General features: G+C 35.9%; 1 long non-coding RNA gene across 1 annotated transcript; it reads left to right on the top strand.

Moving 5' to 3' along the window:
* Window positions 1-23847: 23847 nt before the first annotated feature.
* Window positions 23848-24982, top strand: LOC149144185 (uncharacterized). The gene is made up of 3 exons (XR_016263993.1): window positions 23848-23925; window positions 24095-24162; window positions 24240-24982. It is a non-coding gene; the product is annotated as an uncharacterized LOC149144185 (long non-coding RNA).
* Window positions 24983-144179: the final 119197 nt, after the last annotated feature.

The raw sequence follows: 144179 nt of genomic DNA, 5'->3' as shown, positions 1-144179 counted from the left end.
GGTAAAGATGTGATAGCACAATTTGGACCTCCTTCCAAAATAGGGCATCAAGATGATAATAAATAAGAGACACCAAACTCTTTGGTAGGAAATCAGGAAGGAAGGTCACTATGTGCAAGCAGGGACAAAGACTCAACTGTGAGTCTTGCATGTCAAAACAAATAGCAATCAAGTCATACCCAAGTTTCCTTAAGATTAGTTTGTTGGAACTGTAGAGGTTACCCGTGGATATGAGGACCTGGGTTAGGGCCTATTGCGGAAGATAGAGACATAATTTTCCTCATAGAAACACGTGAGAATCAAGGGTGCAAGACACCTTTGTTTGAAGGGTACTAGAAGATGGTAGCATGGAACAAGGCAAGAGGGAATGGAAAAGGACACGGGGTTATCATGGTATTAGGGAGAAAAAAAGAAGGTTGTTTCATTCAGTTCGAAGAAGACCCAAATAAATAATTTGTTTGGTTTAAAATATCACAAAATGGAAATCACATTAGAATTGCAACATGCTATTTTGCGTCACAAGTTTAAAAAATATACAAAAGTATAGGGCTTAACCACAAAATATCCCTTTGCAACCTTAAGGCAGATATTACAACATATTCTCAGCTAGGTGAAGTCATTAAAATGGGCGATTTCAATGCTAGGACTGCAAGTGAGAAAGCTAACATTATTTGTTGTAAAGAACACTGACCCTATCTGGCTTACAGAAGAGAGTAATCATCAGTGGGAAAAAATTTCAGAGGACAAGGCCTGCAATCTTTGTGAACAATTGGTTACTCTATGTGGGGCTTTTGATTTAGTCATTTGTAATGGTTTGACTTGATGGGAAAACTCCAGTAATTTCACTTGAAATACTTATAACGGAGCAAATATAGTAGACTATGTAATTTGTTCACATAGTTTGTGTGAGAAAATGGAGGAATTTTTGATTAGAGATCAACTTTGGGACTTAAAATCAGATCACAAACTAATACACACAAGAACATAGTAAGTCTGAAGACAAAAATGGACACACGAGAATATGGGAGATCGAATCCTTGGGGACCTCTCAGTTATGAAAATTTGCACGCTATGAGGTTTTATATTCATTTCTTAAGAATTCCAATCAATGTTACTCAGAGTGTGAAGAGTGAAAACCTTCAAGCTCAGGTCAGAGGATTTTTCTTAGATGAATCTCAAAGAAAGAACATTTATGGATAATGGATGCATCATGCAACCATGCAGGTTGCAACCTCTAGGGAAAGGCACATGAAGGTTTCGAATGAGTTAAGCATATTCAATGCGTTCTGCCACCCTGTGTTGGGTGTAATAGGGCCAACTTTTAAGTTGTTGTTCAATTTAATTACAGGTGAAGTTTATTAATTGAGATTGAATCCCATCTCACAAAAACTTGAATACTGCGCCAGTGAAATAACAATTCTACCGTTAGCACATGTGATTAACCGTTGAGATTAACCAATATCCAATGTGTAAAAACATATTTTTAAATTTAAAAGCACATGAAATTGGCTCATTAATGTTACAGCTTTGTACATAATTTTTTTAGTTTATATATTTTCATTATGTAATGAAAAATGCAGAATCCGGATTAAATATCTCTCCAAATCCATACCTTGTACTTTTATAATGTACTCGACCTGAATCCTGAGCAATATGATATCGTACTTTTGAGAATAGGGGTAGCTATTTGTTGCTCAGTCCATCTAATTGCTGCATGCCACCACTAATACTTAATTTATGTCCGTCAAGTTAAAGAACTTAACAAAAAAAAAAAATTTGACTCGTTACTAATTTTTTTTTTCAATGATAATAAAAATATTTTTTTTGAAATCATAAAAATTTAATTTAACTTTTGATATTGAAAATTTATTTTGATATTTTAATTTTTTTTTTAGCCTTTCTCCCACTAGCTTGGAAACGTTAGATTTTGAAAGTTGAGGGTGATGTATAATCTCATCCTTAAGTAGAGTTGACACTTGTTCTTAAAATAAAAATAAAATATTTTCTAAATAGAAAAGCAATGTCGGCTATAATAAGAAAACGAAATTGAATTTGTTATGCATGTTCAAATAGTTGTCCATATGCCTTAATATAATTTCATGTAAAATAATTAGAAGTAAAAGATATGTGAATAAGATGCCAAAACCTTATATTTTTCAAAAATATTTTAAGATGGCATTCAAACAAACTATTTGGAGATCTATGTTAACTAATTTATGTAGATATCAACATCATATATATCTATATATAGAAAAAAAAGTCTAAAGAAAATATTTAAATGTTGTATATAATAAAATATTCAATGTGACTTATCAATAAAATATTTTAATACTACTTAATATCGGCATACACTTCAAAATATATTTATAACAAAAAAGCCATTTTAATGTGTGGTGATAAAATGTCTAGATGCACATGTTATGCAAAATATTTTAATCCCAACTATGTATATACTCTATATAGCATTGAAGAATACAATTTAAATAATGCACAATTACACATTGTATTTTGCAATACAGAAGAAGTTTGCACATCAAGAAATTTGATCCGTTGGCTCATGTTAGATATGTGTTTAAGATGAATCTATATTGGTTCAATTGTGCTTATGATGAATATATACTGGCTTATTTACATTGAGAGGTGCATTCCAGAGAGTAGTGTGTAATTCTATGCATGCTCAACTTAGAGTTGATAGGTATTCCTTTAAAAAAATTAAATATTCTCAAAACTAAAAAAACAATGTCAATTATAATAAAAAGCAAAAATGAATATATATGATTGGTTAGTTTTAATTAAAATTATTGGAAAACATCAATGCTGGTTCAGTTGATATTACAATCGACTGTTAAGGTTTTGTAGTAAAAATAATTTTCTATTACTCGTACCCATAAGTAAAATATTTAATAACATAATTTTTGGGCATTTACAACCTAGTACATTTTATTAACAAATGCCCTCCATATTTTATTAACAAATTAAAAATAGTAATAACAGAAGAAATTAATATCCACCATAGTTACAATATTTCAATTTACACCTTAATTTAATAACTGTATATATAGATATAAAGTAATCAAAAGTTAAAAAAATAATTTACCTTTTAGTATGAGGAAGAAATGTAATTTAAACAAAAAAAACATGAGTACTTGATTTTTAAACCTTATACTTTTCAAAAATATTTTAACATGTGATATCAACTTCGTATATATCTATATTAAAAAAATAACGCGAAAATAAAATATTTTAATGTTATATAGAATAAAATATATTTAAAAATATATTAATAATAAAAAACATGTGATAAAATGGCTCAATACAGGTGTTATGTAATCTCTATAATATTCAAAATTACAATTTAAACAATAAAGAAAAACTCATTGTTTTTTGTACTCTAAAATAAGTTTGCACCTAAAGAAATTTGATCCCTCTCTACTCATGTTAGATGCTTGCTTAAGATGGATCACCTTCTTTGATCAATTTCCTCGAGGCTACTAGCTTTAGGTGATTTAAATTTGGCCTCCCACTCCATACTTTCACTCTCGCTAGAGGTTGACGAGATATTAAAAATCCAACTAATAACACAACAACACAGTAAGTCGGACGAAAAAAAGCGATGCGTGAGAATACGAGAGATCGAATCCTTGGGGACCGCTCAGTCATGAAAATGTATACGCTATGAGGTTTTATATCCCTTTCTTAAGAATTATAATTAATTCTTAAGAGAGTGAAAGCTTTCAAGCTTAGGGTAGAGGATTCTTCTCAGATGAAGCTCAACGAAAGGGCACTCACCGATAATGGAAGCATCATGCAATCATGTAAGTTGCAACCTGTAGGGAAAGGCGCATGAAGTTGTTGAATGGATTAAGCGTATTCAATGGGCTTTGCCACCCTGTGTTGGGTGTAATAGGGGGTGTAGTAGGGCCAACTTGGAAGTTGGTGTTCAATTTAATTATAGGTGAAGTTTTTTAATTGATATTGAATCCCATCTCACAAAAATTTGAATACTGCTCCAGTTGTAACATTATCATATGTGATTAACCATTTAGATTAACCAATCTCTAATGTGTAAAAACATATTTTTAAATTTTAAAAGCACCAGTTAACGACATTTTCTCATTAATGTTGTAGCTTTGTACATAATTGTATTAAGTTTATACATAATGCACTATGTAGTGAAAAATGCAGAATCTACATTGAATATCTCTCCAAATCCACTCCTTGTTCTTCTATAAGGGACTCAACCTGACTTTTGAGCAATACAATATCATACTTTTGTGAATAGGGGTAGCTATTTGTTGTTCAGTCCATCTAATTTCCGTAGGCCACCATCAATACTTAGTTTATGCTTCTCAAGTTAGAGAATTTAAAAATAAAATTTGACGAGTTATTAAAATATTTCTCTTCTTTTGAAATCATAGAAATTTAATTTAACCTTCGAGATTGACAATCATTTTTGATATTTTAATGTTCTTTGAAGAGTAATTTTTTTTAGCCCCTCCAGACAGGCGAGAAGCCCAAGGAAGCACTGGGACAAGTTGAATTTGAATGTTGAGTGCGATATATAATTTTGTCTGTGTTCTTAAAATAAAAATAAAATATTCTCTAAACAGAAAAGCATTGTTGGCTATAATAAAAAACAAAAATGAATATGCTATGCGTGTTTAGTTAATTGTCCATATGTCATGATATAATTTCATGTAAAATAATTAGAAGTAAAAAAAATATGTGAATAAGATGTTAAAACCTTATTCTTTTATAAAATATTTCAACATGAGATTTAAATAAACTATTTGAACATCCATGTTAACTAATTTATGTCAATATCAAATTCATATATATCTATATATGGAAAAAAAGTCAAAAGAAAATATTTTAATGTTGTATATAATCAAATATTCAATGTGAGTTATCAATAGAATATTTTAATGCAAACTATGTATATAATCTATATAGCATTCAAGAATACAATTTAAATAATGACCAATTACACAATGTATTTTTCAATCTAGAAGAATTTTGCACCTGAAGAATTTTGATCCTGTAACAGCCCCCGATAACCTCACATGAAAATGTATGGAGTTATAATTTTTTTATACAATTTACCCACACATAACTATCCAAATTACTATTCCATATTCCTCATTAACCATTAGATAAAATCTTAATCATTACATAGAGTAACTTTATTAAAGGAATAGTAAATTACATAACCATTGACAACAACTATTGTATCATATTAACATAAACTTTATGATATAACCTTAAATTAATTCCATGATTCTTTTAACTCAGTTACTTAATCGTATTCTTAATAATATAAATGTCACATCATGTAAGGAATCAAAATCATAAAAATGATACAATAGGAAACCAAACCTCGTAGGGTGAAAACTAACAAACATTTAATTTTATTATCAAACGCTCATGAAGGTGTTCACCCTTCACTCAATAGCTATAAGGGAATCCATCCCTTGACCATTATCATAAAATATTACAAACAATATCATCTAAGAAATAACATGACTTTTTATAACCTATTACAATCATCAGGACATCATTTACCCAACCCTTGAGCATTGTGTCTTTAGGGCATGGTTCCTTCCATCAGTGGGTTATCCTACAAATGAAATTCCTCAATCTACATAGCCCACTAACTTATTTCCTTCCATAATAGTAACTTGATCCATCTTTATATGTCACAACCTTTTCCTGCAACTACTATTGTCGACAACCTTATATATCATGATTAATTCAAGTATTAATCAAACTAATTCCTAAATATATACCAATGTTGCTTCACCATCTATTCATGAACATTCATGAAATGCAAGCAAAATATAGTGACATGCTTCCTTTAACAACACTACATATGCATTAGTTATAAACGTATAACCATCAAGACATTTCTATAGACAAATGCCACATCAATTATTATTCCCCTAGAATAAGCACACATTTTTGCATGACAAATCACTATAGCTGTCTAGACATTCCTTTAAAGGAAACTAACACATTAGTTATGATCTTCGAGTATGATAATTACATAAACTTTCCATCAGTGGGTTATCCTACAACCAACATTCCTTCAATTTTCATAGCTCGCTAACTTATTTCCTACCATAATAGTAACTTGATCCATCTTTATATGTCGCAACCTTTTCATGCAACTGCTATTGTCGACAACCTTTTATATCATGATTAAATCAAGTATTAATAAAAAAAAATCATAAATATATACCAGTGGTGCTTTACCATCTATTCATGAACATTCATGAAATGAAAAAAATATATATTGTGACATGCTTCCTTTAACAACGTTGCATATGCATTAGTTATCAACACATTTCTATAAACAAATACCACATTAACTAATATTACCCTCCCATGAGCACACATTTTTGCACGAAAAATCACTACAACTGTCGAAACGTTCCTTTAAAGGACACTAACACATCAATTATGATCTTCATCTATGCGAATTACATAAAATTTATCAAAATAAGTAGCTCTTCAACTATTAATTTTGGTGCATGAAAGTACGTAAAGAAATTTAACACCATTAATGTTGTTCCTATGCCTGCAAATTCATATACTTTCCAAAAGAATCTTTTGAAAAGAATGATTAACACAATAGAGTATGAAAACACATGTTTCCTTTTCGAGGAAATCTAGCATAATAGGGTATGCAAAAAACATGTTTTTTTTTTCCATAAAACTAATGAAATATAGCATACAAATACATGTCTTATTTTCCAAATATTCTACCAACATTACCCATATATATATTCCAAGGAAACCAACACATTATTATGGTTTTTGTGCAGATAATTCATCTTAGTTCCCAGAGAATCTTTTCCAATGTAAGTTAACACAACATGCTATCATTTTCAATATACAAATGCATGATCTTTGGAATGAAAGATAATACAAATATTGCATGCATATACATGAGCTTATTCCAAAAGAAACTAGTATAACAGTCATCATAACATAAAAGTAATCACATATAAATTTTCTAAAGGAATATAGCTCAATAGTTCTTCTATCCATGCAAAGAACATATCTCTATATACAATGACTATTGTTTGTGCATGTGAGAGTTTATCATGATAGCCCTTCTTTAATGTAAGCAACACATATTCCCTTCTCTAGAATTCTATTTTCATGTAAACAAATATATACTTATATTTCAAAAGGAAGTTAATATGACCTCTTTTTTCTATCTTTCTACATGCAAGTTTCTCATGTTTCCCTTTTCACGAAATTACCATAGATAACCATTTTCTATGGATAAAACCCAGGAAACAATAACAAGGTTAACTTAACCTTTTATACACCTAAATCACGAAATTAACACAATTCATTTAGCTTGACAATCTTTTCAAGAGATTATTCTTTCAAGAAAATTAACGTGATAAATTTCATTATCTACACACAAAACCATATTTTATATATCACAATGACCACCTTTTTTTGCATGCAACATGCATTTTTTTCTTCTAACATAACGACCCTTACTTCAAGGCACATAATATTTTCAAGAAACAAACATGCATTCTTGTTCTTGTATGAACAAGGTTCATATGCATCTTTTAGGAAAACAATCTTTATTTTTCATTAATTCATGCACAAAAATCCTATGCAAGTATTTCTGCACTCAAATCCTTGTAGTCCATAAATAAACAACATGGGTAATATATGCATACAAATTTATGAAAGCCCTTCCAAGAAAATTAATCTACTTAACTTTTCTCTTTTCCAAGAATCTGATAATGTATGCAAAGACATTTCACTTATAAATCTAATACAATGATACATGCAATTAATATTTTCTTTTCAAGAATTAACCTATAAATTTATTTCAAGAATTCCAATATAATGGATATTATTATTGTGCACATATTTTTATTAAGAGTTTATAGGAATCATGCTAATATTTTCAAGGAAATTGATAATTTAATTTTCTCTCATAATTTCCTTGCAATCTTTTTTCTTTAATGATATAACTTATTTTCTTTCTCTTTTCATAAGAAAAATTTACACACATTCTTTTCATGAAAAAATATTGCAGAGAAACCATGGAGAACTTTCCAATGAAATAATTAATTTCTCTACCCAAAATCCCCTGCAACTTTCAAGAGTCTAGAGCACTATTTCCAATTAATAAAATAACTTATCGTTCCTTGCAGAAAACACATGTAATTTCTTTCCAAAGAAATTCATGGTTAGTTAGCTTTTGGGCATAATAACCATGAAGTCCCATGTGCATACCTCATGTTTATAGGAACCATGAAGTCATTTCCCAAGTTTACGAATGAATTATAAGAACCTATAAAACTTTCTTTATCTCAATGAGACATCATTCAAACATGGTAAAAATAATATTTTTCAATGTGAATGTCAACGTAAATGCCACATATAATGTAACATATTACAGATCCCCCTAGGCTCATGTTAGATATGTGTTTAAGATGAATTCTGATTTAATTGTCCTTATGATGAATCTATAGTGGTTTAATTACATTGAGAGTATGTGTTTAAGATGACTATGTACTGTTTAATTGTGCTACTGATGAACCTATAGTTATTTAATTAAATCGAGAGGTGCATTCTCGAGTGTTAAGTGTAATTTCGTGCGTGCTCAATCTAGAGTTGATAGGTATTCCTTTAAAAATAAAATTAAATATTCTCAAAACTAAAAAAAAATGTTAATTATACCTAGGGCTCCCTTAGATTTGTAAAAGACCGAGTGAACCCCAAGAATATGAAGAGTGTTTACATTATCCCATGCTCTTGTGGGACCCCCTACACTGGTGAGATTGATCGCTCGATTAATCAAAGGATTCATGAACATGTTGTTGACATCAAGCATGGTAGGACCTGCTCCTCTGCTTTGGCAGAGCATGCAAATAAATCTAAGCATCACATTTGCATTGAGGAGGCCCAAGTCACTGCTAGGGTTAGTCATTTCCATCATCGTAAATTGAAGGAGGCCCTAGAAATTGAAAAAATGCCCAATAATTTCAATAGAGACGATGACTGGATTATTAGTAGAAGTTGGGTTTGTGTCCCGTCTTCCTAGTTTTTTTAGGTTTCCATTTGGGTTTATTTTGTTTGTTTATTTATCTGTGTAGGTATCAGTGTCCTTTTTATAGTATTTTTTGTTGGTTTATTCTTCATTAGAGTTTATACTCTTGATCCTTCATGTTTTCTTAAGTATTTTATTCGTTCTTAACACCTTTTAGTATTTTTGTTATTTGTTTAATGGGCCTCAACCTTGTATTTTATTGTTGAATATATGTGTGTGTGTGTGTGTGTGTGTGTGCACGCACGTGCGTGTGCACACATATTTTTATTTAATTTTTTTTTTCTTGTTACTTATATTTTTCGATTATTTCCCATTAATAGAATTTTCTAATAATATTTAATTTTAATAAATTGATTTAAACATTTTTTTTAAAACAAGTCGTTTAATATAGTTACTAAATAATATTTGTATTAATAAATTAAAATCATAATTTAAATATTATTGACTTTGATTTATTTGTTTATTCTTGTTATATTTTTCAATTATTTCTCATTAATAAAAAAATTTAATAATATTTTATTTTAGTAAATCAATTCAAATATTATTTATCAAAAACTAGCCATTTAATATAGTTGTTACTTAATAATATTTGTTTTTAATAAATAAATATCATAATTTACATAATATTGACTTTGATTTTAATTTTTTTCTTATTAGTTATATTTTTCTATCATTTCTAATAATATTTGATTTTAATAAATTAATTTAAATATTATTTTTTAAAAATAGCCATTATTTGAAATTATGGTCTCTACATTGCTCTCTATTTAAGTTGTTGATAAATCTGTTATGTGATTTCTACCAAATCTTTGAACCACATTGACATTGGTTAGTTCGAAAAGGGTCAGCAAAAATAATAAATCTATTATTTGATTTCTTCCAAATTTTTTTCTTAATGTCACTTATAATAAAAAAACAAAAATGAATACATATGTTTGGTTAGATTTAATTAAAAGTATTGGAAAACATGAATGTTGTTTGGGTTGATATTACAACCCACTTAAGGCACTTATAATAAAAAAGAAAAATGAATATATTTATGTTTGGTTAGATTTAATTAAAAGTACTAGAAAGCATGAATGTTGGCTAGGTTGATATTGCAACCCACTTCAGGTTTTCTAGTAAAAATATTTCTCTGGGCATATGTAAAATATTTAATAACATAAGTTTTGAGCATTTACAATTAATATATTTTATTAACAAATACAATGTATATTTTATTAACAAATTAAAAATACTTGAATGGTTCATGAGGCACAATACTTGCTAAGGTTTTGCAAATGGGGTAGCAAGCTAAGTGGGGCTTTATTTTCATGAAAACTCAGCCAGAGGCAATTTGGGATGGGTGACCTCTCAGGAAGTCTTGGTTCAATATTTTAATTTGCACCTTAATTTTAGAACTTTATATATAGATATAAAGTAACCAAAAGTTAAAAAAATTAATTTACCTTTTAATATAATTTCTTCACTACTTAATATAGAGATGACTAAAAAAGTTAATTTACTTTTTACTACAAGGAAGAAATGTGGACAGGAAACAGTATTATTGATATGCATGTGATATTTAAAAACAAAAAATTTGTATCTATTTTATATAGAGAAAAATAAATTAACTTAAATTGAAAAATTTCTAACATTTTCACTCAACACAACTAGAGATGTATAATTTATTTTATTTCTAATATAGATTCGATAACTTATTTTATTTTTAATATGGATTCTATATTAGTTAAGTTCAAGGGTAGGTTATAAGTTCAATATACAGGTTGAGTATTCAATTTATGAGGCATATTTGTATTTTTTTCAATGTTTAATATAGATATAGATATAAAGTAATCAAAAGTTTAAAAAAATTAATTTACCTTTTAATATAATTTCTTCACTACTTAATATAGAGATTGAGTAAAAAAGTTAATTTAATTTTTACTACGAGGAAGAAATGTAGACAGGAAATAGTATTATTGATATGCATGTGATATTTAAACACAAAAATTTTGTATCTATTTTATATAGAGAAAAATAAATTAACTTAAATTGAAAAATTTCTTACATTTTCACTCTACACAACTAGGAGATGTATATTTTATTTTATTTCTAATATAGATTAGATAATTTATTTTATTTTTAATATGGACTTGATATATTCCTTAAGTTCAAGTGTAGGTTATAAGTTCAATATATAGGTTGAGTATTCAATGTATGAGGCACATTTGTATTTTTTTTAATGTTTAATATAGGAATAGATGTAAAGTAACCAAAAGTTAAAAACATTAATTTACCTTTTAATATAATTTCTTCACTACTTAATATAGAGATGATGAGTAAAAAAGTTAATTTACTTTTTACTACGAGGAAGAAATGTAGACAGGGAATAGTATTATTGATATGCATGTGATATTTAAAAACAAAAAATTTGTATCTATTTTATATACAGAAAAATAAATTAACTTAAATTGAAAAATTTCTTACATTTTCACTTCACACAACTAGGAGATGTATAATTTATTTTATTTCTAATATAGATTGGATAATTTATTTTATTTTTAATATGGATTCTATATATTAGTTAGTTTCAAGCTTAGTTATAAGTTCAATATACAGGTTTAGCATTCAATGTATGAGTTACATTTGTATTTTTTTCAATGTTTAATATAGATTTGATATCTACTATTTTAGAAAATGTTAATAATAAAAATAATTAAATGTATACATACACAAAAAAAGGGAGGGATTATATTTTAGTATTTTAATGTGGAGAATGTGAATTATAAATAAAATATTTCAAATTTAAGAGAAATTCTTCGGCGTAAATCACAAGATAAATCATTTGTCTACGTGTTTCGAACCAGCTAGTGTGGTTCATCGTCAGGACAAGTTGAAGAAACAGATCCAGCTTAGGATGTTAAATAGTCTGAGCAGAGCCTCCAACGACTATCTTGTACAATGGCTAATTTTGACTTTAGGACCAGAGTCATACAAAATATTATAATTTAATGGAAATCAGTTATATTAGGTGACCAATACAAATTATATAAAATTATAAATTAATATAAATGGTGTTAATGGTTAGTTAAAAAGATATTGTTTGATAATTAAAATAATAAGTTATTTAGTATTTAAATGGGAATTAGTTATATAAAGGACCTTTTTTATTATAATATGAATATATATATATAGATATATATATAAAGTAATATACATAAAAGTTAGTTAGAAGACCTCGGGGAAAATTTGTTTGGGTCAGAGCTTGTCAAGCTCTGTAGTGCTCAGGATCTCATAATTTGCAACGGTCTAAAAAAGTGGCCCAATTCCAGCAAGATGACCTGCATCCATGGACTTGGTAGCAGCATAGTAGACTACGTTATTTCCGATCTTCCTTTATACAACGAAATGATAAACTTTGACATCTTAAACGACCACGAGCCTGACTTCGATCATAGGCCTTTACTTATATCCCTCAATTTTGTCATGCATAGAGTTCCCATAGAAAATAATACTTACAACCAAAAGAACTTAATATTTGATAAAAATAAAAAGGACCTCTTTCTAAATGAATTAAAAACTAACTTGCCTCCTTTATCTAGTATAGATAACATAGAAGAATTATATCATAATTTTACTACAACCCTCTCATATTCTATTAAAAAGTTCTCAATTGAAGTCTCAAATGATAAAAGAAATAACAAAACCAATCCTTGGTATGACAAAGATTGTAAGAATGCGAGGAGAGCAATTAAGGAAGCTGTTGATGATTCTCTTAAAATGGACAAGATAAGAATATACAAAGCCCTAATTAAAAGAAAAAAGAGACAGTACATTCGTCAAAGACAGGAGAATCTCTTACACCTCTCTAAGGTAGCTCCTAAAAAATTTTGGAGGCAGATTCTGACTAGGAAGACTAAGGATAATAATAAAATTTCTCTTCACGATTGGAATTCTTATCTTAAAAAGCTTTATGAATCTCCTAATGTCACGGATAATTTGGAAACCCTGCTCACAACGAAAGAAGTCTTCTCTTTAGAAGACATTAAGTTTGGGGTTAATCGCCTCGCGAATGGGAAAGCTAAGGACATTGAAGGTTACCAGGCAGAAATCTTAAAAATTGGAGGCCCTGTTCTCATCCCCCACATCCACAAGCTTTTCAATGAAGCTGTTAAGCAAGGGTTCCCTAAACCTTGGACTGAGAGCCTCATTATACCTATTTTTAAAAGTGGAGATACAAATAACCCCTCTAATTATCGAACAATTATGATCAGCCCTCTCTTAGCCAAATTATATGGTAGTATTCTGGAAAAAAAGTTAAGCATATGGCTTGAAAGTGAAGATAAGCGGGCTAAAGGCCAAGCAGGTTTCAGAAGGCATCACTCAACAACAGACCACCTTGTTACGCTAAGGATCATTGCGGAGGAATGCCGTAATGTTAAATCCAATTTATTCTGCTGCTTTGTAGACTTTAGAAAGGCTTTCGATACGGTTCCTAGATACAACCTTTGGAATAGGTTAGAAGAGCTAAAGGTTCCTCTTGAGTTAAGAGCTGCTGCTATAAGGCTATACGAGAATGTAATTGCCAAGCTAAAGAACAATGAGGGGTGGTCAAAAGATATTAAGTGTAACATCGGAGTTAAACAAGGTTGCCCCCTCTCCCCTACTCTATTTGGCATTTACATCGATAAGCTCGAAGGTTATTTAGAAGAAGCAGGATGTGGTGGCACAATCTTAGCTGGGATAGTCATTATCCTTCTTCTCTATGCTGACGATATTGTTCTTCTGGCAAGGTGCCCTTCTGATCTTGATAAGCAACTCAAGCTTCTTAAGGATTTCTGCTCTACCATGGGTATGACTGTTAACACAGACAAAACAAAAGTTATGATTATCAAATCTAAAAAGGACACTTGCGCTAATTTTACGTATGACAATAATAACTTGGAGGAAGTGTATTCTTACAAGTACCTAGGAATTGATATCCATCACAAGCTCAACTGGAACCATAGCATTGAGAAAAGGATCAATGGGGGATGGAAAGCTTATTTTGGTCTTGAAAATAATTGTAAAACAGCAAACCTCGTAATGTGGGATAAAAAGAAGTTCCTCTTTGAAACCTTAGTCACTCCTGTTATCTTATATGGATGTGAAGTTTGGGGCTGCAGCATCTCCAGAGAATCATGGAGGAAGATTGAGCAAATCCAGAAGCGTTTTATAACTTATAACCTGAAAATTAAAAGTAATACACCCTATCCTATTCTCCTTATAGAAGCAGGTCTTTCTTCTATTGAGAGCCTAGCTATGCTCAGGTTTCTTATGTACAAGCACAAGCTCAATAACATAGACAATCATAGACTTCCTAAGCTAGCTTTAACTTCCAGCCAAAATCACCTAAGGCTTAACCGAGGATGGCATAAGGACACAAGGGCCTGGTTAAACTATTGGGAGATCAATGAGAATGATGCTTTGCAAAACATAAATAACATTAAAGATATTGTTACTTCTAAGTTCAAAGAAAAATTGTGGTGTGAGAAAGATTTAGCGTCTAAAAGAAAATTAAGTTATTATAAGAAGGTCATCAACCCCACCCTTGAAGATCAAAAGTATCTCTCTATTCTAACTAGCTCAAAAAAGAAAATTAATATAGCAAAGATTAGAACGAATTCTCATGAGCTCCATAGTGAGACTGGCCGCTGGGTAGTTCCTAAAACGCCATGGATGGAAAGGATCTGCCATATTTGTGAGAATAAGAGCATCGAGGATGAAAACCACTTCCTCTTAGAGTGCCCTGCATACAACCACATTAGATCTCAATTTCACAACCTTTGTTACAATACTGACCTTTCTAGCCTTTTACAATGCCAAAATTATAGTGAGCTCGGGAGGCTTCTCTCCAAGCTTTTTGAGCATCGGAATAAAATCTTAAATCAAAATAAATAATTTGTCTTTTTAGGTCCGATAGATCATTATTTGGTCTCAGTGGACGTTAACAACCATCATCATCATCATCATCAAAAATATAAATATGAAGTAATAAAAGTTAGTTAGAGTAAAGATATTCGAACGCGAAAAAAAAATAAAAATAAAATAAAAATAAAAATAAAAAATAAAAAATAAATAAATAAATAAATAAAAATAAAAAATAAAAATAAAAATAAAGAAATAAAGAAATAAACAAACAAATAATAATAATAATAATAATAATAATAATAATAATAATAATAATAATAAATAAATAAATAATAAAAAATATTAAATATATATATATATATATATATATATATATATATATGACAAATATATAAAATGAACTTAAAAAATAAAAATAAAAATAACCAAATAAATAAATGAATGAATAAAATAAAATAAAATAAAATAGAAAATAGAAAATAATAATAATAAAAATTGAAATAAAAATTAATAAAATAATAATAATAATAATAGTAAATAAATAAATAAATAAAAATAAATAAATAAATAATAAATAAATATTAAATAAAAATATAACTATATATATATATATATATATATATATATATATATAGATATAGATATATAATAAACTTAAAAAATAAAAATAAACATAAAAATAACCAAATAAATAAATAAATGAATAAAATAAAATAAAATAAAAAATAATAATAATAAAAATTGAAATAAAAATTAACAAAATAATAAATAAAACAAGTGAGCGACACATTCTAAAAAGAAGAAGGATAAGAGTCGGATCAAAAGAGAACTACAGAGCCAACAAGAGAAACCCTAGGAGGAAAGAAAAGACAAGGCTCCAAGGAAAAAGAAACGTGAAATAAAGGAAAAACAAAGAAATCTAGAAAAAGCAAGACCAGGAAGAGAGGGCAGGGATCCGGCAGCTACTGATCTTCCAGCCATCATCTCTATTGAGATTTCTCAACCTTCTTTCAATTTCAATAGCTTCCCAGAATTTACGATGATGGAACTACGCAACCTTAGCAATAACCTTGGCCTCCTCAATACACACGTGATGCTTGGTCTTTTCGGCATGCTCTGCTAACGCTGAAGACTTAGTTCTCCCATGTCTTAGGTCAGCTGCATGTTCACTGATCCTTTGATGGATGGAGCATCCTGTTTCCCCGATATAGGGGGTCCCACAAGAACAAGGGATTAAGTAGACACCCTTCATATCTTTAGGGTCAATGGGATCTTTCATCGATCAGAGGGATTTGTGAATAGTGTTGAGGGGCCTGAAGGTTGAGGGAATATCATACTTCGTAAGAATCCGAGCAATCTTGTCCATGGTTCCCTGGACATAGGGGAGATGGACACCTAGCCAGTGCTCTTTAGGTGGACACCTAAAGAGCACTGGCTAGGTGTCCATCTCCCCTATGTCCAGGGAACCACAGACTAGATTGCTCGGATTCTTACGAAGTATGATATTCCCTCAACCTTTAGGCCCCTCAACACTATTCACAAATCCCTCCGATCGGCGAAAGATCCCATTGACCCTAAAGATATGAAGGGTGTCTACTTGATCCCTTGTTCTTGTGGGACCCCCTATATCGGGGAAACAGGGCGCTCCATCCATCAAAGGATCGGCGAACATGTAGCTGACCTAAGACATGGGAGAACCAAGTCTTCAGCGTTAGCAGAGCATACAGAAAAGACCAAGCATCAGGTGTGTATTGAGGAGGCCAAGGTTATTGCTAAGGTTGCGCAGTTCCATCATCGTAAATTCAGGGAAGCTATTGAAATTGAAAGAAGGCTGAGAAATCTCAATAGAGATGATGGCTGGAAGATCAGTAGCTGTCGGATCCCTGCCCTCTCTTCCTAGTCTTGCTTTTTCTAGATTTCTTTGTTTTTCCTTTATTTCACGTTTCTTTTTCCTTGGAGCCTTGTCTTTTCTTTCCTCCTAGGGTTTCTCTTGTTGGCTCTGTAGTTCTCTTTTGATCCGGCTCTTATCCTTCTTATTTTTAGAATGTGTCGCTCGCTTGTTTTATTTATTATTTTATTAATTTTTATTATTATTAATTTTTATTTTATTTTATTTTATTTATTTATTTGGTTATTTTTATGTTTATTTTTATTTTTATTTTTATTTTTAAGTTTATTTTATATATTTGTTTTATATATATATATATATATATATATATATATATATATATATATATTTATTTTTATTTAATATTTTTTATTATTTATTTATTTATATTTATTTATTATTATTATTATTATTATTATTATTATTATTATTTATTTATTTATTTATTTATTTATTTATTTATTTGTTTATTTATTTTTATTTATTTATTTATTTTTTTCTTTGTTTTATTTATTTTTATTTTTATTTTTATTTTTTTTATTTTTTTTCGCATTCCAATATCTTTATTCTAACTAACTTTTATGTATATTACTTTATATATATATATATATATGATGATGATGATGATGGTGGTTAACGTCCGCTGAGACCAAATAATGGTCTATCGGACCTAAAGAAACAAATTATCTATTTTGATTTAAGATTTTATTCCTATGCTCAAAAAGCTTTGGAGAGAAGCCTCCCGAGCTCACGATAATTTTGACATTGTAAAAGGTTAGGAAGGTTAGTATTGTAACAAAGATTGTGAAACTGAGATCTAATGTGGTTATACGTGGGGCACTCTAAGAGGAAGTGGTTTTCATCCTCGATGTTCCTATTCTCACATATATGGCAGATCCTTTCCGTCCATGGTGTTTTAGGAACTCGCCAACGACCTGTGTCACTATGGAGCTCATGAGAATTCGTTCTAATCTTTGCTATATTAATTTTCTTCTTTGAGCTAGTTAAAATAGAGAGATACTTTTCATCTTCTAGGGTGGGGTTGATGACCTTCTTATAATAACTTAATTTTCTTTTAGCCGCTAAGTCTCTCTCACACCACATTTTTTCTTTGAACTTAGAAGTAACAATATATTTAATGCTATTTATGTTTTGCAATGCATCATTTTCGTTGATCTCCCAATAGTTTAACCAGGCCCTTGTGTCTTTATGCCACTCTCGATTGAGCCTTAGGTGGTTTTGGCTAGAATTTAAAGCTAGATTAGGATGTCTATGATCGTCTATGTTACTCATTTTGTGCTTGTACAACAGAAACATAAGCATAGCTAGGCTCTCAATAGGGGAAAGACTTGCTTCTATAAGGAGAATAGGATAGGGTGTATTACTTTTAATTTTGCGGTTATAAGTTATAAAACGCTTCTGGATTTGCTCAATCTTTCTCCATGATTCTCTCGAGATGCTGCAACCCCAAAGCTAACAGCCATATAAGATAACAGGAGTGACTAAAGTTTCAAAGAGGAACTTCTTTTTATCCCACATTACAAGGTTTTCTATTTTACAATTATTTTCAAGACCAAAGTAAGCTTTCCACCCCCCATTAATCCTTTTCTCAATGCTATGGTTCCAGTTGAGCTTGTGATGAATATCAATTCCTAGGTACTTGTAAGAATACACTTCCTCCAAGTTATTGTCATACATAAATTATATATTCATATAATTTATATTCATATTATAATAAAAAAGATCCTTTATATAACTAATTCTCATTTAAATACTAAATAACTTATTATTTTAATTATCAAACAATATCTTTTTAACTAATCATTAACACCATTTAAATTAATTTATAATTTTATATAATTTTTATTGGTCACCTAATATAACTGATTTCCATTAAATTATAATATTTTGTATGACTCTGGTCCTAAAGTCAAAATTAGCCGTTGTACAAGATAGCCGTTGGAGGCTCTGCTCACTATTTAACATGCTAACCTCGATCTGTTTCTTCAACTTGTCCTGACGATGAACCACACCTTGTCCTGACGATGAACCACACTAGTTGGTTCTTGTGATTTACGCCGAAGAATTTCTCTTAAGCTTAATATGGATCACAGAAGTCTCAATTCAACAAAATATTTCAAAGTCAACTGCATATATACTATAGCACTATCTTTTCACTCTAAAAATTGTTTGCATTTCAAGAGATTCGATCTCTCTCAACATTTCGTAGATTTAGAATAAAGATAAATCTAAACTAATATAATAACATTAAAAATAAATAAATTTAAAAAATGTTATATTTCAATTTTAAATTTGTATATATCATCTTTATACCAAAATTTAAATAAATTATTTCAATTTCTATATTAAGTAAGTTATTTTAATATCAACTTTTAATATCATTATTTTAAAAATCTACTCCAAACTATGTTGGAATAAAAAAAAATAAAAATGGTCGCAATCACAAAGCGAAGTCATATAGACTCATTAAATGCACTTAATTGACACAGGCCTTCCACTACAAAGAACTCACAAGGTGTTATGGATACAGGAAAAAAAGCCTCATTAATTTATGAAATCTATATCAAACTAGAAAATATCTATACTCCAATCTTTCAAAAAATAAAAAAGAAGCAGACCGTCAAAACTTAATATCTATCTCCGTAGCTCATTACAATTTACAGCAGTCAACTTAACTATTTAGACTTTAAATTTTCTATGTCAAAATACTTTTACCTGTCACCTTTGACGGAGAAAACGTTCCGCAAAATGTCAAATTCGAGGCGTGTCCTGATCCCACGCACTCCACTCCACAGAATTCGCGATGGAGATCGTACTCCCTTGTTCCTATCGTCATTAGGGGCCTCTCGTTCCTCGTACCCCGTCGGGCTGTGGTCGTCATTCGTGGCCTCTGCTTCCACGACGTTGCCATGAGACATCTACAACTTAATTTGATTGGTCGTTGTGAGGCATCAAAGGTCATAAATTAATGTTAATATTTGACTCCGCTTTGATTGATTGAAAATGTTAATATTGACTTTGTAATGTTAATATTTGACTCCGCTTTGATTGATTGAAAATGTTAATATTGACTTTGTAATGTTAATATTTGACTATGATTTGATGGATTGAAAATGTTAATATTGACTTTGTTATTTTGATGGGTGGTTGCGGCCATCTAGAAATGTTAATATTTAATTTTGTTTTAATTTCAAATATTATTGATTTTGATTTACTGATTTTTGTTAGTTATATTTTTATTTTTATTTTTTTATTAATAGAAAATGTAATAATATTTGATTTAAATATTATTTTTCAAAAATAATTTTTATTTGAAATTATGGTCTTTATATTACTTTTTATTTAAGTTGTCTTTACTTAATGATCTTTGTTAATATCATAATTTAAATATTATTTTTCAAAAATAGTGGTTATCTGAAATTACGGTCTCTAAATTGCTCTCTATTTAAGTTGTTGCCATGGTGTGCTTCTTCATCTGGTCCATGAACCACACTACATGGTTCAAAACGAGTGGGCAAAAAAAAATTTGTTATGTGATTTCTAACCAAAACCATTTCGTAATGTCAATTATAATAAAATGTTTGGTTAGCTTTATAGTAAAAATAAAAAAGAATATATATGTTTGATTAGTTTTAATTAAAAGTCTAGGAAAACATCACTGTTGGCTGGGTTGATATTACAACCCACTTTAAGGTTTGGTAGTAAAAATATTTCTCTAGCAATAAGTAAAATATTTAATAGCATAATTTTTGAGCATTTACAACCTAGTATATTTTATTAACAAATGCACTGTATATTTTATTAACAAATTAAAAATAGTAATAACAAAAGAAATTAATGTTGACCATAATTACAAAATTTCAATTTGCACCTTAATTTTATAACTTTATATATAGATATAAATTAACCAAAATTAAAAAAAAAATAAAATTATTTACCTCTTAATATAATTTCTTCACTATTTAATGTAGAGATGCGTACAAAAGTTAATTTACTTTCCACTACGAGGAAGAAATGTAGGCATGAAATAGTATTATTGATATGCATGTAATATTTAAAAACAAAAATATATTTCAATGCCCATATTAGATAACATAATTTTTTTATCTATTTTATATAGAGAAAAATAAATTAACTTAAATTGAAAAATTTCTTGCATTTTCATTCTACACAACTAGGAGATGTATAATTTATTTTTTTTCTATTATAGATTTGATAATTTATTTTATTTTTAATATGGATTCAATACATTAGTTAAGTTCAAGCGTAGGTTATAAGTTCAATACACATATTTATTGATTTGCATGTGGTATTTAAAAACAAAAATATATATATAACAAAATATATTTTAGTAAAATTTTTGGATGTCCATATTAGATAACATAATTTTGTATCTATTTTATATGGAGAAAAATAAATTAACTTAAATTGAAAATTTTCTTACATTTTCACTCTACACAACTAGGAGATGTATAATTTATTTTATTTTTAATATAGATTTGATAATTTATTTTATTTTGGTCTTGATGATGAACCACACTAACGCCTCTCTCATGTGATTTCTATCGAAAGACTTTGTTTAATGAATTCGATACATTAGTTAAGTTAAGTGTAGGTTATAAGTTCAATATAGAGGTTTATTGATTTGCATGTGATATTTAAAAACAAAAATATATATAACAAAATATGTTTTAGTAAAATATTTCAATGCCCATATTAAATAACATAATTTTGTATCTATTTTATATAGAGAAAAATAAATTAACTTTAATTGAAAAATTTCTTACACTTTCCCTCTACACAACTAGGAGATGTATAATTTATTTTATTTGTGATATAGATTTGATAATTTATTTTATTTTATACATTAGTTAAGTTCAAGCCTAGCTTATGAGTCCAATATACACGTTGAGTCTTCAATATATGAGGCATATTTGTATTTTTTTCAATGTTTAATATGGATTTGATATTTACTATTTTAGAAAATGTTAATAATAAAAATAATTAAATGTATACATACACTAAAAAAATATGAGGGGGCATATTGTAACATTTTAAGTTCAATAGTAGGTTATAAGTTCAATACATAGGTTGAGTATTCAATGTATGAGGCATATTTGTATTTTTTTCAATGTTTAATATAGATTTGATATCTACTATTTTAGAAAATGTTAATAATAAAAATAATTAAATGTATACATAAAGGAATGAGAGGGCATATTTTAAGATTTTAATGTAGAGAATGTGAATTATAAATAAAATATTTCAATATCAACTCCATATATATGATAGAATTCTAGATCTATTAGGTTGAAAGGGATCAAATATCTTTTCACTCTAAAATTGTTTGCATTTCAAAAGATTTAATCTCTCAACATTTAATAGATTCAAAATTAAGATAAATCTAGACTAGTATAGTAACATTAAAAATAAAATAATTAAAATATATATATATATATATATATATATATATATATATATATATATATATCTTATATTTCAATTTTAAATTTATATATATTATTTTTTTACCGAGATTTAAATAAACTATTTCAATTTCTATATTAATTTTTTAATATTTACTCTATATATATATATATATATATAAAATCTACTACAAACTGAGTTGCAATTAAAAAAAAAATGGTCACAATCCACAAACAGGCCAAGTCATGTAGACTCATTAAATGCACTTAATTGACACATGGCTACTCACAAGGTCTTATAGTTACAAGGAAAAAGCCCAATAGCTCATTAATTTATGAAATGTATATCAAACTAGAAAATATCTATACTCCAATCTTTCAAAAAAATAAATAAGAAGCAGATCGTCAAAACTTAACATCTCGGTACATAGCTCATTAGAATTTAAATATTTGGACTTTAAATTTACTAGGTCAAAATACTTTTACATATCACCTTTCACGTTTAAGAATTTTCCTTCCAAATTAAAAAAAGAAGGGAAGGAGAAAGCGTTCTGCAAAACGTCAAATTCCAGGCATGTCCCGATCCCACGCCCTCCACTCCACAGAATTCGCGATAAAGAACGTACTCCCTCGTTCCTCCCGCTGCCATCGTCATTCGGGGCCTCTCGTTTCCTCGTACTCCCTCGTGCCTGGAATTCGCTTCTCAGATTGGATATGTTACAATGTGTCTGGTGTGACCAATATTCAATTCCCTGAGTTTGCATTCCATTTCAGTGATGGCTCAGACATGGTACTACCTCAGGGCAATTGTCACACTCCCTTGTTCTACAGGTATAGTAAAAAAAAAAAAAAATTATGATTAACTACCATGCATCAACCATTCACGCGAGTACATACTTCTGTATATTTACATGAGTGTTCTATACACAATTAAGGTTATACACATACTTGCATACTTTACATATACATATAATGGTTACGAAGTTACAATTAACGGTTACGTTGATTATATAAATATCTCCTTTCTATGTCATCACCCATGTCCAGGATTGTTAATAGTTGAACGCCCATGTCCAGGATTGTTAATAGTTGAACGTTGATAAAGTAGATGTGTTGATGTAATACGATTCAGCTGCGATGGTGCGGAACCTATGCTATGCATGGTGTGGTTGTCAAACTTAAATGCGGAATTAATGGCACCTACCGTCGAACGACAGTTTATAACTCCAAGACATCTGCACTGTGCGTTGAGTTTTGCTCGCAGCATCTCCATCGTCCATTTGGATGGATGGACGGTCAGCTGGCAACCAGCCATGTGACATCGCGTGCCCGGGCTATAAGCGCCATACGGCCGGATGCTCTGGACTTGCCCTTTCGCGCCACATCCTTTCCGAACTCCAACAAGCCATCGGACGGAGGTGAGAGACTGCTCCGGATCAAGGGTCAACATTTCGCCACAATGCGGAAGGAGGATGAAATATCTGTGGAGGTATATTTACTTTTCGACTCATTCCATTTTCATTTTAGTATGGCTGTGCTGCTCGCAGCACTATGGCGATCACCGAGTTCTGAAACCCTTCTTACTCCAGCAACTTCGCGCCTCAGCTCAGGTATAATGTAATTTTAATCTGGTTCACAATTTCTTAAGCTTGATGATTCGGTTAAGGGTTTATGCCTCACTAGTGCTTGGCTACCGTCTGCACAATTTCTCTGCTCCCGTTTCGTCTTTATTGTTTTCTAACCAGGTTCTTCGTTCAATGAAATGGTTAATGTGTTCAGGAGAATAGCGGGTCGTTAGCCCTCGATGTCAAGGAGCTTCTTCACGCCACTTGCTAACCCAAAACCAGGTAAGGCTTATTTACTGTAGTAGCTTGCTATGCTTGACTTTTCAGGGCCATGGCTGAACATTTTTCCACTTGGGCAGGATTGCCGGGTGTTACACTCTCGGATTTGGGACCATGTACAGGCTCAGGGTTCTCCCGATTAATGGTCTTCCTGGTTCTATTTATTTCTTATCGGGTTCCTTGCCCCTGTTTAGGCGGAACTCCTATGTTAAGAGGCACTTCCTATTAAGCATTGACTGTTAGCTGTAACTTATTGAGCATGCATGACTGTCGTATAGCTATGTAACTTATTTTCTTTTGAACGCAGACAGTGATTATTATTAAACTAAGGTACTGAACCATGAGGATTTAATTTCCTGGTTAAAGCTTGTTGAGATAATGTAGTTGAGACACGGGTAACCCCGTAAACTTCAGCTTTATTCACAGTGTTGTTTTTTCGGTTACCCGCCTTCTCTGAACTGGGTTATGTTATAGACCTATTGTTTTATAATATCTCATCTTCAGAATATGGCTATTGTTTTCTTTCCTAATGATGAATTTGTATTTTGCATGATTCCGCCTTTGTACCCACTGCGGGCTAAGCACATGCTTCAGCCCGGCTGTTGTGGTTCATCCGGAACGGGGTTTTGCAACTAAGTTTGGCCGAGGATGCATGAGACCCCAGTTATCGTGCCCGTTCCTCGGCGAACATACTTAATTGTTTCGTATTAATTTAGCCATGAATGAATATGTATATTTCTGTTCTTGCAACACAGTTATGCGTTATACAGATTTGTTATTGTACTGAGCTTGTTTTATTATCAACTTCTGTTAAATCTTACGGTCCACTTGACCGAGGTTTGTGGTATTTCACCATTTCTCTATGATGTATAATGTAGCTTGATACATGGATTCGCATTGGTCTGCGTATCACACTAGCTGTACTTCCTGGTTCATTTCGTGATTATAGTGTTTACTACAGTTTTCTTCCAGCAGAGAATACTTGTACATATCCTTCTCGTCTTTTCTGAATACACGGTCCCAGTTTCTCATTTCGTTTTCTTGAATATGGAAAGAGGGTGTTACTGTTTGTACTCCCTGTTAATAAATTTTACTACCACCAGGGTTACAATAATATGTATATTATGTTTCTACTCTTATTTCAAATAAAGAATGCGAGTTCAGTTCTGTTTCCGTCAGCCATGCAAAATCTAATGTTCTTTCCTTAGTTTCTTTTAAAGAAGAATAGACAGATTACTTTCCTCTATTCTATTTCTTTTTTAGCACAGAGTCATGCAAGATACATCTCAGCAAATATACACAGTAAGCCATACCTGCTTATCTGCAACCTACTTGTAATGCTTGTCAATCCACCCGTCCATAGGAAGATTCTTCTTGATCTTCCAGCCCCAAGCACTTTGCAGACCCTCTTGACTACAGTTTCACTGGCTCTGCCAGATCTCGCTATCTGGTCCTAACCAGAGATAGCGCATACAGGAAAATATCTTCCCTCTTTTTTATGCCATCTGATCACTACCAGACATAGCATACCTTTTTCTCTGCCATCTGATCCTAACCAGACTTGGCAATCCTTCCCCTTTTCCCCTGGGGACTCAACTACCTCCTGAAGGTAGTTAGGGTTTTCTTTTATATTTTAACTGCCTCCACAGTTATTAACCATGATTAATCATATGCTCTAATCAAATAGTACTAACACATTTTTAATTATCATAATACTAGCAACAGAGTTTTATACTTTTCAAATAAAGTTTTTGTTCATGGTTAACTTTACTATTTACCAACAGTAACTTTTCACGAGGAACATTACATCTCCCCCTCCTGAAAGCCTACATCGTCCCGATGTTGTTGCTCATTCAAAAACAGTCTGGGATAAGTGTCCCTCATAATCTGTTCATCTTCCCAGGTGGCCTCATCAGGCCCAAAGTGCTGCCACTGCACTTTAACCTGGTTGATGACCTTTTTCCGCAGCTCGACTCTTCTCCGATCTAGTATGTTCACTGGTTCGACCAGGAATTCTCCTTCCGGTTCCACCTGAAACACATAATAATCAGATCAGCTGCTTACTAACATTCTATTTCAGTTTATATTAATTAACAGTCTTCCCTTACCTGAATGTCCTGCCAACTTATTATATGCCTAGGGTCATAAACATATCTCTTTAAAACTGATACATGGAAGACATTATGGACCCGAATATGGCTGGGCAGGGCGAGCTGATAAGCTACCGGCCCCACTCGTGCCAGAATTTGGAATGGTCCACAGAAACGCGGTGCCAATTTGGCACAAGCATTCCATTGGAGAGTACTTTTCCTAGCTCGTATCCTGATGCACACATGCTCACCCACCTGGTACTCTTTAAATGTTCTTTTCCGATCTGCAAAATTTTTCTGCCTATCCTGGGCCATCTTTAAATTAGCTCGAACTTTTTTCACCATGACTTCCATCTCCTCCAACATCTCAGGGCCCAACAGGAATTTGTCCTCCGGTCCACCCCAACTGGAGGGTGTGCGGCATTTCCGGCCATAAAGCACTTCGAATGGGCTCATCCTCAAGGATGCATGATAGCCATTGTTATAAGCGAATTCTACGAGATGTAAATACTCCTCCCATCGTGTAGGTTGCTGCATCACATAAGATCTCAGCATGTCTTCCACCACTTGATTTACTCACTCGGTCTGCCCGTCAGTCTGCGGGTGATATGCGGTGCTGAAGTTCAATTGAGTTCCTAGGCCTTCAAATAAGGTCCTCCAAAATACTGAGGTGAATTTAACATCACGGTCAGATATTATTATTTTTGGTAGCCCATGAAGTTTAAATATATTTTGCATAAAAATGTTTGCGATTTGAGCTGCACGGTAGGTGGATTGAACCGGTATGAAGTGGGCTGATTTGCTGAGTTTATCTACTACCACCATTATAGAATCATTGTTCTTTTTGGATTTTGGCATACCCGTAATAAAGTCCATGGTTATGGTCTCCCATTTCCATTCGGGTATGGGTAATGGCTGTAGTAAACCCGCAGGGTGTTGATGTTCAGCCTTCACCTGTTGACACTCTAAGCAGCGTGCCAGGTATTCTATCACATCCCTCTTCATGCCTGGCCAGTAATACTCCTTCCTCATCGAGGTGATTAATTTCTGGTAACCTGGATGTCCTGCATAAGGGCTTTTATGATATTCATCCAGAATCTTTTCTTTAATGCCGCTCTGATTGGGTACATAAATCTTCTGCTGGTAGCACAAAATTCCGGTTGCATTCAAGGTGTACCCTTGTTGTATTAAGCGGGTGTTTGAATTCTGTACTAGTTGCTTCTTTTGTAAGTAAATCTGATCTTGTGCAGCAGCCTCATCAATTTCTTTGTCAAGGGTGGTCCATCCTTGACTAATACCAATTTCATAAATGCAATGCACTTTTCGGCTTAGTGCATCAGCTACTCTGTTCTCTTTTCCTTTCAAGTGTTTAATTTCAAAATCGAAATTTCCCAAAAAGTCCACCCATCTGGCTTGTCTGACGTTTAAAGTCGGTTGACTAAAGTAGCTAGTCAAGCTATGGTGATCAGTCATCAGCAAAAATTTTCTCCCCACTAAATAATGGCGCCACATCTTTAAAGCATGAATCACCGCGGTTAATTCCAGATCATAGGCAGAATATTTCTGCTCATGTTCTTTTAACTTCCTGGATTCATATGCAATCACCTTACCTTCCTGCATTAATACTCCACCTACGCCCTCCTTACTTGCATCCTTGCAAACTACATATTCCTTTTAAGGATCTGCCACACACAACACAGGTGCAGTGGTAAGTAGATGTTTGAGCTGTTCAAAACTCCGTTGACAATCTGCTGTCCATTTAAATATTTTTCCTTTCTTCTGCAAAGAGGTGATAGGGTAGGCAACTCTGGAAAAACCTTCTACAAACCGCCGATAATATCTAGCCAGCCCCATGAAGGATCGAATATCTGCTACGTCTTTGGGTATTGGCCATTCCATTATAGTTTTGATCTTTTCGGGGTCCACAGCTATACCCTCTTTCGTAATAATGTGGCCCAAATACTGGATCTGTTCTTTATAAAAATCACATTTGCTGAATTTACCATATAACTAATGCTCCCGTAATGTCTGTAACACTATTCTCAGATGCTCCTCATGCTCCTTGATATTCCGAGAGTATATAAGTATATCATCAATAAAGATCAACACAAATTTGTCTAGGTATTGATGAAATACATTATTCATCAAACACATAAATGTCGCAGGTGCATTAGTTAACCCAAAAGGCAGTACCACAAACTCGTAATGTCCATAATGAGTACGAAAAGCTGTTTTGGCTATGTCCTCATCTTTAATTCTGATTTGATGGTATCCAGATCTTAAATCGATCTTTGAGAAGATTGTCGCCCCCTTCACCTGATCAAACAACTCATCGATGCGGGGTAAGGGATATTTGTTTTTCACTGTCAGCTTGTTCAGTTGTCTATAATCTATGCACATACGCAGAGTTCCATCCTTTTTCCTCACAAATAACACAGGAGCTCCCCAAGGGGATACACTGGGACGGATATACTTCTTGTCCAACAACTCTTGCAGCTGCATTTTTAACTCAGTTAATTCCGGCACACTCATCCGATAGGGTGCTCGGGATACTGGGGCTGCTCCGGGTACCAACTCGATGGTGAAGTCTAAATCTCTTTTGGGCGGCAGCCCTGGGATCTCTTCAGGAAATACATCTGCAAAATCTTGCACTACCGGTATATTTTCAACAGTTGCAACTTTATCCACAGAATCTGCGTACCCTACTTGTACTGCATAAATCTGGCATTTCTTCCGGACACTTTTAACCAGCTGTGAGGCCGTGATTGGCCGGATCTGCACTGGTTTCTGGATGCCTTGAATCTCTTTTTCCACTCCCAGTTCATCTCGGTAAGAAATTGTTTTCGTTTTACAATTAATTACAGACCATCGTTGTTCCAACCAGTCCATTCCTATCAGCACATCATAGGATCCAAGAGGGATTACATTTAATTTTGTTGTTATTGTTTGTCCAGCTATCCTTAATGGATAGTTGCTGACCTTAGTCAGTACTCGTCTTTTGGCCCCAGTGGCCAGCTGTACTAACCAAGGGCTTTTAAATTTAATAGTTTGCAAACTACAGCTTTCCACAACTTTGGGACTTACATAGCTTAAAGTAGCTCCTAGGTCTACTAAAATAGAAACAGTTCGATCAAAGATCTTACCTTCAAACTCTATCATTGTTGGCTGGTAATCAGCTTGTCGATCCTCCAGTGCTGCATTTATTCTGGGTATAGATCGGGCCACGTCCCCTACTGTAGAAGCTTCATAGAGCTGGGACAACTGATCGCTTTCCTTCCGATGAGGGCAATTTTTAATATAATGGGGTCCACCACAACCCCAGCATTGGACGGGTGGCCTAGCTGAGCCTTCATTGTCCAATCTAACCTGCTGTTCACTATATTTAGATTCAGCAGGAGGCTTGAATCTATTCTGATTTTTGGTTGGATTCCTAGTACTGGCCCCTTTTGAGAATCCTTTTTGAAAGCTGTTGCGATTCCCTTTAGTTCCCACAGGCATTCTGCTGCCCTTCTTATCTGTCCAACGCTTCCCAGAATTTTCTCCTTTTTGCTTGTTTTGCTGGTAACATAATCTCGCCTTCCGAATCGCTTCATCCATCGTCTTCGGATTATCAAACTCTATCCTTTCTCGCATTGCCAGAGGTAGGCTACTAACAAACCTTTGTACTTTAGTCTTCTCCTCACGAATATACGGTACATAACGAAGCAGGGATGTGAATTTAGTTACGAACTCGTCAATGGTCTGCTGTCCAAGACGCAGATCATGAAATTCTCGCGCTTTTTCATCGTAAAAGCGTTCTGTCAGGTACTTCTCCTTGAAATATCTTTGAAAACTTTCCCAGGTCACGTCCTGCTCACTTACTCCCTTCACCATCTTGACCTCCTCCCACCATAGTGTGGCTTTGGCCTGCAACTGGAATATAGCCAGCCTTGCTTTAAGATGATGATCATACTCGTATACTTGAAAATACTTATTCATATTAATCAGCCACGCCTCTACAGCTTCTTCTGACTCCCCATCGAAATGAGGTGGTTTAATCTTCCGAAACTCCCCTTGTAGTTCCATTCGTGGTCTTTTTGGAACTTGATATTCAGAAGCATTAACAGACTTCTCTCCTCGCGTCTCTGCTCTGTCCTCTGCTTCCTCATGTTCAGTGTGATAGCTCTCTTCATCTGTTACTTGTGTCTATTCAGGCCTCGGATGTGACTGCTGTTGATGTTGCTTATCAGATAAACTTTTCAGAATCCTCTCCTGTTCCACATTTAATCTTGCGTTATCTGCGCGCAACCGGGCCATTTCGTCCTTCAGTTCCTGAACTGTTCTCATTAACGTCGAATCAGTATTGCGGTCTTCTGCTCCCAGTTGCACCCAAAGCTCACGATTTCCCCGAGGTGGCCCCACATTATCGGGTTGATCCAAATTTCCATAAGGAGCGCTATTTGCTCTCCTCATTCTGCTGCTACCTGCTTAAGAATAACTCATTAAACAGATATAATTTGTTTTTAGCATACTCTCAACTTTTGTCATGATACTATGTATATTTATGTTGCTGTATAACTTGAAATTTTCCCAAAGGTCACAGGGTTGTAAACCTGGGCTCTGATACCAATTTGTCACACTCCCTTGTTCTACAGGTATAGTAAAAAAAAAAAAATTTATGATTAACTACCATGCATCAACCATGCACGCGAGTACATACTTCTGTATATTTACATGAGTCTCGGTTACTGAGTCAGCATTGATCAAATACTGTTCTATACACAATTAAGGTTATACACATACTTGCATACTTTACATATACATATAATGGTTACGAAGTTACAATTAACGGTTACGTTGATTATATAAATATCTCCTTTCTATGTCATCACCCATGTCCAGGATTGTTAATAGTTGAACATTGATAAAGTAGATGTGTTGATGTAATACGATTCAGCTGCGACGGTGCGGAACCTATGCTATGCATGGTGTGGTTGTCAAACTTAAATGCGGAATTAATGGCACCTACCGTCGAACTACAGTTTATAACTCCAAGACATCTGCACTGTGCGTTGAGTTTCGCTGGCAGCATCTCCATCGTCCATTTGGATGGATGGACGGTCAACTGGCAACCAGCCATGTGACATCGCGTGCCCGGGCTATAAGCGCCATACGGCCAGATGCTCTGGACTTGCCCTTTCGCGCCACATCCTTTCCAAACTCCAACAAGCCATCGGACGAAGGTGAGAGATTGCTCCAGATCAAGGGTCAACATTTCGCCACGATGCGGAAGGAGGATGAAATATCTGTGGAGGTATATTTACTTTTCGACTCATTCCATTTTCATTTTAGTATGGCTGTGCTGCTCGCAGCACTATGGCGATCACCGGGTTCTGAAACCCTTCTTACTCCAGCAACTTCGCGCCTCAGCTCAGGTATAATGTAATTTTAATCTAGTTCACAATTTCTTAAGCTTGATGATTCGGTTAAGGGTTTATGCCTCACTAGTGCTTCGCTACCGTCTGCACAATTTCTCTGCTCCCGTTTGGTCTCTATTGTTTTCTAACCAGGTTATTCGTTCAATGAAATGGTTAATGTGTTCAGGAGAATAGCGGGTCGTTAGCCCTCGATGTCAAGGAGCTTCTTCACGCCACTTGCTAACCCAAAACCAGGTAAGGCTTATTTACTGTAGTAGCTTGCTATGCTTGACTTTTCAGGGCCATGGCTGAACATTTTTCCACTTGGGCAGGATTGCCGGGTGTTACACTCTCGGATTTGGGACCCTGTACAGGCTCAGGGTTCTCCCGGTTAATGGTCTTCCTGGTTCTATTTATTTCTTATCGGGTTCCTTGCCCCTGTTTAGGCGGAACTCCTCTGTTAAGAGGCACTTCCTATTAAGCATTGACTGTTAGCTGTAACTTATTGAGCATGCATGACTGTCGTATAGCTATGTAACTTATTTTCTTTTGAACGCAGACAGTGATTATTATTAAACTAAGGTACTGAACCATGAGGATTTAATTTCCTGGTTAAAGCTTGTTGAGATAATGTAGTTGAGACACGGGTAACCCCGTAAACTTCAGCTTTATTCACAGTGTTGTTTTTTCGGTTACCCGCCTTCTCTGAACTGGGTTATGTTATAGACCTATTGTTTTATAATATCTCATCTTCAGAATATGGCTATTGTTTTCTTTCCTAATGATGAATTTGTATTTTTGCATGATTCCGCCTTTGTACCCACTGCGGGCTAAGCACATGCTTCAGCCCGGCTGTTGTGGTTCATCCGGAACGGGGTTTTGCAACTAAGTTTGGCCGAGGATGCATGAGACCCCAGTTATCGTGCCCGTTCCTCGGCGAACATACTTAATTGTTTCGTATTAATTTAGCCATGAATGAATATGTATATTTCTGTTCTTGCAACACAGTTATGCGTTATACAGATTTGTTATTGTACTGAGCTTGTTTTATTATCAACTTCTGTTAAATCTTACGGTCCACTTGACTGAGGTTTGTGGTATTTCACCATTTCTCTATGATGTATAATGTAGCTTGATACATGGATTCGCATTGGTCTGCGTATCACACTAGCTGTACTTCCTGGTTCATTTCGTGATTATAGTGTTTACTACAGTTTTCTTCCAGCAGAGAATACTTGTACATATCCTTCTCATCTTTTCTGAATACACGGTCCCAGTTTCTCATTTCGTTTTCTTGAATATGGAAAGAGGGTGTTACTGTTTGTACTCCCTGTTAATAAATTTTACTACCACCAGGGTTACAATAATCTGTATATTATGTTTCTACTCTTATTTCAAATAAAGAATGTGAGTTCAGTTCTGTTTCCATCTGCCATGCAGAATCTAATGTTCTTTCCTTAGTTTTTTTTAAAGAAGAATAGACAGATTACTTTCCTCTATTCTATTTCTTTTTTAGCACACAGTCATGCAAGAAACATCTCAGCAAATATACACAGTAAGCCATACCTGCTTATCTGCAACCTACTTGTAATGCTTGTCAATCCACCCGTTCGTAGGAAGATTCTTCTTGATCTTCCACCCCCAAGCACTTTGCAGACCCTCTTGACTGCAGTTTCACTGGCTCTGCCAGATCTCGCTATCTGGTCCTAACCAGACATAGCGCATACAGGAAAATCTCTTCCCTCTTTTCTATGCCATCTGATCACTACCAGACATAGCATACCTTTTTCTCTGCCATCTGATCCTAACCAGACTTGGCAATCCTTCCCCTTTTCCCTTGGGGACTCAACTACCTCCTGAAGGTAGTTAGGGTTTTCTTTTATATTTTAACTGCCTCCACAGTTATTAACCATGATTAATCATATGCTCTAATCAAATAGTACTGACACAGTTTTTTTTTAATTATCATAATACTAGCAACAGAGTTTTATACTTTTCAAATAAAGTTTTCGTTCATGGTTAACTTTACTATTTACCAACAGTAACTTTTCACGAGGAACATTACAGCAATCGTTTCGTGCCAGTGACCTCAGACACTTATTGCTTGGCATTCACTGGTGCTCTCGTTGAGTCTGTTGGACCTGCTGCTATTCTAGGAAACTATCAGCAGAGGAATTTGTATATATTGTATGACAGGGAGATGAATCGTTTGGGCTTCACTCAGCCAGCCTGCTAAAAGTTCGTCTGATCCATTGATAGCCCGTTGTTATGATCCTATCCCTATATAATCTATTTCCTCTTGATCCATATATAGTGCAGTTTAGGTATTTTTCTATGTATTTCCTCTTGACCCATATCGTTTAGGTATTTCCATGTTTGATCTTATGATTTAATTTGCAAAAATCCATGGGCAAAGGAAAGCATGGACTTTATTTTACTAGAGATTGGGGTACTTCTAGCACTATTGGGCTATAGGTTGAATCCCTTCTTGATAAAGCTATTTTTTTTTATTTTGAGATTTGGAAATAAGAAATATTTGAAGTGTTATTTTTATTCTGGGTAAAGGAAAGCATGGACTTTATTTTATTAGAGATTGGGGCTAGCTATGGGGCTATAGGTTGAATCCCTTCCTGATAAAAGTTATTTACCTTATTTTGAAATTTGGAAATATGCTTTATTTTGAGATTTGGAAATAAGAAACATTTGAAGTGTTCTTTTCATTCTTATCTATATGCATTATTCTCAACTTAATAATGTAAATGTTTTTTCTCAACATAATAATATATATATTTTGGATTTTTTTGAGTCATATTGAAAAAAAAAATGGTTTGATGAGTATTTAAGAAACCATGATTATTATGAAGTTTCATTTAGTGAAAACTCTAGTACCATGAAGATTTTTTCTTATTTCACTTACAGTTAAGGAGAAAACAAGTAGAGTATCATATACAAATATGTTTTATAATAATTTCTTTTCTATATCATTGAAATTAAAGTATTTAAATATTAAAATTAATTATAAAATATTATTTAAAATAAATTGAATTACATAATTAGAGTATAAATATAATATAAATATAAAAAATATATATATTTTTAGTGGGATCCATATAAATAGGTTCAACTCCATTAAAATTATAAAAATAAATTTAATAGAGTAATTGAGATTTTTAGCACTGAACACCATTGCTGGATGGAAAATGAGAATGTTTCTGAGATGGAGATGAGCGTTTTCGTTGGATAATGGATTCTGCATGCAATCTATGATTATCCTGACACCTGATCGCCCACTGGTTGATGAAGATGCCCAATGGCTGCTTCGCTGATGTTGTTGAGACTTTCAATCTGCCAACCACTTGTAAATTTCATTGACATTTTGCCCCCCTTGTTAGCTGAAAGGAGAGGCAATCTTCTCCAAAATATATCTGAGCTCCCGCCTGTAGGTGTAAGAGTGTCTCACTGGTGTACTCCCGCGTTCAACTGCATGAGAGTATCATCTTCATTTGATTGTTTTTTGTAATACATGTGAGTGAATCCGATTGTAAAACTTGTGCAATCTTCTCGCTGTGGATGACCATTCCCAGGGATCAATCCATGAATAATTTATCTTCAATCTTGCTAACTGTCATTGGTTGCAGCATTTCTTTGATGGATGATTTGACTTGCCACAATGGTGACAAGGATGGAGATCAAAACACTGATCTTCCAGATGACCGGTTCTTTGACAATGAGAACATTTCACTTGGTCTACAAGGTGAGCTTGCATGCATGTCTGTTTGTCTGCACTTTCAGTTTGTGTGCATTGATGTCTGTCTACAACTTGCGGAGAACTTGCTAAGGTGATATGTCCAAGTAATCCGGCAATGACGAACTGAATGGTCTTTGAATAATCAGGGATATGTAAGTTGTCATCATCTTCGACATATCCTAAGCCGCGTCGATTTCGATTACTTTGGATTTCTTCCCATGGCTTGATGATGGGTTTGGAAGAAAGTTGCACTGGAACAACTTCAACACTTGAAGCTGGTTGGATGAATGAGTTCGAATGATTAGCTGTATCTAGATTGGTCAAAGACTTGGAAGAAACATGCTTCGCTTGCAACTCATTTCTCTGCAGTTGCAACTCCAGTTGAAGGAACTCAATCATTTCATGTGCTTGTTGAATATGCACTTGAATGTCAGCAAGAGTGGTTTTGCTGATGTGCACCATGTCATCGGCTGATGATAACATTAAATTGTGAAGAATTTGGATAGCTGAATGTGTTTTGCCATGTTGTCTTATTTACTTTGAAGTCAGGCTCGCTTGTCATAGAAGTCGTGCTTAAAAAATTGCTCACTTGACACGTTGATGCTTTTAAACACTTGCTTGAACTGCTTGATTGTACGCTCGCTTGATGACAATTGATTGTTGCATGCATGCTTGCTTTCACACTTGCTTGCTTTGATTGTTTGAATGATGATTGCTTAAAACACTCGCTCGATTTTGTGCTCACTTGAATATGCTTGATTGATTACTCACACTTGTGATTTCTTGAATGTACTCACTGAATGTGATCATTTGTAAAAAAAGGAAAGTGTGTCGAACACTGTCGAAAATGCACCCAAGATACAAATGACAAGTTCAATCTTAATGACTAGTTGAAGGCTCACTATACTTAATGTATTCACCTGGTTTAATTGATTCCCTATAAACTCAAATCTCAGGTGTTGGTTTCAACCGAGAATGCACCCTTACAATTCAACTCAATTTGTCTTTGATTACAATCCAACTTACAAATTATGATTTGCAAGTTTTTGTATTGAGCTTATTAAAAAATGGTGCAAGTGCAATTGCCAAAAAAATGTTGTTGAATTGCTCCAATTGTTGTTGATGTAGATGATAGCTTCATTAAATTGATTAGATGTTGATGTAGAATCGTCTTTGACAACTTGATTATGTAGTGTCCTTAACTTGATTGCTTTGAGTACATAATGTGAAATGTATTGTCTTATGATGTGACACTTTGTGCTTGTGTACTTAATTGATTATGGGAGTTTTGATTTCAAGAGCTTGATCGATGACTTGTATATGCAAACTTTTCTTGTGTGCATGTAGTTGTTTTGTTAAAGCATAAGAAAAAGATCATTTTTAAAAAATCGACACAAGTCATGCAAGTACATTCACGACACAGTGTGTACCTATGATCCCCTTATTCAATTTCAGGCGGATCTAGGACACGATCACCACAAAAGGATATATTTTTATTAATCTTCAAGATACATCATCATGACAATGTCTTCAGTGAGGCGTCTCAAGCACAGACTGAGAACTCCTTGGCGTCAAATTGTCTTCAAAAATTGACTCTAAAACAATGATAATTCCAAGCTCTAACATCAAAGTTAACTTTAATACCTGTTTTAGCTCTCTTTCACATCAACCCTCACTTTTCTCACTTTTCATTGTGACTTCTCCATTACAATTTAACTTGAAGCTACCTCAAAGTAAAATACTACTCTTGGATTTCAACAATAAGCTGCCCTTAAAAAAAATCACTCCATATTACCAATCACTCCCTTTTTAAAGTTCCACTAAAATAAAGTCACTTTAAAAAAAAAATCAATGAAATCACTTTTAAAAAGTGAAGATTTCAAGCTTTAAGCTTTAATAATATAAAAACCATGTGTAATATTTCGTTGCAGAAATTAGGCACCATCATTTTTGCGAGAGACACGCATCCACTCCAAAACATATTCCATGTGGGCGCACAAGGCTCTACAAGCATGAATCTCATCAGATTTTTGATGAAGCTGAATAATGAGATAGTCTCCAGCGATAAAATATATCATCAGTTCTAATATTTGATGGGAAATGTTGTGGCCAATAATCCACAATTAATTCGACTCCCAACATAGTAAATACCCAATAGTTTCCGTTTCCACAAACCCATAGTCTATTCTAGCAAAGGACTGGACTGAATTGAGCCTCGTCATCAACATGCCTCTGTTGAGGACGATGAAATTGTTTTTCTTGCTGCCCAAGTGCAACCACGCCTTTCATACAGAGTGCATCGATATGTGGCTCCTCTCTCACACAGTGTGCCTGTCTGTCGAACAAGTCTGGCACCTGCAGACGACGTGAAACTTACGGGAATGAACTATGGAGTTATCGAGGCCCCTGAGACTATATCACCGGTGCACGAGGTAGCAGTAGTGGTGGATGGAGCGAGGAGGAACTGGAGCGTTCGCATCTGCAACGATGTCGAGACCCCCGTGGCTCATAAGAGCGCTGCTTCTCAAGAATCGGCGTCTGGCTTGCTTGGTCTCTATCATGGCAAAGACTCCAGATTTCAACCCAAAGGAATCAAATCCTACTTGGTCTCTTGTCACACAAAAAATTGGTTTCAGTAGCAACAGAAGGATGACAGAAAGGGTTAAATAATTTGTCACTGGAAGATCTGATTATATGAAAGATCCAAGAATAGGACCAATCCTCCTCCTGGAAAGTGCTTTATACTTGGGTGCTCTTTGGTTTAGAATGAACCAGTCCGAATAGAAAAATGAGCAGGTAAAGAAGGATGAGGTAGAAAATGTGCAGTCACCCTCTTCGTCCAAGGATATGAGAGAAAATACTCAGAGTTTGGTGCTTCAAAAATAATCGCTACAAGTACCCAAATAGACAAAATTACAAGAGAGCAACTAGTACCTCTCTCTCTGGATTTATCTCCACATCTCGCACAGTAGTCTGAGAGCGTATGCGAATGAGACAGTAAAGCAGAGGAGCAATGGCTTCAGTGGCTGTTATCACCAAACGCTATGCCATTCTGGTGGTCCTGGCTGATATTGGTTTATTCTCTTGGAAGTGAAAATTCCCAGCAGTTTGCTCATAGCTAGAAAAAAATTACTGGTTGGCTGGATGGAGTTGCCAATACTGGAAAATTGGAGCTTGGTGAAGTCCAGCTTTCATCATACCTTGCAAAAATAGATCGAGCTATAGGCCACCCTTTCTTCTGATATGGGCTTCCTTCTATTATTGCATTTCCTAGGACTTGCGGGTGCCTTGATTATCTTATACGGTACTCAGGAAAATTGAACGTGGATGCTATTGTAGAATGGATTGCAACAGATATTCTTGGACTCCCTCGTATTCCCTATTACTCACTGGAATCATTGTTTACAGAGGGTATCCGCAAGGCTGGGTCACATAAGGTCAAAGTAATATGCTTCTCAAAGACTGGACAGCGTGCAACCCCCCTAAGATGAATTAAAAATAGAACTAGTTCAACCACTGCACAACAACTTCATTCTATTGCTGGACAATTCCTCCAATTTTGGCTAAGTCATCACTATATCAACATCCATATACATAGATCCCATATTCTAAACCATAAATCTTTCAACCGTAATTGTCACCTCTAATATTTTTCCCTCAACAGCTTGATTGGTCTCATGCCACTTTCAACCAGGCTCTGATACCACATGAAGGAAACTCACACAGCCATATTAAACACATATGCAAATTAACACACAATAATATCAAACCAGTAACACACAAAAGACAAACTGGCGGAAAAGGAAAAGAGCCATCATGAGGTCTCTCATACTCATGTAATTCTCTCTTCCATTCAAATAATTTAATAATACATTTAAATACATGAGAAAGTGGTCTTAAGATAGTGCGTCTATCTTAGACTCACTTGCTTGAGACATTTTCTCAACTTACACACTAATTTAGGAAAGCTAGTTGGAGAGAATCTCTCATCCAAACTAGAATCCTTGGTTTGAGGAATTCTCATGATTTTATTAATTTAATTTAATATTTGGATTTATTATTGATTTTTAAGAGAGTGAGGCTAACGTAGTTGTTTGAGTATCTTGCGTTAAATAGTCCAGGCAACCAACGACGACGCCTCCACCAGCAAACGGCTCCGTTGATGCCATTCCTAGGCAACAGCAAGGGTAGACAACAGAGCTCTAGGCATTCGAGGGGATGAGTCCCATTGTCCTTTATCCAGATCACAACACAATGCAATTATAAGTTCTTGTAACTTTACTTCATGATCTAACAATTTTCATGCTCATGCTTTTAGGAATAGGTTGATCTTTGTTTCTTCTCAGTGTGATTTATAATTGATCTAGCAAACCATTAACATGACGACCAGGGTAGACGGAAGAGGAAAGACATCAGAAGGCTTAATCGTCAGTAATCTCGGATGTGTTTGTCGATGTAAACACAACCCAAAAGCATTCGAATCCAGAGCAACTACATGGGGTCTCGGTTGCATTTATCGATGTAAACAAAACCAAAAAGAATTGGAATCCAGAGTAACTACATGGGGCACAATATTTGAAAATAAGAATAATACTCTAGCAATGAGGGATTGGGTTTGAGGGAAGCACCGTTCGAAGCTTGGTAGAGCAATTAAGAGTTCGGAACCCAAAAACATTTGAATTTATAGCAACTATATGGGGCACGATGTTTGAAAATGTTTGAAAATAAGAACAATATTCCAGCAATGAGGGTTTGGGTTTGGGTTTGGGTTTGAGGGAAGCACCGAATCTTGGTAGAGGAATTAAGAGTTCGACATTGTAGTAATGAGGGGGTTGGAGCTTAACATATACATTTGCTAAATGCATTCAAATATGACAACAAGACAATAAAATTTAGAATCTGTCGAAACAAATGATCCACGACAAGTGAAAATTGCCTTATCAACCAAAGCTGGGAAGCATGTTTGGCTCAATGCCAAACAGTATCAGGGCATTTTAAAATGATGACTAGCCCATCTAAAATGGGACTAGGCAAGGAAGAAATGGTCTCAAAGGGAAAAAATCGGGGCCTTCACAATAAACAACATTCAAACAAGTCCACTTTGCAAGCATATGGCAACAGCAAGCCGAGAGGAAAAGTCATTGATGATTTTTCATTCTATAGTCACACACCCACACCTCTCACCTGGTCATCTGATCTCTATGTGAAAGAATTGTTAAGTGCAAAAAAGAGGTTGAAGGTTTTAGAAGCTAAAGAGGAAGAAAGAGATCATACAATTCATGTAATAATAATTGAGAATAAGCTTTAGCAGAAAGCAATAAAATTTTGAAGGAGCAAGTGGCATTGTTACAGGAAACTCTCCTATAGGGAAGACAGAATGACAATGCATAAAGGCAGATGCGTAAAACATGAAGAAATTTCTAGTGGGGAGTACAAAGGTGGTGAATGCGAAACCATCCTAGGATAAAGGGAATGTTGTTTCCCAAATAGACAACCATGAAGAGACAACAATGGAAGAAAGGAAAGGAGGTTCCACAAAAGCTTCCAAAACTTGGGCTTGAGTTATTAGCAATTATGCTAATAGGGAAAGAGAAGCAAACATTCGAGTTGAAAACATGCAAGATAGAGAAACCAAGGAAAGACAAGATAGAGAAGAAAACATAATTATTAAAGGGGTGAAATACTATGGGAAAAATGAATCTACTCTTGACCTTGCAAGGGACTTCTTGTAAGACAAGCTGCTATGGCAAGGACAAATATGCCAACCATGGAGGGTAGGAAAGTTTAACGCTGAGAAAGCCAGGCCCATAAAACTCATCATGCATTGCTTGCATGATAAATATATCATTCTAAGCAAGAAGCAACTCTTGAGGGTTTCTCGCTTTTTCTAGAAGAATATTTAACTGTAAGACAACAAGAGGAAAGGAGGGAGGGAATGTCAAAGTTTAGGGGCAACATGAGATGAGGGAAAGAGAGCATGGATTTATAAGGGTAAAGTTGTGATAGCATGATTTGGACCTCCTTCAAAAATAGGGCAACAAGAAGATAATAAAGAAGAGGGACCAAACTCTTTAGATGGAAATCAGGAAGCAAGGCCAGTATGCACAAGTAGGGACAAAGACTCAACTGTGAGTCTTTAATGTGAAAACAAATAGCAATCAAGTCATACCCAGGTTTCCTTAAGATTAGTTTGTTGGAAATGCAAACGTTACCCATGGCAGATGAGGACTTTGGTTAGGGCCTATTGCGAAAGATAGAGACATAATTTTCCTCATAGAAACACATGAGCATGAAGGGTGCAAGACACCTTTGTTTGAAGGGTACTGGAAGATTGCAGTGTGGAACAAGGAAAAAATGAATGGAAAAGGACTCGTGGGTATCATGGTATTAGTGAGAGAAAAAGAAGGTCGTTTCATTTAGCTAGAAAAAGGAGACTCAAGTAAACAATACATTTGGTTTAAAATATCATAAAATGGAAATCACATCAGAATTGCATCATGCTATTTTTTTCCACAACTTTCAAAAATATGCAAAATTTTAGGGCTTGACAACAAAGATCCCTTTGTAGGCTTTAAGGAAAATATTGCAACATATTCTCAGCTAGGCGAAGTCATTATAATGGGTGATTTCAATGCTAGGACTGCAAGTGAGCAAGCTAGCATTCTTTATTGTAAATAAGACTACGACCCTATCTAGCTTACAGAAGAGAGTAATCATTAGTGTGAAAAAACTTCAGAGGACAAGGGTTCAATCTTGGTGAACAATTGCTTACTCTATGTGGGGCTTTTGATTTAGTCATTTTTAATGGTGTGACTAGATGGGAAAAATCTGGTAATTTCACTTGCAATAGTTATAATGGAGAAAGTATAGTATACTATGTAATTTCTTCACATAGTTTGTGTGAGAAAATGGACGAAGTTTTGATTGGGGAACAGCTTTGGGACTTAAAATCGAATCACAAACCAATTTATTTAAGTTTCTCTTGGACTGGAAAGAAGCAGTTAGGGTCAAAAACTTAGTGTGCTCAACAAAATATTGTAAAGGATAGAATTCTTTTGACTCCAGAAAATTGTAATACCTTCAAAATAGTGTTAGAGAGGCTCTTCAAGAAAGGGAAAATCCTATTTCACGACCTTCATAGTCACAAATTAAAACATTTAATTCAAAGCGCACTTGCAGAGTGCAAAAGAAAAAAAATTAAGAAGTCTAAAAAAAATTGCTTTCCGATTAATGCTTGGTTTGATGAGGAACACAAAAAGGAAAGGAGAATGTGGAAAGAGTTAGATAAGGATAACATAAAGCTCAGAGTTTACAAGTAGATATTAAGAAAGAAAAAGGTTAATTTCATGGTTTCGAGGAGAGAAGAACTAATCTTCCTTGGGAAAAATAACCCCAAATTATTTTGGAAGGAGCTCCAACCGAAAGATGAAAACTGAAAACAATATTACAACTTCTAAATGGTTTGGCTATGCAAGACAATTTTATGAGTAGGATCCCAAGGTTGACCCTCCTCGCTTGGTCAACACTGATACAAAACTCTTCACGGTGCAAGAGGTAGAGATGGGTTTCAAGAAGTTGGGTGTTGGAAAAACAAAAGACTTAACTGAACTCCAAGAAGAGTATCTAAAGTGGGGCTTAAAAATTCTTGCACCTCACATTACAAAAATTTTCAACAACATCATACATTAGGGGTTCCCCACAGATTGGACAACTAGTCCGGAAATGCCTCTTTTCAAGAGTGGTGATGTCAATAATCTCTCCAATTATAGGACCATAATGATAAACCCCTTGTTCGCAAAGTCATTTGGAAGCATTTTAGAAAATAAAATCAGCAAGTGGGCAGAAGAAAGAGATAAACATGCTAAAGGGAAATCAAGTTTTAGACCTAAGCATTCCAAAGTTGATCATGGTATAACTTTAAGGCACATCATTGAAAAAGTTTGGGAGAAAAAGGAAGAAGTCTTTTGTTTCCTTGTTGATTTCAAAAAAGCCTTTGGCATAGTTCCTAGGGATAATACTTGGCATAGAATGGAGAAACTTGGGGTTCTTAGGCATTTGAGAGGAGTTGTGCATAGTCTGTATGAAGAGGTGAAATTCAAAATTAAAACTTCAGTAGGAATTTCTGAAAGTTTTAGAAGTGATATTAGGGTCAAACGAGGTTTCCCATTGTCTACTACCCTCTTTTGTTTATATATCAACAAGCTTGAAGAGTGGCTAAATTTGTAAGGGGATGATGGTATCCATTTGGGAAAGTTTTCTATAAGGATTCTTTTGTACGTAGATGAACTTATTCTAATTGCTAGATTTGCTCTTGGTTTGTAAGAGCACTTACTTTCCCTTGAGCATTTTTGTAGAAGAGTGGGGATGCAAGTCAATATTAGAAAAAAAAAAGTAGTGGTTTTCACTAACAAAAGGAAACATAACAAACATAAGTTATACTTTGAAGGCAACATTATGGAAGAAGTGGCATATTACAAGTACCTAAGAATTGACTTCAACAGAAATCTAAGCTGGGATGGATGTAGAAAGAAAATAACTTTTGGGGGTGGGAAACATTTCATGCTTTTCAAAATAGGTGTAGAGAGTCATAGTTTTGGGATTGGAAAACCACTCTAACTCTTTTTGGGATTTTAGTGATTCTGGTGATTCTCTACGGTTATGAACTATGGACCAACAATGCATCTGACATGCAGTGGAAACAAATTGATAAAATTTAGAAGCGTTTGATTACAAAAAAATTCAAAATTAAAAGTGTGATTCCTTATGCTATCTTGTTAAGTGAAACAGGAGCTACTCCTATTGAAGCAACTGCTATGGTGCAGGTCATAAGGTATTTAAAAAAGATTGAGCAAATGGAAGAGGGAATATGGCCTAAGGTTGTGTTTAATGACATATTGTGCAAAAGAAAGAAAACTTGGATACGAAAAAATAACAAATGGTTTAGAAAATGAGGTATTTTCTTGAGCATGTGTCCCACAAACTGGTAAGAGATAAAAGATTTTGTTATGGATAAGTTCCACAAACATACTTGGGAGAAGGAGCTAGGGAGAAAGAAAAAATATTATATTGAAGAATTTAATCCTACTCATAATCATCAACAAAAAGCGTACATAGTATCCAATATTTACGGGAGAGCCAAAATTCTTATTGCTCAACTAAGGACTAATTCTTGTCAACTCCATTGTGAAACAGGGCACTAGAAAATGCCAAAAGAACTATGGGAGGAAAGAGTATGTATTTTTTTCTCTTCCGGAAAAGTGGAAATAGAAAATAATTTCATTTTAGGATGCAAGGCCTTCAAAGATAGCAAGGAAAGTTATGCATATATTTTGGCAGCTATCTCTTGGGATGATCTCTTTAGCTAAGGATTTTTCAAGAAGCTCAGAGTGTTTAATGTGAAACTTCACAGGAAAATGGCCGAATACAAGAGCTAGATAGAGAATAAACCTATCCCATAGACTATATTTAGCCTTGTGGATGTTAAAATAACTTCTTATTCTTCTTCTTGTATAAACAATTATTGTTATGTATTTTTTTCCATGGATTTTTTTTAGCAATTTTATTTATAAAAACAAAACTGCTATAGTTGATGTGCAGAGAGTATTCAAATTTTACCTTTACAAAGATGTAGTTTTAGTCATAAAATAATCGCTTGCAATTCCAAAATTATTTTTCAAACAATTCTATATTGGGATTTATACTATTGAAGCAATATTTATATTTCTCATTAAAATTTTCAATGAAATCTTCTTTATACATTGCAAAAGTTCAACTGGTATTCCCTTAGGAACCTAGTCTATATTTACATAAAGAGACACCAATTAAAATTGTCTAAACTAAGAAAAATAAGTTGAGAACTAAGGGACGTGAATATATTCAAAGGATTATGTAGGTTTTTTGTTCATGATCTTCCAAATCCCATTTTCTAGTGCCACCCATTCTTAAATAGTTCGTTTGATTCATAGGTCATGTCCTTATAAACATGCGAGAAATAAATCTAAAAGAAGGATAATTTTGGTTGGAGAATAGCATGAAAAGGAGGTTGCAATGTGAATTTGTACAAACTAAATTCTCCTTTCATCCACTGGATCACAAGTAGAAAGTCTCTGTAAATTTGGATTTGGGAAATGACGTTTTTCTTAGTGAGCATTAAGACTAGTTTTAGAGTCATGAGTTCTCAAAAGTCATTTTTGTCAATGCCCAACTTAACCTTGAAATAGATTCTACAAGTATGTCATTTTATATAATAGGCTCTTGGAAAGGACTATAAGTATTAGCAAAAAGGCTTTGCGGATAGGTTAATAGGATGACACGACTTTATAGGGTACGATGCATGGAAGAGGAATCTTAGTCCTTAAAATGGGAATGATTACATTTAATCCAAATGCCCTAATCTATAATCAAGGGGAGTGATTTATAGTTTTTTCTATCCTAATTGTTAATCCAACTTTTAAGAGTTGTTGTTATAGGGTCCCCACCCTAGATGCATGATGTCCCTTTAGACCTTTGGATTTCAGCCCAAATAATCACAGAGAAGAAACATTCAAGGATGGGGTGTTGGTTGGTTTATTATGCTATTTATAGAGGTTACAACTTCTAGTCCCATAGAAATTTCTACATTGTATTTTGTCCCAAGTGGACACTTTATTGTGTATTAGAGGCCACATGAAAATTTTAGCTTTGGTTAGGAACTTTAGCTTCTACACTTATTTCCCCCACGAAGGAGGAGGATCAACTCCAATTGAATGTGCTAGGGAAATGTATCCCATATTTCGAACATATCCACCATTGGGGTTAAGCTACTAATCAATTGATATTCCTAGTTATATGGGTAGACGAAAGCTCTTTGGAGAGAGTTTGTATAGTGGTTCCACTGAGGTGCATAGTCAAATCCAATTCCAACCTCTTTACAAGTAATCTAGTGAGAGTGTCCAAAGACATAATCCCTTCTTTATCTGATTGAGGACGTAAAAGCCTCCTCTCTATAAATTTTGAATCAGAGGATCAAGCAATGAGTGGTTATTATTGTTACCTATCTAAGGATTATTTTCTAGAAGAATTTGGGCCCTATTTCCAATTAAACAAATCAATTAGTTAGATATGAGAGGAAAAGAGTTTAAGATAACTTTCCATATGATTGATCTAGCAGGTACTTTCTTGTTAGGTTTTTTTATCCAATCTAGTAAGGAATATTAAGGATGATTTTCTGAAAGAACTCTTATCCAAAGGCTAGTTCCTTGTATCAACCCAAAAAATTCTTTTATAGTGTGCTTTTGAGAAAATAAATATGTTTTTTAGTCCCCAACCCCCAAGGAAATTGAGATCTACTAGCTTCCTCCAAGATGTTAGCACTAGAGATATTTTATCTTCCGACCCCGACCAGAGGAATTTGGATAGTTTCTTTATTTTCTTAGGATTCCCTTGGGGACCCAATTTAGAGTGATCCACTACATGGGCATGACTTCTAATAATTTCTTTCCTAGAACTAGCTTGCTAGCTCTAAAAAGCTACTTATTGCACCATCTATTTACCTTCTTTCACAAATTATCTAGGAGCTAGAAAGGGTACGAAGAGAGAATATTTAGGCTTCATGACTTTCTTGGTAACCATTTTTCTTCCTAGTGACTATTTGTGGCCAAAAGGGATGAAGAGAGAAGAAAAAAGGGGATGTTAAGCCTAAATCCTCTTCCTAAAGATCTAAGAGATTTATGGAATGTTGGTTTTATCATATTCCATTATCCCCCAAGTGAAGAGAGAGGACTTGTGCTTATTTTCATCCTAGTGGCTTTACAAAAGGTTGATAGTGGATCCTCCAACCATTCCACATATTGGATCACCCCTTCACAAAAAATGACAATTGCATTCACAAGCAAAAGATGTGAGATGGAAATGGTGGGGTTGATTGATGTACCTTTCATTTTTGCACTATAAATTGCATCTTTTCTTAGCCTGGTAAGACCTTCTACAAGGAGGAGGAAGAGAAGCGGGGATAGAGGAAATTCATACCTAAGGCCTCTTCCATTTTGAATAAGAAGGTGGCTAATTTGTTTATAAATAAAGTAAAATATGTTGAGCATATACAATTTAGAACCAAAAAAATCAAAGAAATGATTGAACCCCATGTGTATGAGAAGTATCCTAATGATCCGGATTTAAATAGGAACACAAAAAATTATGGAGATAACCATAGAAATAGAGATGCAGTAGAAATAATACTTCATTTCATTAATGTAAAATATTGAAATATGCTTACAAACAAAATTGGAAATAAACTAGCTAGGGCGATGGTAGCTTATCTCTGAGAAGAGATGTGTCGGCTACATGCCTCTGAATTGTGTTACAATGAAGCTCAAAGGCCTATTTATTATTAAGAAACATGGAAAACCCTAAACATCCAAAAACCTAACCCTAGAAGATGAAATTCTAAATTTTGGACCCCATTTGGGTAAATTGGTACATCAACTTCCCGAGGTCGTAACTTTGGCATACGATCTTTGTTTGATGCGCACAATATCTCGTTAGAAATATCTATCCGAGAACTACAACTTTGGAAAGAGAAACATTTGTCCATGGACCCATGTTACTCCCAGTTTTCCCAAAAAACATCGTTTAGGGCCTCAAAACGGCTCTAGAAATTTTGAACCCGAAAAACTGCTAAAAATAGTAAATTGTGCTACAATTAAGGAAACTGAAAAGCTGAAAGAAAAAATGGTGGGGTCCAAGTGGACTTGACGGGTGGCCACCAATATCCACTTGGATCATTCCTCCCCCCTAAGAAGTAATGGTCCCCATTGAGTTGAGTTCCTCCATGAGATGAGGAAACTTCTGCTGAACTTGGTCCCTGGTGAGCCACTTTCCCTCGTGAAGGAGTTGGCCTGCTTTGACAATTCGATATAGTTGGATATACTGTTGGCGAGTGTGCTTGATTTGTGTTTCCATGATCTGATCAGTTGCAGCTTGTTCCATGCAATCTGGATTTAACTCTATGGGTATGAGTTGTTCTGCAATGTTGGATGTGTCTAGTAGTGGTGGAAAGTATGGCCGAAGGTGGTCCACATTGAACACTGGGTGTAGGCCAAGGAATGGGGGAATGTTGAGCCCAAATGCATTTTCTCCCACAGCCTTGGTAATGGTGTAAGGACCATATCAGAGAGGTCTGAGTTTTCGATAGGCTCTAGTAAGGCATTCCTTTTGCAAATGCAACCACACTTTATCATCCACCTGAAACTTGTGTGGCACCTGATGTTGATCATGTCGCTACTTGTACTTGGCATTTGATTTCTCCAGAATGTCATGGACCTACTGGTAAATATGTTGGATGTGCTCAATGAAGTTGCTTGCCTTATCTGTTTTAGACTGGACATGACCCGAGTCTACGTGAGTAGCTGCAAAGGGCATGGCCACATCAATGGGACATAGTGGCTGGAATCCCAAGGCCACCTAAAAAGGGTTGTCCCCAGTCGAGCTGTGGAGAGCCCAGTTGTAGTTGTGCTGGACATAGCAGAGGCTCTCTCCCATGTGCGTGGATTCTTTGAGTTGTACATGCACAGAATGTGTATGATCATCTTGTTGACAACCTCTGTCTGGCCATCAGTTTGAGGATGGAAGGCTGTGGACCTGGTGAGTTCGGTTTCCAGCATCGACTAGAGACTAGACCAAAATGTACTAAGAAACCTGCTATCTCGATCTGAGATGATAGACTGTGGGAACCCAAAGTGTACCCACACTCATTCAAAGAGGAGTTTAGTAGTGGCTTCTACTGTGATTTTCTTCTTGCAGGCTGCCATAATAGCCATCTTTGAGAACCTATCGACAACCACAAAAACACAGTCGTTTTCATGCTTAGTGGAAGGAAGGCCTGACATGTAATCCATGGAGATGGATTCCCAAGGTCGACTAGGGGTAGGCAATGGGGTATAGATGCCTTGCTTCTTAATGGTCGGTTTAGCAATGGCACAGGCAGTGCATGATCTGATGTACTTCCCAACATCCTGTCGAGGATTCGATCAATGGAAATACTTCTGCAGTATTTCCACCGTTTTCTCGACCTTGAAATGCCCAGCAGCCCAATTGTAGTGTGCTTCCCAAATCATCTTGGCACGCTCACTTGAAGGAGCACAAAGGTGACCCAGGTGGCATAACAGGGCATATTGGAGGTGAAAATCTAGAACATGTTGACCCTCTAAGAGTGTCTAGTATTTGTGTACGAATTTTGGGTCACTTTTGTAGAGAAGTGGTCAATCAGAAGTCTCTTGCCCACAAGAGTTGAGCATGGTGGTTAACGCCATGATTGGTGATCAACTGAGGCAATCTACAACATTATTGGTGTTTCCCTTCTTAAACTTGATATTCAAATGGAAATGTTGTAGGTAAGTGGACCACTTCTGATGGCGATCATTCTATAATTTCCCTTGGGTCTGTATGAACTGCAGGGGTCGGTGGTTTGTGTGGATGACTGTTTCCTTCCCCAAAATGTAATGCTTCCATTGTCGACAGGCTTGAACAATAGAATACATCTCTTTTTATCATAAGTGGGATACTTCCGGACTCTGTCTGAAAGTGTCTCACTGTGATATGCCACTGGATTCCTGTGTTGAGTAAGGACTGCCCCAATAGCATAGTCAGAGGCATCTGTCTTGACCTTAAATGGTTGTTGCAAGTCTGGTAATGCGAGCACTGGTGTCGAGTAGAGGAGATCTTTCAACTCTGTGAATGCCTTCTGTTGAGATTTAGACCAAAATAATTTTGCTTTCACTCCTCCCTTGGTGACTTGACTTAAGGGCCAAGTGATATGAGAAAATCCCAACATGAACCTACGGTAGAAGTTGGCAAGACCTAGAAAGCTGCAGAGCTCTGTCAGAGTGGTTGGAGATGGCCAATCCCGAATGACTTGGATCTTGGCTGGATCTACATGCACTCCCTGTTCATTAATAATGTATCCTAAATACTAAACCTGGGTCATGCCAAAAGTGCATTTCTCTAAATTGGCACATAACTTGTGTTGTCATAGTGTTTAGAGAACCTGTCAGATGTGGTGGAGGTGCTCTTCCCAACTCTAGCCGAAGATCAGGAAGTCATCCAAGTACACCACTACAATGAGTTGGTGAATGGCTGTAAGATGTTATCAACTAGCCTCATGAAGGTTGCAAGAGAATTCATCAATCCAAAAGGTATAACCAACCATTTGAAAAGGCCCTCCTTGGCTTTGAAGGTAGTCTTCCACACATCGGAGGGTTCGATTGGTACCTGGTGATATCCTGACTTCAAATCGATCTTGTTGAAATATTTTTCCCCCTTCAGTTGGTCCAGGAGGTCATCAATCCATGGGATCGGGTATCTATTATAGGCAATGATCTTGTTCAACACCTGATAGTCAATACAGAGTCTCCAAGTCCCTTCCTTCTTTTATACCAACACGATCAAGCTCCCATAGGGTGATGAACTTGGATGGATGTGACCTTTCTACAACAGCTCCTGAATTTGCCTCTCGATTTCATCATTCTCCATAATGGAGCACTGATAGATTGGTCCATTGGGCAGCGGTGCACCTGGGGTTAGATCAATGGAGTGCTTGACCTGACAGTGCAGAGGAACCCCTGCGAGGGAGGTGAAGATGTCCTCGTACTCCTCCACAACCTTGTCCATTTGTAGTTGTCGTGCGGAGGGGCCCTTTCTGGAGGTTGTGGCCATCGTCTTCTTCTTTCCTTGAGGGCGTATCATCAGGAAAACAAATTTCCTGGTTTTGGAAATGAGCTTACTGCATTGTTTTGCAGTAACCAAAGAGATGTCGGTAGGCGGTGCTACCTCCAGTATCCTGTATAGCTTATTTCCCAAAGTAACAATAGTAGCGTTGGGCCTTGATTCATATACAAGATGTCGCTTCCACAAATATGGTTGTCCTAATAATACATCACAAACTTCAAGGGTAGCAATGTCACACAATACCTCATCCGTGAAGGGCTTGATGTTGTATGGAAGATGACACTACTCACTCACGCGAAGATCTTGTCCTTGGTGAAGCCACTTGATGGTGTACGGTTGTGGATATGATGTGTTCGGTAAGCCCAACCGCTTCATGACCTCTACCAAAATGAGGTTATTTTGGCTCCCATTATCGACAATGAACTATAGTGGGGAGCCCTTTACCCACATTTGGGAGTGGAAGAGACACTCCCCCTCCTTTAGATCTTAAGGTTCCTCCTTCGGGATCTTCGTGGTGGCAACGGTGGCATTGGGCTCCGCATCGATAATCTGCTTCCCTTTGTCATTCCCCTTGTCAAGTTCTGATTCAGAGTTGGAACATGCATCTGATTCTGAAACCTTTACCTCGGCCACCAGTGATTTCTTGGCCCAACACTCAGTTGTGTTGTGAGTAGAGCTCGTATGGAACTCAGACCACTTTCCCGTGTCCTTTTTCGGCTTCGTGGTGTTGTTCTTTGCTTGTTGCTTTGGCAGGTTGTCTTAGGCCGCCTCACCTTAGCTTTGCCCTTTGTTCATTGGTTTTGGGGCACCTTTCCCTTGCTTCAGATTCGAAGATCCAAAGTCTCGCTTCTTCTGTTTAAACTTTTGCTCTACCTTGACAACATATCGGTATGTTGTGCCAAGCGAGGAGATGTTTAGGAATTCTATTTTTTCCTGGATGTACTTATGTAGGCAGCCACGGTATTTGAATACCAAATGCTACTTCGAATCCTTGATACCCAACTTTGTGTGAAGGGTATGGAGAATATTGATAAACTCGTGCACGTCTTGGTCTCTTCCCTACCACAGTGTGGTCCACTTTATGTATTGATCCTCATAGCTTCCGACAGGGTAGTACTGCTCCTTGATGGCATCCTGGAATGAATTCCAAGTGGGTGCAGATGAAAATAGTGAGCCTATACTTTCATCCTTCTACTCACAGTAGGTTTCCCACCAGTCCTTGATGTGGGGGGCTACTTTGAGAAGAGCGAAAATAATCTTTTCCCGACTGGAAAAATCATGAACAGAAAATAACCCTCTAGCAGATTTAACCATTTATCGATGGCATCTGCATCTATCTGACCCTCAAATGGGGATTTCAAAATTAACTTGTACCTTAAATGGTGTGGCATTTCTAGAGTAGCTATTGGAAGCCGATGTGTCGCCCATGGGTAGCCGTTGAAGGATCTGGGCAAAGCTGTCCTTCATCGCGTTCTTTGTCACTCGAGGGCTTCTTCGAGCAATATTTTGATAAGATCTCCTTCCCCCTCATCTTTCTTTTCATCTGCGATGGGAGGCCGTCAGGATTTACGAGGCTAGTCTTGCAAAGGTTCGACCAGTTCAAGCCCTAACTCCTTATATCTTGACCTCGTTAGGGACATGCAAAGAGAAACAGAGGAAAAGTAGACCTCCCTGATACCACTGATCTATATTTAAACAAGAATGCAAAAAATTACAGAGATAACCATAAACACAGAGATGCAGTGGAAATAATACTTCATTTCATTAATATAAAATATTGAAATATGCTTACAAATAGAATTAGAAATAAACCAGCTAGGGCGATGGTAGCTTATCTCTGAGAAGAGATGTGTCAGCTACATGCCTCTGAACTATGTTACAATGAGGCTTGAAGGCCTATTTATTGTTGATAAATAATGGAAAACCCTAAACATCAAAGAACCTAACCCTAGAAGATGAAACGCCAAACTGTGGGCCCCGTTTGGGTAAATTGCTACATCAACTTCCTAGGGTCGTAACTTTGGCATATGATCTCCGTTTGATGTGCACAATATCTCGTTAGAAAGATCTATCCGAGAAATACAACTTTGGGAAAAGCAACATCAGTCCAAGGACCCATGTTGCTCCCAATTTTCCAAAAAAATGCCATTTAGGGCCTCAAAATAACTCTGGAAGTTCAAGACCCAAAAAACTGCTAAAAATAGTAAACTATGCTACAATTAAGGAAACTAAAAAGCTGAAAGAAACAATGGTGGGTGTCCAAGTGGACTTGAAAAGTGGCCACCAATATCCACTTGGATCACCGAAGGTAGACCAAACCTACTTTGCCAATTGCATACGATAAGTCTAGTTTAAAGGTGATACCTTTTTTTTTCCTATGTGGATGAAGTGAAGACCCTCTTGGGCTAGTCCAATTACTTCATGGATTTGGTTTCCTCTTGGAAATCTAAACTATTCAATGGATATATGGGTGGAGAGTATATCTTTCAATCTTCGAGAAATCAATTCTATGATTATTTTAAAGAGGCCATTACCAAGTGAAATACGTTTGAACTAGTTAGAGGAACTTGGGTTAGTAGATTTCAGGATTGAGGTAATAAAAGTCACATTGAAGTTTGCTACAGTTTGAAAAGAGGTTTCGGATTACTTGATTACCTTTGGAAAGTCACCCCCAATAAATTCAAAACAACCTAGATAATTTTGATAAGAATCCCATTAGGACCTAGGATTTTATCCTTATGAATGTTGTACAAGACCCTTAGTAGTTCCTCCTTAGAAAATGCAACCATCAGATCATCATTTCCTTCTCATTCAGTGAAGTTAGGAAATTGATTGACAATGTTTAGAATGGAATCTATGGGAACCTGTGCATCTAACTTGAATAAACTCTAAAAATGTAGGGTCCCTTCTACTGCAATTTACTTGAAGGTTATGGCCTTTGTCCCATCTACTCTACCAATGGACCAAATTGTGATGATGGTCTTCCTCTTTTTTCAAATTGGTGGAAAAGAATTGTAGTTTCATTCCCTGCTTACAATCATAAGGCTCCAATTTTCAATATTAATTGTTTTTCTTTGTCAAAGTGTATACTCCTCTAGGATTTCTCTAAGGAATTTATTACATCCTGTTGTTGATATGATATATGACACTACCATTCCTCATTGAGCCAAAGTTGAAGCTTAGATTCTAGTTTTGAAAGACATTGTCTTCTCTCTTCATCCCTTTTTTGTTCCAAGAGATTATAAATTCCTTTTGAGATTTGCAAAGAATTGGAGGGGATGGGATTCTTGTGAGGATGTGTCATAAGGTATCCCTATCCCCTTGGTCACTTCCAAAAAGAATGGTTCCTCCAAATGTTGATTATAATTTGAAGGGAATGGGGGTTAATATAATCAAGGGGTTAGTTCTAGCACTATGGGGATATGACTCTAATTTTCTAGGGACATGCAAGAAACAATAAAGAATCTCATCATTAATTGAGAGAGACATGTCATTCATTAGGGAGGATAGAGTCAATGGGAAATAATAGTTCAGGTCCAGAGATATGAACTTTGGAATGAAATATATGTATTACTTCTCATAAATCACGTAGAGTAATTAATTGAATTCATGGTCATTCATATGGACAAACACATTTGATATTGGAACTGATGCTTTATGGGGCTTGTTATCCCATATCACAGTTAATTCATTCTGTGACAACAAATGAAAATCACAGTATGGGTTTGAACAAAGCCAATTCACTCATTGGTAGAGTTGACATAAATGAGGATTCAACCTAGAGCTCACATAATAAAAAATATTGGTATAGGAGGACTCTAGCCAGCTGATTTCATGATTGGAATAGTATAAAATCCCCTCCAAAGAGGGTATGCTTATATTGGTAAGGTTTAATTCCCTCGTCTAGGAGATTCAGGGAGGTTGAGCACTCTCTCTCTCTTGGTGTGACCTTTTTGATAGTTGGAATCAACTGTTTGAGTCCCTTATTTATGAAACCCATTTCCTATTCCAAGGATTTTATTCTAAGAAATATTAAGAGATAAGCAATATTTCACGTCTTGTTCCACCCTTTCCTCCCTTATATGCATATGTTTCAACCTATCTATCTATATATATATATATATATATATATATATATATAATATGTTTTATAATAATACTTGTTCTAAATTATTTCTTGACTAACTATAAATAACTATTTAGAAAATAAATAAATTACATAGTTAGAGGATCAATCTAACAAAATATATATTTGTCGTAGGATCCACATAAATAGAGTCAAACCTTCAATAAAAACATTAAAAATAAAAAATAAAAAAATTTAGTAGATTAATTAAAATTTAATTCTTTATACATATCATGTATAAAAAATTACTATTATGCACTTCTTTTTTCCATGGAAAATACTTAGCAATTTTATTTATAAAGACAAAATTACTGTTGAAATTGGAGTGCGAATAGAATTTCTAGTCATGATAATTACTTGTGACTCTTTATATATGTTTTTTATTTGGTATTTACTTCATTTATTAGGTCATTAAGAAATTAAACAAGTACAATGCACAAAAAAGAAAAGAGACACTAAAAACTAGGTCAGAGGCCAAGGAAAATCCCAAAAGGGGAAAACCAGGCAATCCTTTCCTTATAGAATTTTCATCAACAAGACAAATACATGTCATAAAAAAACTGACAAGTAACCGAAGTGCCAATTCATCCCTCAATCTGTCCATAATACTATTCACAATACTATCCACAAATTTTCCCTTTAGATGCCATATATCAATGAAGTAAAATGCCTCAGGATCTTCACTTAACCACAAATAATATGATTCAAGAACTTAATTTTCCACAAAATAATAGTTCTTCAGATACCTCATACTTCATCACATAAATACATGCTTCATATTTTGGATTTGTGCCTTAGAAGCTTCCACATGAATCTCACTCTTCATCATATAAATGTATGCCTCAAAATATGGGTTTGTGCCTCAAGAGCTGCCATAGGAACTTTTGTCTTTTTCATAGAGTATGCTATAAATAAATTCAAATTCTTCACAAAACTTCTTTGCTTGCTTCACCTCTTCTACTCGACCTTCTTCTTTTTGTTCTAGATCAAAGATGAGTATGTTGTGTTGTGAATCAAATTGTACTTTGGAGGAAGTCAAGTAGCATACATATACTCTTTTGGTGGGGTTTGAACGGGTGCCAATAGGAGCTGAGATGACTTGTCATCTGGAGGGCCAACTTGGAAGTTGAGAATTTGACTAAAGAACTTATAAGATTTTTTTTTTCCTTTTTCTTTCAAATGTCCAAATGGGACATAAAAAAAAAATAGTTTTCTTTTGACTTCAATAAATTATTCTTGACTTCTTTACAAGAACATAATGATAAAATATATACATTATGAAGACCAAACCTAGTTACAATTTCAAGAATCCATCTTAGCTAGTGTGGTATTCATAATGACTCATCAAGATATTCTCAAGTTGAATACCTGTATAAGAAAGGATTTATATTGATAAACATCATTATAAACATCATCATGACCAACATTGTCAAATTACCAAGGCCTTGACAAGTAATCTCTATCTCTCCACTCGATCAAAGAACAATGTTGGGAGGCATTCAATAGGATATTGCACAACTGCCTCTCGGAGGCACATACTCCACCTAGTTTCACCAAAGTATATCCTCCACAGGACAACTTCCTAATATGTTGTCATAATACTTTACAAAAGGAAATGTCAGTCCTATGGACCATTCTTATAATAGATCAATGTACTTGACTTATTGTTGTTAGTCCTGGTCACAATACATGTCTCAAGAATGTCAATCCATGATACTAATCCAATCTACCATTCTCCCTATTTGTGTTCATGTACTTGAATTACGACTGGTAGTCCTAGTCACAGTACATGACATATGGAGAAGTGGGTTTCCATCCCCACTCCATCTCAACTTGGGAGGAGTAATCCACAAGCCCAAGATTGTCTTAGAAGTACTCATACTTTCCTTACATCAACTACCTACTCATCTATGGAGATATATTGTAGCTTCTCGACTTTTATTTGCACCGTACTCTTTAATCATAAAGTGCTTTTACCTTCCATGAAAAAACAGGTTATTTGAAAATCTTTATATAGTTTCATGATTGAATCCATCACGTTGTCAAATAGTCCATGAAACATTTTGTAGAGCCAAAATACTTCACAACTAACTGTATGAATTTACATATCTTCTATATATGCAGTGAAATAGAATCTTACTTCATTTTGCTCCAAGAAACCTTACCATATCCCAACTATCAATAGTATCTCTACTCATCATCAACACTACCAAGCCAATCGATGTATCGTTAAGTTGATCCAGGTGGATATTGGTGGCCAACCACCTATCCCACTTGGACCCCCACCACAATCTCTTTCAGTTTCTCAGTTTCCTTAATTGTAGCACAATTTACTATTTTTAGTAGTTTTTCGAGTCCTAAACTTCCTGAGCCGTTTTGAGGCCCTAAATGATGCTTTTTGGCAATCTACCATGGGTTTTTTTGATAAGTCAATTTTTTTGTCGTAGTCCTTGGAAAGATCTTTCCAATGGGGTTTCATACGTGTCAAACAAAGATAACATGACCAAGTCATGACCTTGGGAAGTTGGCTACCCAACTAACCCCAACGGGGCCCATAAACGCTTCCTGTTACATCTCCTCGGGTTAGGTTTTTGGTTGTTTAGGGTTTTCTCTTATTTTTCAATAATAAAAGGCCCTTGAGCCTCATTGTAACACAGTTCATAGGCATGTGACACCACATCTTGCCTTAGAGATAAGCTACCATCGTCCAAGCTAGTCTTATTTCCATTTCTATTTGTAAGCATATTTAAGTATTTTACGTTAATAAAATGAAGTATTATTTTTTCTACATCTCTATACTTATGGTTATTTTTTTACATTGTTGCATTCCTGTTTAAATCCTGATCATAAGTCCCAAGTTGTAGCGTAAGATCCTTCATGTCAAATTATTTTTCCAACTTCCTCTGAAGTCAATATTTCTTCATTTGACTCATGGTTCCTTCTTTTCCAAGGTACAAGGTATTCTTTAATCATGAGGCTCCTTTTCAAAATCCTATGGTAACTCTTCTAATTGAGGCAAGCTTCTTAAGATGATTCTCTCTCTCTTACTAGGAGAACCTTCTTGCTCTCATGTTAGATTTCTTACTTCTCTAATGCATACTTCAAACTACTCTCTCCTTTCTACATTCACGTATTCTATGATTTAGGAAATTCCTCTTTGTTTATCTTCATTTTTCCAATTCTTCCATCTTCTGTCGATACCTAATCAACTCCAGTTGCAGTGCATACTAGGAGATTATGGGAGGATAATTATAACCAGGCAAATAATTCAAGAAAAAGAGATTAACTACTAGCAATAATAACAATAATCATGTAAGGGAGATACAAGATACTTATATTTTCAGAGGATATCAACTCCCTTTTGGTATTAAGTTCTCTAGTATCCATCTGCAACTTTTATCAGTTTCTTCATCATGATGTCATTCTTAAGGGCCAAGGTTTCTTCTTTCAGTGGAAACATCCAACCTAGGGTTTTTTCATATACCCTTTTTCTTTCTAGGGTTTACTGACTTTAGAGATCCAAATGTCTAGGTAGGGTTTTTATTTTCAAATCCAAGATTTTCATAAACCCTAGATACATATAGCACTCATCCTTGCAGTCCTTTGCATGTCAATACCCAAATGTCCAAAGAAAATCTTGCAATGATTTCTTCACATATATCTATCTTTATCATTCCAAAACTTGTATATTAACTCAACTCCTTTTTCATAAAAAACTTAGAAGGCTCCAACAATCCTTGTAGCAATACTAGTGAAAGATTATCCAAAAAATCTTTGCCCCTTTTGATATCAACTCTAACAAAGGTTTCAAAGGGGTTTTACTTCTCATCAAATGAAAAACATATTTTTGAATATTTATCATAAGGTGACATGCTTTTATACAGGAACACAATTACATCAAGGAAACTTGTACTTCAAAAAATATGACTTCCTATTTTCAATTCATTATAATCTTTAGGAAGTCTAATCGGTTCAATTCCTTCAAGTCTTATCAAGATGACTATGAATACCATTATAAGTCAACAATATTTACATTTGCATGGAGCGAGCATCAAAATGTGGATTGTAGCAACTTTCTTTCTTGTTGAACTTCACTACAGCACTTCTTGTGTTTTCACATATTGATATTGTCTCCAAAATAGTAGGAAATCATTTTTGAGAATGATCTTGGTCCTTCAAGGTGACTTGAGTCTTTTTAAAAGACTTAATCCTTTTAAGACATAACAGACTAAATTTTTTTGAGATAACAACAACAATTTTTTTTCCATTCTTCTTCCAAATTCTTGATATTTCATTTCAAACTTTTGATGCTAAGACCCTCAACCTTTTCTCCTACCACTAATTCTAAGGTATTGTAATAATATTGTACCACTAAAGTAATTATTCTGTGAAGATTATGGGACCTCTATAGATTCCTTTAAGGCTCATACAATCTTGGCTTACTAACACACAAATACTTGGAACTTCTTACTAGAGTAAGCAAGGAAAAGCTTCTTTCGACCTTTATCTACAAAATAAAACTTTGATCTCGATCATTCTCAATCCTTTTCTTGCAAATTCAGTTTAAATTTTCTTCTTAAACCATTGCTTTGTCATAACGAATTGCACTAAAAATGTTAGTTGGTCTCTAATGAGATTGAGGTATCCTTGACTGAGGTATTTTGGCCTTTGATATATTTTGACATATTTGGCCCAAAATGAAAATTGTAGGCATACATATTCATACGATTTGGTCCTCCTAAGGCTTTATGCCTTAATATTTGAGACCTTGGACCATAGACAAAAATTCTATAGTAGACCTCCTAGGATAAAATTTAACTTTGAGGACTTTGGCTTTTTCTAATATTCTTGTTTCTTGAGCTTCAGAATTAGGTAGCCTAATAGTGAAAGCCCTAATCTAGTGCCTTAGATAGCCTCTGAAAGCTTTATCATAGTCATTGCCTATTACTTTCCTTATGGGCTGGATCACTTTCACAGTTAGACAACTAAGTTGTGGTTGTAGAATGGATGAATTATTGGAACTGCCCTATTCATTTACTATGGCTACTAAGCTAAGCTAATAGATCTAGTTCTAGAAGGTGGTAAGGTTGAACCAATATTAGGAGGTAGTGATTCTGGCTAGGACTAGGGTGAAGAGTCAAGGGGAAAGTAAGAGGTATTCTGATTTTGTCTTGAGAAAAGGGTCAAGTGGTATCTTCACCAAAATTATATCAACTATAATAGTAAACCTTCAATTTACATAGTATATTCAATACCTTCACATACCCTTTTTTAATAGACATTCCTTTGTTACACTTGAAATTAACTTCAACTGTTAGGACAAATCTAACAGATGTGCTAAACCCCACGTCTAGCACTCCAACAAGGGAATAGTACTTGCTTCAAGATGCATAACAAATTTTGGTCCAATCATAGTTGTGTCTACTCCAACATATGCCTAGAAACACATTTTTAAACTCGACTAACAACGCTTCTTTAGGTTCTAGTCCAGATCACAGGAAAATATACAAGATATGTGCTTCTCTAAAATTAAGATTAGGCTTCTTGGGTATGTGTCTACCTCAGAGTTATATTCAAAACTAGCTTTGATTCCATGTTGAAATTTAGGTGCAAACATAATTTATAGTGATGATAATTACTTGCAACCACTTATATATTTTTTCCATTTAATATTTACTTCATTTATTAGGTCATCAAGAAATATTATAAGTACAATGCACAAAAAAGACAAGAGATGTTAGGAGAATATTTTGAGAAAGTGAACAAAAAGTCATCTTCTTGTTCGGTTGGTGGTGATCAACCTAACAAGGAAAACAAACATAAAAGAGCTGCAAGTATTCTTTAGATATGCAAAAATATTATTAGAAACCCTGCAAAAATAATATCCAAATACTGAAAAACATATAATAACAATACATATATGAAAACCCAATGGAAGAAAATTGATTTTATTGTAATGGAAAGAATACACCTATTGGACAAGAATATAGATGTGGGTCTATAGTATCCACCTCGGTGGGATGGGTTCTTTTTCTCCCTATGCTTCAATAGTTGATCTCTCTCCCCCAATGGTTACAATGAGAAAATAGAGAATGTGGATTGAACTCAATAGTGGGAGCTCAAGAGGCACTAGACAATATCAATGACAATGAAAATGGTCTTCTGTGTAGAGTGAGGAAAAAACTCTCTATTTATAATAAAATGCTAGGATAGATTTAGATCTAGTTAAATAATAAAATATTATTAGACCAAATAAAAGAGCTAACCGTTAGGAGTGTTTTATTATATTTGAGAGAGGAAAAGGTGATTGAAATTGTCAACAAACTTTATTTAAAGGACTACCTCAAAACTAATGATTTATTGAGTTAATTAAGAAAAATGGTTAAAGTAATTAATACGTAAAATGATTTATTAATTACTTTAAGAAGATATGGTCAAACTCAGTTAGAAATAATTAATAATGATGTAATAATTATTTCATGGGAGAAAAGTTAAATGATTAAGGAATAATAAATAAATACATTTATTTAATTATTCCTATGGATGAGTGAAGATATTTTTAATTATTTTCAGTAAATGGGTGAATATGAAAATAACACAAAATTAATTAAATTAATTCCCAAGTTATTTTCAAGTTGATAAACATAAATAATTTAGGAAAAGTGGTTGTCTAAATTATTTCGTAAGGTGAAAGGGAGGTTTTAGGTGTAAAACCCATAATACATGTTGTACTTCGATCATCTTAGTGGAAAATGGCTAGGTGATAACTTTTTAGGTGATAATAGATTTCCACCCAATGTATGAATATTAGGAGCACATAATATTACTGAAATACATTGTAGGTTCACTTTCACGAGACACAGAGGAGTCATAGAGAGAGAGAGAGATAGAGTGCTACAGTAGTGAAGGGAAGAACTAAAACTAAAGGATGCGAGATCTACTTCTCAAATATAGCTATACTTTATGGTACATACACGATCTCATTGAGTCGGGGGAGGTATACCCGTACCCATCGAGTAACTTAGTACAAAGAATAATGGTGTTCCCAATAATGTGTGTTTGAGAAACATAATACATGATACATGATGTGTTGGAATTAATGGGCCAACAAATAATACAATGATAAAAAGAGTCCCATATACATAAGTTCCTGGAATACAAAGGCTAGGACTAATACCATTAGTAGTGCTAAAATGAGTACATAGTACTGAATTCCCCCAAGCTGATATGATTGGGATATCACAACCAAAGAAGCCTTATTGAACAAGAAATAGCTTTAAATATTTGAATTAACCATATGAAGGAGGGACTCATGTTGTGGGATCTATGATCAGTAGAAATTGAGCCATTCAAGTCTATGGAACTGCATCTGATGCTAGATTATGACTTGATGACTGCTGGCCATATAGGGGGTTACCTGAAGGTCCACCCCCTCATGAGGTATGAAACATCTCAAACATACTCGATGAATGTTGGGACAATCTGCTAAATCAATGGACCATCAAGTGTATGATTCTCAATTATGTGATAATGAGCTGGAGTCAAGAACACAAGAAATGACCATGTCAAATGGAAATAATGGTTCCCCTTACTTGATCTAAGGCACTCAATAATGATGAAACTGGATCCCAGGTATATTGTCCTCTAAACCAATTTTTTGGAATAAATTAGCTAAAGTCGATAGGGGAGGGACCACCAAAGCTGGGGCAATGAGGAATCCTTAACAAAGGGGCGAGGAACATAACAATGTGACTGATAAAGACTAACTCTAGGGATGTTGATGGGGAGATAAGGGGATGGGTGGAAATATGACTCCCCTTGTGAGAACCTAATATGCAAGGTGGACTTGGTATCGACTAATACAAATTGGTAGGGGATGGTCAATTACTTAGACAAAGGCTTTTTAAAGACAAACTAGGATAGCTGGATGCCAAATCTGGGAAACATAGGATGAATAAAACACACAGAGACGGAAATATACTGTAATAGGACTCAATGGAACACTTAATAGACTCCATGGATATAAGGCTGACTCGATGATGCTTGATGGGTCCCATCAATAGGTATATTTTAAGGCCCATATTGTTATCCTCTAGCCCATAAATTCTTTATTTCCTCACATTAATTTACATTTTTGGCTATAATGTGCTTAGTAGGAAGACTAAAGGGTGCTTGTCATACTTCGTGGCCTAATGTGGTTTATGTGCAGACAGGAGATAATTTTTTAGTAAATTTAGGATGCAAAGGCATGTTGGAGGCAGTTAAAGGAAGTGTAGGAGGCTTGTCCCTTTCATTTACTCTCCTTTGACTCAAAGTGATCCCTAGAATCACTCATCTACACTCACCTACAACTCGAGGTCCAATGGCAGCTGATGAAATCAAGTGCATGAGAGGATCTAAGGGAACTATATCCACTATTTTCTAGGTTTTGGAGGGAAGCAGTCCTCCTTCCAAGAGGGTTTCCCCTCAATCATTTTTTTTATAAATAAATAGGGTTACGGGATAATTAGGATTCAAAATTTTGGAGCTAGGAAGAGATATTGAGACCCAAGAACTTGAGACTATTATTTTTATTTTGATATAATGTATTTGAACTCCATTTTCTGTTAATGAAAGATTCATTGTTGGTCTACATCTGAGTTAATTTCGAAGGAATGAGACCCTTGGGTTAGGGCCCAACCTAGAGGCTCTAGTCTCTCTTATGTATTTTATTCTGTCTTTGCTTGAGTCGTGGAACTTATTTCCTTATTTAAACAAAAGTTAGATTTCAAAAATTGTGGTTGCTGGCCTGATTACCACCTCTCTTGTGGGAAATGTGGGTGAGGAGTCGACAACAACAAGCCACAAATATTTGTTTGTTTTCCTTCGAAAGTTGTTAGGTTTTGGTTTATAGTTCTCTTGCATGCTATGTTTCTCCATCCTAGAAGTTAAGATCATTCCTTTACACATGGATTAGATGCATATTGTAGGATAGAGTAGCTTTTGATGAAATAAAATTCAGCTCATCCTTTCCATATTGATTTGTTGCAATTTGATCACTAGATTTATGTTCTTTCCAAGAGTAGAAAGGGGTTTATTGTTAGTTTTTAGGTACTACCAGTGACTTGAAAGGGTTGGTACACTCATCCTACATCCATTTTTTCATCGCCATCCTCCTTGACACCTCATACTGCTCTCAAATTCTACCACTGAGATAATCTTTTCAGGGTTATTGGGGAACATGGTGAGCATGTACTTTTGTGCAAGATGGGCATATGAGGGGTGCTAATCTTTGAAAAATGCCTACACATTCTTCATACACCCTCATATACCTTATCCCATCTTCAAAACACCCTTCCTACCCTTAGGATGATCTCGGATCCAATCCTGTAGCAAAACAGAGAAATCTTGTAGCATCCTATAGCATCCTATAACAATCATGTAGCATTATCTAAACTTGGCCAGATTTGATTTAATACCTTGATTTTTTCATTTTGGAATTGAATAATGACCTCTAGGATTTGAATCCATGATTGGTGAAGACCAAGGACCGATTTAGCACTGCCCTTCCTTCACTGGAAATAAAAACCAACAATTAGAATTAGTAGACAAATTTCCACATTTGAACCATAAAGATTGTTCTTTTGTGCAATGTGTAAGAGATTCCGTTACTGGAGCTAAATTCTCTTGAACTCAGTGGTAATAAGGGAAACTCTTCAATGCAAGTAGATTAGACCTAGTTTTTTAAAAGGTATGTCCTTAGGTTTTCTACTCATAATCTTTAGTTCAAGTTTCATTTTTCAAGAAATTTTTCACATTTTGTAAGTAGAGTAATGATTTACATTCTACAAGTAGAATATTGATTTTATTTTTGCAAGTAGGATAGTATGGTTCATTTTTGAAATTAGTACAATCTTTCCCTTCTTGAAATTGTGGTTAGCCTTTACATTTGACGAATGGAATTTTCAATTTTGCAATTAGGATGATGTTTACCTTCCTGCAATTAGAGTAGACTCTTGTATTTTCAAGCAAGTTATCTTTTTAAACTAGTTAGAGGAGTGGTTTCTGCATACCTTGATATCATTCAATGACTGAAGGTAACGTGAGTAAAGCTTGAATTGTTGTGCATATAGCATTGTCACCTCTAAGTTTGTATGAATCTCGAGTGGATAATTTAAGGTGGTATCCTTGGGAGTTGCAATATTTTTTATGAAATACTGGGGATCATCACTTTTTGGTGATGTTGTTGCTGAGGCATCCAAGTAGGTTTTGTTTTTACTTATAATTTTCTTATATTTTTTCTATTTTTCATCAGTACTTTTGATTTGAAAACTTCAAAAAAGGAAAAAATAAACAAGAACTAGTTCCTTCATGCCTCATAGGAGTAGGAATAATCAAGGAAAATTCCCACCAAAAACTCCCACCACTTCAAGAAGAAAACCATCACTATTCTTTGGTAGCTGTGAAATTCCTTTGGTTGAGCAAGATAAAACCTTTGAAAAACCCCTAGGGGAGGAGGAGCCTATATCATCTATCCAAGACATGGCTTAAAATAGACAAAATGAATCCGTTCCCATCCGAGAGACTAATGGGGAGGCTAGGATGAGGAATTCCAACCCTACTTTCCTTCCATGCTTCCATGGCCTAACTTTTGAGTACCCTGACATGTTCATGTTTGAGTTTCTTGTTGTTTGTAGGACCTATCACTATACCTATGATGAACGAATGCTGAAGTTGTTTCCATCCATGTTCAAAGATGTAGCCTTGCATTGGTTTAGGGACTCACATGGAGGCAACATCACTACCTGGGCACAAATGTGTCAATCCTTCAATGAGAAGTACAATGATTACTATAGGTCTAAAGAGACAAAAGCGGAAATCTTTAGGATGACCGTAGGACTAGATTAATCCTCAGACAACTATGAGGAAATATTCCAACTCAACTTTAAAAGGGATAATCATACCCTTGACCCTGAGTCACTCAAACTAGTACTTCTTTGAGGGATTAGGGAGGATGTAATAGAGACCCTCAATATGTTGTATGGAGGATACATCTACCAGTTGACCTATGATGACATCAAGACAGTATTCAAGAACCATTCTAGGGTCGTTAGGAAAGAGGGAAGGTACAACCGAAGCTTGACTAACTCCTCTTTCTCAACCTCAACCATCAAACAAATGATAGGGAGCATGTTGGAGGACTTCAAAAATGAAAATTTGCATACTTTTTCACTACAGATGGACACTATGTAGATTTAAAGGAAGCAAGAGGAAGCAAAAAGGACACTAGCTATCTTTTGCCCTAAAAATGAATGCCCACTAAACACCATAGAATTATGATTTTTCTGTAAGAAAAACCATGCAACAGGAAAATGTCCCTCTTTTCTAGGCCTAAAATATGTAAACCAAGGGGTGGAAAATAGCTTGGAGCAAGTCTCCATCATCAACCAGAGGAGGTGCCAAGGACCAAGGCCATATCAATAAGGCATGAAAGATTCACAATAACCTCATTATAATGTAAATCAGAATGCACCTTTCCAGCCTTAGTACCCTTCAACTCATCCATCATGGTCCATACCCTCTCCTTGGTCCTATGCACCACAATATGCTCCTCAAATTATCAACCCTCCTTTCCAGCCATATCCACCTCAACCTCCTTAATGGGGTAACCCTTCACAAGGATGGAGGCCACAGGAAGCCAAACCTCATACCTTAATGCATCCTCCACCTAAACCACAACTACCTCACAAAAACCATCTAAGCAAACTCAATTTCCTTCCCAACCCATTCCAAACCCAAACAATATGCAGACACAACAGATTTACAGTGGGAAGACCTCCTATCATGCTTATGTTGTGGAAACCAAGAGAACAACCTACGATCTGGGAAGGTACTTCTAAATGCTCACCCACCTTATCCACCTAAAGAACTTGAAAAGAGAAGGAAGATATTACCACTCAAGACAATGTACCTCCCTATACTGAAAGGTTAGTCGAACCTGAACAACACACCTCGAAAGGGGTTGAACTTCTGGGAGAATTAAATAATTTGTGTGTCAAAATACCTATTCTCCAATCCATCAAGGATGAACCCATATATAACAATATTATCAAATAATAATTATTCAAGGGGCATGGGAGGAGAAGAAGATATACCCCCACCATCAATGTTGTTGGGAAACTGTTTGATCTAATGCTTAGGAGGGTAATTTTCCCAAAGTACTTGGATCGTGATAGACCAATAGTGGATTTGTATATTGATAGCATTATGGTCCCTAATACCTTGATTGAACTTGGGGTTGCAATAAATGTTATGACCAAAGAAACCATGCTCAAGCTCAATCTCCAAGGAGCTTTGAGGAAAACTACCATAGTAATGGAACTTGTAGACAGGTCCACAATATCCCGTACAGGAGTTGTTGAGGATGTGATGGTCTCCATTGACTCTTGGGAGTATCCCAAAAATTTCCTTGTCTTACAGCCCAAAACCAAGTTTAATGGTTACCCTATCATCCTAGGAAGACCTTGGTTGGCTAATGTTGATACCTACATTAGCAACAAGGCTGGGAATAAGAAGATCAAGAATGGGTATCTCTCAAAGAAACTTATACTGCATCCCCCTACTCAACCTTCTAATGAACATGACTTTCCCTTTTGGATAGAGGAGAAGGAAGAAGAAGAATTTTATCAGATATCCCTCTACCCACTTTTTACTCTAGAAATTGTTGTAGGAGGTAGGCAGCTTAATGAAGATGACCTTATTAACCATATCTTACAAAATCAACCTCCCACTGCCATGCCAATTGATGAACTGGTGGAATAATCTTTGGAAAAATATAAGGGCAATCCACGAACGGATTTGTGCTCTTTCAACCCTAATCTATATCATGCCAATATTCTGGAATTTATCTCACCTAGAACTCTAAAGATATACCCCTCTCTCTCAGCCAAGGATGAAAAGCAATTATGCATGGTGCTGGGGAAACACCTTGATGATTTTTCTTGGGACTATAAGGAAATGAAAGTTGTGCATCCATCCATTTTTACTCACCTTATTTACATCAAGGAATGATGCAAACCTATGTTCCAACCCTAGAGGAATATGAATCTCGCCCTGAAGAACATTGTAAAAGAAGAACTGTAAAAACTGATGGATGCAAGGTCCATATATCCCATCTCAAACAGTGAGTGGGTGTCTCCACTTGTCATAGTCTCCAAGAAGCATGGGAAGTGGAGCATTTGTGTTGATTACAAAGATATTAACAAGGCTACAAAGAAGGACAATTCCCCATTGCCTTTCATTGACCAAGTCCTATACGGCCTTGTAGGGAAGACGTTCTTTTCCTTCCTATATGGATTTAGTGGGTACAACCAAATACAGATCATCCCCAAGGACCAAGACAATACCACATTCAAATGTCCTTGGGATACCTTTGCCTATAGAGTCCTTCCATTTGGTTTGTGTAATTCTCTTGTTAGCTTCCAGAGGGAAGTTTTGAGTATCTTTGTTGACCTTGTTCATGACATTGTCGAGATATATATGGATGACTTCACTCATGGATGTGACTTCCAAGAAGCTCTTATTAATCTATGTAAAGTCTTAAATAAATGCATTGATATGAATCTTTCATTAATTACTGAGAAATGTGAATTTTTGATGAATTTTAGAGACTATCTTAGGCCATTCCATATCTAAGGAAGGGATATAGGTTGGCCCCAACAAAGTTGCTATCATTAAAAGGGTCCCTACCCCTGAAAAGGAAAGGGATGTCAGAAGCTTCCTTGGATTGGATGGGTATTATAGAAGGTTCATTAAGAAATCTAGGAAAATGTCTTTGTCTTTGTTTGGATTATTGGCTAAAGAATCGTATTTTTGTTGGACATATAAATGTCAAGAGGCATTTGAAGTATTGAAGGAAAAGTTGACCACTTCACCCATACTTAGGGGTCCTAATTGGGCATTTCTTTTCCATATCCACACAGATGCATCAGATAAATATGTAGGAGCACCCTTAGGACAAGTTGGAGACAAACTATGCTGTGCTATATATTAAATTAGTAAGAACCTTTCTAAGGCTGAACTTAGGTATACATTCACTAAAAAAGAACACCTAGGTGTAGTGCACACTTTGAATATGTCTAGGAACTATATTGCTAGATATCAAACTTTTGTTCACATTGATCATGAAACCATTAAGTATTTATTGAATAAACCCAATTTCAATGCCATAATCATTAGATGGTTTTTACTATTGCAACAATTTGATTTAACTATTATTGACAAGTTAGGGAAAAAGAATGTGGTTGCAAATTTGTTGTCAAGACTGACCTTGCTGCAGGAAATGAGGAGATGGTAGATGATCAAATTCCATGTGAACACCTCTTTTCCATCTCAGTGTTATCTCCTTGGTTTTCTGATACCCAAAATTACTTGGCTGTTGGGAGGTTCCCTCCTAATCTATCCTCCAAGAAGAAGAGAAATATTGTTAGAAATAGTGCTCCTTTCACCTAGATTGGGGGAGATATTTTCAAGTTGGGGCTAAATAAGATTTTGAGAATATGTGTGAGGGAAGAGGAGGTCTTTAACATGCTCTTAGCATGCCATGATGGACCTTATGGGGGCCACTTTGTTGCTAAGAGGACAACCTTCAAGGTGCTACAAGTTGGTTACTACTGTCCTACTCTACATCAAGATGTAAGAAAGTGCAACACCAGGTGTGATCAGTGCCACAGGATGGGAAAGACTAAACCCAAGGATGAGATGCCTCTACAACCTCAAGTGACTTTGGCGCCATTTGAGAAGTGGGGCATGGACTTCATTGGGCCCATTGATCCACCAGCAGGACAAAAGAAGTGCATCATTGTGTGAACTAATTAATTAAATAATTTGGTTGAAGCAAAGGTGATGAAGGAAACAACTGAGCAAAAAGTGGTTGAATACCTGAAGGAAAACATCTTTTTCAAGTTTTGATTTCTAAGGGAGTTGGTCACTGATCAACAGATATAGTTTACATCAACCCTAATTGAAGGCATCATGAAGTAGCACCACATCAGGCACAACAAATCCACTACCTATTACCCTCAGGAAAATGGGAAATTAGAGGTCACAAATAGGGTCTTGGAGATCATTTTGACCAAGTTTGTTAGCAACAATAGAAAATATTGCGCAGACTAAATTATATAAGCCACTTGGGCCTACAATACCACTTGCAAGACCACCACTATATTTACCCCATTTCAATTAGTATATGGAAAGATGGCCCTCATTTCCATTGAGTTTGAATATAATAGCGTAAGGATGGTAGCTCAATTAGACTTAGAACTCACTGCAACATAGAAGGAAAGGATGCTCCATCTCAATGGATTGGATGAGCTCAGATTGAAGTCTCTCATGCACATTGAGGTAGTCCAACTACTAATGAATATTTGGCATGACAAACACATCAAAGAGAGATCCTTCCAAGAGGGTGATTGGGCCCTTCCATGTGATTCAAGATTCGAAGATTTCAAAGGTAAATTGATGAACATGTGGTTGGGCCCCTATCGAGTGGAAAAATGTTATGAAAATGGGTGTTCCCAAATTAGAACCATCGACAAGGAAGGTATTCCATTTCTTGTTAGTGGTTAAAGGTTGAAGTTATACAAAATATCTCTGTCAAAAGAGGAGTTTAGTAGTTCAATAGGAAAGGAGTTGAATGTAACTGGGGGTCTCACAACCCTCAGTCCACTCAACCTCTGACCAACAAAAGAAGAATAAATAAGTAAATAAGTAAGTAAATAAATATATCTATATATATATATATATATATATATATATATATATATATATATATATATATATATACATACATACATACATACATATATATATATATCTATATATATATATATATATATATATATATATATAAGGAAAATAAGGTGCCTAGGTGAAAACCTCAATGAGACAGCCCAAGAGCAGAAAAAGGAAAATAAGATGAAAATATCCCTAGGTGAAAACCTCCTCTTAGGTGCTTGGGGTAGGCCTGTAGATTAAAAACCTCTTTACATGCAGTTTGCATGTCTCAAAAAAAGGAAAATAAAAAAGGAGGAGAGAAACAACGAAACAAAAGAAGGAATCACACATAGGTCAGGGATTCCTTACATCAGCCCTTCTAACACTTCTCTTTTGCAAGATTCTAGACAATCAAGGGCACAACAATTGAAGGAACAAAGTCCACAACCCAATTTTCCATTTCCCAACCTAGCCACCTCATTTCCTACATTATGTCACCCATCTCCCTACACCCCTTCATCACCTAGCAAGCAACTACACTAGATTCTACTTCAATCTTGCAGTGCTACAAGATTGTCCTGAACTTATATAGGATTGTCCTGAACTGCTACAAGATCAACCAAATGTGATACAAGATTGAGATATGCTTAGGAAAAGGGGTTAAAACTCATGTTTTCCTTTGGGAAATGTTAGAAGAGGTTCATCAAGCCTCCTTCACCTCTCACCCGCTGCATTTAATCAATTTCCTTCACAAAATTCCACCATTGTTCATAAAAAAAGAAAAAAGAAAACAAGGTATTTGGAGAAAAATATTGTTCCTTTCACGGAAAGGAAATTGTAAAGTTGTATGATGATTGTTTTGAAATTTTGTTCATGCTCAAGAATATTTTCAAGAAATGAGGAAGAACTGATTATTAGGCCATTACCAACCTAAAGTAACTATCATAAATGACTCGTTGTGGGATATTACATATGGGCTGGAATGGAGGACTCTCATGGAATTATATGAGTGGGTCATTCAAAGTGGGTTTGCACCAATGTTGCAAGGGGCGACGACAAGGATCTAGGCCACTACAACCAAATCCAAAGGGACCCACTCTACAACTGGAAGTTTTGTAATTATTGGCGTTTTTCCAAATAACACTAGTGGATTAGGGTAGGGTAATGGGTCTTGAGTGCCTATATATAGGCCTCATTTTGTATTTTCAAAGGGGGGAAAATATCCTAGTGTAGGGGACACTCTGTCAATTTTTCTCCATAATTTTTTGGGAGTTTTGAAGTTGTTAAGGAAGGAATTTCAAAGTGAGTTTTGGGTTGCCAGTCCTTTTCATGCATGTAATTCTATGAAACCACCTTGTATTTTGAAGATTCACACAACATTAATACAATCTATAGGATTTTCAAGTAAAATTATGTTGGGAACTTGTTTTTATGAGATTGATATGGGGTTGTCAAAATAAAGTGAATTCTACATCAGTATGACAATTTGCTTTAATTTTTGCAAAATTTATCAAATTTTTTGAAGAGTATCTTGGCTTATTTGATGACTTTTAAAAATATTTTTAATTAAATGGAAAGGATCACAATATTGTGTTTTCTTGTGGTTGAACTCTTAATTACTCAGATACACATTTAATTTTAACAGGTTTGAAGGAATTCCTGCTCTTTGAATTTATTAGGGTTTGTTCTCCATTTTTCACCTTCTCCAAAACAAACTTTCATTTCTTTTTAGAAAACCCAAAGCTCATGAATGATCCAAATAAAGGCTAGTGGAAATTCCGCCCAATAGAATTGTTTTAATGGTTGATATTCCCCTCCCCGCTTACCTAGATTATTAGATTAAAAAAAAAAAAAAACATAAACTAGTGATGAATTTGAATGAGATTTATCCATTGTAATTTGTATTTCCTTAATGAAACCCATGATGAATGTTGAATGCATTTGATGTTCATATTTTCAAATGCATAATAAATATCAGTTAGATTATGAGTAATTTAACTACATTTAACATAGCAACAAACATACACAAACAAAGATTTAGAGATTGATTCAAAAGGTTGAAAATAGATCCTCATGTTCCTTTAGTTTATTGTGACAAATTTATGTATAAAATAAAGTGCATGATACATGAACCTAAATTAAACACATAAAACATCAACATGATTTAAGGCATAACTATACAATCATTCAACAAAGAACATTCGCTCACACCAACATTAATATACGATCTAATTTGTTGTCATCTTTATTTTTCTTGATGAAACCTGAAAACAAGAATGAACAAGTTAGAAGGTTATGCCTGAAGAATGCAAAAATATATTTAGCATGTTTTGAAATAACAATAGATGATTTCACATGCATAATTTAAACAAAAAATTATAATCACAATAACAAACTAATATCACACTTAGATGTTCCCAAGATCTACACCATAGCACAAAATAGTGTGACTTTGGGCTACCAAAAGAGTAAGAGAGTGAGAGGTTGATGCTAGGGTGTTTGAGTTAGTTTGATGTATTGGGATGAGTTGTAAGCTTGGATTAATGTCATGTAAGTGTGTATTTATGAGTTGATTATATAAGAAGATCTGATTGTATGAGTAGAGTGTTCAAGGCATAGTTGCAGTACAAAGAGATTGTTTTATTCAGTGATTAAGCAAAGAAGTCATATTTGGAATAGTATGAAAATGGGATGAAACAAGACCTACAAGCTTTTTGAGTTGATTGGTGGGACCTAGTTTGAAAACGTATGAAATGTGGTCCAGGAGATATTGAAGGTTAGGGCCTTTAGTGGGCAAGTGGTGGACTATAGATTCAGGGACTGGTGGGTTCCTTCAGGTTGTGGTTTGAAAACTTTAGTAGTGGTGGCTTCCTCTAGGTGGTGGCCTAATAAACTATTAGGAATGGTGGCTTCTAGTAGGTAGTGGCCTACATAGTTAAGGGAGTGGTAGCTTCCAACAAGTAGTGGCCTGAAAAGTTTAGGAAGTGGTGGCATCCATCAGGTACTGGCCTAGAGTGAGTGGTTTCTTGCATGATTGCAAGTCATGGCTTGCACACTGGTGATGGCTAGTGATTTGACGTAAGAATATTTCAATAACAATAATAATGAGAACCAGAGAAAATGTTTTTATTTTTGTTTTTTTTCTTTTTGATATGGTATATAAAAATATATGCGAGACTATTTTTGAGCCAAGAGGCTCATTCTACAACCCAATATGAAGGCGATGGGTAATTTTATCTGTGCTCAACCTGGAGTTGACACATGCCTTTAAAATAAAAATAAAATATTCTATAAATGGAAAAACAATGTCGGCTATAATAATAAAAAATGAATATACTATGCATGTTTAGTTAGTTGTACATTTGGCATAATATAATTTCATGTAAAGTAATTAGAAATAAAAAAATGTGTGCATAAGATGTTAAAACCTTATATTTTTAAAAAATATTTCAACATGCGATTTAAATAAACTATTTGGAGATCTAAGTAAATTAATTTATGCTGATATCAAATTCATATATATATAGATATATATATATATATATAGAAAAATAAATTCAAAAGAAAATATTTTAATGTTGTATATAATAAAATATTCAATGTAGGCTATCAATAAAATATTCTAATACGACTTTAAAATATATTAATCACAAAACAACCATTTTAATGTGTGGTGATAAAATTCTTATATGCACATGTTATGTAAAATATTTTAATGTCAACTATGTATATACTCTATATAACATTAAAAAAATACACTTTAAATAATGAAAATTTACACATTATATTTTGCATTCTAAAAGAAGTTTACACAAGAAATTTGATCCCTATTGGTTCATGTTAGATCCATGCTTAAGATGGATTAATATTGGTTTATGTTGAGAGGTGCATTCTAAATGGTGTCGTGTGATTCCATGCATGCTCAAACTAGAGTTGAAAATGTATGTATATATATATATATATATATATATATATTCTCAAAATTATATATATATATATATTCTCAAAATTAAGAAAACAATGTTGACTATAATAAAAAACAAAAATGAGTATATATGTATGTATGTATCTATATATATATATATATATATTCTCAAAATTAAGAAAACAATGACTATAATAAAAAACAAAAATGGGTATATATATATATATATAGATATATATATAGATATAGATATATATAGTTAATTAGTTAGTTTTAATTAAAATTATTTGAAACATCAATGTTGGCTCGATTTGTATTAGAATCCAATGTTAACATTTTGTAGTAAAAATTTTTCTCTCTCACTTGTAGCCATAAGTAAAATATTTAATAACAAAATTTTATAACAACTTTAGAGATAAATAATTAAAAGGAAAAAAATTATTATATTTCAATTTTGAATGTTTATGTATTATTCTTATACATTTTAAAATATTTTAATATAATATTTAAATAAAATATTTCAATTTTTGTGATTACTGATTACACCAATAAATGTTCTTCTGTGGGGCTGGGCTCGACAGATCCAACCAATTGCAAAGGCTTAATTTCATCCTCCTCCCTTCAATAAAAAATTGCCATGTGGAATTAAAAATATGACAAAACATTCCATCTAGGTTTTAATCATTATTTTGCTCATTGTCGTCACCATCACTCTTTGCGTGGCTTCTGTTAGGGCATCTCTCGCAGACAAAGACGATCATATCGAGCTTTGCAATGGAAGACTGCCATGTAGTTACAGATAGGAAAATCTAGCACAACAAGCTTTGACACTGTTACCACGAGAAAATCTGCACTGTGAACTTTGGCATCGTAGTCCCAAAAGAGACTCTCTTCGTACTACTTGTAATACAATCTCACAGATAATTCACATAGGTCACATTCTTTATTGATTTAGCCATTTTTAGATTCGTTAGAGACCTCCAAATTATCTAAGACAAACAAACCATAGATTTCTTCTCTATCCAAATTCAAAACAAAATGGAGTTCACAAAAGAAGATTCAGATTACGTCGCTTATCGTCTTCTTCTACCTGGTGTTTTCGATTAGGACTGGACTGAACCTAAAGCTCAGATTGGTGATGAAATAAAATATCAGTAACTAAAAGTTCCATTAACCTATGCATGTCATTTTGAAATGATTCATATAGAGATCAACATTCCAGGCTTCAAGGATGCTCTTACCAATTACCAACATGTGCTTTGTGGTTTAGATTGTGAGTACAAATCCTTGATCAAGGGTCATGTGTTGACATGGCATACAATCCTACTACCCAAAACTGAAATAGGGGATGGGATCACAAATGACTTGTGTTTTTTAATGCTTACAGCCAAATGCCCTGATGTGATACTAGTTGAATAATACAAACTTTCTTAAAAAATAATAGAAAACTTTAATCTAAAACATTTCCTTGTTCCTTAGCATGAAAAAATTAACACAAGTGGGAGGATATACATTATTAATTTTTACTTAGGGTAAGGGAAACCTCGTAGAAACATTCAAGATGAAAAATGTTTTTTTCTAGCAAAGGTAATCCATAGATGTAGAATTATATGGAGTTAACATTAGCAAAAACTTCATGGAGGAGAAGAGATACGAGGTTTTTCCCTTTGGTCGTGTGTTATATAATATTTGTGTGGACAAATGGATTTTGGATTGTGAGAATATGACTTACCCTCTTCACAAAATATGGCTTCTTTCTCCTGTAGAGGATGAGTTGAGGAGATCTAGGGAAGTACTAATGCCACTTTAATCCTATCACCAAGAAACAGGGTGCTTAATGTAGTTGTAAATACTACTCTTAGCTTTAACATTTTATGGTTGTTTGACATTCATGTACAGTACAGTAGGGAAAATGAGTTTTCTATGTATGTGAGTAAACTCAATTCAATATGTATATGGATGGTAACCCACATAAAACCTTTCTTTGGGTTTTCTCTGGGATGGAAATTTTCCCATGCATCTATGTACAATACTATAAATCAAGATGTGGTAATGCCAATACAAGAGTCAGTCACTTTTTGGACTTTGAGCATATGCACCCACTATCATGTCTCATGTTTGTATCTTTAAAGCTTGTCTACTTTCTTTTGGTTTTTGTTCTTCATGATGTGCTTATGTCATTTGAATTTCCCTTTCATGGGATTTATAACTTTAAAACTAATCTTACCCAAACCACATTTTTGGGCCATAATATAACACAAACCTTTCTAAATGCATAATTATCTCATTTTAAATCAGTGGAAAAAAGAAATGAACAAAGGTATTCCAATCTTTAACATTAAACTTCGCAGAGAAGGTTACGTAATATGTTACCTCTTTTCAAATGGATAATTGTTTTTATTTTAAATTAGGCTAAAGATAATAAATGACAATATATTGATTTCAATCTTCAACTCTTAATATTTTACCTCTTTTCAAATACTCATTTTCCTCTTCTTTTAAGTAAATAACTGAGAAAGTTGATTCTAATAGTGGACTTCGAACTGGGGTAGCTAAGGCATATTCTGTAACCATTTTCTCCTTAAACTTGAATTACTTAGGATTATTTTGCAGTCCTTTAACTCCTTTTGCGTGCAACATTTTCCTTTTATTTTAAATAGCTTAAACAAAAGATATGAAGTTGATTCCAATATTTAATTGTAAACTCTCAAGAAGCTAAGACATACTCTAGTATTTTACCTCTTTTCAAATGCACAAATTCCTTTTAAAATAAAAATAATGAAATAGTGGATTCCAATCTTTGATTTTAAATTTAAACCTCAATAGCTAAGGCGTGACTTGTAACATTTGTATCACTTCACACAGTCTTCGTAACACATCAAGTGGGCATGTTAAAGAACATGTTCAGAACCCCATATCCAACTTGAAGGGATATCACCATCTAGAAGGAATTTTTCAACATGAAGCAATTTGCGACAAATCTTGTACCTCTCGTTCAATAACAGTGATGAAAAACTTGCATGCAATTTCTCATTAATAATCACGTATTATGATTCCCATAAACATCATACTTAGCCAAAAATCTAGAGGCTCTATTATATGGTCATATTTATTATGTCTTCATATTATAAGAGTGATGAATAGCCTAGTAGTGCTAGGCTTCTGCTAGGTGGTCATTTTTTGTGTGTGTACATATTATAAGTGTCATGAATAGTCTAGTAGTGCTAGGCCCTACTAGATGATCATATTTTTGTGAGTACATTTTATAAGAGTTGTGTTTATAGGTGCCTAATAAGCATGTAGTTACATTTCAGATGTGAGCTTGACCAATCAAAAATGAAAATTCAGTTTTCTTGGTTGTGATAAAGTACATTGAAACTGAATAAACAAAGTCGATAATTGAAATATAATTGAACGTCAATTACAAATTTTTTCCTCAAGGTGCCATATTGCTGATTCATTGTACATGTTTTAATTGTTCAATTTAAGTATTACATAAGAGATATATCAGACCAAACCTTAATTCTAGTCACAATTATTTTCTTGCTCTGTTGTTTGCTCAACAAATGAATGAGCGTTAGGATGAATTGTTAAGAAGTGCTCAGTCTTTGCTTGCAAGAAAATAAACCCATGTTTAGAAGAGAAATTTGTCACCTCCATTGTTTAAATTTGAATTGTACTCAAATGATATAGCACCAAAACTCAAACAATAATGGTAAGCATCTTACTTCACCCTTTTCATCAATAACCTCTCTGATCACATTCATGATGTGACTACACTAAATACTATCACAACCACATTAGTAAATGTGGTTGACATGCATCGAAGGCATATAATTATGATTATTATTATTAATTAATATTACTACTATTATCAATTAATATTATTATTAATTAATTTAATAAAGTTATTAATTAATAAATAATAATGATAATTAATTCATTAATATTTTTGATAATAAATGTTGCTAATTAATTTAAACCAATGGATTGACATTGGACCATGGTTGACCATGGATGGCTATGATTTACCATGGTTGACCATGATTCATATTATAAACCCAAGGGATTGATATTATAAACCTAAGGTAAATAAACCCAAGGGACTAATATTATAAACCCAAGGTAGATAAAACCTAAGATAAATATTATAAACACTAAAATAAAAATCGTTGACCATGGTTGGTTTTCATACTCAGACAATCCTTGTTGCAATGTGATGTAGGGCTATGGTTGACCATGCTTGATTTTCAAATCAATAGAATCTTTGTCACAATGCAACATTCGACTATGGTTGACCATGGTTGATTCTCGTATTGAGACAATAATATTAAACCCTAGGAATATGAACCTTTAGATTAATAAATCCAAGGGATAAAAATTATAAACACAAGGTATATAAACTCTAAGGTAAATATCATAGACCCTAAAATAAACATGGTTAACCATGGTTGATTTCCTTATTGAGACAATTCTTGTCACAATGCGACTTGGACAATGGTTGACCATGATTGACCATGACTGATTTTCATATTGAGACAATCTTTGTCACAATGCAACATTGGACGATTGTTGACCATAGATGATTTTCATATTGAGACAATCATTGTCACAATGCAACATCCGACCATGGTTGACCATAGTTGACCATGGTTGGCTATGATTGACCATGGTTGACCATGATTGATATTATAAACCCAAGGGATTATTACTAAAACCCTAAGGGATTATGAACCCAAGTGAATAATATTAAACTCGAGGGACTAATATTATAAACCCAAGGTATATAGAACCCTAAGATGAATTTTATAAACACTAAGATAATCATGGTTAACCATGGCTTATTTTCATATTGAGACAATCCTTGTCATAATGTGATGTTGGACCATGGTTTAACATGCTTAATTATGGTTGATTTTCATATCAACACAATCTTTGTGAAAAGGTGACATTCGACCATGGTTGATCATGATTGACCATGGATGACCATGTTTGATTTTATAAAACATGGTTGACCATATTTGGCCAAGGTTGACCATGATTGAGCATGGTTGATGATGATTATCATATTGAGTCAATCTTTGTCATAATGCGACATTGGACCATGGTAGAGACAATGATTGATTTTCATATTGAGAATCTTCATCATAATGCGACGTTGGACATGGTTGACCATGTTTGATTTTATAAAAAGTGGTTAACCATGGTGGACGATGGTTGAATAATATTTAACCCAAGGGACTAATATTATCAACCCAAGGTAGATAAACCCTAAGATAAATATTATAAACACTAAAATAAACATTGCTGACCATGGTTCATTTTCATATTCAGACAATCCTTGTCACAATGTCACATTAGACCATGTTTGACCATGGTTGACCATGATTTATTTTCAAATAGATAAAATATTCGTCATAATGCGACATTGGACCATGTTTGATTCTCATATTGAGACAATAATATTAAACCCTTAGATTGATAAACCCAAAGGATTGATATTATAAACTGAAGGGATAATGAACCTTTAGATTGATAAATCTAAGGGATAATGAATCCTTAGTTTAATAAACCCAAGGGATTGATATTATAAACTGAAGAGAATAATAAACCAAATGGATAAAATTTATAAACCCAACGTATATAAACCCTAAGAGAAATATTATAAACCCTAAAATAGACATGGGTGACCATGGTTGATTTCCATATTGAGACAACCCTTGTCACAATGTGACATTGGACCATGGTTAACCATGCTTGACCATGATTGATTTTCATATTGAGATAATCTTTGTCACAATGCAACTTACCATGATTGATCATGGTTGATTTTCATATTGAGAGAATCCTTTTCACAATGCAACATTGGACCATGGTTGTCCATGGTTGGATATGATTAACCATGGTTGACCATGATTTATATTATAAACCCAAAGGAATAATAAACCCAAGGGATTGATATTATAAACCTAAGGGAATAATAAACCCAAGGGATTAATACTAAAATCCCAAGGCATTATGAACCCAAGGGACTAATATTATAAAACTAAGATATATAAACCATAAGATAAATAATATGAACACTAAAATAAACATGGTTAATTGTGGTTGACAATGGTCGATTTTCATATTGAGACAATCCTATCACAATGTGACGTTGGACCCTTTTTGACCATGCTTAATCATGGTTTCTTTTCATATCAACACAATCTTTGCAACAATGCGACGTTTGACCATGATTGACCATGTTTGATTTTATAAAACATGGTTGACCAAGGTTGACCATGATTGACCATGGTTGAGCATGGTTGATGAAGATTATCATATTGAGACAATATTTTTCATAATGCGATGTTGGAGCATGGTTGATACAATGATTGATTTTCATATAGAGAAAATATTTGTCACAATTCTACATTGGACCAATAGTTGGCCATAATTGATTTTATAAAACATGGTTAACCATGGTTGACGATGCTTGAATAATATTAGACCCGAGGGACAAATATTATAAACCTAAGGTATATAAACCCTAAGATAAATATTATAAACACTTGAAATAGACATCATTTACCATGGTTGATTTTCATATTGAGACAATCCTTTTCATAGTGTGACGTTGGATCATGGTTGACCATACTTGACCATGATTGGTTTTCAAATCAACAAAATATTTGTCAGAATGCCACACTAAACCATGGTTTATATGGTTGATTCTCATATTGAGACAATGTTTGTCACAATGTTATGTGTTATCCCTCCAAAATTTCTTCTAAGTTATCAAAAAAGAAATGATAGAGGTAACCACAAACCAACTTTGGAGATTAGGATCTAGCCTCCCTAATCTCAGAGAGGGCTCTCTCTTTATGTTTTAACTTTGTTTTAGTTAATTGATTTTAGGCTAGTTATGATTGTGCTTGGGTTTTTGATTTGAATTTGGGTGGTGGGATCACTTACTTAGATGAAAAGGGTTGTCTTTTACCATTGGGCTATGGGGTCAAATGTCAGGCAAACAGTACTAGATTAAGTTCTAAAAACAGTGCCTATAGGGCAAGATGGAGGAGTTACTATAGATCTCAAAGGCTTGATGATGAAATGGTTTCCAATTATATCTAGGGAGAAATTAAGGGCTCCCTAGGCCGGATTATGAAGAGAAATGAAAGAGGTCAACCCAGATGGGAAAGAAATTTAGGGTTCTCAAATCCGAATATCAGAGGAAAACATATAAATGATTAACTGTGCAAAACAGAGCATACTTAAAAAAATTATGGGTTAAATTTCCAGTTAACTCATTCAAAGTTAGATAACATTGAAATTTATGAAACACATAAGAAAGTAACAAAATTAGACAAAGAAGATACTTCACTGCAATAGCTCATCTCATGAATCCTGTAGTGAAATCTTTTTATTACTTGCTACAGTCTGTTGACTTGAAAATTGGTACAATAACCCTTAGGTTTAAGATCAAAATAACTCTACAAATGTATAACAATTCTCCCTCAATACTTTAAATTATGAAGTATTTATACAAAAGAAATTACAAAACATTTCAAACTGCATTGAGAACTAATCTAGGAAAAATAAATATCTTCATGCAAGAAGATAGAGACAATTATTGAATTGTTGTTTGCTATCCTTGTTATTTAGGTTCCGCTTTCCTTTAGTCTTTCAACTTTTGCCCTTTAAGCTATTTGGTGTTTGGTATTTTAACTGTATTAAACTTGATTTTCTCTTTGTACACAAAACTCCTACTCAATGAAGCCTTTGAATACATTTCCTGAGATTCCAGAGCAAACAGGTTTTGTGACTAGTATCAAGACTTATTTGTCCAATCTCCTGGCCTTCTAATTACCTACAAAATACAACAATTATTAATAAATCATAGGTCTGTGGGGAAGGCAATGAATGGATTTATTGAATTAATATGTCTTTGGATGGAGTCCACAGCGTGTTCGGAAGGTAACCAATGGTCAAATCTGGTTGTAGAGGCGTAGGGTGGCGCAGGAAGGGTTAGGCAACTTTCACAGTTTGAATGAGCGAAAAGAGTGAAAATGAGCAACTTCGGTCTTTTAACAGGTAATGATCACATTTGGCATGGAGTTTATATAAATGAACAGTGGGTGGTTTCATTTTACATGGGGAGGTGGTTTTAGGGACCATTGCACCACTTTTGGCAGTCGGACGGTATTTCCTTGAGAGCACGCAAGTTCACTTGGAGCTGCCACGTAACCGAAAGGGGCCCAAGAAAAACCACGAATATTGTGTGCTCTCAGGCTGGTAAAGCTAGGAAAGAGAATCAGTGCGAGATGTGCACCATTAGATCTAGGGGCACAAGATCTAACGGCTATCGCACGGTGTAAATGCACAGAGGGAATAAGGGTGGAGATTTGCGGGGCTCGGGGGGGTTAATTACACTCAATTGTAATTAATTAATGAATAAGGTGGGGTTAAATATAAGTGGGTTTAATAAAGTGGGACCAGGGTTTAAATGTGGTGGGGTTTGTTAACTGTGCCGAGAGTGGTGGGTTAAACGGGTTTATGTCGGGGAAAATGTGAATGGCAGAGTTAATTAAATAATATGGGGGGGGGGGGGAACAAAACTTAGAATAAAGGGGTTTTAAGGATTTTTAGGAAAAATATGGTATGGTGGAGTTAATTAAGTAATGCAAAAGGGGAATTAAACTTAGGACAAGGGGGGTTTTGTGGGTTTTTAAAATAAAATAGGGAAATTAATAAGGGGAAAATGATTTTTTCAGAAGGGAATGGGTTTCACACTAGGGAAGAGGGGTTTTGGGTTGGGAAATGACTTTTGGAGGGTACTTTTCTAGGGAAATGTGTGAAACCAAGGGGTAAGGGTCAAAATGAAGGGAAATGGTATATTCTTAAGAAATGATGGCATAATGGGGAAATTAGCAAGTATGTAATCGGGGGTGAAATGAAATGAGGGGAAGTTATTAAATTAGCTTGTGAACATCCTTTCACTTTCATAACTGCTCCTGCACATTGAAACATATGATTAAGCATGATAAATATGCTTATGTTTTAACAAATTTGTACTTCTGCAACCTTTCTTCTACCTACCCTTTACTTACCCTAACATTTTTTCTCCACTTTATTGGGTGCATTTAGGCTAGTATACCCTTTCTTTCCTTTTCTTTTGACAAGTAAACTATCTAATTCTAACCTTATAACTACCAGTGTCTCAGATTAAGCTTATGAGCACATTTTATTTTTCTACCTAACTAATGATCTACCAAGATTAAACAATTTGGCTAGATCTTTATTCTCTATCTATAAACATGAAATTTAAAACATGAACTAGTCAAGATTAAAGAGTTTGACTATCATGGGTCTTGGCATTTATGACAAGCTGTACACAACCATTATTTTTCACATACAAGTAAAAGCAGCGGCACTTGAATTTGCACACTTTCATGATCTATTTTTGTTTGGGGTTCATATTTTTCACTTTTTTGATATTTTCTTATTCTCTTTGTCCTTTGATATTTCTTTGAGGACATACCTTCTTTACATTTTTTAATTTTTAATATGGAAAAATTTTTGCAGAAAGCAAAAGTATGTACAATATTACAAGACTAGCCATAGCCAATTCAAAATTATGAATCCTATTATTATAGGACCCTAACAGTGGCACCACATGGGGATGGAATTTCCTGGTGGAATTTCAAGAACTCTAAGATTAGTAGCCTTTGAATTTGTATTGTAGCTACCCTGTAAACTATCCTTCTGTGATTTCTGCCTTATTCACACTTATGATGATGAAACCTTCAAAGCTCAGGGACTTCTCTTCGGGCTTCAACTTCAAAAGATCACCATCCAATCCAATCTAAACTTTGCAATGTTATATACAATGAGTAAAGTAAAGTGAACTTTTGTTAATCTGTGGAAAAATAATTCTTCAACATTCTACCATTGACAGGTCCTCCTGGTATATCTGATCTATCTATCTCTCTCAAGAAAGAAACATTGTTACCTCTGTAACCATAAATGACATAATGGCCTTGCAATAAGAAGTCAAATTTTCCATGTTTTCCCTTGTCTTCTCTTCTTGAATCCCACTTAAGAACTTTATCACCCATGTAAAAATCATCATCTTTAGTCTTTTTATCAAATATCCTTTTGATTTTGTCCTCGATTACTTGTGATTTTACATATACTTCTTCTCTGGTCTGCTGCAAGTGTATGGTCTGATTTATCCTTCTCTGGATATCATTTGGTTCTACCTGCAACTCCTCGATGATCTTCATCAGTGGCACTCCGAAAGAGGATGGAAAAATAACATCCATCCCATATACTAACTGATAGGGAGATGTACAGATGGAATTTTTGGTAGTTAGTCTGTTTGCCCATAAGGCATTGACCAACTCTTTGTTCCATGTCTTTTTGTTGTCTTCCAATAATTTCTTAATGATATTGAAAAGGCTTTTGTTAGAGGATTCTGCGAGTCCATTACCTTGAGGGTATTAGGCAATGGAGTGGCCAAGGGTGATGTGGTATTTGTTATAGAAGTCTATTATTTTCTTGGACTTAAAAGTAACTGCATTATCAGTAATGAGCTTTTGGAGGGATCCAAATCTTGATAGGATATTGTTTTAGAGGAAGGAGATAATGATAGATTCTGTAGCTTATCTAGAAGGGATGGCTTCTATCCTTTTGGTAAAATAATCAGTGGTTGTCAAAATCCACTTATTCTGGGCTAAGGAGGTTGGGTGTATTTCTCCAATGAAGCCTAACCCCCATTATTGAAATGGCATTTCTGTGGAGATGGGTTTGAGAGGTAAAGGTAAAAGTTTCTTTTTCCCTCAAATATCTAGCACTTATGACAGGGTCACATGTTTCTTAACATCTTCAAACAGGGTGGGCTAGTAAAAACGAGCCCTTAGAATTTTGTCAGCAGTAGTCTTCCAATACAAGTGTCCTCCACAATCTCCTGCATGAAATTCTTGCATAATTTTATCAGCTTCATCTTTAAGTAAATAATTCAAAAGAATACCACCATTGTCTTTCCAAAACAAAGCATTATCTATGATACAATATCTTAATGACTTCATTTTCAAAATTTTAGCTTCAGTTCTTGTTAAACCAGGAGGAGCTTGTAAGTTCAATAATACAAATATGATATCTACATACCAAGGTGAATCAGTAAAAGGTTCACTGATCTGTGGAGTCACCATCTCTTCCTAATCATCAAGGGCACTAATGAAATTTATATCTAGGGCATGACAGTTAGATTCAACCATGAGTTTGGCTAAACCTTGGCCTTTAATAAGTTTAGTAGGCTTTATTTCTATGTCATATTCCAATATAGTGGCAATCCATTTGCCTCTTTTTCCTTCAAGCCCATTTTGTGTCAAAATGTCCTTAACTACTGAATTTGGAACATAAGCAATGATGTGAGAAATCAAAATGTACACTTTGAAGTCTTTAATAGCCTTTACTAAAACTAATGCTTGTTTTTCCATAATGCTGTATTTGAGTGTGGCATCTCTTAAGGATTTAATGAAAAATGCAATTGGTTGTTCATATCCTTGGTCATTCTTTTGCAACAAGACTGCTGCAATGGTGTGTTCTGAAGCAAAATAAAAAATAATAACATCTTTTTGAAAATCAAGACTTATAAGGACTGGAGTCTTGGTTAGAGCTTCCTTGCTGGCTTCATAGGATTGTTTGGCCTCCACTATCCATTTAAGTGTTGAGTCCTTTCTTAACATGTTATTTAGTTCTCTAATCAATTCTACTAAATTTGAAATGAATCTCCTAAGAAAATTAATTTTGCCTAAAAATGACTGCAATTCTTTGATGTTTCTAGGATGGGTGATGGCCAAGATTACCTCTATTCTAGAAGGATCTATTCTAATTCCATCTTTGGATATTATAGTTCCCAACATTTTTCCTTCTTCTAGACCAAAGAGTGTCTTTTTGGGATTTAAAGAAATTCCAAATTTCCTGCATTTAGTGAAAACTCTTCTTAGGTGATCTAGGTGTTCATTGTCAGATTTAGAAAAGACTATGATGTCATCTTGGTATACCACTAGGAAGTCATGGATCTCCTTGGAAAAAGCTATATCCATAGCTCTTTGAAATGTTTCTCCTGCGTTCATTAATCCAAAAGGCATCTTCAAATACATGAAGGTACCCCAAGGAGTAGTAAATGCAGTTTTGGCTTGGTCCTCTGGTTGAACTAAGATCTAGTTATATCCAAAAAATCCATCAAGTAGTGAAATTATGGATGAGCCTACTACCCTATGAAGGATATGGTCCATTTTTGGTAGAGGATAGTTGTCTTTTAATGAGACCTTGTTTAAATTTCTGAAATCAACACAAAGTCTGATTTCTCCAGTTTTCTTCCTAGTAGTGACTAAGTTTGAAACCCAATCTGAGTATCTAATGGGAGCTATAATTTGGGCATCATACATTCTTTTAACTTCTTTCTCAATAGATGGCATAAGAACTGGATTAATTCTCCTAAGTTTCTGTTTAAAAGGCTTATGATCCTCTTTGATAGGTATCTTGTGCTGAATTATGCTGGTGTCATAAGATTTTATGTCTTCATAACTCCATGCAAATACATCTTGAAACTCTTTAAATAGATTTATGTATTTAACCTTTTCATTTGGAGGTAAGGCTTTTGATAATTTAATGAGTTTAGGTTTTTCTTTAGTTCCTATGTTACATTCTTCTATATTTTCTCTCAAAGGCTCCATTTTTGGCTTCCTAGCTACATCATTGGAATCAAACAAATCTTCTAAGGGGACTAATCCCTTAGGAAAAAAATTATTTTTAAGATTAAGAATTTTAGGATCATCATTCATTATTTCCTCTATTTCTACATTTTATAAGTTATCTACTTCTAATTTAGTGAAATTAGTGGGTTTACCTATTTCTAAAATATTTACATCTATGTCACTATCTTTGTCATTGTCTACTATACATTCTACATCTATATTAAAATTCGGAAACTCGCTTTCAACATTCATGAAGTTATAAGTCTGAGAATCTCGGGAGAAAATTTGCCAATGCTTCAAATTGTCTAGTATGGCATGCCTTTGTCTAACTTCTACAGTGTATTGACGGTTGGGCTGAAAGGGAAATTACAGGTACTAGCAAAGGTTGCTAGACTATGGACCTGCATATTCTGTTTTCTAGGAATGGCAGCAAAATTTGTTTCTAGAAGGTCTTTGATAAAATCTAGGATAGTCTATCTATATTGACTCAGTTTGGGATTGTTTACAGAGTGTTCACCATTAATTTGTTTAATAGTCAATTCTGAGTATCCAAGTATAGAATTTCTCTTGGCTCCAAGTTTTCTAACCATTTGTAATCCTAATACCAGAGCTTCATACACTGCCATGTTCTTTGTACACTTGAAGTTTAATCTGAATGCATGTCCTTCAGAATGATTATTCTCCATATTGTGGATCCACACTCCTGCTCCTGCCCCTAGTCTATTCACAGATCCATCAAAATATAGATGCCATAGGGACTCATGAAAAATGTTCTCACTGTCAGCTATTTTGTATTTCAGTTCTTCAGCTGTGATTTCCTTTTTGTCATGGTCTGAATTGTACAATATGAAAGATTCCACATCATAATGCATGGAGTATATTGGGAAATTTTGTGGCTTTTCTGCACTACTCACCATGTATTTCATCAAAGTCTCTCTATACAATTTCCTTTGTTGGCCAAAAACAGATATGCTGGCATATGACGTATCTAACTACAGGGATCCTTGTAATTTTTCTCCCCATGAGTGAGATAATAGAAGTCCATATTTGGGTGGGATGTCTGCGACTATTATGTCCATCACAATACTCTTTGTTGGGCACTGGACTAGAGTGACACATAAATCCTTATTCAAGCCAAGGCATTTAACTTGGCTAGAGTCAAAGGAAAACAAGTCCTTATATGGTCTGGTAATGTCTAAGTTTAGTCTCTCCATGATTGCTTTTGGCATCAAGTTATGGGATGTCCCTGCGTCTAACATAGCATTATGTAATATTTTGTCATGAATGTTCAGGCTAATGTAGAAAGGAGGAATTCCCCCTTGATGATGAGCACCATTCAGCTCAGAGCCAAACAATAATTTAGGTTGATCATCATTCAAATTGACAACATTTCCTCCCTCTCTTATATTTAAAGTTTCAGTTATCTATGATCTATGGGATTCATTCTTTACTAACTTGGTCAAAGGAACTGATATCTTCAATTTTGCTATTTTAGCATTGAGGTTGATTGGGAGCTGAGCTTTGTTTGTTTGGATGAGATGTACCTTAACAAATTTAGTCTGTGTGTTTTTATCTTGTTTCTCAGTACTAGGCAATTCAACCCATGTTTCAGATGTTTTGCTTTGATTTCTCTTGTTTAGATTGATTTCAGTAATTTTTTCAGTTTGAGTTCCAGCAGAGGTTATATCTAAAAATTTTCGGGTAGAAGTCTCTGGTGTTCCCCTAGGAAGGATTTGTAAATTTTTAGTGATAGGAGCTTCTGTTATCGTTTTAGTTTGGGTCTGGATTGATCTTTTAGTGGGAGCTTCATTTTTCTTTTTACTCCTTAAGCTATACTATTTGTGAACCTTATATATAGCTGACTAATAACCTTGTTTAAAGTCAAAGGACTCACCAGATTCTAATTGCAATTGTTGCGGCATGTACAACTCCTGTTCTTCTTGAGTAAGAAAAAAAACATCTTAATTCTTTATTCCTAATAAATTTATCTGGGTGGCATCCTCTCCTTCATGGCTTTGTGAACCCTCAACATAGTTTTCCTAGAAGGGAGGCCTAATTTGCCGATCTAGTATAACATTCTTTCCAGTGTTAGGGCTCTTCCTAAAGTTGGGGTTTCTTATTGGGGGTGGTTGTTGATTCCCCCACTGAGTTCTTCTTTCCATGTTTTCTAATCTATCTATTATTCTCTCTACACTCTTTGCTAAACTATCTATTTTTCCATCAGATGTGGAAGTTTCCTCTTTAATTACAATTCTCTTTTCATTTCTCATTCTAGCTTTCTTGGCTAGCAGGTTGGCCTCTACACTAACAAAATTACTTTGCATTTGTTCCAATGTTTCAGGTTTTATTTCCTTTAACTGGTATGACATGTCAATGTCAAAACCATCAAGGAATTTGATTAATGCTAGGTCAAGTGGAGGCTTAATATTAGCAGGGATTGTATTATAGATGGTATTGAACCTAGTATAATAATATTGAACTAACTCATTAGGATCTCTTCTAATATGATCATATTCAAAAAATATTTGCAGAGGGTTTTTCTTTCTTTCCCATCTATCAATGAATAATCTATGAAAAGCAGCTAAGTTTGTAATACGGTGGGTAGGTAAATCCTTGAACCATTTCTTAACATCCCCAGTTAATGTTTGGGCAAACAACCTCATTTGGACATTTGATTCATCTATCTCATGCAATTCAAAATAGTTAGTCATTTTGTTCACATGTTGTTGGGTAGTGTGTTGACCAGTGGCATCAAACAAAAAGATTTTTCTTTGATAATATTGGGGTTTGTTTTGGAGAATTTGGTATCTACAGATAAATACTAAATCCCTAGATAAGTAGTTGTATCTAGAACAAAATTTTAAAGTGTTTTAGACTTTTCCTATAAGCAATAGATAATATGAGAAGATGAGAAGACCTACTTGTAGTTCTTCTTTCCTCTCATCTACCTTGTATCGATCCTGTCACTCCTTCCCGTACTTAATACGCTTGAGAAGTACCTGTAAACACAATAGAAAACAAAGAATCGATCAAAGCACATGATCTATTGAATATAAGTAAAAGGAATCAGATACAATTCACACATATAAGCATTATGAAACAATACAAACATATGGGAGAAAGGTTCAAATACTTTATTAGATAGAAGAAGGAATTACAACATTGGTGTCTGATTCAAATCCATTCCTTCAGCTTGGATCTCATCCACATGACATCAAAAACATGACAAACTTGTAGCATTAAAATACTTGCTTCAAAGCCAAATCTCATAGCAGCATTATCTCCTTATAATTCAACATAATCCATCCCCTAATCACTTAGATGAGTGGTCAATTTATAGGAAGATGAAGGAGGTTTTGTCATAAATGGTGGCACTGAATGGCCTTTCATACTTAGAATTAGTTCCATGGAGGAAGGGATGACAGGATAGGATGCACCTTAACTCATTCCTCATCCATTTTCAAGCTCATAGGAGTTGATAAGTAAGGGAACCTTCTATATGACTCCAAAAGATAAGAATATTCCCCAAACCCTATGTGAATATCACTCATTCTTGTCCATCGCAGGTGAAATGAATCCTAAGTGCTTTGTAGAGCACCCTAGCAGTGGACTCAACTACTCTGCAGTGCACCTTTATAAGGTCTTACCTACGCTAGTCCCTCTAGAGGTTGTTTCTGGATGTCTTGAAGTCATGAAACTGTCTAGGAAGGAGGCATTCAAAAGGGTGACTTGTTTAGGGAATGAAGCAACTGAAATTAGGATTTGATGAGCCCTAAAACATTGATCTGGATATTGGGATTGACGTGCCCAAATGGATCTGTAACAGCTGCCCCCTAAAGCATGAAGTCAGAAAAATGCCAATATCGAATGTAATGCTTTACGATGTGATGAGGAGGTATCAAAGTGGAAGGTGACCTGCATCAATTACAATACATATATCATGATATTTGATTTTACATGAATTGTTGAGGGAAGGCATACCCATGCTCAACTTATAAACTTTCATTACATGTACATATCGTCTACAGATATAGACCCATGATCGAAATGACTATCAATGTAAAGCCATTGTACATAAGATTTAGTACTCCTGAAATCGCAGCCTAGATGGATGAAACTAGATCTGGGGTCTTCTATCTCGTTCAATTGTTTGCTCAAGTATGAGTCTAACCATGTGAATATGTGATCTGAAGTCCAACATGGGAAGACACCGTCTGAGTACTAGCCAATGATGTTAGCTGTTAATAGATGTGAGAGAAATCACCTATAATGATAATGATCCTCAAAGTACTACAGTACATTCTGCATGGTGTGACTGGATGATTTGATGTCGAACACCATACAAAATCTTTCGGTTGAAGGCCATTGATGTATGCCTATCGCCAAAAGCCAAAAACCTGCCATTGATGCATTGAAGACTGAAGGTACTGGAAGGGTGTTTCTAAGTCAAATTCTTGGATAATGTGCTGATGTCGACAAGAAGCGATTTGTCACAGGAGGGCCTTGATGTATCCCACATCAACGACACGAAACGAGTGTAGTGATTTTAGAGATGCAATTTGACTGACAACGCAAGGTTCAGGAATGGTAGTCATGAAAATGAATGTTTATGGTATTGCAAAGGATGAATATTGACTAAATGACTTCTCTTGAATATGTCGGTGACACTGAAACGAATTGGTAGCATTGAACCAGAAAAATGTGATCGATGGTGTGATAGATCAACGGTATGATAACCATCAAGTTAATAACCCAACCCAAATAGTCATGGTGATGGAGTGAAAGTATCATGTTCAAGAGCGACCTCCTACCATAAAGTGGTTTTCCCATTTTTCTCATTTTCCCCAGTCATTGCTGACTAGTAACTCTTTATTTTTATCAAGCCTGAGGAGGATAACATATGCTTGTTGTATAATTTCACCCTTCAAGCAAATCCACCGCTATTTTATGTTTTAACGAGTCTAGCGAAGGTGAAACTCGGTCTTGTCTAGATGGACAAGTTTGTTGCTATTTGATGTTTTAATGAGTTTAAGGACAAATATAACTTGGTCCTTTTCATGTTTAGAGAGTTTTAAAAGGGACAAAAAGAAAACTCCATAAGTTCTTTTTCATAAATTAATCTCTCAAGCCCAAAAAAGCGTAAAATAATACAAGAGAGATATTGTTTCCTATCCATTTAACAAGTTGGAAAGGACAAGCGCTTGGCAAGCTTTCAATGTTTAGAGAGTCTAAAAAGAGATTAAAGAGGACTCCAAGGGGGTTCCTTTCTCGTTTTTAATAGAGCTCGAAAAAGAGATAAAAGTGTGCTCTGAGGTCAAAGGTAAAATTTACAATCAAGCACATTGAATTCTGTAAGTCAGTTGCAAAACCTGCTCAAAACACCACCAAATGGATTAAAGATACCTGTTTCATTGGCAAAAATAGGTAAATACTAATGCTTACTCGATTAATGAACATGAAATAAACATAAAACAAGTTTTTACCATGACATTTTTACCATTTAGAACTTACCATTCAGTTTTTTGCTCTGAGCTAGTTTTTTTTACCTCAATCCTCACCAGCTGATTGTGAGAGATTCTGCAGACCATTTCTCGAGCCGTCTGGACTAGGTAGGAGCTAAACCTCTCTACTTTCTTTTCAAGTGATTATTTTTTCATTTCATGCAAGTTTTAGGGTTTTTAGGGACCCTGGGGTTTCATTTCTTTGCCTTGGGATCAGCACAGGATTTCACATCAAAAACTACTCTGAAGAGCACTCAGATAGAAGGTTTCATGCTTTGTAGTGCACTGTCTCTATGCCTTGGCTGTGCTAGGCGAGTTTCCCAAGTTTGATTTAGCTGTTTGCTCCAAAATTTGTCCTGTTTTTTGCATGGAAAGGATCCTAATTAAGCTTATGATTATGTTTTAGGCTTTCATCGAATCAGAATTCAATTACATGGTGAGAAAGAGAGCATGAAGAATAAGACATGGTTGCCCTAAAAAATCCAGGTATAGTTGAGGCCCTAAAAATTGCGGGTTACTCAAATACTTCAAGTTGTCCAAAATGAGGCAAAAAATAGAACTACTGCAGTTCCTTGTTCATGCATGGGATCTGATAGATCATACATTTCACATTAGGCACAAGATGGTCCCTACTACCATAGATGATATTTATCTTCTTACCAGACTGTCAAGGCAAGGTGCCCCCATCTCACTTTCTATATTTTCCTATGGAGGTGAATCGCTGAGAGATTATATTAGACAGTTTTGTCGGCCAGGTACACATCCTAGCAAGGATGGGAAAATAAACATCAGGGGTGTAGGTGATTTTTCTTTGATAATTATCCTCTTCACAATCACAAAATTGGCTAGCAGTGTCACACTACATCTGGCAAACAGATCTTATATGTAGTATGCACTAGAGTGTCTAGAGACAAAAGCTTTCAACTAGTGCGAGGTTGTGCTTTCCTCACTGAAAGAACAACTGACCAAGGTAAAAAGTGGTAAGACAAAGAATTTCTACTATGGTTCGATCTTAATCACTTTTACCTTAGAGCAAATCCCATTGATGCAACCACAACATATATCACTCGGTGTAGCTGGTCCTAGAGCTCCACATATGCAGAGGTGGGTCGAATTGATGGCTCGACATGCGGGTCAGTCAATAATCATTTTCTCCACTACATTTTTTAGTTGGCTCGAGCGACAACATCTTGTCATCGTGGAGCATCCATACTCAGGGATGAATTTCCATAGAGATCTAGATTTGATTCTACTAGTTGGAGAACAATTGGGTGCTATGGGTAAGTTGTTTGACCAAAGTGTTTTTTGATTTTTCAAGTTTCTACATGTTTTTTGTCTTTTTAATGTTTCCAAGACTAAACTAAAATTACTCTTATGCATGCAAATGTGGGTACTATTCGACCTGTGGAACACCAATAGGTTGCAGGTGGGCCAATGCAGAGAAACATTGGGAGAGCAGTTCTCTAGGACTTGGATTTGGCCAAGACCTTAGCAGAGTTGCAGGATCACATAGAGGGATTAACCCTTGGTATTCTGAATGTTTGGATCGAGGAGTTACTTATGAGGCTGCAACACCACATTATTGGTGTTCCTAATCATTGCGCGAGGCTTTTGCGCATGATAGCATAGGTTGTGACCTGTTACCATGAGCACCACTAGATCTACTTAGGATATTTTGCATAAATTTTGAGTTTTTTGGGTCAGATGACCAAACGTGTCTTGGACACAAATTTTGTAAAAACTTTTAAAACACCTATCTATTTTACTTTCTGAGTTTTCTATGGTTATATGCAATCCCATTCAACTGATGATGTGAATTGAAAATATTACTTTTACATGTGTCGCAAATGTCTATTTAACACATAATTTGCTAGAGAATCAGTTAATGTTAAGATTTCTTGAAATATGTTGATATTGAATGTGTTCAAAATGTCTTTCCAAAATACGAATTCTAAGGAACATAGGAAAAATTGTTGGATTTTGGACAGTATAAATGTTTGTTATTTGTAGTACAACAAGTTGTGAGTCTAGCCTAATGATGATTCAGTTAATGCCAAGTGAAATGGCATTAGGGAGTATTTCAATCAATGCGCTATACTCAGCGATGTTGTTCGTCAATCGACCGATACAAATCCCTTGAAAACTCACTAACTCGCCACTTGCATCGAAAATAGCCCAGGTTGCAGAAGACAAGTTCTGTGTACTATGACTAGCACCATCGACGTAACCAACAAAAGGTTCTGAAGACTCCAAAATCTGCAACAAATGTAAAGTAGATAAAAATATCTAAAAGATTCACACACACACATGCAATGAAAGCATATATACAGTGAGTTTTACTACACTTAATCAAGCATAGTAACATTTGAGGTACAACCCATTTCGGGCCTGCGACAATGGAATCCCATCATAATCTACTAACCCGTAGGTTCCTATTGCTAGAACACGCTTGACAATATAAGGACCCATCCACATTGGTTTGAGTTGCCCTAATCCAAGTTTATCAGCTTCCTAATCATAAAGCAAGACCAGGTATCCTTCTAAGAAGATACGAGGCTTGACATTTCTATCATATTGCACCTTAATACGTTTCTTATGCACTTCATTAGCCACTGCGATATCACGACGGGTTTCATCTAGATGGATTAATTACAAGAAATGCACTTCTTCTTCAGAAGTTTCGAGTAACAGGTCAATCATGAGTTTGAGCAATGAAATTTTGCATTGTATCGGTAATGTTTCTTCCAAACCATACACCAACTGAAAGGGTGTGAATCCAGTTGCATTTCTCATCGAGGTTAAGGAATAGTACTGGATTAAGTGCCAATTTCGCTTATGAACCCCTACCATTCTCTTCAACATCCACTTCAGGGCTTTGCTAATGGCCTCAAATTGTCCATTCGCTTGCAGGTAATAAGGGGTAGAACTATCATGTGACAGTCCTAACTTAGCAGTCAACTCAACCATCATGTGATTGTGAAAATGTAACCCATGATTTCTAACTATGGCTTGTGGTACACCAAATTGGGCAACCACATGGTTAAAAAAGAAAAGAGCAGTCGTTTCACCACTGTTGTTCAATGTTGGCATCACCTCAGCCCATTTGGTAAAATAGTCAACGACAACTATAATATACCCATGCCCCCCAGCTGAGGTGGGGCTACATGTCATAAAGTCAATGCCACATTTGGTGAATGGGACAACAATAATGACTGGATGTAATGGTGCAGGTAGTAATCTGGTTTTTTAGTCATATATCTGGCATGTGTGACAACTTCTGACAGTAATATTACAATCTTTGAATATAGTTGGCCAGAATTAACCAGCACGGAGAATTCTTTGTGTGGTTGCATATCCAGATAAGTGTCCACCACAGGCACCTGAATGGCAATCATTCAATGCTTTCTCATCTTCCTCATGCGTAAGGCACCTTTGTAAAATCGTATCGATACGATGACAGTAAAGAGTGTCGCCAACGATTAGATATTCTTTGGCTTGGTATCGAATACGTCGATGTTGCGAGTGATAGGTATATGGCTGGAAAGTTTGGGTCTGGAGATAAATCAGTATATCTCCATACCATGCATTAGATAATGATATCAGAAATAGAGACTCGTCCAAAATCGATGGTTCAGATGTTGAATCAACGAAGGTCGGGGGAAGGTCGCAAAGTAACTCTGCGAAAACTAGAGATTTCTTTGATTTGGACTTGATGAATTCCAAATCAAATTCCTATAAAATAACTATCCATTTTGAGTATTTTCCCCCTAGAAATTGACGTGACAAAATTTATGTCATAAGGTTGCAATCTGAAATGATAATTGCTTTTCGTAGCAGGATGTAATGGTGAAATCTTTAAACAACTTGCATAGTTTCCAAAGCTAGTTTTTTGACATTAGAGTACTTACTTTCTGTATCGTTGAGATTATGACTCAAATAATAAATCGGATGTTCAATCCCATTTTCTTCCTTGACTAAAACCATGCCAATGGTTGTATCTAGATCAGTGAGATACAAGCAATAGTCATTTTGATAATTTAGAGAATACATTAATGAAGCTCTAATCAAGGTATCTTTAAGAGCATCAAAGGAAGCTTGCACAACCTGATCCCAATGGAAGGGTATCTCCTTTTTCAAAATATGTGTAAAACCTTTAGCCATCTCAGCGTAATTAGGAATGAACCTCCTCAGATAGTTTGCTTTCCCTTGGAGTCTTTGTAACTGTAAAAGATTTGAAGGTGGAGGCAAATATAGAATTATCTGAACCTTTAATGGATCGAGTCGAGTCCCCTCTCTAGACACTAAAAATCCAAGCAATAGACCAGAACCAATGCAAAACACACATTTGTGTGGATTGACCTGTATCTTGCAGTGTCGGCACCGTAGAAATATCGCTCTCAAATGTTGTGGGTGATCAGTCCGCTTTCGTGAATGAGTAGGTAAATCATAAAGGTAAGGTTGAACAATGTGCTTGATGTCATTGAAGGCATAATTCATTGCCCTCTAAAATGTGGCCCCTCCATTCTTCAAACTCAAAAGGGAGTTTTCTATAGGTGAATGTGCCCCATGGAAAAATAAAAGCTGTTTTTGATTTGTCCTGTGGGTGGATATTGATTTGATTGTAGCCAGAAAATCCATCCATAAATGAGAATATTTCACATCCATCACATTCATCAATAATCTAGTCGATAAAAGGTGTGGGATAATTGTCCTATCGACATGTCTGATTTACATTCCTATAATCGACACACACTTGAATTGTCCCTTGTTTCTTCATGACAGGAACAAGGTTGGAAACTATTTAGTAAGAGGTATAGGGTAAATAAGCCAGCCCACAAAAGTTTTTGAACCTCTGCTTTAATTGTAGCAGCTTTCTTTGGATGAACAGGTTGAAGCCGTTGTCAAACTAGCTTGACATTAGGGTACATTTTGATTTCGTGTTCAACAATACTAGAGTCAATGCCTGACATCTCCTTGTAAGACCATGCAAAGATATATTTAAATTCACGAAAGGCAGTATGATAACTATCGAGTTCTGATGGAGAACAAGATTTGCTGACATGAATCTTCTCTACAACATTAGGCTTGGTCAAAATATTAATAGAAATTTTTTCTTCAATATTTGACAGGTTTCGCTTAGATTGTACTGTGTCTACAAAAATTGAATTTGAAAGGAAATCAACAACTGAAGGGTGGTTTAGTTCATTTGAATAATCTTCGATGACATCTGGAAGATGGGAATGATGATGATAATATTCCCAAGGTTCTTCTCCTATCATCATTGATTGGATGATTCCTTCATCCGTAGAATGTATATGAGAGAAAGGATCTGAAGAAGTACCATATTCTAACGTATGGTCTACCCACAGAATTTGTGAATGCGGATTTGGGTTTTCCACACAAGCCCGAAAAATTGATTTCTATGCTAGTTCAATGGGGCTTAGCGGCATTACCTCAATATTACTATCAACTTCAAACTTGTTGGTAATGCTCCTTAAATAAGATGAGGTGGAGGAAATCATGTTGCAAGTCTCTACTCTTGCCACTTCCACCAAATCAGATGGTGACAGTAGTGTAAAAGTACCCATTAGGGAAGGATCTTTAAAGAGACCTACTTCAACGCATTGATGTGACAGCAGGGGTCTGTGTACCAACGGAATTCTTCCCGTAGCCTGTGAAATATTGGCAAAGAAGGAAAGCTAATCAATGTCTATGATTCCACCCTTATGAGGGAATGCAATAGTATGAAAGTACATGGAAACCACAACAACCATAGCATATACCCATTGCCTTCCCAGTAAAATGTTGTAATCGAGGGGTCTATCAACTACCTCAACTTCAGTAGTAACTATTTTACCCCTAGTTTGATTTGCAGGTTACTCAAAATCCCACAAGGAGTATATGTTCGTCTGTCAAAAGCTTTTAACGTGTTGGTGATCGTGACAACAGTAGTGAACCAAGTGTTTTCCAGTAGCTCATTGACATAATGCAAGTAGATGCCCCCTAATTAATAATAGTTAAGTGAACATTCTTATTGAGAGCTTTTACTTGAATTAGGAAAGCTAATTATGCCGGTAACTATGGTGTATATCCCACATGGTTAAAAACCACAAGATTGGAATCTGTAGGGTCTATTCTGCCAATTGCTGATAATAAAGCCTACTTTCGGGAGGTACAATTTTGTAACACCTCAAGTGTCGACATAGTAGAAGGTGATTGAGCAAGATCTTCCACTATGTTATAGTTCTAAGCTGCTCGAGCCCAAGGGTTAAATGTAAATTTATGCACAACTCCCTTTGGTGACTTTATTGTCAATTCTGGTACAATAGGTGGAATATTTTCAGATAAAGTCGAAGTCAAAGGATTATGTTGATCACTGGCCTGATTATTGGACAATGATGGTGGATTTCCATCATCTTTATTTCTCATTGACACCAAAACTTCATTTTGTGGTTTTGTGACGAATAACATTAGTACTTGGGATTTGGAAGCATGGTCTGTCGCAACCAAATGTGTCTACGGGTTTGGAAATAGATTAGTCAACACTGTAGATGTGTTAGAAGTCTTTAAAAGTTTAGATACCTCTGAGCGGTGTGGTCAATCTCCTGTAAAATGCTCGTGATTATAGATTAGACATGGATAAAGAGGTTTCCTTGCCGAAATAGAGGAATCAAATGATTTCTCTTGACGAGAATTATCTTGTTTATTCTTTTTTTTCCCCTTTTTCTTGCCTCCTAGCTACTTTTGATTTTTGCCTTTCTTAGATGACACGGCATTAACTTCAGAAGTAAGAGTGTTTTCTAATGCATTGGTAGTTTGATTGGTAATGGCAAGATTTTGACCAGATGATCTTCCTGTCGTTTGCGTTCTCGAAGAACCAATCACACCATCGCTGACATGAGAGTCCTTACTTGATTGTGGAGGAAGCGGAATAGTGAAAGCTGGTCGGGGTTCATTGGGAATTTTGTCGTAGAGCATGCCAGATTGTGTGTAAATCAAATCCAAGTATTGGGCACGAGAAATTACTTGCTCTTTTGTGACAACTCCACATTTTTCCACATCCTTGCTGATTGATGGTAACAAGGATTTTATGAACCACTCAGCTAGAAGCTGATTGGAAACATATGTCTTAACCATTCGATGAGGACATTGCCAATCATGAATATGATATGATATATGGGTAGTAGTAATCTATTTAAAGTTGGTTAGGAGTTCCGTTCCAGTCTGGTATCTGATAGATAACTGGAAGTGCGTCAGAAATGTAGTGGTTAAAGTTGTAAAGTTGTCGAAAGAAGCTCTTGGTAACTCAATGTACCATTTAGCAGCCAGACCAGTAAGTTTTCTCTGGAAAAGATGGAGTCTAACCAAATCATCATTTAAGGAGTTTGATGAACACCACAAATCAAAGGTCATGACATGATCAATGGGTCTTATCTGGGATTTCCATTGAATTTCAGAATGTTAGAAGTTAACTTATGTGGAATCACCGGCCACCAAGGTGCATATAAGATTGGATCATTAGTAAGCCAATTTAAATCTGGTAATTCTAAAGTTGCTAAAAATAGCAACTACTGATTCAGGTCAGGTTGAGCATACCCAGGATGTGATGGAATTTCCTGTGCAATTGGTCTTTGCATACCAACATAGGGCATCTACATTTGGCAACCTTGGTAAGGTTGCTATTGAACAAATCTGGCATAAGGTGGTTGTTGATAACCAGGTTGAATTTGTGGTTGTCCATAACCTGCAAAGCCTGGATGACCAGGGCCTTGGTAAGCTTTATATTGTCCAAATTGGGGTTGGAATTGCTGGAATTGGGGTTGTTGAAATTGAGGCTGCCACAATTGTTGAATCAACTATTGCTTTTGTTGGTACAACTGTTGTTGATTTAACAGTTGTTGTTGCCCAGCAATGAAAGGTTGGCTAGGTTGTGAATAAACTATACCACTGTAAGCTTGGGTCAGTGCAGATAAGGGTATACTAACTTGAGGTTGTTGTTGAACCCTAGAAACAAGTGGTTGTTGTAGAACAACCTGAGAAACTTGAGCTTCTTGACCTGAAACTTGTGGTTGCGAGGTAGAAGGACCAGTTTGTACCAATTGAGATACAACAGTTTGAACTTGTGACTGTGGTACAATAGTAACAACATTTGTAGTAGGCATAGCTAACATAGTTTGCATTGGTTGTGTTGGATACACAAGCCTTGGTTGAACTGGCATTGTTGTTTGCCATTGACAAACTTGAATTCTAGGTTGACCTAAATACTGCGGGATATTACCATATGACAGTCCTCTAGAATAGGGAGGATATGGTGAATAAGCATATTTTTCTCCATATGGTGGCAATCTAGTATTTAATGGATACATAGGTCTTTGTTGACTAGATTGTCCAGCTTGATATTGATATGCAGGATAAAACTGTTGAGTTCCCATTAAAGAAGAACCGGGTAAAATTCTGGTTGAGGACATGGGTGATGACCATGGTGTAGAAGCAACCATTGAGTGGGTTCTAGATAAAGATTAGTAACCAACCAAGACAGATGATTCACCATATAGGTGTGACTTAGGTGTGGTATAAAACATCAAAGAGGTTGCAACAGAAGATTCTACTGCAACTGCATCAGATGATACAGTCTGGGATGCTGACGGTTGTTCAACCATATTTAACTGACCCAAAAGTTGTCCTAAAGAATTGATGGGTACTTGAAAATAAGCAGAATCAAACGGAGCAGTAAAATGAGAAGTATGAGGGTAAAGATAAAGCCCAACTCCAAAGTGGAATGGGGTTCTAGGTGTAGAATCATCTTGCAATTCTTCCTCTATAGCAATTAAACCTAGTGGAAGAACTTCAAGGTATGGTTCGTAAAATATTTCTGGTGTTGATAAAGTTGAAGCTTCAGTAGTTACTAATGTCTGAGGGGTAACTAGTTGATCGTCTTCCAGTAAATTAACAACCTCTGAATGTTAAAATTCGAAGTCCAGATGTTCGGGTAAAAGAACAACAGTTTCAGAAAGAGGTTCTTGAACAACTTCAGGTTCAGATGTAACTTCTTTTTGAACTGTGATAGGTTTTAGATTAACTTCTGGTTGAACTGATTCAAGTTCAAAAGTTATTTCTTGTTGAGAAACTTCAAGTTGAGGATAAACTTGTTCTTGAACAACTTCGGTTACTGTTTCACTAGGATCAATGCTAAGGTCCTCAGGTAATTGTGAAACTTCTCCTTCAGAAACAGATGTACCAAAAATGGTTGGAGTAACTGGAGTCTTAGTACTTACCGAAATAGATGATTCAGGTAATTCAGATGAAGCAATAGGAGTTCTTGATGTACTTGACTCAGTTAAGCAAGACTGCTTTAACCGAATAGGTGTAGCTTCGGGCGACAAAGGCAGTTTGTTCGCTGCTCTCTGTGAACAATGGGGTAAGGGTTGATGTTCCTCCACGATTTCTGATTAATTTTATTATCAAAAAGAAAATAAATGAAAATGGCTAAGCTAGGCAAAAGGTTTACCAAGAAACTGTGAATTGCAGAATACATCCTAGCGAACCAAGAAGTACGGGCAAGCAATCTCCCCGAATGTTTTCTTTGGTGTATCACATTGTACAAGGTGGCCGACTCAGTTACTTAAGGATGGATAGCAACCTAATGTTGTCCTCCCATATATACCTGAAGGTACATGGAGGCCCAGTCTGTATAAGCATTGTCTAATGCAAAACCACACAGTGAGAGTATTCCAATATACTTTACATACTGTAACACCACCCTATATAGCAGAAGGTAGATGGATGAGCTACGATATACTCACGTATGTGGATTGAGGTATCACACTCGGGATGTATTGTAGATAAGTTAGCAACAACTTCTTTGTTTTACGATGTCGGAACATGTCTCTAGCCTAGAACCACTAAATGTTCTCGTTAATGACAATGCTCCATTAGGTAAATTGATGTTAATTTTAAGTTGACCTTGCTTAGGAATTTTTCTTTCAAGTTTACCACGTGATGTATTATGAAATTCCTAGGAATGCAACTATCATGATAAGAATTCTTTCCATTCAATTTAACGATGAAAATCCTAGCTACTTAGGGATAAAGCAATCAGATTTCTTTTGATCAAAGAGCAAAGAGCACAATCTAATGCAATTTCCCTACACTATTCCTATGAGCACACAAAAACTTTTTCAATGCAATATGCATGTATTTCTTTTCAATTTCCTTAATGTGAATATGAACAAAAGGAAATATGCACATACAATCAATCAATCTTTCATAAGAATGAAGACTTTCACGATAGTCCTAATTTGATGGAAGAGAAGACTTTACAACACTTTCTTTCGAACGAAGATTAATCAAATATATTCTAACTTTGACTATCGATCGATAATGACAAAGAAAATATTAAGAAACATTAATCAATAAAATCAAAGTTGGGCTAGACCAGGAGATAGAAACTTATTCTCTGAGACATAACATTAATTGATCAATCAACAAACAAGCAAATAAAGAAAAGTTGGCAAAAACACTTTCCAAAGGTGCGAAATTGACCCTAGGAGGATCAACGCAACCCAGAATGGGAGACAGTTCACTTCAGAGCATTGTCACTAAGCCAAGGGTGCTCTGCAGTGCACTGTGTCCCTCACAAGCCTTTGCTGGTGACAGTAAGCCATTTCAAGAGGCAATTTGACATAGTTTTGACCAATTTTTCAATGCAAAGAGCTAAATTACAATCTATGAACATAAATAAGGTCTACAAGGATGTCTTAAGAGGTGGATAAGCTACTAGGAAAGAGGATTTTCCCCATTGGAGTCACCAATTGTTTTTGGGGAATTTGGTATCTACGGATAAATACTAATTCCCTAGATAAGTAGTTGTATCTAGAACAATAGTTTAAAGTATTTTAGACTTTTCCTATAAGCAATAGATAAGATGAGATGACCTACTTTTAGTTCCGCTTTCCTCTCGTCTCCCTTGTATCGATCTTGTCGCTGCTTCCCATACTTAATATGCTTGAGAAGTACTTGTAAACACAACAAAAAACAAAGAATCGATCAAAGAACATGATCTATTGAATATAAGTGAAAGGAATTAGACACAATTCACACATATAAACATTATGAAATAATACAAAAATATGGGAGAAAGGTTCAAACACTTTATTAGATAGAAGAAGGAACTACAACCATTGGTGTTTGATTCAAAGTCATTCCTTCAGCTTGGATCCCATCCACATCACATAAAAAACATGACAAACATGTAGCATTACAATACTTACTTCAAAGGCAAATCTCATAGCAGCATTATCTCCTTACAATTCAACATAATCCATCCCCTGATAACTTAGATGAGTGGTCAATTTATAGGAAGATGAAGGATGTTTTGTCATAAATGGTGGCATTGAATGGCCTTGCATACTTAGAATTAGTTCCATGGAGGAAGGGATGAGAGGATATGATACACCTTAACTCATTTCTCATCCATTTTTGAGCTCATAGGAGTTGATAAGTGACGGAAACTTCTAGATGACTCCAAAAAATAAGAATATTCCCCAAACCCTATGTGAATTTTGCTCATTCTCGCCCAACGTAGATGAAAGGAAGCCTAAGTGCTCTATAGAGCACCCTAGTAGTGGACTCAACTGCTCTGCAGCGTAGCGTTACAATGGATTACCTGCGTTGCTCCCTCTAGAGGTTGTTGTTGGATGTCTTCAAGTCATGAAACTGTCTGGGAAGGAGGCATTCAAAGGGGTGACTTGTTTAGGGCATGAAGCAACTGAAATTAGGGTTTGATGAGCCCTAAAGCACTGGTTTGGATGTTGGGATCGATGTGCCCAAATGGATCTGTAATAGGCATGGCATGGAGTTGTGTTGGTAAAACCATGGTGCATGTCGGTTTGCCATGGCTTGGATTTCGGCTTGAATACAGGGTAAGGAGTTGGTACTTGAGGAAGGGCTTGAAATGGATTGAGATGAACAAGATTAGGATGAGGTGTTTGGCTGATGAATAATTGGTTTAGGGAAATGGACTTTGGTGGATACTATTGGTGAGGTGGTGGTAAAGGAAGGTGTATTTACAGTGATTGAAGATTGTACAGAAATTTCAGAGGTAGCAGCAGTAAGGGTAGCTAGTTCAACAAATTGTTGAAGTTAAGAATCATCTATATGGCTTATTTATGTGGAGGTTAAAGTTTCTAACTTGTGAAAAGTGTCTAAGACAAATTTATCTAAATCCGGATGGATAGGTACCCTTTTTGTTTCAATAAGTTGAATAAAATCAGGGTCTAACATAGTTTCATGAATAGCATTCTCAGATTTAGTTCTAAATAATGAGAGGTCAAATGACAAATAAAAAGGAATTTCCTCTAAAGTTGACAACTCCTGAGGGAGTGAATTTTCTTTGACTAACTGACTACTTGCTTGAGTTTCTATGTTTTTTGGTTTTCTTAAAATTCTGTCTGGGTCATCAACTATAGTAGCAGGGTTTGGATCTGGATTTTCCCTAGAATAGCGAGTCTTCTTAGGAGCTAGAATTCTAACTTTTTAAACTATTTTTATGAAATTTCTCAAAAACAACTTATAAAAATGGCCTTAAGGGGCTTAAGATGAAATTTAAGATTTCCTTAAAGTTTTATCAGATTGAGGATCGAGTCCCCAGTATGGTCGCCAATGATGTTATCACTCCAAAATTTCTTCTAAGTTGTCAGAAAAAGAAATGATAGAGGTAACCACAAACCAACTTTGGAGATCAGGATCTAGCCTTCCTAATCTCAGAGAGGGCTCTCTCTTTTTAATTTAACTTTGTTTTAGTTAATTTATTTTAGGCTAGTTATGATTGTGCTTGGGTTTTTGATTTGAATTTGGGTGGTGGGATCACTTACTTAGATGAAAAGGGTTGTCTTTTACCATTGGGCTATGGGGTCAAATGTCAGACAAACAGTACTCGATTAAGTTCTAAAAATAGTGTTTATAGGGCAAGATAGAGGAGTTACTACAGATCTCATAGGCTTGATAGTGAAATTGTTTCCAATACGATATAGGGAGCAATTAAGGGTTCCCTAGGCCAGATTATGAAGATAAATGAAAGAGGTCAACCAGGATGGGAGAGAAATTAAGGGTTCTCAAATTCGGATATCAGAGGAAAGCATATAAATGATTAACTATGAAAAAAATAGTGTACTTAAACAAATTCTGAGTTAAATTTCTAGTTAATTCATTCAAATTTAGATAACATTTAAGTTTATGAAACACATAAGAAAGTAACAAAATCATACAAAGAGGATACTTCACTGCAATAGCTCATCTCATGAATCCTGTAGTGCAATATTTTTATTACTTTCTCCAGTCCATTGACTTGAAAATTGGTACAATAACCCTTAGGTTTAAGATCAAAATAACTCTACAAATGTAGATCAATCCACTATCAATACTTTGAATTATGAAGTATTTTGACAAAAGAACTTACAAAATATCTCAAACTGCATTGAGAACTAATCCAGGAAAAATAAATATCTTCACGCAAGAAGATAGAGACAGTGATTGAACTACTGTTTTCTATCCATGTTATTTAGGTTCTACTACCTTTTAGTCTTTGATATTTTTCCCTTTAAGTTACTTCGTTGTTTGGTCTTTTAACTGTATGCTCTGTCACCTGATTTCATTTTTACCTTTTATTGTAAATCTTACTCACTCTTTCATGCTTCTGTGTTTTTAGTAAAAAAGCTTTTTACTAAAAGACACATGTAGAATACAAAATGTTGCTTGGAGAGTAGTTTGTAAGAATCTTTTGTTGTGCTGCTGAAAATGATTTCATCTATGTTTTAACATTTATAGTGTAAATTGTTTCCTTCTTCTCTGCGGTTGTATTAAACTTGATTTTCTCTTTGTACAAAAAACTCCTGCTCAACGAATCCTTTGAACACATTTCATCAGAATCCAGAGCAAATATGTTTTATGACTAGTATCAAAAATTGTTTGTCCAATCTTGTGGCCTTCTAATTACCTACAAAATACAACTATTATTAATAAATCATAGGTCTGCGGGGAAGGAAATGAATGGATTTATTGAACTGAGATGTTTGTGGACAGAGTCCAGAGCGTGTTCAGAAGGTAATCAATGGTCAAATTCAGTTGAAGAGGCTCAGGGTGGCGCAGGAAGGCTTAGGCCAATTTCACAGTTTGAATGAGCGAAAAGAGTGAAAATGAGCATCTTCGATCATTTAATGGGTAACGGTCACATTTGGCATGGAATTTGTATAAATGAATAGTGGGTGGTTTCAGGGGCCATCACACCGCTTTTGGCAGTTGGGCAGTATTTCCTTGAGAGCACGCGAGTTCACCTAGAGTTGCCACATAATTGAAAGGGGCCCGAGCAAAAACGCGAATCTCGCATGCTCTTAGGCTGGTAAATCTAGGAAAGAGAATCAGCGCGGTATAAATGCACGCCGTCAGATCTGGGGGTGAAATATCTAACGGTTGTTGCACGGTGGAAATGCATGGAGGGAATAAGTGTGGAGATTTACGGGGCCCGGGGGGATTAATTACACTCAACTATAATTACTTAATGAATAAGGTGGGGTTAAATATAAGTAGGTTTAATAAAGTGGGATGAGGGTTTCAATGTGGTAGGGTTTGTTAACTACACCGAGGGTGGTGGGTTAAACGGGTTTATGTCGGGGAAAATGTGAATGGCAGAGTTAATTAAATAATACGGGGGAAAAACAAAACTTAGAATAAAGTGGTTTTATGGGTTTTTTAGGCGAAATATGGTATGGCGGAGTTAATTAAGTAATGCCAAGGGGGAATTTAAACTTAGGACAAGGGGGGTTTTATGGGTTTTTAAAATACAATAGGGAAATTAATAAGGGGAAAATGATTTTTTCAAAGGGGAATGGGTTTCACACTAGGGAAGAGGGGTTTTGGTTTGGGAAATGACCTTTAGAGGGTAATTTGCTAGGGAAATATGTGAAACCAAGGCGTAAGGGTCAAAAATGAAGGGAAAAGGGTATATTCTGAAGAAATAATGGGATAATGAGGAAATTAGCATGTAATGGGGAGTGAAATGAAATGAAGGGAAGATATTTAAATTAGATTATGAACATTCTTTCACTTTCATAACTACTCCTGCACATTGAAACATATGATTAAGCATGATCAATATGCTTATGTTTAAACAACTTTGTACTCTTGCAACCTTTCTTCTACCTACCCTTTACTTACCTTAACATTTTTTCTTCACTTTATTGGGTGAATTTAGGCTAGTAGACCCTTTCTTTCCTTTTCTTTTGACAAGTAAACTATCTAATTCTAACATTATAACTTCCAATGGCTCAGATTAAGCTTATGAACACATTTTATTTCTCTACCTAACTACTGATCTGCCAAGATTAAATAGTTTGGCTAGATCTTTATTCTCTATCTATAAACATGAAATTTAAAACATGAACTAGTCAAGATTAAACAATTTGACTATCATGGGTTGTGGCACTTATGACAAGCTACACACAACCATTATTTTGCACATAAAAGTAAAAGTAGTGGCACTTGAATTTGCACACTTTCATGATCTATTTTTGTTTGGGGTTCATATTTTTCACTTTTTTTATCTTTTCTTATTCTTTTTTTCCTTTGATATTTCTTTTAGGACATACCCTCTTTACATTTTTTTAATTTTTAATATGGAAAACATTTTGCAAAAAGAAAAAGTATGTACAATATTACAAGACTAACCATAGCCAATTCAAAATTATGAATCCTATTATTATAGGACCCTAACATGATGTTGGACCATGGTTGACCATGATCGATATTATAAACCCAACAGAATAATAAACCCTATGGATTAATAATAAAAACCCAAGGGATTATAAAACTAAGGGAATTATATTAAACCCTAGGAATATGAACCCTTAGATTAATAAACCCAATGGATTTATATTATAAACCCAAGGGATAAAATTATAAACCTAAGGTATCTAAAACCTAAGATAAATATTATAGACCCTTAAATAAACATGGTTGACCAAGGTTGACCACAATTGACCATGGTTGATAAGGTGCTCAAAATTATGCTCAAAACTCAAAGTGTCGGAATTTTGTTAAAATTAGCTTCATATCAAAGATAACATCATTCTAATTCCAATAGTGCAAACAACACTCAAATCCGAGCTCGAATGCAGAATTTATAGCAAGTCAAAGTTCATTTTTTACTTGCTTCCATGGAAGGATTGGATGATGTGGCAAGGTCCTTTAGCGAATGAGGAGGCGCCCAGTGGAAAGTCGCCCTTGGCCCCCACAGGTGGAAAATCAAACATAGCAAGCGGGTCATGTTAAAGAATCAACTCCAAGCAAGTGTAGTGTTGTTTTAATCAATCTTAATTGACTAAGATTCCAACATTTAATTGCCAACCTAGTGTCGGTCTTGTTGTTCCATTGGAGTTCACACTGTTTGTGCTTATACACTCCCGCCAAGAATAAGAAAATACAGAAAATAGTAAAGGATGTCGCCGATCTAAATTGCTAAATCAAACAATGAATGTAGACATAAAAACACTCTACATAATTAAATCACACTTCGTAGCTATCAAAGCAACGCTGCACCACACAGGAACTAATATTTACTCTAGTTGATTACTACCATTTTGTTGATTAACTCAGTGTAACAACATAATATAAATGGAAACAACAATGAATGTAACCCATGATTTGTACAACAACAACGAGAAATGATAAATCAATTGACTAAACTAGAATGTACACTACCTCTATCGTTGCAATCCCTGCCAAAGAGGAGGGCCCTTCCTCCTCATTGGGGCGCAGGAATAACAAAAAAGTGATTAATGAATCAGTTGAAGAATAGTAACAACATCACTATGCTGATTGATATTAAAAATAAACTTAGAATTATAGAAGCAAAGTAACAATGCTTTTCTATATGTTGTATCCTTATACATGAAAAATCGAGTTCCTTTATAGTTATTATATCCTGAAATTAGAAACAGATCAGTCATGAGAATCTCACGATTCTCATGTTGATCAAAAATAAAAGTAGTTACAACCTATTGCTAAATACAATTATACATCAATTACAATTGTAACTGCTTGCGTCTTGTTGCTTTAAAAATAAACAATCCCTACTGCCGACAATTGTTATGTAGAATAGTACCCACATTTTCCAACTTCGGCATAACAACATCGAGTGAATGGTGGTTCGGGATGTTGTGGCATCACTGGCGATAACACTTTTAGTGTAACGACGGATTCTTGTATCAGCGCGTGGTGTAACAACATCCAATGTGTAACAACAACCTGTAACAACGTCCAATGTGTAACAACAGCCTGTAACAACATCCAGGGTGTAACAATGAACTGTTCTACCCTTTTCTGCAGTTAATCCATGCTGCCTGTCTGCTTCATAGCTTTGTTCTCGTGAGCCATCACCTGAAAAGAAGAGCTTCCCAAAATACTTCTTCAATACTCTCCCAGTTAGCCACAAAAAGGAATAAAGCCTCGTATTATTTGGTAAAATACAACAAAGTAACATGATAGTAGAATAGGTTAAAAAGGTAAGAAAATAGGGAATTTGATCATGTAAAGCCATAGGCCTGGAGGACAAAAAGGTCAAAATTGGGGAAAGAATGTGGAGAAAATAGGTAAAAAGCCACACCCAACAACTGCCCCCAACTGAAGCAATTGCATGTCCCCATGCAGAATCTCAACTCCTTGTACTATACCTCCGATGCAAGTATGTGAAATTGTAGGCACCAGCGGTGTCTTTGCCCAGAGCTCTAATCCCTTGAATGGATATCAACTAACATGGCCAAGATTCCTCTTTGTAGTCATATTGACGGTAATCTGACTAATACTCCTCCATTGGAAACCATATCAAAGGAACTTTGAATATGAGGCCAATCCATAATGACACTATTGTTTGTACAATCCGAGCATATTCTAGCACTCATGTAATAGTAGCCAAAATGTTCCTATACTCAAAAGGATCCCCTTCTTTTATTTTAGTGCTACAAGCCTCAATGAACTTGAGACATACTGCTAATGCTCGCCTTTTCATCTCTGTATATAGGTTGAGGCAGATCCTCATGATCCTTTTCCTATAGGTGGCTGATTTTTCTCTGGTTTCTAGAGTGCCTAGGAATAGTTTCAACTCACGCTGGAGTTCATAAGCCATCTGTGGTTCAGCTTTGACCCACAATGTTGTTCTCTCCTCATTGGCTTCTGTTGATTTCTTGGCCAAGTGCCACTCAATCTGATTCCTCATGAATGAAAGGAAGGCCCACAACTGTAAATCCCCCATGTAGGAGAGGACACTCACCACTATCTTTGTGCTAACATATTCACACATGATATTATCCAAGAACAACTCACACAACAAATCTGGTCATCAAAGTCACAGACGCAAAAATTTTCCAAAAAAGTACAAGTTGAAGAACCCATATAGGATCTACCTTCAAAGACTGCCTTTAATTGAAATAAGTAATAGCGTTCCCAAAGGAACACTCGGTATGACGGGGATGGTCGCCTACATGCTAGCAAGTTTAGTTAAAGGTCACGGAGTTTGGTCTTATCATTCATCAGGTCCAAGACCTGTCGATTCAGTTGATACAACTATTCATCCTTCTTCTTTATAATTTCTTTGTGCCTCCGTGATTTCTCTTCTCTTTCCCCTTCTTCTTTTAGCCATTTTTCTCTCAGGGAATCCATCATTCTTTTACGTACTTTGAGTGAGTTCACTCCCTCCTATAGAGAGAGCACCAACTACTTCCACTTTTTCATCTCTGGAAACAAGAACAATTTCTCAGAACACCATCCTTCATCAGGACTTGGTGTTCTTCTACATGCACTATCAATTGAGGGTGTAGCAGCCTATCGAGGGTGAAACAATTCCACCTCGGTTACTAGTTCTTGTGAAAAAACAACTTCATCAATGGATTTTGTCATAGTTTCTTTATCTTCCTAGTCATCTTCCATTTTCACTTATGGTTCTTGTGTAGCAACAATGTGATCCACAAACTTTTGTACATTATTTTTCTCCTGATCATCTTCTATCTTCACTATTGGTTCTTGTGTAACAATAGTGTTGGCCATAGGCTCATGGATGTTAGCTTCCTTTTCCTTCCCTTGGCTGACTTCCTCCTCCACTGTTAGTTCTGATGAAACAACAGTGTCAGCCAAGGGCTTCTATGTATCCATTACATAATCACTTCTTGTGGATTCTGCTGTCTCGGTTGCTAATTCTTGTGTAACAACAAAGTCCTCGATGGGTTCTTGTGTAACATCTTCCCATATTTTAGTTTGAGTCTCCCTTGAGGTGGTATCTGTTGCACAGACTTTAAATCCTACTGCCACCAACTTCTTAGCACAAGCTACGTACAGAGTGCCTGGGACATCTCCCCTTATGGCCTGTCCACGGCCTCTACCAAAGTATCTAGTCATTGGGCTCTTGGATCTGCCTTTCCTTCTACTAGTTGTTCCCTCAATTCTCTATTTTCTTTCTCTAGAATTTCAATTTTTGATAGCAAGGATTGGGTTTTGATCTTACCAGGTAAAGAATGTCCCTCTCGTTCAGCCATCTCCTCGCCCTTCTACTTTGTTGCTTCTTTGTTTTTTCTTGACATGGATGGGGACTCTAGGTGCCCACTAACCTTTATCCTATGCTTTAGCCTCCTGTCACCAATTGGTTTATCAACCACCCTCTTGCTAACCCTTACTGTCGAGGGTTGGGGTTGCTCCTTTGTCACCTCTAGAGCTTCCTTAGACATCTCGGTTTTCCTTTTGCGGGTGGTCCTGGGCCTTTTCCCCATGAATTCTTCCCAATTCTTTCCCTATCAGCTCAAATGGTTTAGCAAAATGAGTTTTATAAGGCCATGGTTGGTGACACACATTTCTATATGCGCAACTATTTTCACAGCCGTGGCCATATGACTAATGTTTCCTAGTAAGAAGTAAGGAAGGTTGATCAACTATTGATTCCATAGGTGGTTCAGTAGTGGAAAGTGATAATTAAACACAATTGTTACCCTTCCCTCACAAGTAATGTACTTGATGAGATAGAGGGAAACATTCACCCATGGCTGGGGGAAGTGACAATCTATCAATTCCCCTTCCTTTCTTTATTAGCAACTCTTCTTCTTGGAGGAAATCCCCTTTCAGTGAGGGGTCATTGACCTTCCTGTTGAAGCACCTCTTCCCTTCCACTGGAAATCTTGTTACTCTAGCAATTTCCTCTTCTATGAGCTCTATGAGTCTTGTTGGATCAGGTGCACAGCTAACATAAATACACACAGCAATTATCACACATAACCACAAAAAATTAACGTGGTTCACCCAACCAATCTGGGCTACGTCCACCAAACATAGGCATCAGGAATATATTAATTAAATTGGAGATTACATCATGAAATCCTCACACTCTCTCTTGGCAAATCATCCGAATGATTTCCTGTTATATAGCATAGACAATCTAACAGCCTCATAACTCCCTCACATCAAATATATGCGGCATTAACTCCCTCCCAACAACCTGGAGCTAATCTAGGAACTGAATCCCTATTGTTGTCATCCTTCAGAGATTTTTGCCTATTTGACTAAAACAGAAAATCTCAACAATCTCCACCTTGACAACAATTCGCGTGATGCCCTGTTATTATTATTTTATCTTTTCTGCAAGCCAAGAGAAGCCAAACACCAGCGTAGCTTCTCCAACAAAACTGGTTTCGTGAACATGTCTGCGCAGTTCTCCTTTGTATGCACCTTTTCAAGAGAGACTCCTCTTTCAGTGATAACCTGTCTTACAAAATGATATTTGATTGGAATATGCTTTGACTTACTATGATAGGCCGGATACTTAGCCAAATGTATTGCACTTTGACTGTCACAAAGTAACCTGATGTTATCCTGTAACCTACCAACCTCACCAAGCAAACCTTTCAACCAAACTGCCTCTTTGCAAGCATGAGAAGCAGCAATGTATTCTGCTTCAGTAGTGGACAAAGCAACAATGTTCTGTAGCTTTGACATCCAGCTTATAGCTCCACCTGCAAGAGTAAAGACGTACCCTGAAGTTGATCTTCTCTTATCCAAATCACCTGCAAAATCGGAATCAACATATCCGCAAACAAATTCACTACTCTTATTGTAAGAAATACAATAACTACTTGTGCCTCTCAAGTACCGAAGCACCCATTTCACTGCTGACCAGTGCTCTTTACCCGGATTTGCCATGTACCTGCTAACAACCCCAACTGCATGAGAAATATCTGGTCGCGTACACACCATCGCATACATCAAACATCCTACTACATTGGCATAAGGAATTCGAGACATATAATCCTTTTCTTCATCGGTATTAGGACATAAACTCGAAGAAAGCTTAAAATGGGAAGCTAAAGGGATCGACACAGGCTTCACATTGTTCATACCAAACCTCAAAAGTATTTTCTCAACATACTTCTGTTGTGATAGCCAGAGCTTACCATTACTCCTGTCTCTCAAAATCTCCATGCCCAAAATCTGTCTTGCGGCTCCTAGATCTTTCATATCAAATGTCCTTGCCATCTGAGTCTTCAACCTGTTGATTTCTTCAATGCTTTTGCTTGCTAAAAGCATATCGTCAACATACAACACTAAGATAATGAACATGCCATTATTTAACTGTTTGAAATAAACACAATGATCATATTCACTTCTTACATATTTCTGACTCAACATGAAAGAATCAAACTTCTTATACCACTGCCGAGGCGACTGCTTCAGGCCATATAATGACTTCTTGAGCCTGCAGACAAATTTCGCATTGCGATGCTGAACAAACCCTTCCGGTTGTTCCATATATATTTCCTCATCTAAATCACCATGTAGAAATGCAGTCTTAACATCTAACTGCTGCAACTCCAAATCAAACAAAGCCACTAATGCTAACACAATTCTAATTGAAACAATTTTAACCACTGGTGAAAATATCTCATGAAAGTCTATGCCAGCTTTTTGAGAAAACCCTTTTGCAACCAGCCGAGCTTTGTACCTATCTTCCGTATCATTCACACCCCGTTTCAGCTTGAATACCCACTTGCATCCCACAGTTTTCCTGCCTTTGGGAAGTTCAACCAGATCCCACGTGCCATTCTTACCTAAGGCCATCATTTCTTCCTTCATGGCTTCTTTCCATTTGTCACTATTTGAACCTTCTACAGCTTCCTGATAACACAAAGGTTCATCATCATTAGCGATCAAAGCAACTGAATCATCATACCTTCTAGGACGGCGTTTGATCCTTGTAGATCTCCTTAAGAACGTTTCTGGTGCTTCCACAATTGGCTGTCTATCAACCGAAGGAATTTCTTCATGATCGCCATCTGAGACCTGTTCATGTCCTCCATCTGAACCCTGTTCATAATCTGATTCTGAAACCTGTTCATGACTAGAATCTGAACTATGGTCGTTATGACTATCATTAGAAATGCTGTCAAACTGAATATGCTGGAAATCAGATACATCATCCTGTTTCAATCTTCTATCTACATCTAACTGTACAAGAGAGGATTCATTAAAATTTACATCTCTGTTGATGATGATTTTGCGGGTAGTAGGATCCCACAATCTAAATCCCTTTGTTCCATCACCATACCCAACAAAGATATACCTTTTAGACTTTGGATCTAATTTAGTTCACTGATGTTTAGGCACTAGAGCATATGCACCACAACCAAACACTCTGAGTTTAGAATAGTCACAAGGGTGTCCTGTCCATACCTCTTGCGGAACCTTGCAGTCTATTGCCGTTGATGGAGATCGGTTTATCACATAACAAGCAGTTGCCACTGCTTCCGTCCACAACTCCTTCGGCAACCCGGCATTACTCAGCATACACCTTGCTCTCTCTAGAAGAGTCCTGTTCATGCATTCAACAACTCCATTCTGCTGAGGAGTATAAACCGTGCTCTTATGTCTCTCGATCCCTGCATCCTTGCAATAGCTGTCAAACTCCTTGGAGGAAAACTCACCACCATTGTCAGTTCTTAAACATTTTATAGTTCTACCAGTGCTGTTTTCTACCAATGCTCTAAACTGCTTGAAAACTGTAAAAACATCAGACTTCTTTTTCAACATGAAGACCCAAACTTTCCGAGAAAAGTCATCAATAAATGATACAAAATAAGATGAGCCACCATATGACGTTGTAGGGGCTGGACCCCACACATCTGAATGGATATAATCAAGTATCCCTTTACTAGTATGTTTGCCTGTTTTAAACTTTTGTTTACTTTGTTTACCAAACATACAATGTTTACAGAAATCCAATTTTCCAGATCTTAGATTAGGAAGTAACTTTCGGTCAGCCAAAATTTTCAATCCTCTTTCACTCATATGCCCCAATCTTTGATGCCATAAGTGAATGGAACTACTGTCATGTTCAGACACAGACACATGATCTGACCCAGTTCTACCTTCTAACTGAAATAGATTTCCTACTTTCTTAGCTTTCATCACTAGTAAGATACCTTTATAGATTTTCATAACTCCACCTTGAATTATAGTTTTATATCCATTTGAATCAAGTGCTCCTAATGAAATCAAATTTTTCCTTAGATCTGGTACATGCCTCACATCAGTTAATATTTCGGTTGTGCCATCAAACATTTGTAGTTGTATGCTTCCAATCCCAACAATATTACATGTTACATCATTACCCATGTACACAACACCATCATCAATTGATCTATATGTTTTAAACCAATCTCTATGTATACACATGTGATTAGATGCCCTGGAATCTAACAACCAATGTTGATCATGTTTTGAAACATTAACTGACAATACTTCATCACTCATACCTGAACCAGATACTGAACCTGTATCCGTGGTGTTGGCTTCCTTCTTTTCTGTCGAAGAGCCTTCTTTAGCAGCCTGCTTTCGCTTCCAGCAATCCTTTTTCAGATGTCCAGCCTTGCCACAATGCTAGCACTTCATCTTTGGCTTCTTTCCTTTGGACTTTGAACGAGAGTCGCTATGCTTTCCCCCGGAGTGTCTCTCTCGTGAGTGACCTCTGGCCATCATTACCTCTGATGTCGAGGTGTCTGCATTCGACCTTTTCCTCGTTTCCTCAGCCAACAAGGCTCCAACAACATCGTCAAATTCAAGAATTTCTGATGTACTAAAACTTATGGAAGTAACAAAGTGATCCCAGGATTCAGGCAAAGAACATAATAAAGTTATCGCCTTATCCTCTGAATCAAATTTCACATCTAGACTGTTTAATTGCACCAACAAGGTATTAAAAACATTCAGGTGATCAGCAATTGAGGTACCTTCTTTCATCCGCAAACTGTAAAGCTGCCGTTTCAGGAGAATTCGATTTGTCAAAGATTTTGTCATATAGAGCTTCTCAAGCTTCGACCACAAGCCTGCAACGGTTTTTTCTGACACAATGTTAAACAGAACATCGTCCGCCAGACATAACCGAATTGTGCTCAGAGCTCTATCGTCCATCTCATCCCATTCATCCTCCGTCATGGAAGGAGGTCTTTTGTTTTTCCCCAACAGTGCTTTCGCCACACCTTGTTGAACCAGCAGATCGTGCATCTTCACCTTCCAGATCTCAAAATTATTCTTGCCATTAAACTTTTCAATTTCAAAACGGGCACTTTGTGTTTTGGCCATCTTGTCAAAGAATCTCCAATTTCAACGTTTTAAATACCAGCAATTAAAAAAAAATTTCCTATGTCTTTAAAACAAAATATCTTCCCTTCACAAAAAAAAATAAATTTCTGGCTATGTCTTTGTACTTCTGCCTTAAAAAATACTGCCCTTTTCCAATCACTTTACACACAAAAAAAAAATATTTCTTTGCACTTCACAAAAAAGAAATTTCTATAATCCGTTGCCCTTATTAAAAAAACTGCCCTTTTCCATATGCACTTCTTTAAAACAAAATAATATCCGTCCTTTTCAAAAAAGGCTTCAACATCCCTTATAAGTCCTAATCAAATAATTACGTACTCCTTTTTTTTTTTGTTTAAAGGCATTAAAGTAAGTACGCACTCCTCTTTGTTTGGTTAATGGCATTAAAATCATTACCAAATTTCCTTTGATTATTTGTCAAACGGATTCCTTAATAGGACCAGGCAACAGTGCAATTCCAAGTTTTAAATCAGCAGAAGATAGTGTTCATATTCTGTTATCCACGAACAGTAGAAATGAAAATGCCTTCCGGAATCAACAAATGCGAATAATGAATAATCGCAGTTTTCCATGTAATGCCATTGGCACGCAATGTACAAATATATACCCACGCAGTTTCAAGTTTTACCTCCACGCAGCAGACAAAAAACAAAGACACGCTGTTCGCCATTTTCAAAATAAATCCTTGCTGTATTTAATACATATATCCACGCTGTGTGTTTTCAAATCCATTCATGTCGGTTTAAAAAAAAAACATATGTATCAACGTTGTTGACTGAGCGACTGAGCATACCTATTTCAATACATATACACGCCACGCTGTTTGAACAGCTCCACAGCGCACCAGGTGTTATATTACCTCCAGGCAGTGCCTCCAATCACAATGCACAACAACGTATACGCAGGTGCAAACGATCCACGCACCAGCACACAGGTCTGGTCCGTCTGTCCTCCACACTCAGTCATACGCACCTCCAGCACGCACCTTCAGCATGCAATCTCAGCACCTCTGTCGATGAACAGCGCAGCACCTTCAAGCAGCTCCTCCAGGCACCTCCAACATGCTCTGATACCAATTGTTGGATCAGGTGCACAGCTAACATAAATACACACAGCAATTATCACACATAACCACAAAAAATTAACGTGGTTCACCCAACCAATCTGGGCTATGTCCACCAAACATAGGCATCAGGAATATATTAATTAAATTGGAGATTACATCATGAAATCCTCACACTCTCTCTTGGCAAATCATCCGAATGATTGCCTGTTATATAGCATAGACAATCTAACAGCCTCATAACTCCCTCACATCAAATATAGGAGGCACTAACTCCCTCCCAACAACCTGGAGCTAATCTAGGAACTGAATCCCTATTGTTGTCATCCTTCAGAGATTTTTGCCTATTTGACTAAAACAGAAAATCTCAACAGTTGGCCATAGGCTCATGGATGTTAGCTTCCTTTTCCTTCCCTTGGCTGACTTCCTCCTCCACTGCTAGTTCTGATGAAACAACAGTGTCAGCCAAGGGCTCCTATGTATCCATTACCTAATCACTTCTTGTGGATTCTGCTGTCTCGGTTGCTAATTCTTGTGTAACAACAAAGTCCTCGATGGGTTCTTGTGTAACATATTCCCATATTTTAGTTTGAGTCTCCCTCGAGGTGGTATCTGTTGCACAGACTTTAAATCCTACTGCCACCAACTTCTTAGCACAAGCTACGTACAGAGTGCCTAGGACATCTCCCCTTATGTCCTGTCCACGGCCTCTACCAAAGTATCTAGTCATTGGGCTCTTGCATCTGCCTTTCCTTCTACTAGCTGTTCCCTCAATTCTCTATTTTCTTTCTCTAGAATTTCAATTTTTGATAGCAAGGATTTGGTTTTGATCTTACCAGGTAAAGAAGGTCCCTCTGGTTCAGCCATCTCCTCGCCCTTCTACTTTGTTGCTTCTTTGTTTTTTCTTGACATGGATGGGGACTCTAGGTGCCCACTAACCTTTATCCTATGCTTTAGCCTCCTGTCACCAATTGGTTTATCAACCACCCTCTTGCTAACCCTTACTGTCGAGGGTTGGGGTTGCTCCTTTGTCACCTCTAGAGCTTCCTTAGACATCTCGGTTTGCCTTTTGCGGGTGGTCCTGGGCCTTTTCCCCATGAATTCTTCCCAATTCTTCCCCTATCAGCTCAAATGGTTTAGCAAAATGAGTTTGATAAGGCCATGGTTGGTGACACACATTTCTAGATGCGCAACTATTTTCACAGCCGTGGCCATATGACTAATGTTTCCTAGTAAGATGTAAGGAAGGTTGATCAACTATTGATTCCATAGGTGGTTCAGTAGTGGAAAGTGATAATTAAACACAATTGTTACCCTTCCCTCACAAGTAATGTACTTGATGAGATAGAGGGAAACATTCACCCATGGCTGGGGGAAGTGACAATCTATCAATTCCCCTTCCTTTCTTTATTAGCAACTCTTCTTCTTGGAGGAAATCCCCTTTCAGTGAGGGGTCATTGACCTTCCTGTTGAAGCACCTCTTCCCTTCCACTGGAAATCTTGTTACTCTAGCAATTTCCTCTTCTATGAGCTCTAACTTCAACCCTCTGACCTCTGTCTAGTTTCTCTCCAAATTCTTTGCAAATTCTGTGGCAACACCACCATCTGATCCTTCCAACCTCCAAACGAATTTGAACCAACCTTCATTCTGGAAAATCTGGCATGATTCTAGGCAATCCTCCAAGGCTTCTGTGGACCCTAGCTCATGCCATATTGCTGCTCCTCCCATTGCTTATGCAAATTCAGTGTTGTTCCACCTTCTTCTCCTTCCCTTTAGGTGCTTCGGGGCAGTCGACAGACAACCTAGTTTTTTTAGCCTACACTACTATCTTCCTCTTCTCCGAGCACTCTAAATGGGGATTTAGTGCTTCCAGTAGGGGTAAATGGTAGGGTGGTAGGGTGGCACAAGTGAGGATTTCAGATTAGGATTTGGCACTCATGGTTCATACTACATAGTGAATTTTGCCTTAATGGTGAGTCATGGGGAGGTCTCGTTGATGGTACACTTACCTTTTTTGGTATGATCAACATTAAGTAACAATAACTACGAAGTCATCATGCCTTAATTGCAGGATTTTTTGAATAATCACAAATCATGTGATAGTCATGTCGCAATATGATTCATCCCCCCTAGTTTAAATATGGCAGTCATCCTCGGCCATCAAAAGTCATGTTAAATTGCCATAATTACAAAATAAAATGAATTAAATATTACCTTTTAATGACATACCTGGGTGATGTGAGGTGAAGTAATGGGTGGTGCGATGCACGAACCATGCTCCAGCAGCGAGATACGCGCACTTAATTCTGATGACGAGGATCATGGTGATGTTCTCCGACTTATTACAATAAAATATCTCATTTATTCCTGAAAAGTTGTTGGCTGTTATAGGTGTAACAACCAAGCCGAATGATATATTATTTTAATTTCTACAAAAAATATAAAGAAGAAAAGGTCATGTAACAGAACTTATCATAAGATAGGCTTTGAAATGACAAATGTTGTTACAGAGTGTGTAATAGCTGCCACTAGGTGGTTTTCAACTGCTACAAAAAGTGTTTGTAGGTGCCTGGAAAGGTTTTCACAGCCAAATGGTTATTATTATTATTATTATTATTATTATTATTATTATTTTTGAAGGTGTAACAGCCACCAAACTAAGTTGATTTTTAGCTGTTACACTTATTGGAAAAATAATTTTTTTGCAACACAGGGGGGCTTTCCCCTATTCCTATAATCTATAGATCCGAATTTGTGACAATGTTGACAAAGGAATCCCTTGAAGTAGGTTTGTGATATAACCGAAGATGGTGCCCATTTGCAAGCAATGGTGTCCTTGCACTGTCAATGGTCACCAAATTTATAGTCCCATTGTCAAAGGCTGCATCTACCTAATAGGGACCTAACCATCTTGTGCAGAGCTTGCCCATGAATTCTTTAAATATTGAGTCATATAAGAGAGCCCAATATCCTTTCTAGAACTTCTTCTTCTTTATGAATCTGTCATGCCACTTAGCTCTCTACCAGTTGGATAGCAGCTAACCGTTTCTCCTCCAATTCATTGAGTTGGTTTAATCTCTGCCTTTGTGTTGTAGCCAAGTCCAAATTGACCTACAATGTTGTCCTTAGTGTCTTCATTTCAAGTTCAATGGGGAATAAATGGTTCTTGACATACACAAGTTCATATGGCGAGAATCTAGTGGTATTCCTCCATGTACTCCTGTATGCCCATAACGCTTCTGGAAGTTTGTCAGCCCAATTTCTTTAGTGATTGATCATAGTCTTAGTAAGGATCCCCTCAATGACTTTGTTAATGCTTTCCACTTGGCCATTTTCTTGTAGATGATAAGGTGTTGTCATTTTGTGATGGATTTTATATTTCTCAACCAAATCCTAGATCTCATGAGATGTGAAATGGGGCCCTCTGTCTGTGACTATCTCCCTGGGTATGGCAAACCAGACAAAGATGTCTTCAAACAAAAATTCTGAGACGGCTTGCTCCGTGGCTCCGGTTAGCGCCTTCTCCTCAACCCATTTTGTGGCATAGTCAGTGCATACCAAGATGTAGGATCTTTGTTTCGATGAAGGATTAATTGGTCCTACAAAATCTATAGCCCACTTCTCAAAAGGTTCTAAGATGATTTGGGGCTATAATGGAATCTCGTCTGATTGTAGTGGTTGGCCCATCCTATAAGAACTATCACATCCCTTCACAAACTTCTTGCATCTTGAAATATTTTTGCCAATAATACCCTGTTGAAAGGACTTTGTATCCTATCTGTTTGTCTGTGAAGTGTCCTCCATAAGCTTCCTCGTGATAGGATTTAAGGATATCAAAGACCTCATCTTCCCTACAACAGTCTCTGATCTGGAAATCTAGTCCAGTGTGATAGAGGTTCCCATCTATCCAGGTATATGTAGCACTTTGTTGTATGCTTTTTCTTTTCTCCTTGGAGGACAAATACTGTGGAAACTTCCTTGCAGCAAGATAATTGGCTATATCTTCATACCAAGGTGAGTAAGTAGAAAGATATTCATCAGGGAAAGAATCCTCTGTGGGAGTGCAAGTGTCATCAATAGTTAACCTAGAAAGAAAGTTAGCTACTACATTATCTTTTCTAGGCTTATCTACAATAGTGATATCAAATTATTGTAACAAAAATAACTAGTGTGTAATCCTACCATTAGTAATTGGCTTATTCATTAAAAAATGAATGGAAGAATGGTCAGCGTGTACAAATACTTGATACCTGATGATGTAATGTCGGAATTTATTGATGGCATGCACGACTGCTAATAACTCCTTCTCGGTCACTGTGTAGTTGAGCTCAACTAGGGTTAGATTTTTGCTCATGTAGTAAATAGCGTAAGGTTTCCTATCCTCCAATTGGCCCAAAACAACACCTACAACAATATCTGATGCATTGGTACCTATGTGAAACAACAGTTCCCAATTAGCTCCTCGCAAGACAAAAGCTGCTGATACACAACATTTAGCTTTAAGAAGGCATGCTCACACTTCCCTTTCCATAAGAAATCAACATCCTTCATGAGAAAGGAAAATAATGGCAACGCAATTTTTGAAATTTTTTCTATAAATCTCATGTAATACCCTGCATGCCCCAAATAACTACGTAACTCTTTTTGCGTTTTAGGGGTTGGAATTTTTAGAATTACCTCTATTTTTGTAGGGTCTACCTTAATTCTGTTAGCAAAAATGTAGTTTCCAAGCATGACCCCTTCAGTCATCATCATGTGACATTTCTTAGTGCTCAAAGCAAAATTAGTCTATACACACCATTCCAACATTTTTTCTAGATTAACTAATGTTGTTTCAAAAGCATCTCCATAAGGTGTAAAATCGTCCATGAAGATTTCCAGGCAGTCATTTAACAAGTCAGAAAAAATTCCCAATATTTCCCTTTTAAAGGTTGCTGGCGCACTACAGAGTCCAAAAGGAAGTACTCTGTATGCGTAGGTTCCCCAAGGACAAGTAAAGGTTATTTTATCCTAGTCTTTCGGGGCAATCTGTATCTGATTGTAACCACTAAATCCATCTAAAAATGAAAAGAATTTCTTTTCGAAGAGGGTATCAAGGACCTGATCTATAAATGGTAAGGGGAAATGGTCCTTCTAAGTGGCCTTATTGAGTTCTCTGTAGTAAACACAGACTCTCCACTTTCCGTTATTTTCAGGAACGATGACAAGCGATGACACCCACTGACTGTCATATATTGGATAAATAAAATTAGCACTCGGGATCTTTTGTATGTCTTCTTTCACTACCTCCTTTAGTGTAGGGTTCATGCGATGTTGTGGTTGTCTGACTAGTTTACAACCATCCTTCAAATAAATACGGTGAGTGCATAGGTTAGGGTGGATCCATTTCATATTTGTATAGTCCCATACAAATGCCTTCTTATATTTCTATAATAGCTATAATACCCATGGGTTTTTCTCAACAGTCAGGTTGGGATTAAAATTCAAAGACTTTCTAGATTCGATCTCAATTGGACTTCTATCAATATTCAGAGCGGTTCACATTTGTCCAAAATCTATATCTTCCACCTCTTCTTCCTCATTTGCATTCTTAATAGAAGCGACAGAAAGTGAGTTACTAATAAAACTGTTAATGACATCATCTTTTGTCTCATTTTTGAAATACTACACTTCCCTAGAGTGAGGAGTGGCAGGGAAAGATCTGACTGAGGCTCAAACTCATCCCACCAAGGGTTGTACACATCCACATTTGGTTTTGGGGGATAAAGATTAAGGTTCTGTGTTTCCTGGCCATCCAAGATCACCACAGTTCCCAACCTGTAGCCTCTAAATGCATCCGCAGTGGCTAGCCAAGGTCTTCCTAAGATCAAAGGATGCCCCCAAAATTGGATTTGGGCTGTAAGATAAGAAAATTAGCCGAATACCTCTAGGAAGCTATTGTAATCACTATATCCTCTAACATCCCCCTGGTTTTAACATGAGACCAATCTGCTAATTCAATTACAGTAGGAGTATGTCTAAGTCCCTATAGCCTGAGGGAAATAAAGAGGTCCTTTGTCATTACATTAATGGCAGCCCCGAGATCGATCAATGTGTTGGCTATGGGCTGATCATTAATGTAGAGAGTGATCGTAGGATTTCCTGGATCATTGTACTTAGGAGAGGTTGAGTAGACATTAATTCAGATAATTTCCCCATCACATGTATGGTGGCAGGGTCTTTAGGCTTCCTCCTAGGTTTCTTGATGCACAAATCTCTCACTGTCTTAGCATAAATAGGTACTTCTTTAAGGGCTTTCAAAAGAGGAATTAATACATGCAAATTTTGCAGTTCCCTAAGAAAATCAAATTCAGGCTATGAAGTCATCCTAGGTTCAGCCAATCTTTGAGGATATGGGGGGTCCTACATTACAATAGTCGAATATTTTGTTACAAGTGTATTAACCTTCCCTGATTTGGCCGTTACAACAGTGACAGTTCTTCATGGGTTGATTGTTATAGATGTAACAACTTCCTCTATATCAGCTATTGGAGGCACAGTAGCCACCTCACAGCCTCTAACATCTCCTCTGGATGGTTCACAGTCCTCCTCTGTAATGATAGGGGAGTGACTTGGGTTAACTACCTTGCCCGATCGCAATTGTATTTCATTAATTCCCATGGGGGTAATAAGGTAGGTCTAGAAGGTAGTCAGAGCCTCTATGCCCTGAGTTGCTTTATTGTTGGGGTTTGGGTTAGGTTGCCCAAGCAGTTGGGGTCACACAGGTGGTGGAGGAGCAGGAGCTTGAAAAGGAGGTAACTGTAGCTGTTGTTGCATGGGTAGTCCAGGTAGAGCTGAATTATGGGCATTTCCTCTCCAATTCTGATTCCAAGGATACTGTTGGGATTGAGAATATTGAATAGGAGGAGATGGAGACCATTGGTTCTAGGGTGAAGGAAACTATGTTGAAGGAGGGGTAGAATATTGCATGGATATTGTCGGGTATTATATGCATTGTTCCATGAATTGAAAGAGAAAAATTCTTGAGACATACTTGGAGGTTGCGGTTGCCATGGACTCATTGGTGCAATGAAATAAGAGGACTGCACCTCCTCGCTTGATTCTCTGAGTATCACCTCTAGTGTAGGAAGCTGCAGACATTGCCCAATCGAATGCTCTAGCTCACAGATATTACACAGGCTGATCTTGTTCAATTCGCATTCCCAAAAAGGATGTTTCTTTCGACAAGTTAGACAGAACACAGCCAGTGGTGTGTTAGCTTCTTCTTGTGTCTTCTTGATCTACGCTGTCATTATTTGGGTAGAGAGGGTACTGAGGATATCGGTCTTGAAATTTTTGAACAAATTCCCGATCTCTACTCTGGTTATTCCTCCGCCTGCAGATTTTTGTATGTGGACAGAGGCATCCCAAATTGTACTCCTCCCTTTGGATGATCCTCAAGAGCATCTTAGGAAAAGCTTTACAATATCAGTGAATGGCTCTTGCGATATATCCCCTTTCCCTAATAGGTTCAGGGTGTCAAGGCAATCATCCCTCATTCCTCTAATAAATATAGCCTTAAAGATTTCCTGGTCTAAATCACTATGTTTAGACCTCTAAAGATTATAGTGGAACCGTTCGACATAATCTTCGAGGCTTTCAGTCTCCATGTGTGTCATTCTAAATATCTCCTGTCTTAAGTCCTTGGTCCTACAATATTCTTGTTACTATGATAAGAACATCTCCTTCATATCATTCCACGTTTGAATAGAAGCGGAGCCCAATCCCATGAACCATCTCAAGGCTGCCCCTTTTAAAGTAGCAGGAAATAGTTTTAATTTCTGAGCATCTATGGTATAATCATAATTTTTACCTAAGACATCAAACTCATATAGAAAGGCGTCTAAATATTCCATAATCATCCCCTGAAAGCTTGGTAAGGATGATATAGCAATATTTTTCATAGGAGCTTCACCTCTGATATTCCTAATTGGGAACTCAAAGGTGGTGATAGTAGCATCTGTTTTAGCATTGTTGTCATTATTTCCCCCCATGCCTAATTCTTTTAACCCTTGTTGTAGAAGACATCCTTCAAATTGTTTTTGTGATGGCCTTGTAGATATGATTAGTGCCTCAGATACCCCTGGGGTTGGTTGTTTCACTGCACTACCTATATCTGGATATTGATAAACCAACGGATGCTTTTCCATATAAAGTGTCCAATGTTCCCCCTCAGTTTCCCCTTTCCCCTCGGTCCTCAAATTCTGGCTACTAGCTTCCCCTTCTTGCTCATGAATTGATTCCTTGGTCTTTGGGTAATGGGTGCTAGCTTTAGAATGATATGGTCCCGAGATGGAGGAATTAGAGGTTTTTGCTTTCGTTATGGGAGTAATAGCTTTTTGCGGCCATATTTTCCTTACATTCCTTTGAGAGCTAGACTGTTATTTTTCTGCCTTAGAGATTAGTTCCTAGATAAATGTCTTCCTTCCAAAATCTTCACCCTTCCTCTCCTTTTTACGACCCATTGTTTGTGTGACTTATTAGAGTTGGGGTGATTTCAATATCTCTACAATTCCTACAAGTGCACACATCGACCCTATGTGTATTAAATCACACCATAAGTGTCTCAGTCTTCGACAGTGGTGAGCCCGCCCAAGTATATTAGAGCGATGCACAAGTTCTTACCTCTTGTCTTACCGCCCAGCAAGTGTGGACTAGGAACACTCTATATCAAACAAACAACTTAGCTGACTATATCGTCAACTGCCATCCTCGGCAATGGTGCCAAAATCTAATGTTGTTTTAATCAATCTTAATTGAGTGAGACTACAACATTTGATTGCCAACCCAGGGTAGGTCTTGCTTTTTCAATGGAGTTCGCACTGTCTGTGCTAATACACTCCAGCCAACAATAAGAAAATGCAGAAAATAGTAAAGGATGTCGCTAATCTAAATTGTTGAATCAAACCATGCATGTAGACATAAAAACACTCTACATAATTAAATCACACTTCGCAACTATCAATGTAAGGGCACGCCACACAAGAACTAATATCTACTCCAGCCAGTTACTACCATTTTGTTGATTAACTCAGTGTAACAACATAATATAAATACAAACAATAGCAAATGTAATCCACAATTTGTACAACAACAACGAGAAACCATAAATCAATTGACTAAACTAGAATTTACACTATCTCTATCACTGCAATCCCTGCCAAAGAGGAGGGTCCTTCCCCCTCAACAGGGCGCAGGAATAACACAAAATTGATTAACAAACCAGTTGAAGAAAAGTAACAACATAACTATGTTGACTGATATTAAAAATAAACTCAGAATTGTAGAATCAGAGTAACAGTGATTTTCTGTATGCCGTATCCTTGTACATGAAAAATCAAGTTCCTTTATAATTATTACATCCCAAAATTAGAAACAGATCAGTCATGAGAATCTCACGATTCTCATGCTGATAAAAAATAAAAGTAGTTACAACCTATTGCTAAATACAAATATACATCAGTTACGATTGCAACTGCTTGGGTCTTGTTGCTTTAAAAATAAAGAATCCCTACTACCGACAACTGTTATGTGGAATAGTACCCACATTCCCCAACTTCAGTGTAACAACATTGAATGAATGGTGATTCGGGATGTTGCGACATCACTGGCGATAACACTTTTGGTGTAACGACGAATTCTTGTATCAGTGCATGGTGTAACAACATCCAATGTGTAAAAACAACCTATAACAACGTCCAATGTGTAACAAAAACCTATAACAGCATCTGGGGTGTAACAACGAATGGTTCTACCCTTTTCTCGAATTAATTTGCACTGCCTGCCTACTTCATAGCTTTGTTCTCACGAGTCGTCACCTGTAAAGAAGAGCTTCCCAAAATACTTCTTCAATACTCTCCCAGTTAGCCACAAAAAGGAATAAAGCCTCGTATTATTCAGTAAAATACAGCAAAGTAACATGACATTAGAATAGGTTAAAAAGGTAAGAAAACAAGGAATTTGATCATGTAAAGTCATAGGCCTCGAGGACAGAAAGGTCAAAACTAGGGAAAGAATGTGTAGAAAATAGGTAAAAAGCCACACCCAGCAGGAAGGTCAAAGGTGGGTCAGAGTTGCGATGTGATAAATCGAAACCACACTTCACAAAAGAGAGGCGGAAAGGTGTTAAAGGATCGACCCTAAAGGTGAGATGCGATGAATCGCAATCATATATTAGCAAAAGGAATTCAGTTATAGTAATTGACCCCCAACATACCTAGGTTTTGATGTGATGGATCACAGATCGCAATCGTACACAAGTCCCACATTATGATTACCGCCGATACTCTGTTGAATTGCAATTAATTGATAAGTTCCGGATACAATGCGACTTTCAATACCAATTTATAATTACATCGGGTCTGCCACATCGCTATCTCAATATCACCCTCTATGTACATAAAAATTAATCCTGCCAGTCCTCGTCGATTAGATTTGTGATAAGACTCAACCGACAGATTATGGCCCGCTGCGTGGCATAATTTTCGCCCCGTTAGCAGGTTCTGGGGCTAATTTGTAGGATCATGTTGGAAATGGAAAAATTTGTGGAGCGAATAGTGGGAAAACTATGAGAAGTCATAAATTCTTCAGTTTTCCAACAAATTGGTTCAAAAAAGAGGCTAGATAGCCATTTTTGAGTATTCTGAATTGAGGGGAGTAGGTTTCAGAAGCATTTGAGCATTGTAAAAACAAATTTTTACACTTTTGAGCATAATAGAGATGCCCAAGCCATTGGAAGTTGAACCAAGGAGACATAGCCCAGGAGGGGTGAACTCCTTTCTCATGTGCTTGTTGTAATGTGTTTTTGATGATGTTTTGTACATGTGTATGCCATTGTTCAGTTTCTGATTTATGTTAAGTTGCTCATAAGATTAATATAAAAATCTTCATTTCACTTGCAAAAATTGATGAATCCTTAAGCATAATGAAAGCATTTTGTTTATAATTTGAGGAAGAGTGTAGCATTGCAAACTAATATTCTAAATCAAATCAATTTTCTATCAAAGCAAAGGGTTTTTCTTTGTGAAAGATGGATTTAATTGTTTACAAGTTTATGTCATTCTTACAAGGTTAAAACTCAAAAGAGATGAAGGAAAGGTAGTTGGAAGCCCTGAAGTTGGGTCAAGGGGAAGAAGAGTAAGGTTGCCACAATCTCCAACACCATTTTAGCCTAAAGTTGCAGTTGAGACTCTAGAGATCATGTCGCATGAAGGAGAACCTACAAACATGATAGAAGATGAGAAGACCTTCAGAAATTATTTCTTTGATATGACAGAGATTGTGAAGGTCCTCTATGAAGAGAGGAATAACATATTGCAAGGATAAAGTTCCAAACCTCCCAAGGAGAAGGCTCCTTAGGAGGAGGTAATGGAAAAGGAGGTAATGGGAATGGAGATAAACCTCCATCCTCTCCACCATATTCCTCATCTTCTTATTCACGAGCATCTTGACACTCTTCCACTAATACAATCCTTACTCATTCTCATCATCATTCTTCAAAAGGAACTAGTAAATCACCTTTTTTAAAACTTGATGTTAAATTTGAGCTATGTATGTATAATGGTGAAGTAAATGCAAAGAAGGTTGATAATTGGATTCATCGGTTGGAGGTCTATTGTAGGATTCAAAACCTTTAGGAGGATGAAATAAAGATTCAGTTAGCTTCCTTGAGAATGGAGGGTGCAACTCTAGTATGGTGGGAATAAAAGACCTAAGAGGAGATAAAAAACATGGTAAGATCTCTATTTCTTGGAATGATTTCATTTCTGCAATCAAACAACAATTCTACCCTCTAGCTTATATGCAGAAAAACATCATGAATTTGCAGAACTTTAGACAGCTAAAAGGTCAAAATGTTAGGTGTAGATTTGCAGTCATAGGACACTTTGCTAAAGTACACAGGGGGTTTACACAGTTACCTTAGGCACACTATATTAATTTTTAATCCCAATAATCTAGATGATGTGTGTGTGAAAGCCACTCATCTTGAAGCAAGAGGGAAAAACACTCCAGAAGAAGGTAGTAAAAAGTTGTTTAAGGGTAAAGAGAGAGAAAAGAGTTTCAAGGGAAAGAAAAATGCATCCATTAAAAAGGAAGGAGAGAAATCAATCTATAAGCATTTTTCTAGAGAGGCTCATGATGAAGCTCACTATTGGAAGCTTCATCCCAAAATGAAAGCAAAGAAATTCAACAACAAAGGAAAAGAAAAGATAGTTATAGTCACTCAAGAAGAGGATTTAGGATCTGAATCGGGTGATGAAAAAAGAATCACAACGATGGGGTTTCAAGAAAACAATAGTTATTCAAACTCACATAATGAAACTCCAAATGAAAAGAGGAGAATAGAATTGTTTCACATAAGGGTGATATCGAAACATAACAAGATTGATACGTTGTTTGATAGTGGCTCTCAAGCTAATCTTATATCTGGAAACATTGTCAAGACTTTAAATATGGAAACTCTTCCACATCATAAATCGTATCCACTTGGATGGGTATGTGAAAATGCACAATTACAGGTTATGAGAAAGTGTACACTGAAATTCGCAATCACTGCAAAATTCATAAATGAAGTGGAGCTTGACGTTGTGTCATTAGATATCTGTGGCATCATTTTGGGCAGCCCGTACCTTTTATGACAGAAAAGCTATCTTCCATTGGCATGAAAATAAATATCATTTATTCAAAAATGGAGTAGAATATACTGTGAGAACTCACAACAAGAAAACAAATCTTTCGCTTGTTAATGCAGGGCAGATGAAAACACTGGTGAATTTGAGCAAGAATTTCATGCTTCTCATGATCAAATCCAAAAATGATGTTGATAATGAAGCTTTTAAAGGTTGTGATTTTAATTTTAAATCTGAAATGGTTGACATAGTTAACCAATATGATGAAATGTTTCAGGAACCAAAGGGATTACCTCCCAAGAGACAAATCCAACACAAAATACAGTTGTAGCAGGATTGTCCTCTTCCTAACATTGGCATGTACATGATGTTAGTGATGGAAAGAGAATAAATTAAGATGCAAATCCAAGAGTTGTTGAATAAAGGGATCATCGAACCATCTCCCTCACCTCGTGGTTCACCTATTGTCTTGGTTCCAAAGAAGGATGGAATGTCGTGCATGTGTGTGGAATTTCACGCATTAAACAAAATTAGAGTAAAGAACCGTTACCCACTACCTTGAATAGATGATTTACTGGATCAATTGAAAGATGCAAAGTATTTTACTAAGCTGGACTTAAGAAGTGGCTACTATCAAATTAGAATAGTCGAATGAGACATTTGGAAGACAACATTCAAAACAAAATAGGGTTTGTTTGAATGGCTAGTTATGTTGTTTGGCTTATGTAATGCTCCTGCTACATTCATGCATGTGATGAATGATGTGTTGAGGCCATTTCTTGATTAATTTTTCATAGTCTATTTAGATGACATCTTAATTTTCAGCAAATCCCATGTTGAACATTTCATGAATGTAAGAAAAGTACTTGATGTCTTGAAAAAAGAATAGTTGTATCTTAAGGTGTCAAAGTGCGAGTTTGGAAAGACTTCTTTAGTTTACTTGGGTCATATTGTTGGAGGAGGTGAGTTAAAAATAGATCCTTCCAAGGTTGATTTCATTATGAATTGGCCAAGGCCCAAGATAGTTATAGAGGTAAGAATTTTTCTTGGAGAATCCCAATATTGGAGGAAATGTATTACTAATTTTTCACTTATAGCAGCTCCTTTGCATGCGTTGACTAGCATGAAAAAGGTTTTTTAGTGGGGACGAAAATAGCAAAAGACCTTTGATGCATTGAAGGAAAATTTAGTATAACTCCCATACTCACACTTCCAGAATTGAGATAGTCATTTGAGATTCAGACAGATTTTAGTGACTACACTATGGGTGCATTCCTCATGCATCATGGTAATCCTATCTATTTTCATTCAAAAACTTTTAATGGTGCAATGACTAAATATCCTACACATGACAAGGAATAGTATGAATTTGTGCAAAGTGTGAAAAATATGGAAACACTACTTGATGGGTTAGGAAACAATAATTCACACTGATCATCAACCATTGTAATACTTGCAATCTCAATCAAAGTTGCACCAATCAAGGCACTTCCGATGGATGGGTTTTCTTCAAAAATTCTACTTGGTAATTAGGTATAAGAAAGGTATCTACAATAAAGTTGTTGATATGCTTTCTAGGCTAATTTCTATTTCAACTACTTTACTCAGGCATAATTCTGTTTTACATGAAATTTATATTGAGAAATATGCATTATATAATGACTTTCAAGATGTTTATGCAAGCTTGAGTCAAGGTAACCAAGTAGAGGAATTGGATTATCGTTTGCATGATAACATATTGCACCATCTTGGCAAGCTTTGTATTCCACATGGAGAAAGAGTCAACATGATAAGTGAGGCACATACTTCTCTTATTGCTGGACATTTTGGTGTAAGTAAGACGGTGGCACATTTACAGAGGTATTGTTATTGGCCTCGTATGCTTGAAAGTGTGTCTCGTTTTATTAAAGTATGTTCATTATGTGCAATCAGTAAGCCTAGTAATAGGAAGTTATGATTGTACACATCACTTCCGGTTCCTTCATGACCACGGGAGAGTGTTTCTATGGATTTTGTAGGAGGCCTTCCATTGTTGAAAAGATGTCATGATTATTTGTATGTAGTTTTGGATAGGTTCAGATAAATGTGTATTTTGATGCCATGTAAAAAGCAAGTTACAACTAAACAAACTGCTCAGTTATTCCTTCAAAAATTTTAGGTGCATTTTGGATTGCCCACATCCATTGTTAGTGATTGAGATTCTCACTTTGTGGGAAATTTTTGGTCAAACTTGTGGGGATTCATGGACACCAAACTGAAAAAGAGTACAACCTTTCATCCACAAACAGATGGTAAAATAGAGGTAGTGAACATAACAGTGATACATCTTTTGCGTGGGTATTGCAGCAAGAATCCTAAGTTGTGGGATGAATAGTTGCACTATATTAAACATGCTTACAACCAAGCCGAGCACTCTTCCACTCAAACTTCTCCATTTGAGGAATGCATGGGATACTTGGCTAAATCTCCTTTGGATTTTATTTTTGGCAAAGATGTTGCTATTTAAGGTCATAACAACATAGATAAAGCAAGAAAGTTCATTCAACAAATACAATTAGTGCACCAAAAGGTTCAAGAACAACTTCAAAAGAAAAGCCAAGGAAAGTACAAAGAAAGGCATGACAAACATCGCCAAGATCACAAGTTCCAAGTTGGTGATGAATTTTTGCTTCACATTAACAAAGAGAGGCTCCAAGGAGAAGGTAAAAAGCTAAAACCAATTAGATATGATTCATTCAGAATTTTGGAAAAGATTGAAAAAATGCCTTCAGGTTGGATTTGCCTTCGTATATGCAAATTTATGTTGTTGTTAGTGTTGATAATTTAAGGTTGATGAGACTCCTTTGATTGATATCAAGGAGAGAATGTTAAAATTCCATCTATTGAAGATTTTTCTCCATAATTCCTTGTTGTGCTTTAGCAAGACACTATACTTGACACAAAAACAAGGACATCAAAAAGGGGAAGTATTGATTATCTTTGAGTGGGGCTCAAAGGTACAATTCCTTAAAAACCCAAATGGATTGAAGTTGGAAAGGTGAGGGAACTATACCCTCACTTGCTGAACAATTGAGAGTGATCCTTTTGGGGATCCAAAAGGTTTCTAGTAGGGAGGAGTGATCAGGTGCTCAAAATTATGCTCAAAAATAAAAGTTTCATAATTTTGTTAAACTTAGCTTTAGATTGAAGATCTCGTCATTCTGATTCCAATGATGTGAATAACACTCAATTCTGAGCTCATATGCAGAAGTTATAGCAATTCAAAGTTCAGGTTTGACTTGCATACATGGCAGGATTGGATGATGTGGCAAGGTCCTTTAGCGAATGAGGAGGTGCCAAGTGGCATGCTGCCATGGCCCCCACATGTCGTATATCACATATCATAGGACGATCGTGTTAAAGAATCGGCCCCAAGCAAGGTCAAGGTTGTGATGTGATGAATTGCAATCGCACTCCGCAATAGGTGTAAAGGTGTTAAAGGATCAACCCCAAAGGTGCGACGCGATGGATCACAATCGCAAATTGGTGAAGAGAAGACAGTTATAGTAATCGACCCCCAACATACCCGAGTTGTGATGCAATGGATTACAAATTGCAATTGCACACAAGTCCCGCATTATGATTATTGTCGATACTCTACCGAATTACGATTAAGCGATAAGTTCTAGATGTGATGTGACTTTAGATACCATTTTATAATTCCTTCGGGTCCACCACTCGCTATCGCAATATCGCCTATCACGTACACAAAACTTAAGCCCGTCGGTCCTTTCTAATTGTGATTTGCGATAAGACTCGGTCGATAGATTATGGCCGCCGCACAACAAAATTTTCACCCAATTAGCAGATTTTGGGGCTAATTTGTAGGATCAAGCCAGAAATGGGGCAATTTGTGGAGCGAATAGTGGGAAAACTAGCAGAATTCATAACTTCTTTAATTTTCCACCAAATTGGTTGAAAAAAGAGGCTAGATAGCCATTTTTGAGTATTCTGAATTGAGTGGAGCAAGTTTCAAAAACATTTGAGCATTATAAGCACATATTTTTACACTTTTGAGCATAGTAGAGAGGCCCAAGCCATTGGCAGCTAGTCCAAGGAGACGTAGCCCAGGAGGGGTGAACTCGTTTATCATGTGCTTGTTGTAATGTGTTTTTGATGATGTTCTGTACATGTTTATGTTGCTGTACAATTTCTAATTTATGTTAAATTGCTCATAAAATTAACATAGAACTCTTCATTTCACTTGCAAAAATTGATGAATCCTTAAGCACAATGAAAGAATTTTGTTTATAATCTGAGGAACATCTTAGCACTACTAACTAATATTCTAAATCAGATCAATGGTTAACCATGATTATCATATTGAGACAATGTTTTTCATAATGCGACATTGGATCATGGTTGAGACAATGATTGATTTTCATATTGAGACAATTTATTATCACAATGCAATGTTGGACCATGGTTGACCACGATTGATTTTATAAAACATGTTTGACCATGATTGATCTGGAGATAAAAAATAGGCTCAAAAATGAAAGTGCTCAAAATCTCCCAAAACTGGCGTCATGTCGTAGTGTTCATCATCCTAATTCCAAAGATGCTTGAATAGCCTCAATCTAATGTCATATGAAGAAGTTAGGCATTTTGAAGTTTTTGACCAATAACTAAAAAGTCAACAATAGGGTTGACTGGGCAATCTGTATAGATGACATTATTAGCTGACTATGCAAGATACGGTCGGTGGTGGACCAATATGGTCTTGACACATGGCATCATCGTATAGGTGCAGGTGGTTTATTTTCATTGGTTCATTGGTTGTGAGGTGGACCAATTATGAGGCGCCAATGAGAGGACACCATGTGGTGCCCTATGGTTGGCCAAAATTTTTATATCGGGCCCAAGGGCCTCGGTGGGGTTCGACACCTAGACCTCTGGCAAACTAACCTTCGACCTTACTCTCATGCCACTAAGTTGGTTCTTAACCATACAGGTCACTGGTTCTATTTCAAGTCAAATGATTTAGCATTTGGGAGGAGGTGTCAAGGCACATGGCCCGAGCCATGGTCACATTTCACACCATATGACCATGATAGAATCAAAGTGGGGCCAGGGCAGTTAGGCCCTATCCTTAGGTATTTTACATCACCCACATGAACACCATTGGAGTGGAGCAACTAAGATATTTGGTGCGAGGGGCAGGGCACTTGGCCTTGGCTCCTGTTCCATTAATGCCCATACAACCTACGATGTGATAGAGGGAGTAGACCGAGTGGCTCCTAGCCCACGGTGGCCCACAGTCCCATGACTATTATGTGACCACAACACTAGGTGAGTGGAGACAAAGTTGACGGGGGCAGGGAGTTGTCCCCGACCCCCGACCACATGGGCACCATGTGACCTATTTTGGTGCTTAAGGGGGTAATGACACAAATTAGTGAAGTGATAAATTTCACCTTTTGTAGTGGGAATCTCACCAATCTTGAGTGAAATTGTTGATTGATAGACTATTTAAAGGGAAAAATCGTCATGCAGTTAGCAGGTTTTACCAATTTAAAGGACAAATAATAGTCGTTGGCTTGGAGAAGCATAACTTGCTCAATGTTTAACATTTTTGAGCTCAATAAGAGCCTAGATAGGGGTTTTTGAGTGTCTTGAACTCAATTTCAACCTCATGTTTCTGACTTGAGCACGTTATGATGGACTTTTTGTAGAATCAAATCTTTAAGTGTTATAGGTAGAGACAATTTTGAAGTAGTATAAAGGCATATGTGTGCATGGAGAGAGCCTATTTAGAGGTTTTCCAGCCTTCCAATTTCATCTACAACAATTGTTACTTTTGTAGAGGATCTCTTTTCATTCTTTTCTCAATGTGTTTAGGAGAAAATCCGTTTTCAACTCTTCATTGTGAAGGAGTTGCATGTTTATGATTTTGATTTCAGGTGGAGTACAAGGACTTATTGGAGAAGAATCCTTTTTATGTTGACATTTTCATGACTTTCTATAGGGAGTCATTTTTTTGAGTGATAATTATTTGTAGGAGAAGCAAGCCACTCTTGTGTCAAAAAGTTGTAATGTACTCATTTGATTTTGAAATCAATATAATGGCCTAGCTATTAGAGAAGGCCCAAAGATGTAGCCTAGGAGGGGTGAATTCTATGAAAAAATGCTCATTTTTTCTCTTCATGTTTATCATCTTGAGTTGCATGCGAATTTGTTTCTCCTTTAAGTTCATGTGAAAAATTAACTCATCATCCTTGAATATGTTGTGAAACTAATTTCACGTTTAAAGACCCATTTTGTTTAACTTGCAAAGTGTTAGAGGATGATCTCTTTCTTAAAGGAGGATATTTTCTCTGATTTCATATCAAGTGGTATTAGAGAAATTTCTAACCATGTTACAAGTATAGGAAAGAAACTTGAGCTTAAAAGACTCCAAGAGTTGAAGGAGATTAATATATCTCCTCAAATGGAGAATGTCGAGCTAAGGATATTGCTTGAAGCTGTAGAGGAGGAGAAGAGGAAAATGCACCTATAGTTGTAGCATGTAGTGGAGGAACAAACTTGTGAGAGTTCCATCCCAGAAGCAGCAAAGAATCCCTCTAAGATGAAATGAATTTGTGGGCATGGTTCGTACACATGATATGGACCATATGTTGAGAATGATGCTTGCGATTTTTGTCAACATTTGAAATATCACCCCTATGTGCCCATTGGTAAAAGTGGTTGGATAGAGTTATCATTCACTTCATCATCAACATATGAAACATAAAAGATGGGTGATAGGCCAAAGGAGGTAATTAGTGTTTCTAGTTCTACTCCTTCAGCTAATGTTGATAACACATCTTTTGTAGCTTTTGAAAAAACATACCAAAGATATTGGTATGAAGCTTTTAACTCGGATGGGTTATGATGGAAGAGGACTCAGTGTCAATGGACAAGGTATTACTAATCCTATCGAGGTGAAGGAATGACCACGATATGAAGGATTGGGTTATGGTCATAAAGAAATAGGAGGGTGCTCTAAAATTGTTGAGGCAAATAAATCATAAAGTGATGATATGTCACACCATGATGGTGGTGATAATGAGAAATTGTATCCAAAGAGAGATGAAAATTCCAAGGGACATGCCAAGTGTAGTTCTAAGGACAAGTATAAGTGTCATGGGAATTCTAGAAATGTTGGTGATTTTGATTATTTATGTGAAATGATTCCTTGCACACTTTGTGATGCATCTCACCATTGTGTGGTTGAGTGTGAGCAACATAAGGATATGGTCAAGAAAATGGATCAAATGCTTAGGACAAGGCATGAGGAACTTCTCTCAGTTATGAAGACTTCCTTGTCAATTGGAAAGTGTAAGCATTTTTATAACCATTGTAGCATGAAGGGGCACCAGATTGAAAAGTGTTGGAAACTCCATACAGAACTTTGTTCAAAGAAGGACAAAGAGGTCATGCGATCCCTTGAAAGCAAAGTGATAGGTGGAAAGGTGGAAACTGATGTAGTTCCTAAAGTAGCCTTTGAAGTAAAGTGGGTGCAGAAAGAGAACCCATAAGCCCAGTTAGGTAAAGAATGGGTAAACTATTTTGTACAGTTTGCTTGCTTTGTAAAATTGTAGTTACTTGTTTTATATTCCCATTTGGGTACTTTGTAAAGCAAAGTCAATTAGAATCACTTATCTGCAACAAGTATGTTTTCTTTCGAATGTTCTGTTATCTTGGCTTGATGATAAGTCAACTTGAATGGGACTTTTGGGATGAGCATTTGTATTTCATCCAATATGTCCACAGTTGTGTTAAGCACTCACCTATACAAGTATTTTGATATGTGAAGCTTGTTTGTGAATTTGGTCTTTGGTAAATATTGTGCAACATATGACCATAGTAATGTGGAAAATGTCAAGCATGTCATTTGTATAAGTGCAGCTTGAGGAAAACAAAGAAAAGTGTAAATAAATGCATGGAAAGCATTGAGTTGCTTCTGATTTCTAGGTGGAAAATCAAGTTTGTCTTCAACAAAAAGAGAATTCAAGGATAATTTTGTTTCAGCCTAAGAAATATGGTTTTGGAGAGAATGTTCAGATTCCATCCATGGTGGAATTTATTCTTGCATGTTTAAGAGAATTGCAACAAGCCAAAATTATTGACAGGAAGATAACAAATTCATGTAGAGGTAAGGTGGAGTACCTTGATTGGAGCTCGAAGGCACCAATTCAAACAAAACAAGAAGGATTGAGATCAGGAGAGTTAATTAGCTTTTTCTTGACTTATATACTCAATGAAGATAGACTTTTGGAGGTCCAAAAGTTGCTAGTGGGGAGGTATGATCCAGAGATCAAAAGTAGGCTAAAAATGAAAGTGCTTGTAATATCCTGAAACCAACATCAAGCCGTAGTGTTCACCTTCCTGGTTACAACAATACTTGAATCACCTCAATCTGACATCATATGAAGAATTTATTGCATTTTGATGTTTTTGACCAAAAACTAAAAAGTCAACAACAAGGTTGACTAGGTTACTAACTAGGCAGTTCGTAAAATTGATGTCATCAACTAACTGTACAGGGTACGGTTGGCAGTGGACCAATCTGGTATTAACATGTCACATCATTGTACAGGTGCAGGTGGTGTATTTTCATTGGTTCATTGGTTGTGATGTGGATCAATTATGAGGTGCTACATGGCCCAATGAGAGGCCACCACATGGTGCCCTATGGTTGGCCAAAATTTTTATATTGGGCCTAGGGGCCTCATTAAGGTTTGACCCCTAGACCTCTAGCAGACCAACCTATGACCTTACCATCACGGCACCATGTTGGTTCTTAACTTTATAGGTCAGCAATTCTATTTTAATTCGAATGATTTGGCTTTAAGGAGGAAGGACGGGGGCACATAGCCCTAGCCCTAGTCACATTACACACCATAGGACCATGAAATAATCAGAGTGGGGGTGGGGCAGTTAGGCCCTAGCCCCAGGTCTTGTGCATCACCCACATGAGCACTGTTGTAGCGGAGCAACAGAGCGATTTGGCAGGAGGGTTAGGGCAATTAGCCCTAGCCCCATGTCTATCAATGCCACTACAACTTATGGTGCGGAGAAGGGAGAATACTGGGTGGCATTTGGCCCACACATGCTCTTGGTCCCATGACCATTATGTGACCATGACCCCAAGCAAGCAGATCCAAATCTGACGGGGGCAAGTAGTTGGCCCCGACCCCCGACCATATGCCACCATATGATGTTATTGTGATGGAACGGTAACTAAGCTAGCAGGGGCGGTAGTTGGCCTTGACCCTAAGCCACATGGGCACCATGCGACCTATTTTTGTGCCATAAGGTGGCAATGGAGGAATTTAATGAAGTGATAAATTGCACCTTTTGTGGCGGGAATCTCGCTAGTCCTGGGTGAAATTTTCACTCAGCAGACTATGTAAAGGGAGAAATCATCATGCAATTAGTAGGTTTTGTCAATTTCCAGGATAGATAGTAGAGGGTGGCTTGGAGAAGCCTAACTTAGTTTTTAGCCTTTTTGAGCTCAATAAGAACCTAGATAAGAGTTTTTGAGTTTCCTTAACTCAATGATAGCGTCAAATTTATGATTTGAGCACGTTATGATGGAGTTTTTATAGAATCCCATCTTTTATTGCTAGAGGCAGAGATAATTTTGAATCAATATGGAGGCATATTTGAGCATGGAGAGAGCCTAGTTAGAGGTTTTCCAACCTTCCGATTTCATCTGCAACAACTGTTACTTCTGTAGAGAATCTCTTTTCGATATTTTCTCAATGTGTTTAGGAGAAAATTCCTTTTCAAGTCTCCATTGTGTAGGAGTTGCATGTTTATGCTTTTGATTTTAGGTGGAGTACAAGGACATATTGTGGAAGAGTCATTTTTATGTTGACATTTTCATGACTTGTTGTAGGGAGTCATTTCTCTGAGTGAGAATTCTTTGTAGGAGAATGTTTATTTGTAGGAGAAACAGGCCACTCTTGTGTCAACAAGTTATAATGTACTCATTTGCTGTTGAGATCAATATAACGGTATAGCTATTGGAGCAGGCCCAGAGACATAACGTAGGAGGGGTGAACTTTGTGATCAAATGCTAGTTTCTTGTCTTCATGCTTATCATCTTGATTTGCATGTGAATTTGTTTGTCTTTTAAGGTCATTTGAAAACTTAACTCATCATCCTTAAAGAGGTTGTGAAACTAATTTCACCTTTAAAGACCCATTTTGTTTAACCTGCAAAGTGTCACAGGACGATCAGTTTTTTATAGGAGGAAATTTCCTCCAATTTCAGATCAATGATTAAATTTACAAAACATGGTTGATCATGGTTGGTCGTGATTTATATTATAAACCCAAGGGAATAATAAACCTTAGGGATTAATACTAAAAACCCAAGGGACTATAAGCCTAAGCGAATAATATTAAGCCCTAGGAATATGAACCCTTAGATTAATAAACCCAAGGGATTGATATTATGAACCCAGGGGATAAAAATTATAAACCCAAGATATATCAACCCTAAAATAAACATGACCGACCATGATTGATTTCCATATTGAGACAATCCTTGTCACAATGTGATATTGGACCATGGTTGACCATGATTAATTTTCATATCAAGACAATCATTGCCACAACATGACGTTGGACCATGGTTTACCATGGTTGATTTTCATATCGATATAATCTTTGTCACAATGCAACGTTTGACCATGGTTGATTTTATAAAACATGGTTAACCATGATTGTCCTTGGTTGACCATCATAGTTGAACATGATGAAGGATATTTTAATCAAGGTTGATCATGGTTGATGAAATTCAACCATTGTTAATCATGGTTTACTGTCGTTGACCATGGCTCATCATGGTTACTGTGGTTGATTTTCATATCGAGACAATATTTGTCACAATACGACGTTCGACCATGGTTGACCATGATTGACCATGACTGGCCATGTTTTATTTTATAAAACATGGTTGACCATGATTGTCCATGGTTGACCATCATAGTTGATCATGATAAAATAGATTTTAATTATGGTTCATCATGTTTGATGAAATGCAAACATGGTAAATAATGGTTGAACATGGTTGACCATGGTTGACCAAGAATACATTGACCATGTTCGACCATATTCAAGCATGATTAACCATCGTTGATCATGGGACCATGATTGACCATGGTTGACCATGTTTGATTTTATAAAACATGATTGACCATGACTCACCATGGTTGACCATCATAGTTGAACATGATGAAAGAGATTTTAATTAAGGTTGATCATGGTTGATGAAATTCAACGATGGTTAATCATGGTTGACCATCGTTGACCATGGTTGATCAAGATTGGCTATGGTTGATTTTCGTATCAAGACAATCTTTGTCACAATGTGATGTTCGACCATGGTTGGCCAGCATAGCTAATCATGATGAAAGAGATTTTAATTATGCTTCATCATGGTTGATGAAATTCAACCGTGGTAAATCATGGCTACCCATGGTTGACCATTGTTGACTGTGGTTTACAATAAAGACATTGACCATGGTCAACCATATTCAAGCAAGATTAAGCATTGTTGATCATGGTTCACCGTAGAGACATTGATTAACCATCATTGATCATAGTTCACTGTAGAGACATTGATTAACCATTATGACCACGATTAATGATGGCAGAGCATGCTTGACCATGGAAGATCATTATTGTACATGGTTGATCATGGTACATGATGGTTGACATTGATTGACCATAGTTAAACATGGTTGGCATGTTTGATTGATTAAATGTCATTTATTTAGCTGTAGTCTAACGATTATGCTTTTTTTCCCTTAAAGTTATGGAAATTACAACCATATTTTGAAAAAATTCCGGCTGAGATTTTTGTAAATCCAAGTAAAAGCTGTCAAAATTCATAATTTTTGTTGCCCTAGAAGTTTTTGATGGTGTTGAATCCATTTCCACCATCAAAAAAATGATTTAAACACTGCATCTACAAGATTTTTTTATTTTTTTTTCCCAAATTCCGACCACTTATAGCCGTCAAGACAATTTCTCCACCTCCGTAGACGACTCCATTTATTTATAATAATTAATATTAGTACTAATAACAATGTTAATATTTTAATTAATATTAATATAGTAATATAAACATAGTTAAATTAATGTCCAATGTTATTTAATATTTTCAATGTTAAAATATTAATAAAAAAATATTATTAATAATTTTTTAAAAATATTAATATTTAATAATATTATTGTTTATTAATATTTAATAATGTTATTATTTAATAATACTCACTAATATTTATTTTATTAATTAACAATATTTATAATAATAACATATAATTAATAAATATTTATTTAAAACATTATTAATAAATATAGGGCTGGCTATGCATGGTAGATGTGTTGAGAGTATTGAACTTTTACCTTTTCAAAATATAGTTGTAGTCAAAAATCAATCACTTACAATACCAAAGTTATTTTTCAAACAATTCTATATTGAGATTTATACTATTGAGGCAATATATATTGTTCTCACTAAAATTTTCAACAAAATATATAGACTCCGTTATCCATTGAAAAAGTTCAACTCACATTCCC

The sequence above is a fragment of the Pinus tabuliformis genome, chromosome X (assembly GCF_031772625.1).
Source record: "Pinus tabuliformis cultivar Carrire ecotype Pingquan chromosome X, CPIR1, whole genome shotgun sequence".
Classification (NCBI taxonomy): Eukaryota; Viridiplantae; Streptophyta; class Pinopsida; order Pinales; family Pinaceae; genus Pinus; species Pinus tabuliformis.
This window is presented reverse-complemented; position numbering and strand designations above follow the sequence as displayed.